The sequence below is a fragment of the Lytechinus variegatus genome, chromosome 15 (genome assembly GCF_018143015.1).
Source record: "Lytechinus variegatus isolate NC3 chromosome 15, Lvar_3.0, whole genome shotgun sequence".
Classification (NCBI taxonomy): domain Eukaryota; kingdom Metazoa; phylum Echinodermata; class Echinoidea; order Temnopleuroida; family Toxopneustidae; genus Lytechinus; species Lytechinus variegatus.
The window spans coordinates 11,959,234-12,083,562 of record NC_054754.1 but is presented as its reverse complement, the minus strand read 5'-3'; the positions used below and the strand labels follow the sequence as shown (position 1 = coordinate 12,083,562).

Sequence of the window (124,329 nt, the reverse complement as noted above, 5' to 3'; positions counted from 1 at the left end):
TTGATATTGCATTAAACCATGCTTCATGAAATCATGAAACTAATGTGTTATTTTGACTTCTATTTTCAATTGATCGGAGATGAGAGAGGTGCATTAATCAGTGGTGAATAGAAAAAGGAAGCAAAAAAAGGGTAGGTTTATTAGTATGAAAGTGTTTAAGAATGTTTGTCAAAATTTTATTATTTTTATTAGCTTTCATGAACTTTGAAAGTATAAAAGCCCGAAAGGAGTGAAATAGGGATGAAGAAAAGGATCCATTATAAATACCGGTAAGAGGAAATGAGGAGATAATGGACTAAAAGAGCAATTTTGAGAGAGGAATCTCAGAAAGAGAAAATTAAAATGAGGTGAGAGCCCGGGGTGAGAGACTATTAAATTGGATTGAGGTCTTGAAGTTCTAGCAGTTTGGGAGCTAGGAACAAAGAAGAATGAGATCCTGGTAGGCATATGAATGTCCATGCAATATGCCCTAGCTGCAGTTCTTAACGTGAGGGGGGGGGGGGTCTGTAGTGTAGAGTGCCCTTATGTTCAAAATTTCAAGTACTGGTACTTCAAAACGGAAATTCTTTATTTGTTCTTCATCATTTCTTCCTAGCTTCATCATCTCCCCCTGTTTTCACCTCTCTTTTTTTTTCTTCTTTCCTTATTTTGTGTTCCTCCCCTTTCCTTTCCTCTTTATCATTACTTCTTTCCGGATTCCTCTCCTGTCCCCACACCGTCCGACGCCATCGATCGAGCGTGATATTACGTTGTGCTTCAATGAATACAATTGAAATTTTAAAAAACACGCGAGATCGAGCGAGAGGGAGCTTATTGAATTGCAGATCACACGTGATACCGTAAAGTATTGTTTACATTTTAGTTCTTTTAACGGTCATGTTGATTTCACCAGAGTTATCAATAGACAGAGTGGCGACACGCGCACTGAAAACATGATACGCGCGGTCAAAGGTCAGTCATGGAGGGCTGAATAGTTCCCTCTGCGCAAATTATGCAATCATGATTGTCTCATTTTCTGATTTATTCTTCTTTCATTGGTTGGCAACCAGTCAAGACTATTTTTCCCACAGCGTTTATTCAGTTTCAATAGCTCATATTTTTTCCCTTTTTCATTCCATTTTTTTCTTCTCTCTCTTTTAATTATGTTTTTCTTTTTCCTTCCTTTTCTTTCTTTTTTTCCTTCTTTATCCTTTGTCTTCTTATTTTTTTCTTTCTTTTCTTTTTTTCTGTTTTCTTATTTTTCGGGGTTTTTTCTTTTCGCCTTTTTTTCTTTTTATTTCTTTTTTGTCGGCAAACTAGCTTCGTTCCGAATTCAGCCAAGAAATAATCGAATTTAGTTTATACTGCAATAATATTGCCGTGAATGCTATCCTTTTTCTTCTATTTAATAAAAATTGATGATATATCATTGATTCAAGGAGATCACATAATAGCTAGCGGAATAAAGATTGATTAACTCAATCTGGTTAATCATTTAAAATGAAAATATCAAGAGAAAAATAGGCAAACAAGGGTGGGTATACATGAGAACGTCACGGAACCATTAAGTGGGGTCACATGAATTTGCATTTGGGGAAATTAAGTACCTTATGCGTTATATCATCTTTTTTATCAAATGAATATTTACAACACACGGACAACATATATAATTCCGTACTTTTCCCTCTATTTTCTCATGTATAAACTACAAAGCAGAGACGGACGCCTCTCCGTCCTACGTGGCATGTACCGATCATCATTGAAGAAATGTAATTTCTAATTTCTATCAATCATCTGTCATCAGCGGCCGTACGTCATCTAAGTGAAATGAAGTACACATTTTTAAATTAGGCCATCATCAAGCTCTAAATCAAAGAGGAGAAATTACTTTTAGACTCGATTATTTCTTCCGGACCTAGGCTAGTTTGCCGAAAATCAATTAAAAGAATAATAAAAACGGGAATAAAAATAGTGATGATTGCCAAATAATAATCATGTGCGCAGGGGGAACTAATCAAAAGAGAAAAATCAGACAAGCACGTGCTGAAAATTTCATCAAATCGGATGTGAAATAAGAAAGTTGTGACATTTCAAAGTTTCGCTTAGTTAAATGAACGAGTCAATTACATCCAAATGAGAGTCAACGATGTCACTCATTGCTTTTGTTTTTTATTGTTTGAATTGACGATAAGGACCTCCTTGTCTGAAGCACAAAATTATAATATAATGGAATTCCGAGTTTTCAGGGAGGAATGAAACTTCATTTCACATGACAATCGAGAAAATAAAAATATTGCATATAATAAAATACAAAAGAAATAGTGACAAAAACCAAAAATTACCTTTTAAACTCTGGTTTACTTCCTGTTCAGCCAGTCTTGGTCTTGTACATGATGTTTACAACCTTGCGATCACTAGGGCCATTATCCTAATTACATGATTATTGAAATCACATGCAATTATGATAATGAAATTAGTGAGCAAGTGTGATATTTCTCGATCTCTTATTGACACTTCCATTAATGGATACCATCTGTCCCACACCAGCAATAAAACATGCAAGACATATATTATATGCATATATCATTCAAAAGAAGTAATTAAATTAATATGTACAATCATTGTTTCGTAAGAAAATAAACGCGAAAATCGCACCTTACATTGTCATGAAATGGTGTATATGACAATGGCAATTTTGAAATCAATAATAATACATAGGACTTACATAGTCTTTTCCATTTTGATTTAGTTCTCAAGGCGCATTAAAAAAAACTAAAGAGAAGTAAAAATAATAATAATCAGAAAAGATATAGATCTTTTGAAAATTAGATCCATTAAAAAAAACTAAAGAAAGGTAAAAATAATAATCAGAAAAGGAAGATATAGATCTTTTGAAAGTTAGATCCATGAGACTTTAATTACTGGCAATTTGGCAGGTTAGTTAATTAAAATTGGTATGGACAACTTTTCGATAAGAATAGCTGTGTATTTTTCAAGAAACAGTGATATGTACAACTCAGTGATATGCAAGTGAGACATACTGTTTCTTTTGTTATTTGTTTGAATTATACAATATTTCATTTTTTACAAATTTGACAATATGGACCAACTTGACTGAACCATATATTTAAACAATGCTAATTCCATATGTTCAGGGAGGAAATATTGTTGTTTCACTAAAAAATAAGGAGAAAATTAGAATATTTCATACAATGAAATACAAAAATAGTGAATGAATGATGTCACCGGTCCCCTCATTTGCATACCGACCAGGATGTGCATATGTGAAATTAAGCGAAACTCTAAAATATCATAACTTTCTTATATTACATCCGATTTTGATGAACATTTCAGTGTCATGCTTGGTTGATTTTTCCCTTTTTATTCAAATCAACTTTTTGTTGGGGTGCCCTTGTCCTTTAAGGGTTGAATTTTGTCATGTTTAGTCAAATTGTTTATTACAATTTGCTTTCAATCCCGGGGGGGGGGGCCACTTCCATTCACGAGTGGATACCATGCGCGACCATGGGGTCTCGAAAAGCACCCTAAACACGTAATTTCCATTTTCTGAAAATGCACCCCTTAACAAGTATTGGCATGTGAAACCCTACCCTTAACAAGTATTGGAAACAAAACGATACTCTTATTGGTAATATTCCCTGAAATGAACCCCTAAACAAGTACAGGAATGTTTTATTGTTACGGGTCCTTCGGACGTCGGCTTTACCTTATTTGGTTTAGTACGACCCCACCTTCTACACCTCGCGCAAATCGGACTCTAAACACGAAGTTTTGGGGCAAAAAGGACATCCTTTATAAAACATTTTAATTTTGTTTTATCATCCCCGCATATTCAACCCTAAACACGTAATTTTCATAGCGAAATGGATACCCTTTTTTCATTATTTTTGTGTTTTTGACACCCTTATCACGTTACGTACGTAACGTGCCCTATCGTGAAAAGGACATCCTTTTTACGTGTTTTTTTGGTCGCGCATGGTATCCACTCGCCAATGTAAGTGGCCCCCCCTCCCCGGGCTTTCAATACATCTCTTTACTTCCCATTTCTATGTCATTGTAACACACCCGTTTTCTCATTCCTTAGTTTCTACATCACAAACATTCCATTGCCATTCAATCTCCATGCAGCTCCACATGTTTCTATTATCCTTTTCCCACTTATATTCGGAACTTTCCTCTGCAATCATATCATCCTACCTCATCCTCATTGGTTCACCTGATTCTTCCACGTTTCTGGGCTCTTCCATTCTCTGTTTCTCTATTGGTTGAATTTATCATGTGACATTATTTTTATTTGGAAAGGTCTGGATGCCGGCCAATAAATCAGAGCATTACTGGACTTCCTTTTGACATTTTTATTTTGAGTTTATTTAGGCTGCAATTATATCTTAGGCTCTTACTTGGTGCTTCTGGCTGTTTGATATGATTTTAGTTCGCTTGTTTACAACTGTTTTTGTGAGGAGTACCTTTGAACACTTTCGGCTACTCTACAGTATTTGCAATCAATTGCAAATATTCTCTTGCAAGTTTACAATTGATAGATTAGTTTTAACTTTAGAAAACCAGACTACACTATTTGATTTATGAATCAGATGAGAAATCAATCAAAAATTCACAATTTATTTCAAAATTTATGAAAGATTTAGGGACCAAAAAATACAGACTTGCAATTTATCGCAAGTTTCTTGCATCGCCCCATTATCAGGCTTTACTACGTATCAGATTTTATTCTTTCTAAAAATTTCTCACACCTATCTCATAAAGAAAACTACATCATGACAAAAACATTTTTCAAAAAGAATTCGAAAGAAGCTTATTCTTCCACATTTCTCATAATCTTCTTTGATTCATACATATTTCATTTGACAATTCATCAATGTATCACATATCAGATTAGTTTCATGTTGGTAAACATTAAAAATATTAGGATCAGTCACACGACCTCCAAACTTCAATCTGTCAGACTTATGCCTATATGAAACTCTCACACATCATGGACAAGTTTCAGCAATCAAAGCAACAAAACACATGTTGATTTAATATGAAGCTTGTTTTCAAGAATCATTCTTTTATTCTGTCTATTTCCTCACATTTGATAACTATTAATGACGTGCTCCTTATATTTGCAATCGTGCTTACTTCAAAGGACTGATAATTTTTCATATATTTTCTGTAATTGAATTTATAGTTTAACTTTGAAATAATGTCCTTACAGGGGAATCCAACCTAAGAATTATTTTTATCAATCTGTAATTGAATTTATAGTTTAACTTTGAAATAAGAGAGTCGTGCATATAAACTCTAAATAACGTTGACCTGAAAATGACCTTTGACCTTACCATATGACCTCAGACTGCAGCATAAGATGCAGGTCCCCTAAGTACATCTACCAACTAAATTTGAAAAGTGACTCATGGTTGCGGAGTTATGTATCGTAAGAAAGTCTTGCGTGTAAACTTTTAATGTAAACTTTAAGGTTGACATGAAAATGACCTTTGACCTTACCATGTGACCTCTGACTGAAGCATAACATGTAGGTTCCCCAGGTCCATACCATCCAAGTTTGGTTGAAAAATGACTCACGGTTGTGGAGTTATGTATCATAATGTTTATGACAGATGGACAACATTTGGATCCCTTAGACACGCCTTCACCCCTGGTGCGTGAGACTATAGGGTTATTAATGCACTTTGACGAAGTTAATTTACTACAAATTTTACTGATCACTGATAAGAAGTACAGTAGCTATTTGAAAGTTGTCCCTACCCCTTTTCATAAATTATTTACCAAGTTGCCAGATTGATTTTTTTGTGTGTCAGGGGGAGGGGGAATCTCACAAAACATTTTATGAACAAGGTTGGATTCCCCTTTAAAACCCATAACTAGGATATACATACATGTATTAATTAATCAATGCTACAAATAGCCGACACCTCCAAATATTAGAACATCTCTATTCATTCTTTGGTGTGAATACAAATTTGTGGTGAATTAAAAATTCAACACAAATTTTAGTGATATCGATTGATAATATCTTTTGTTAACACTCTTATCTTTGGATCACCCTATTTATATTTCCCTAAGCAGTGTATACTAAAATATTAAATCACATGTATTAGTGGTCCAAAGATTGTAATACTTCACGACATAACAGTCTATTCCAAAACATTCTGTTAGTTTCATGGGCTAGGATAAGTGCAACAATTATAATGCCTAGAATGAAGTCATCAATTGTATCAAGACCTATCATGTAAGATTCAGTTGTATTTACAAAGTATTGATACATATAAAAATTGATTATATCACATTCAAAATTGATTGTAATGACTTACCTCAGAATGCTTTATAAATTGTATGTTTACAATTAAAATCAAGAGTAAGGCTTCATCTCCTTGTATGGACAGCTGTATGAAAAAAATCTCAAATTAATGAATTCTGAGCCCTATTGAAGTTCATTGCCTTAAGTTCATATAAAAATGAGATACTAGCAGTTACAATTGCTGATTGTAATCCGATCATGACCAATCACATTAAACCTGTACAAGCTTTCTCATGCAAACTTGTATAGTTTCTTTTGCATGGATTATCACAATTGTTTTGCATATTTCTTTTAAAATAACATTTGAAATTTATAATTCTTTCTAGAATTAATGAAAATCTCAAAAAGGGAAGTGCACCATTTACACCTTTGTCATAGATATTTCATTTTTATATTAAGTTTCACTTCCTAATTAATTTATTCATTTAATAAATAGTATTCATAAAAATATAACTATATTACTTTACAAACATCATTCATACACATTTAGGAATTTAAAATTTTATCCAAATAGTATATTATATGTACAGCATGAATAAGAAATGTAACGTGAGATAATTAATCATAAGCCTTCACATATACTTCTATCCTGATTTCTCCCTCTAACAAAAACTCACAATCACATGTACAGACAAGTATTTCAGTTATATACAGATTGATATAGTAAGCACAAGATTCTTAGGAAATCCTTACAAAGCTTATGTCATCTTTCATATGGTACAATGCCAGTACATATTGTCATATTCAATATTGCTTCACTGTTTCTAAAAATAGACTTATATTGATATGACTAATAACATTATTATCAAGCTTAAGTCTTGTGTTGTTATATTGCCTCAGTGAACTGTATAAGCCAGTATTAGACAAATCTATGGCTTTAGATCAAAAGACGCAATACTCACATCAAAACATCAATTTCATAAGTACCTACATGTAACTGCAGAACAAGGCAAGAGCAAGTTTGTGTCTCACCAACTTATGAAAATAACCAGAAATATTGTGATTTGCGAGGGCACGCAACAGAATTCTATCAATAATTCATTGCGAAATGACTGGGATGGAATATCACTTGTCATATTAGAGCCTGGCATGCTAACTTTAATGTTGACCTGGAAATAACCTTTGACTTTACCATGTGACCTCCCACTGCAGCATAACATGCAGGTCACCTTAAGTACATCTACCATCGAAGTTTCGTTGAAAAGCGACTAACTGTTGCGGAGTTAGGTGTCATAAGAGAATCTTGCATGTAAACTTTAACACTGACCTGAAAATGACCTTTGACTTTATCATGTGACCTCTGACTGCAACGAAACATGCAGGTCCCCCAAGTCCATCTTGTGGAGTTTTGTGTCATTAGATTTGTGACGGACGGACAAGACAAAAAATACAAAGGCATGTATTAACATAATGTCAGTAGATGACAAAAGGTCACTGAAGTCTATTCCAAAGGATATGATTCTGACTGATTGATTAAGTACATTTAATCAGATTTCATATTTAATCCATGGAGTAAGAATAATGAATAATGGTAGAGCTTTGAAGATAGTATATTTTTTTCAAAATACATCAACATCAAAATAAAGCATTCAGGTTGCATTTGAAGATTAATTGACCCTTAAAGGTGACACCCCTCAATGCTTTCCACGATTTTTGAAACTCAGAAAGATAGCACCAACAAATTGTATGACTTTTTTCTTTGAAATCTCATGCAACTTTTGACACCAAATTCATCACAATGCCACATGACTTTTTACAAGAAAATGTAATGCAGAAAGTGGCTTGTTTTTGTACTTTGTGTACAAAGTCTATTGGAGACCAAATTCATGAAAGATTATTTTTCATTTCAGTTGGTCTGCTTAATAAATTTCGGGGTTAATTCAGTAAAATTGACTGTAAAAATATTTGTTTAAAAAAACATGAAAAATCAAAAGATGAACAATGATTCCTACATGCATACTAACTCTTTACCCTTGCAGAAATACCAATTACCATTGCACTACCATTCACTCACAAGACAGCCAATAGAACACCAGCAGCTTACAAGGGTAAATAAGGTAGGAAATTTTCAATTAGTGATTGCGTATTTACAATTGATACATATCACTGAAGTGGAAAGTATAATGATTCTCTCATTATTAGGGTGATGATAATATTCATTCCATTTTTTTAGTGCATATTGTAATTTTAAAAACTCATATCTTTAGTATTTATTACTAATTGTGTTAAAAAAAAAATGAAACCATACATACAAATGCAATGAACTTCGTTTAAAAAGAAACAAATACATGCTATAATCACCTCACACACCATACATACTACTGGGCCCATCTCCAACTGAATGTAGATGAATTGTTCATCTTGACCATAATAGTGGTTCCATCTCAAACTTACGATAGATGAAACCTTCATCTTACATACCGGTACCATAATAATGGTTCCATCTCCAACTGACGGTATATGAATCATTCATCTTACATACCGGTACCATAATACTGGTTCCATCTTCAGCTGACGGTAGATGAATTGTTCATCTTATACACAGGTACCATAATACTGGTTCCATCTTCAACTGACGGTAGATGAATTGTTCATATTAAATAGAATACTGGACGTAGATGACTTGTGCATCTAATATATATACTGGTTCCATCGTCAACTGACAGTAGATGAATTGTTCATATTATATAGAATAATACTGGACGTAGATGACTTGTTCATCTAATATATACTGGTTCCATCTTCAACTGACGGTAGATGAATTCTTCATATCATATAGAATAATACTGGACGTAGATGACTTGTGCATCTAATATATACTGGTTCCATCTTCAACTGACGGTAGATGAATTCTTCATATCATATAGAATAATACTGGATGTAGATGACTTGTTCATCTAATATATACTGGTTCCATCTTCAACTGACGGTAGATGAATTCTTCATATCATATAGAATAATACTGGACGTAGATGACTTGTGCATCTAATATATATACTGGTTCCATCTTCAACTGACGGTAGATGAATTGTTCATATTAAATAGAATAATACTGGACGTAGATGACTTGTGCATCTAATATATATACTGGTTCCATCTTCAACTGACGGTAGATGAATTGTTCATATTAAATAGAATACTGGATGTAGATGACTTGTGCATCTAATATATATACTGGTTCCATCTTCAACTGACAGTAGATGAATTGTTCATATTATATAGAAAAATAATGGATGTAGATGATTTGTTCATCTATATATACTGGTTCCATCTTCAACTGACGGTAGATGAATTTTTCATATTAAATAGAATACTGGACGTAGATGACTTGTGCATCTAATATATATACTGGTTCCATCGTCAACTGACAGTAGATGAATTGTTCATATTATATAGAATAATACTGGACGTAGATGACTTGTTCATCTAATATATACTGGTTCCATCTTCAACTGACGGTAGATGAATTCTTCATATCATATAGAATAATACTGGACGTAGATGACTTGTGCATCTAATATATACTGGTTCCATCTTCAACTGACGGTAGATGAATTCTTCATATCATATAGAATAATACTGGATGTAGATGACTTGTTCATCTAATATATACTGGTTCCATCTTCAACTGACGGTAGATGAATTCTTCATATCATATAGAATAATACTGGACGTAGATGACTTGTGCATCTAATATATACTGGTTCCATCTTCAACTGACGGTAGATGAATTCTTCATATCATATAGAATAATACTGGACGTAGATGACTTGTGCATCTAATATATATACTGGTTCCATCTTCAACTGACAGTAGATGAATTGTTCATAATATATAGAATAATACTGGACGTAGATGACTTGTTCATCTAATATGTACTGGTTCCATCTTCAACTGACAGTAGATGAATTGTTCATATTATATAGAAAAATAATGGATGTAGATGATTTGTTCATCTAATATATACTGGTTCCATCTTCAACTGACGGTAGATGAATTTTTCATATTATATAGAATAATACTGGACGTCGATGACTTGTTCATCTAATATATACTGGTTCCATCTTCAACTGACAGTAGATGAATTCTTCATATCATATAGAATAATACTGGACGTAGATGACTTGTTCATCTAATATATACTGGTTCCATCTTCAACTGACGGTAGATGAATTCTTCATATCATTTAGAATAATACTGGACGTAGATGACTTGTGCATCTAATATATATACTGGTTCCATCTTCAACTGACAGTAGATGAATTGTTCATATTATATAGAAAAATAATGGATGTAGATGATTTGTTCATCTAATATATACTGGTTCCATCTTCAGCTGACGGTAGATGAATTGTTCATCTTATACACAGGTACCATAATACTGGTTCCATCTTCAACTGACGGTAGATGAATTGTTCATATTAAATAGAATACTGGATGTAGATGACTTGTGCATCTAATATATATACTGGTTCCATCTTCAACTGACAGTAGATGAATTGTTCATATTATATAGAAAAATAATGGATGTAGATGATTTGTTCATCTATATATACTGGTTCCATCTTCAACTGACGGTAGATGAATTTTTCATATTATATAGAATAATACTGGACGTAGATGACTTGTGCATCTAATATATATATACTGGTTCCATCGTCAACTGACAGTAGATGAATTGTTCATATCATATAGAATAATACTGGACGTAGATGACTTGTGCATCTAATATATATACTGGTTCCATCTTCAACTGACAGTAGATGAATTGTTCATATTATATAGAAAAATAATGGATGTAGATGATTTGTTCATCTAATATATACTGGTTCCATCTTCAGCTGACGGTAGATGAATTGTTCATCTTATACACAGGTACCATAATACTGGTTCCATCTTCAACTGACGGTAGATGAATTGTTCATATTAAATAGAATACTGGATGTAGATGACTTGTGCATCTAATATATATATACTGGTTCCATCGTCAACTGACAGTAGATGAATTGTTCATATTATATAGAATAATACTGGACGTAGATGACTTGTTCATCTAATATATACTGGTTCCATCTTCAACTGACGGTAGATGAATTCTTCATATCATATAGAATAATACTGGACGTAGATGACTTGTGCATCTAATATATACTGGTTCCATCTTCAACTGACGGTAGATGAATTCTTCATATCATATAGAATAATACTGGATGTAGATGACTTGTTCATCTAATATATACTGGTTCCATCTTCAACTGACGGTAGATGAATTCTTCATATCATATAGAATAATACTGGATGTAGATGACTTGTTCATCTAATATATACTGGTTCCATCTTCAACTGACAGTAGATGAATTGTTGATAATATATAGAATAATACTGGACGTAGATGACTTGTTCATCTAATATGTACTGGTTCCATCTTCAACTGACAGTAGATGAATTGTTCATATTATATAGAAAAATAATGGATGTAGATGATTTGTTCATCTAATATATACTGGTTCCATCTTCAACTGACGGTAGATGAATTTTTCATATTATATAGAATAATACTGGACGTCGATGACCTGTTCATCTAATATATACTGGTTCCATCTTCAACTGACAGTAGATGAATTCTTCATATCATATAGAATAATACTGGACGTAGATGACTTGTTCATCTAATATATACTGGTTCCATCTTCAACTGACGGTAGATGAATTCTTCATATCATTTAGAATAATACTGGACGTAGATGACTTGTGCATCTAATATATATACTGGTTCCATCTTCAACTGACAGTAGATGAATTGTTCATATTATATAGAATAATACTGGATGTAGATGACTTGTTCATCTAATATATACTGGTTCCATCTTCAACTGACGGTAGATGAATTCTTCATATCATATAGAATAATACTGGACGTAGATGACTTGTGCATCTAATATATATACTGGTTCCATCTTCAACTGACAGTAGATGAATTGTTCATATTATATAGAAAAATAATGGATGTAGATGATTTGTTCATCTAATATATACTGGTTCCATCTTCAGCTGACGGTAGATGAATTGTTCATCTTATACACAGGTACCATAATACTGGTTCCATCTTCAACTGACGGTAGATGAATTGTTCATATTAAATAGAATACTGGATGTAGATGACTTGTGCATCTAATATATATACTGGTTCCATCTTCAACTGACAGTAGATGAATTGTTCATATTATATAGAAAAATAATGGATGTAGATGATTTGTTCATCTATATATACTGGTTCCATCTTCAACTGACGGTAGATGAATTTTTCATATTATATAGAATAATACTGGACGTCGATGACTTGTTCATCTAATATATACTGGTTCCATCTTCAACTGACGGTAGATGAATTCTTCATATCATATAGAATAATACTGGACGTAGATGACTTGTGCATCTAATATATATACTGGTTCCATCTTCAACTGACAGTAGATGAATTGTTCATATTATATAGAAAAATAATGGATGTAGATGATTTGTTCATCTAATATATACTGGTTCCATCTTCAGCTGACGGTAGATGAATTGTTCATCTTATACACAGGTACCATAATACTGGTTCCATCTTCAACTGACGGTAGATGAATTGTTCATATTAAATAGAATACTGGATGTAGATGACTTGTGCATCTAATATATATACTGGTTCCATCTTCAACTGACAGTAGATGAATTCTTCATATCATATAGAATAATACTGGACGTAGATGACTTGTTCATCTAATATACACTGGTTCCATCTTCGACTGACGACAGATGCATTGTTCATATCATATACAATAACACTGGATGTAGATGAATTCTTCATTCAATATATACTGGTTCCATCTTCAACTTACTTTATTTTTTTTACAATTACCCTCATTGCCTGACTTTTGCTTCCAAGATGACTTTCCTTTTCTGCTCCCTTCTTGTTACGTTCTTGTGTAATTTTTTTCGCCTCGATTTTAACTCTCAATCTCAAGTACCTACTGATGATATCTTCTCTGATTCCATGACACGAAGGAATATTAAAATTGGCTGTTTCATGCATGGCGATGTTCTTCAAATCTTGGATCAGATTGTTGTTTGACATGAGAGTGGGGACAGAGCTTCTCACAATCTTGTCCACCGTCTTGATTACATTAAACACAGCATCGGATGGACGACATAGGCTGTTCGTTTTGTACTCTTTTAGGGTTAGGAGCGTAGAGTTGGATGGCTTCTCTGAAAGCGTTTGATCCTTGAGGGATTCTACACATGAATCACATAATTGCTTGTGCTTAAGGATCTTTGAACAGATGTAACCTGCAAGATAGTATAAGCTGTTCGATTCAGCTTTACTAAGCACAAGTGGCATCATATTTCTCTGCATCATGTCTGCAGGCTGTTGTTCAACAACAGGGACTGTTACTTTCTTCTTAAGAAAATCTGCCATGTAGTCACCTTCATCATCGAGATAATTTCCGGTTTTGGACAGCTTAAGAAACTGACTGACAGTAATCATCCGCAGTGCATAATGGAACTCAATGGGTGTTGGCACAGGATTTTTGTGCCTAATGGCACTGAAGAGGTTTTCCAGGCAGTCTTGAGTAAACCTTGCAGTAAGCACATACAAGTGCCCAGCATCCAATAACTCTTCTTGCATCTTTAACATGGACAATGTGGCCATGATGATCCCAGCCTGCACTGGTTTCCAGGCCACCTTTGGCCCGAACTTAATTCCTCGAAACAGCTGAATCACATCCTTCAAGAAATTTATTTCCTTCCTGTACACGTCAGGCCGTGACCTGCTGAGCGCCATTATCCTACGACGGCTGGACATCAGATCGAACCAATGATTCAGGGTCCTAAGGAACCATGCGGTGGTGCGATGACTTTGAGGACGTCCTTCATGCTCTACAAGATATATTAGAGCAGCAGATGCTGAATGGCTAAAGAAATTTAAAGCCTGGGAAACCTTCATCTTGTCAAAGTGTGATGGATGGATAGATGCCTTGGTCAATCTTGGTGCTAGCTTCAATGAACAGTCCTCCTGAAAGTTTACAAGATCCTTGAGTGGTAATAAACTCACGGTACTTGAAGGAAGTCCATTCTTCTCGACAATATTTTGTGGAATGGTCAGCACTTGGCCACGTACAATAGCACATTTCAGATTTTTGATCAAGTGTGGCACATCAGGAAGGAAGTATAGACTTCTTCCTTCTTTAATTGGGTGGGGGATGCTGTGAATATTGGCAAACTCCCCACAGAAAATCCCGAATGAACGCCACATGGCCCTATTCGAACTTCCCATGTCACTTGTCACACAGGTCACATGAAGCCCAATGGCTGAAGCCCTCTGCAAAATTTCGAGAATGATGGGCTTGTAGTGACTTCCATCGGTTGAATTGCCTGTAAAGTGGTAAGCGACTGTCTGCTTCCACCTTGTTGTTACGCCGGCAAGCATAAATACAAGACCATGTGTTGCAATGCCTTCATGGCCAGGCAACGTGACATCACCAAGCACTTTGCCACTGCCAGTGTGCAATTCTACTTGTGCGGTGATTGACATCTCATCTAGAGTCAGGCAGCACTCTCTTTCCTCATCTCGTAGACCCTGAACTTTAAGCTCCAGTAAATCAAACACTTCCGTCAAGACACCTGGTTCAAATGAAACTGACTGCATTTTGCGTTGCAGAGTCCTAATAGAAGGTAGGGGATATCCTTCCTGAAGCAAAGACTTGTATCCAGTAGCCCCACAAGTGAATCTTAACCTGAGACCCTGTCTGATACTCCTGCTACTCCATGTCATGCCCTGACTACTCCTTCTCCCTAAAGACTCTACCTGATCAGGGGCAAATACCCTACATAGACCCTTTCTTTCCATTTGATTTTTCTTTTTTATGGTCTTACTAAGTTTTGATACTCTGCGTAATTCTGTTTGGGCAAATCGAAGCTTCAATTTTGTCTCTCTAATTGTCCTTTGCAGTGCTTCTACTTTGTGCTGCTGTTCTTCATTCTCATTTTTAGTAGCATCAACATTCTGTACCCCTTTCTGTTTATTCTCAATCTCGTCTGAAATAATATAGTAAAATTGGAAAGCAAACAGAATGAATGAAAGAAATAAAAAACTTTACTTTGAAATAATATTACAAAAGGAAAAAAATGAGAAGAAAATATCACAAAGGGTAAATCATATTACAAATGGAAAATGATGTAACAAAAATGGAAATTATATTGAAATGGATAAAGAAATCAAACTATTTATGAAAGAGAGAAGAAAGGAACGAGATTGTAATGAGGAAAATTAAGGTAAATCCTGTTGCTAAAAAAAATCTGTTTTTCTAGGCTGGCAAACCACAACAACTACTACACAGAAATTGAAAATTGTCAAAGAATAATGGATGAATTAATGTCACATCTGCATACCATAATATAAAGGAGTCAATTGTGACAGTTCACAAAGTGAGTTAGTTAGAGTCACAATGTTTGGGCAAATGAGTCAAAAAGAAGTACATGTATCAAGAAGCACCTTCTAGCAGGTCATCAATTCATACTCCTTGCTTTTAAGCAAAAACAAAACCCGAAAAGAAACCTTGCCAAAATCAAGATAACTTCACCTCTAATCATCTCCTTACTAGATTGTAACATATGCTACCAGGAATCACTAGTTTCGAGGCTGCCTGCTGTGCTGCAACTGGCTGCTGGTTACCAATGGATATTTCAATTGTTTCAGTTCAATCAAATTTTGTGAAAAGTGTTGAATTGTTGAGGCAAATTATGAGACGGTTCATATACCTTCATAACTCAGTGTGAAAAAAAGGCAAGTTCCATGACATTTACCATTGTGTTGGATGACATAGATCTCCAATATCTCAAAGAATATCTTGCTTGATTATAAGGAGAAATCACTTACTTCATACTCTTATATAATGTGTTCCAAACTGAAGGACAAAAAGCATACAGTACGGGTAATAATGCACAGATATCCGATTGGTCTACTTCTGTTGTTTTAAAACTGCACCAAAACCAGTAAAATGGTGATATGTTGGGAACAATGTCACCACTTAACTAAAACAAGGTCTAAACATTGAGAGAGTCAAAATGGAGAACAGGATGTGCAGTGAATGGACATGCAACAATTGAAATTTCCGTGATTTAGATTATATCTAGACAATCAATGGTCAATTAAACACAGCTAACCAGAACACACATACCTGCTTTCATAACCAGCACAAATAAAAAGACAAATGAAAGATGGAATGTCATGGATATTAATGTCCTACACAATAAAATACCTGAATGCAAAAAAGTTGGGATCCATGTTAGTTTTGACTGACATTTGTTCATTTGGGGATTTGAAAGCATATTTTGTTCTTTCATATAAACATGTAGGAAGTATATCAGAGAGGTTAATTACTTGATGTTCTATCTCAAAGGTTCATGTATGATAGTTCTTATTAAAAAACATGCATATCAATGAATTTGTCATATAACAACTATTTGATTGACAGTTACAATATCAGAAGATTTATTCATCCTAATATTTTATAACTAGGCCTCTGCTATAGCAAAACTAACATTTATTTTTTTCATTAAAAATATCCAAATAGGGTCTTAAGAAAAAGTCTAATCAATCATGTAATTTTCTTCTTTATCTCCAATCTCCATACATCAATATTAATAACTGATCTGTGATTTTTTTTTATCCAGTGAGAATGGAAATTCCAATGAAGGCAACTTGCCAAATACTAAATGAAATGTCAAAGCATCTTCAGTGGATGAAGCACAAAAAAATAAAGAACAATTACAATTAAAATGGGGAAAAATAATGAAAATGGGACATACATACCTCTGGGTTCTTGTAGGGGTTTCTTTGCACAATAGGTGTGATCATGAAGATGTTGGCCAGATTTCGGTAATGCTGCCTGACTGATGTTGGGTTTCTTCTTGGATGGAGTAGGCAAATGGGCAAAGATGGTGGGTATTGCTCCATATTTGAGCTTTTTCTTCCCTTTCTTAAGTGTAAACTGATCTTGTTCAAAATGTTTCTTGAGATACAAAAAAGAATAGAATAATTCATTAAATTTACACTTATCATCAAAAGAAAAAAAAAATCAATTTTCCCATTACTCAAGGGTCATGAATTGTGACATTTTCTTCACAATATACAAAGCAGATTCATTAAATATATATTAAATGAATGTTAAGAATAATGAGTTCTTTTATTATAAACATTTAATTGCAACTACATATCATATGTAGCGAAACAAGGTGGATTTTAATGTTTACTATACTCTCAAAAATAAAGATGGGACAGCTATCATAACATAAAAAGGGTCCTTGGAAAATTCAAATAGTTGGATATTGTATCATAGAAAAAAAATCCTAATATGTACAGGAGTTTATTTAAATATGTAACAGCCATCAGGTGGTTAGAGAGTAACTTTAATTGAGTGATGAAATAAAAGTTAAATGTAAAGAACTGAGTTAATGAAATGGAGTATTAACAAAACTAAATGTTAGTCAAAATAATAGAAATGAATAATAACATAAAAAATGGAATATACTTACGGTTAGTGATACTTGATAAAATTCATGAACAAGCAAAGAAATATCAAAGTAAAGCTGCATAAATTGCATTTATTATCCAATTGCTATGCCAAAATCCAAGAGATCTTCATTTCTGGTACTATATTCAAGTGATGAAAACCATAGAAAAAAATATGATTTGGATTCTTAAACAAAAAGTCAAGATACAAAAAACAATACAATATAAACAACTAAAACTACCCACTGAAGATGATTAATACTCATGCCGCTCATCGTTACCATTGCAACAATCTCCAACATATGGGGAAAATATATATATTTACCCTGGAATTTACCTTGGAAGTAGGCATAAAGTTATACACAACTTATATGTCTTACCTATTTCAACCACAAGACCAATGTGTGAGCTATCATGAGAATTTATTAAAAAACTGAGGAAGTAGTTCAATGTAAAATGTTTTTACCATATTTTTGCCATAATATACTGTTACCATGGCAACATCATTTCCAACACATGCGAAAAATGTTTCTTGCTCATCTATACCCCAACACCAATATGTGTTCAAGTTTCATGAGAATTGGTTGAAAACCAACAAAGTAGGTTGATGTGCAAGATTTTCAACTGACTGACCAGACACCAATTCTTACATTATGAATACCCCCTTCAAACTTCTTTTGGCAGGGGTATAAAAAGTCAATTGGAATACAGCAGTATTTCATTACTAATAGCTATTTGAAGGTTCATAATCCTATATTCTTTATTTATTTTTTCCTACAATTACAAGATTTCATGCAAAATGAAAAAGGGAAAATATGAATGTTGTGGTTTCACATTTGGCATCTGGCATCCAGTCACAACAACAAATTTGACTGAATATCTACCTTGTATGTGTAATTGTTTCATGCATATTCAATTAAATGTTCTATTTAAGGACGTTCCACAGTTGTTTCTGTGCATCATGATGATAATAATAATAACATTTATGTAGCAATTTATCAATCTACGACTGTTCAAAGCGCTTCGCAATTATTATTACCCAGTCACTGGATTCCTAGCATTTTAAGCAGCTTGTTAGGTGCACACTTTCTAAACCAACCATAATGATGGTTGTTTCCTACCGGTACCCAATTAGCACCTGGGTGAGAGTGGCAAAGTGTGGATTGACGCCTTGCCAAAGGGCGCTAGGCCATGGTGGGATATATGAACACACGACCCTCTAATTACAAGTCAGAGTCAGAACCGCTACATCACAGCGCTTTCACATACTGCGCATATTTTACACTCTGTGCGCTGACGTCACAATGGATGAACAGGTGAAGGTATGAGCTTGTTTTTCTCATTAGCTGCACTCTAACTGCAGATCCAATGTGTTATTTTATGAAGGCAACAAACTGAATTGAATTGAATATTGAAAATATTCCATGGACAATTTTTTAAATGCCTCTACAATTTCAAAAAACCTGTACCATACTCTGCATTGCTGCAAAGTATGCCAAATATGACCTAGAGTTTGAATAAATGGTAGAGTGTTTTGTAATTTTCCTCACATAGATACAAAGCATTTGGCATGTTTTTGTTGTTTTAAAAAACACTGTAATAAAAGTGCTGATAGTTTTAAAACAAGCACATGAACCCCTATTATTTAATGTTTTAACATCTTAGGTGTATTTCTTCTACAACCTGGAACAATTTGATGAAAATGGTATGGATTTCACTTTAACTATGGAACATCCAAAAACTGATATTAAACAAAATGCATAAAAATTTCAAGCTCATGAAAAGCAGCAAAAAGTAAACCTAACATAAACAGAAAGTATCAATCCGTTCTTTAAAACATACCTCACAGAGTTTTCTCTGATTGAAGTTTTTAAGTAGTTTGAACTCTTTACGTTGAACCTTGTCGAGCCACTTTCTCCGCTGAATTGGATTGGCAGGGTAGCCATACATTTTGAAGCCTCTTTCAGACTTGTTTGAACACCCCCATGCTGAGCAGCATACCATCTCTCTAAAGTTTATCTTCAAACCTCTGCAAACAGTCAAAATGAAAAGAAAAACAGAAGATTATAAATTACAGCATATATGAAACTTAGTTGACAGTGATTCACTCAGGACTATAATTTCTAAACACTTAACCATATCTAGACCGGGAATTTGGGAGATTATATGGAAGGGGGGGGGGGCATGCATGATGTCTGGGACATAATCTACTAAATTGTATAGTAAATTATTTCATGTAAATTCAATTGCTATCAAGTGATTGACATTTGACCTTCAACATGTGACCTAATATTTGTCAGTGATAATTGATTACCCGTATGTCCATATTTCATAAAATATATCCATAAACTTTCAAAGTTATAACAATTACCTCCAACATGGCCAAAGTTCATTGACCATAAATGACCTTGATCTTTCATCATGTGACATGAAACTAGCACAGGTTATTCAGTAATACTTGATTACTCTTATGTCCAAGTTTTATGAACTAGATCCATACACTTTCAGAGTTTTGATGGAAATTCAACAATTACTCCCAACATGGCAAAAGTTCATTGACCCTAATGACCTTTGACCTTGATCATGTGACCTGAAACTTTGGCAAAATCTTTTGTAATACTTGATTAATTTTATGTCTAAATTACATGAACTAGGTCCATATACATTCTAAGTTATGCTGTCATTTAAAAAACTTAACCTAAGGTTAAGATTTGATGTTGATGTTGAAGCTGCCGTCGCAAAAGCGTCGCCTATAGATGTTTATTTAACAATAAAAGTTAGAAGACCGAGATCAAAATGTCTACAAATTGTGCAAAACATGTCCAAGTCTAAACTAAGTTTTGAAAATATTTTTTTTTTTTTGGGGGGGGTCAGATCTAGCTAGGCTAGCTACTAGCTAGCTCTACTTCCCTCTTAGATCAAAAGCTTCAGTCTCAGTATTTTTGTTGTTCCGCTGAACTGTGTTGGCTCACTCACCAATAGTAAAATGTCAGAAATTGTTGAAGAAATCCCAAGAAACAACAGTTATTCCTGTCTACTTTCCTCTCTGCTCTGTCATGTCTATTGGGAGTCCATCGATAATCAAATCATGCTTGTGTGGGACCCGTTTGTGATGCTGTCTATAAGGTAGGTACGACAACAGAATAAAGAGAGATCTTCATAAAAAAATATAAAAAATTCAATTCCTAAAACATAGCAAAAATTACTTCAGTTAAAACTATAAAGATACAGAAGTTCATGGCCTAGGCCTGTAATGAGCCTGTATAACTTCTAAAAAAAGTAGCAAAATAGATTGTGTTTATGAATTATGTGCCAAACTTAAAAATACACAGAAGAAATGGTACCTAAATGTACACTCATAGTACATAGTCTTTTTTGGGGTCAGATCTAGCTAGGCTAGCTACTAGAGCTCTAGCTCTACTTCCCTCTTAGATCAAAAGCTTCAGTCTCAGTATTTTTGTTGTTCCGCTGAATTGTGTTGGCTCACTCACCAATAGTAAAATGTCAGAAATTGTTGAAGAAATCCCAAGAAACGACGGTTAATTCTGTCTACATTCCTCTCTGCTCTGTCATGTCTATTGGGAGTCCATCAATAATCAAATCATGCTTGTGTGGGACGCGTTTGTGATGCTGTCTATAAGGTAGGTAGGACAACGGAATAAAGAGAGATCTTCATAAAAAAATATAAAAAATTCAATTCCTAAAACATAGCAAAAATTACTTCAGTTAAAACTATAAAGATACAGAAATTCCTGGCCTAGGCCTGTAATGAGCCTGTATAAATTCTGAAAAAAAGTAGCAAAATAGATTGTGTTTATGAATTATGTGCCAAAATTAAACATACACAGAAGAAATGGTACCTACACTCATACTACTTAGTCTTGAGGACTCCATAATCATCATGGAGTTCTCAAGACTACATAGTAGTACCGTAAGGGCACTAGTATTCAACCTGTTTGGAGAGTTTTATCAAATCTGTAGAAATATAGAATTTACCTGAATTTCAGACCCGTCTTATTTCCAAGAGCAAATGCTGGTTATTCTTTTTCCATTATTTTTTCATCAACCAGTCGACTGTGTGCGCGGGCGATCAAATTATTTGGCGATGGTTTTTGGCACTAGTATTCAATCCATCGGCACTAGTAATAGTATTCAACCTAGCGATGAAAGATGACCATGTCTCTCAATCTGCCCTTGTCCCATCCGATTACGGACTAGACCATTTGAGATGAGACCAAACGGGGAATTAATCAAAGCCAGAAACTTACATAGATTTAGATCTAATTTAGCAATCTAAACCCTTTTGAGATTCGCTATCTATCCCCTCTAGGTTGAATACTAGAGCCTTTCAGTGCAAAAGGCCATCACCGCATAATTCAATACTCCACGCATACAGACAGTCGAGTCGACAGATTGATGAAGAAAATACTGACAACAGATTACTCTGGAAATAACAAAGGTATGAAATTAAAGATAAATTCCCTATTTGAATTTCTATGTATTTTGGGGAATATGTCAACATTTTTTAATCATGCCGGGTTGAATACTAGTGCCCATACGGTACTACTCAGCCAAGGCTGGTGGCTAAAAATAGGCGGGGTCGGACCGTGGGCTAGAGTTCCATGCCACCGCAGAAGCTACGGCGACGCAGCTCCTTATTTTGGGTAGGGATCTTATGTAGGGTAGTCCCATATGCTGCTTTTTATGCACTGTTTTTGTAAAAAAAATAACGGATTTCTGTGAAAAATAGCATGAAATGATAGGTCATAATATAAATAAACCTTATCAGTCAACGTTAAACACTTATTCTAACATATGAGAAGACTTATGCCATATATATAATTATAATACTTTCAAAATCGCAATATTTCTGACTAAACCAAGGCTTTTTTGGAATTTATTTCAGAAGTCGAAATATACAAAACAACATTGGATATATCTAGAATATTCTGGCTGCAATGTAAAAAAAACTTACAATGGCGTACAGAAGACACATCTGTGGGCTGAAAATGTCGAGGTATTTCATAAATGAGTGGATGAAAAAAGTTCAATTTACTTCCATTCCAGGGGTATTCAGACGGCAGGAGATCGCAGCAGCAGAAAAGGAAGCAAAGGGAACTAATTGGGGTTCCATGAAATATCTGACCAATCAGAGCACACTTCCGGTTTCGCCACTCTGTCTATTGATAACTCTGGATTTCACTATCGCCCATGTTTCCGCTTCCCGACGCGACGCGAATTAGTCTCCAGCGACCCTGAGTTGATAGGCCTACCTACGTAATTTTGGGCTATTACCAAGCCGGAGCGGCCCGGGATGCTTGGCTAGAGTACTGGAGGTGAAACGACGGGTCGCAGCCGCTTGCCGCTCCGAGAAATAAGACAAAATAAAACTTGGGGCAGGTGATTGTGTGATAATTTGTCCGATCAGCCTGAGCTCAAAGAATAATGGTTATCTCGCTTTATTCTTGATCTGGTAAGTTAGCAGGATTTTGAACTTAGTCTAAGAAACAATGTTTCAATAATTTCAACTCCAAATTTCATGAATTTATCAATTTAGTTTTAGACCCCTAAAATACAGGATTGCCCATATTTTGAGTCATGATTCAAATCAAACTTTTTTTGTTAGACTTAGACTTTTATTAAATTCAAAGTAATGTGTAACCTAGGGGTGGTATTCTGAGATCCATTTTATCTCAGATAAAATAAGATATTCTATAACTGTTAAAATCAGTGAGATAAAATACCCTTTTCCTTAAACATGTTAAAATATCTCAGAATTGGTATTCTGAGAACAATTATTTATTGTAACTAAAGTAAAGACACCTATTTTTAATCAATATCCAATTAGAATAGCTCTCTCATAATTTTTATTCCGCCAGGTGGTGTAGCAAAGAAGTGAGATTCCGTCAATTTTTTTACTTCAAATACGCTTGCACTAGGCCTAGTCTTGATGACGCAATGATGTTTTTTGACAAACTGACATACCGTATAGCCTACCCAGTTGTTGTGTGTCCGGACAGGTTGTGTGTCCGGACGATCAATTTTAGAAAGTCATTTGGAAAAATTTACAAGTGAAGTTTGAGCAATTTTTAGTACAAAATGTTACGAAATATTATAAAGAACAAAATTGGAGATGACTATAAATATTGAATTCATATTCTTAGCGTAATCCAAAGACAAAAAAGAAGGCTTCAAAAATATAAAGTGTCCGGACACCCGGCCCCCATCCTACTATACGGTATGGTCAGTTCCCCCATGTCTGCGCGGTCTCCCAAGTCTGCGCACCCGCGTATCTGCGATATTCTAGTAAAAGAAGATACGCAACGAACACGAACTTTACACATGCAATACATAGACAGGTATTCATTAAAAAATCCGACTCAAAATGGTGGAAAAATAATGAATTCAGGGCATTTCATGTGACAGCGTCAAAATGCAGCCTTTCTCATCAAACTCCCCGAATCGTGTGCAAAGTGGATGAGTGCGCAGACATGGGGTACCATTTTTTTTTTCAATTTGAAAATGACTGCCCGAGGTTTTTTCCAAGAAAATCATATTCTTTCACATTTTTATGAGATATTTGGTACACTAACTCATTATGATGTAAGGAACATTATCAACTGAAAGATTTTGTGAAATAAGAAGAAATTCATGTTAAATCTTAACTCAAATTGTTAGGTGCGCAGACTTGGGGCCCACCATCTTCATCATTGACGTCTTGACACTGTTGTCCTCTTCTTCTTCTTCCTGTTACTGCAGGCAAACTCCTCAATTGGGATATAATTGCTGCAGGCGTGTGTGGCTAGTGGTGAATTTGAATTAATGATGTGCCCCCCGGATGAAAGTAGACATTTGAATTTTGTTAAGCCTTGTCTTAAAACCATCGACCGATTTAGCTTCACGTATGTCTACTGGTAGCAGATTCCATTCTGCCATGGTCCTTGGAAGGAAAGAGTACTTAAAGCAATCTTTTTTTGTTGTTGGTCGGGAAAAAGAGATTGACGATGATTTCCGTGTCCTAACAGAATCTTGAGAGGGAGCTGTTAAGTATCGACCTACGTCGACCGAAGCACTATGATTTATAGATTTATATAAAAGTGTAAGTCTTGAGATAGCCCTTCTATCTTCGAGAGATTTCCATTCAAGTAACTTCAGCATCTGGGAAACACTACTGGTTCTTCTGTGATCTTTACAGACAAATCTAGCGGCTCTTCGCTGAACTGCTTCTAGTCTACTTATCTGGTCTTTCGTGTATGGGTCCCACACAGAAGCACAATACTCCAACTTTGGACGTACTAACACTTTATAGGCTGTTTCTTTTACATTTCGGGGGCAAGTATACAAGTTTCTTCGAAGGAGGCCTAAAACCCTATTCGCTTTAAATATGGTAGTATTAACATGGTCCGACCAGGTTAAGTTGCTATTTATCTCGACACCTAAGTAATTGTGACTTGTGACAACGTTTAGACGTTTCCCATTCATATCGTAGGTGATTAGAAGGGGTTTCCTTTTATGAGTGATGTGCATAACATGACACTTATCGGTGTTAAATCTCATTTGCCATGTAGCTTCCCAATTACACAGAGTATTTATGTCCTGTTGTAGAACTTTCCCATCATCCTGTGATTTTATCTCACGGTAAAGTATACAGTCATCTGCAAAGAGTCGAACGTGTGACTGTATATCTTTGGGAAGATCGTTGACGTACAGTAAGAATAACAAAGGCCCTAAAACTGTACCCTGGGGGACGCCCGATCTTACTGGAACAGAGGCTGATGCTTCGCCTTCTAGTACTACCCTCTGAGACCGCTTAGTAAGGAAGTTTCTAATCCATATATGGAGGGGTCCTGTGATGCCTGATTGTCTCAGCTTTAGAAGAAGTCTCTGGTGAGGGACGGTGTCAAAGGCCTTGCTGAAGTCAGTTATGATAACATCTACTTGGCCCTGGTGATTCAAAGTCTCCGCCAGGTCGTTGACAGCTTCTGCAAGTTGAGTTTCACAGGAGTGACCTTTCCGGAAGCCATGTTGTTCTTTATTTAGTATTCCATGTTTCTCAAGGTGATTCATAATGTTTGAGTGGATGATATGTTCTAACACTTTACACGGAATAGACGTCAACGAGACAGGTCTATAATTGCTTGCTTCGGAGCGATCCCCCTTTTTGTATATAGGAGAGATATTTGCCCTTAACCAGTCCTCAGGAAGTTCTCCAGTATCTATTGATTTTTGGTAGATCTGTTTTAGAATTGGAGCAATGCTGTCTGCACATTCTTTTAGAACTGATGGTAGGATTCCATCTGGGCCTGGTGCCTTTTGTGGTTTGAGTTCTTTCAAGAGTTTTACAATTCCCTGGCTTGTTATTACAATTTTAGTTATACATGTAGATGGACAAGAAGAAGTTACATGTGTAGGTAGGCTGTGACAGTCCTCTTGAGTGAACACAGACTCGAACTGGCAGTTGAGGACATTTGCCCTCTCCTGCGGAGTTACGGCAATACTTCTTGAAGTGTTCAGAGAGGCTACTCCAGTAGAACACTGTCTTAAGCTCTTTATGAATTTCCAGAAGGACTTTTTGTTTTCTGTAGTTAGATTTTCCCCCATTTCGCGCAGATATACACTGCGTGCTTTCCTTAGACTTCTATCCAGGTTTCGGCGTAGGTGTCGGAAAATAGTCCAGTCGTCTGCAGATTTAGTGCATTTAGCTTTATCATATGCTTTCCTCTTTTGATTAATGAGTTTTTTGTGAGTATGTTTGAGCCAAGGCAAGTCGTTGTTTGACGAAATCAACTTTGTTGGTATGTGCTGTTTCATTGAAGAAGATAGGGAGTTCTTAAAACCTATCCACAGATCATTAACACTCGAACTTCTTATAACCTTGTCAGAAAGTGAATCTGCGTACTCATCCATATCATCACTTATTTTAGCAAAGTTTCCCCTTTTCAACAAATAAATTTCTCTACGCTTTACTTTGATCTTCTTGTGGGGCCATTCCACCAGAACAGAGACGACATCATGGTCTGAAATGGTCTGTAATAGTGTCTTAAGCGAAGGACCATAATAAAGATGGATTTCCCTTGGAAATCTATCTTTTTTATTAAAAATCACGTAATTGGTCGTGATTTTATTTAACTCTACACCTAATGCGTAGGAAGGTTTTAAAAAACGGGGAAAAAGGTGAAAAATAAAGGATTCTTACCAGACAATGTCGCGGAGACGGTAGACCCCTCGATCCACATGTAATACCGATGTAAACAACGCAAATACAATGGCGTCGACCCTTGAACCGCTTATGTATTACGTACTTCTGGTTAGCGATGCCGTTCTAAAGATTAATTTATAGATTAAAATTATTATTTTACAAATAATTTCTTTAAAAAAAAGACGATATTCTATCTTTTTTTCAAATTCTATATCACATCTTTCAAGCATCATTTCAAAGACAATATTACGGTTTAAATATTAGGCAAGAAAAGTCTAATGAAATACTTCCTGATTGTAGAGGAATAATGTTACGGTGTGTTATTCTCAAATGACACGGTATATATATATTTTTTTCATTTTCATGTCAACATTTGGAGTTAATTCACTTAGAAATAATTATGACATCAACGTCGCGGCTCTAAAATAGCCCCTACCCTCTTAAGTTAAATTTATTTTTTCTTTCTGTTTCTGTTTGTGGTAACTCCCGTAGGAACTCAGCAGGACAGCATTTTGCTGGTAAACACCAAGCTGGTATACAACCAATTACCTATGAGACATTTTACGTTTAGTATAATCAGTCATAGTGGCTGACGTTATAGACGACAGATATCACTCTCGGGCCTTTTTATCAAAGTGGAGACAATGGCAGAGTTGGGATTCGAACTCACAACCTTACGATTATGAGTCCAATGCTCTAACCACTGGACCACACGACCCGTTCTTCAAAGTAACATGGGCGCAATATCAAGGTTATATCATGACCTTGTTCATAGAATGAGTGGGGCGCAAGCAAATCATCCGTGTTGCAATGGCTAGATACGCGATTGGTATGTACATGTATACGCAGGCACTGCTCTATTGTGTATCTGTAAGTACGCAAGATTAAAGTTATACGCGAGATAAAATGAAAAATTTTATCTGAGAGCTATTGCTACCCCATTCTACCCCATTTTGAGAGTATATGTCTGGATTGTCTGCCTAGTATTACATGGACGAGGAGCTCCCTGGATTCGTGTCTCAAAGACCACAAAATTTGATGTACCGTAATCACATCATTATCACATCAGGTACGGAAATGAAGGACTTCTTCTGTACATACTACATGTAGGTTTTGCAATCTTTACTTCCGGTAATTGACAATTTATCTAGACAGTTTAAATTTGTGAGACTTTACGTGCGTTGAGAAATGGAGGTTTTAAATCTTCCCCCCACCAAAATTTATGCAACTGATTTGATTATGTTTTAAGTATTGTCTAGATATCTACACCTAATTTAAATGGGTGATGGAATTTTGACCAGCATTTTTTAGCAATGCTAGACCCCAAAAAAAGCTTTGGTCTCTGTTAATTTGGTTGTTCCGCTGAACTCCGTTGGCTCCTTTCACCAGATACAGAGACCGAAGTTCTAACTCAATCTGGACAGGGACTCAATGGCCATATGTTCATGTATTAAGTTCAGATAAACCAAGGAAGTGGGAGTTGCGCGAAAGCCGAGGTAAATTTTTGTCCTAAGTATTAAATTTATTTTTTCCTGTTTTGGTGCATTTCAGGCCAAAACAGAATAAATAATCTTTATTTTGGTCTGAACAGTTCTTTTCATATATTTTTGTCTCACCTGCGAAGCAAAGTGAGACTATAGGCGCCGCTTTTCCGACGGCGACAGCGGCGGCGGCGGCGTCAACATCAAATCTTAACCTGAGGTTAAGTTTTTGAAATGATGTCATAACTTAGAAAGTATATGGACCAAGTTAATAAAACTTGGCCATAAGGTTAATCAAGTATTACTGAACATCCTATTAGAGTTTCATGTCACATGACCAAGGTCAAAGGTCATTTAGGGTCAATGAACTTAGACCATGTTGGAGGAATCAACATCGAAATCTTAACCTGAGGTTAAGTTTTTGAAATGTCATCATAACTTAGAAAATATATGGACCTAGTTCATGAAACTTGGACATAAGGTTAATCAAGTATCACTGAACATCCTGCATGAGTTTCACGTCACATGACCAAGGTCAAAGGTCATTTAGGGTCAATGAACTTTGGCCGAATCGGGGATATTTGTTGAATTCCCATCATAACTTTGAAAGTTTATGGATCTGATTCATGAAACTTGGACATAATAGTAATCAAGCATCACTGAAAATTTTGTGCAAGTTTCAGGTCTCATGATTAAGGTCAAAGGTCATTTTGGGTCAATGAACTTTGGCCGAATCGGGGGTATCTGTTGAATTACCATCATAACTTTGAAAGTTTATTGGTCTAGTTCATTAAACTTGGACATTAGAGTAATCAAGTATCACTGAACATCCTGTGCGCATGTCAGGTCACATGACCAAGGTCAAAGGTCAATGAACTTTGGCCGAATTGGGTGTATCTGTTGAATTACCATCATAACTTTGAAAGTTTATGGATCTGATTCATGAAACTTGTACATAAGAGTAATCAAGTATCACTGAACATCCTGTTCGAGTTTCAGGTCACATGATCAAGGTCAAAGGTCATGTAAGGTCAATGAACTTTGGCCATGTTGGGTTTTTTTGTTGAATAACTATCATATCTCTGTAAGTTTATTGGTCTAGTTCATAAAAAAGGGAAATAAGAGTAACCATGTATCACTGAACATCTTGTGCGAGTTAGAGTAGTATTCAAAGTGAGCACTGCTGCTATATTGAACCGCGTGATGCAGGTGAGACGGCCAGAGGCATTCCACTTGTTATGAAATAAAGACAAAAATCGATGAGCCCTGTCGGGGGGATTTTGCATTGTTAATCCCCTAATGGCGGCTGAACAATCGCGAGCCGTCTGTGTACGAGGAGAAATTTTAAAAAATTAAAAATGTTAAAAAACTCCTGGAAACAGACAGCTACATGTACCAGCTGTCTATAGCAATGCATGCTCGAGCGAGTAACATTTCGACCAAAAGCTCATTTACTTTGCATCAATGGAGATGTTTTTTTAATGTTCAAACTTCAAAAACTCAAAACAAACAGACGGCTGTGAGCTGTCTATGCATGCATTTACGACGGAGTGACCATAATTTGCGCACATTTAAAAAACATTTTGATTTTCAATCAAAATTTCTCACAGTTCACATAAAATTAATCAGAATTATAAGTACCAAACGAAAGGCAAGATCCCAAAGTCAAATTTGCTTGACGTAATTATAAAGGAGGTCAAGGGTTTCGCTTGTATCGCAATCTCAAAATTCCATGGCGATCGACTAATGCGCGCTCGGCTGAAAAATTTCATTGAAAAGTGTGACCTTAATTAATGCACGATCGTTAAGCAAAGCTTTAGAAAAGAAATCAAGCAGACAAATGTAAGATAATATAAGATGGAGGTTGAAATGCCATAAATTTGGTTGGTAGCACATTATAATTACTTATTTGGAGACCTCTCCTTGCAAACTGGTGATTCAAGAATATTACTATACTGAGTAATTTTGGGTCGCTTTTTCTGTTGGTGACATCAGTTTTTGTCTCACCTGCGAAGCAAAGTGAGACTATAGGCGCCGCTTTTCCGACGGCGGCGGCGGCGTCAACATCAAATCTTAACCTGAGGTTAAGTTTTTGAAATGACGTCATAACTTAGAAAGTATATGGACCTAGTTAATAAAACTTGGCCATAAGGTTAATCAAGTATTACTGAACATCCTATTAGAGTTGTATGTCACATGACCAAGGTCAAAGGTCATTTAGGGTCAATGAACTTAGACCATGTTGGAGGATTCAACATCGAAATCTTAACCTGAGGTTAAGTTTTTGAAATGTCATCATAACTTAGAAATTATATGGACCTAGTTCATGAAACTTGGACATAAGGTTAATCAAGTATCACTGAACATCCTACATGAGTTTCACGTCACATGACCAAGGTCAAAGGTCATTTAGGGTCAATGAACTTTGGCCGAATTGGGGATATCTGTTGAATTCCCATCATAATTTTGAAAGTTTATGGATCTGATTCATGAAACTTAGACATAATAGTAATCAAGCATCACTGAAAATTTTGTGCAAGTTTCAGGTCTCATGATTAAGGTCAAAGGTCATTTAGGGTCAATGAACTTTGGCCGAATCGGGGGTATCTGTTGAATTACCATCATAAATTTGAAAGTTTATTGGTCTAGTTCATTAAACTTGGACATTAGAGTAATCAAGTATCACTGAACATCCTGTTTGAGTTTCAGGTCACATGACCAAGGTCAAAGGTCAATGAACTTTGGCCGAATTGGGTGTATCTGTTGAATTACCATCATAACTGAAAGTTTATGGATCTGATTCATGAAACTTGTACATAAGAGTAATCAAGTATCACTGAACATCCTGTTCGAGTTTCAGGTCACATGATCAAGGTCAAAGGTCATGTAAGGTCAATGAACTTTGGCCATGTTGGGTTTTTTTGTTGAATAACCATCATATCTCTGTAAGTTTATTGGTCTAGTTCATAAAAAGAGGACATAAGAGTAACCATGTATCACTAAACATCTTGTGCGAGTTAGAGTAGTATTCAAAGTCAGCACTGCTGCTATATTGAACCGCGTGATGCAGGTGAGACGGCCAGAGGCATTCCACTTGTTCAAGATATTCGACTGTGTGCAAAATTAGTTAACGCACAAATTAAGGTCACACCACCATACATGCAGCGATCCGATATTGGACAACTCAGTACCTAGTTTTGTGGCGGGGCTGAGTTTTTTCAAAGCGCGGAGTTAGCCTGCAATGTATGTAATATAATTTAATGTTTTTTTTCCATCATATTTCATGTAATTGTGAGATTATATTAGTAAAGATCAAGAGATAAATCTGCTTTAGTTTGTCTCTCTATAGTAGCTTTTTGTATTTACCGTTTTGTGTAAAGCTAATTTGTGCATTAGCACAATGCTCACCAAATTTAAAAACATAGTTGGTCCTTTCCAGGGGCCCGTAACACAAAGGTTAGCTATTAATCACTAATTTGAAAGATCAGTTCTGATTGGTTCCTCCTCAGGTCACTGAGCAAAATGTGCTTGCAACGATGATCTTGATGGACCAATATCATTTAGAGATTAATTACTCTGGGGCCCTGTAACACAAAGGCTTTATGTTACAGGGCCCCAGAGCTATATCAATAATGTGATTTCCATCATTTTTTATAAACTCTCATTAAGTATTGGAGCTCGGGAAGGTAATCTAAATTGTGCTCCAAACATCAGGCATGAAAAAAGTGGAGCATTGTGGCCCAGTGGATTAGTCTTTGGACTTTGAAACAGAGGGTCGTGAGTCCGAATCCCAGCCATGGCGTAATTTCCTTCGGCAAGAAATTTATCCACATTGTGCTGCACTCCACCCAGGTGAGGTGAATGGGTACCCGGTAGGATTTATTCCTTGAATGCTTTAGCGCCTATATGGCCGCTCAGCTACAGCCGGGGTAATAATGATATACCAAGTATATTTCAGCACATTATGTGTTCAATGTGCTGAAATATACCAAGTATATTTCAGCACATTGAACACATAATGTGGATTTGGTGCTTTAGAAATACTCTGTTATTATTGTTAAAAAAAGCACAATATTTTCAGGGCAAGGGCATTTTTCTATTGTAAATTATTCCATTGGGACACAAATATCGAAGGCCAATGAGAGATGTATTGAGGTCAATCATTCAATAGGGAAGCAAAGACCCATGGCCTTGGTCTTAGATTTAAGCTTTGGGAAAACTGAACTTGAAACCACTCATTGTACAGCGCGTCCCAAAAAAATTTCCCTCTGACATAGGACTGAATTAATTCTAAAATGTGGTAGGATTTTCAAATAAATCTTTACGAGTAGAAAGCTCATTTCATGTTCTAACTTCTCTGAAAATTTCATTGGTCACGCTTCAGCGGTTTTGAATACACACTATGTTACGTAACAATGGTGCATTTTAGCTCATTCCAAGTTTGCAGCATTGATGCATTTCTTCATTGTCTATGGCATGTTAACCCCCATTCTTACATCCAGGATCCGAGCAGGGATAATTCCCTAATCATATAGGCTCATCAAATCGTAAACTTGAGCATGTTCAGGACAAGAAGCATAAAAAATCAAGTTTGTTTGATGATTGATAAGGGGAATCAGTGCACCAACTTGAAAGAAAATGTGAATGATGGAGTAAAATGAGCTGAAAAAGGGGGATCCACAAGTTAATCACCCTTTGCGAAAAGGAAAATTTTGTCTCTTTTCTTTTAAAAAGTTACACTAAATTATTGAACTTGACCTCAGTAGCTAATTAACTAAAAAAAGTAATGAAAACAAAAATGCAGTATTGTTGGAATTATGCATGAAACAGACATGACCCATTGTCTCAATCATTGTGCATCTCCAGTTTAACAAACATGAAATGAACTGTCAAATACTGTTTTTGCCCATCTGAGCATGCTCAAGGTTGTGATTTGATGAGCCTGGTTAGATCATGGAGATTTCCCTGGTCAGATCAAAGAATTCCTTGGTCAGAACAAAGAGATAGAGGTGATATCTCCTTGGTCAGAATGGTCAAAGGGGGTTGATATGCAAGAAAGTGCAGAACACAAAGCAGTGTTGCATGCATACAAACTTGGAATGGGCTGAAAAGCACCACTGTTACATAATAGGCTGTGTATTCGAAACCACTGAAGCGAGACCAATGACATTTGTATAGAAGTTAGAACATGAGATGGGCTTCCTATATCCATACATTTCATTGAGAATAATTTTTGCTTTTGGAAGTTATTAAGCCGCATATCAGAGGGACATTTTTTTGGGACGCGCTGTATAGGTCCGTGTAGTTGCTGTTTAAAATGTGCATTTGATGACTGCAACTTTGGCAAGACAAGAACTGTAGAAAGTAAATGCATAAATTTGGGTATCTATAGTAGTGCAGCCTAGCAGGTGATCTTGAAGCTGTGGGGAAGTGTGACAGGTGCAATACCCTGTCTCTATTCAAGATTGGGCATCCTGTTACCATGGCAGCAAAATGAATGGCTTTTATCCATTTATCACTGCTGTGTAGAAGTTGTACGGCATCACACATCATTTCTGGGAGCCTTTTTGCAAGAGTCAAATGATACACATGGACACTGTATGTAGATGGCTACCTCATAGTACCGTTAATGTTAGTCCAGGCTTTATAATACATGTTTGATTGCATTAAAACCTTGTATTTTACTGGAATGTAGAAAAACGGCAATCCAGCAAACAAACAAATTATATATTTTGTACCACACTATTTTCAGATTGTTTTGCTTAGTATTCACAAATTATTTATTGAATTATGTATTTGAATTAATGTCATCACAATACAACCCAATTCTTAAAACTTTCAGTAGTATCATATTTTTTTCTTAGAAACGAACTGATATGGGTACATTGGTTTGGAATTCATTATCATATCAAAACGAGAAGTTTCTGTATGAAAAATACTTTTCAGCCATGTTTATCAGCCTAAAACTGCCTAAGGTAATTTTTCATCACTTACATATTTTGGCATGATCTGAAACTAATTGTTTACAATCTATCATTTAGCAAATGCATATAAAAATGACTGATATCATTATTCATTTTGTTTTCCTCCTTTCTTTGTCAGTGATAAGAGACGGTAACCATGACAATTGATAAAGTACAATCATCTCTCAGTTCGACGTCTCCACCCATCCACGTCCATGTTGATCAGGAGACACCGGTCCACGTCCATGTCAAGAAAGGAGTAAAGAAATCAGCTTCTGCAATCGCTGTAGAGGTAGTTAGTTACTTGTATGGTGTCCTTTTAAGAAAAGTCTATAATGGCCTTTTTTTCTCATCTCGATTTCCTAATGACTCGCAAAGTTGTTTTTTTCTAATTCTAGTCTTTATCGTGTTTGTAGGCTTTTCTTCTGTGTAGTGTAACATACTGCAGGGTGCTACATAACTTTTTAGAAGCACTTGCCCAGTCGGGCAAGTAAATATTAAAGTAGTTGGAATATACTTGCCCAAAAATCTATTTCACTTGCCCCCCAAAAATCATTGAAATTTACCTCTCCAAAAGAAAGTTTTGCGGTTTTATCAAAAAATTGACCCTTTTCTCTCTTTTGACATGAACTCTTCTAAGTACTGTGTTATTGCATTTCTTTTTCCAAAGTGATTTTATCTTGCCTGCCATGACCAAATTAGGGTCAATATTTAACATCAACCCTAATTTTGGTCATTCTACTTTGAGAATTTTGCTTGCCCCATTTGGGCAAGTAGTTTTGGTCTCTACTTCAAAACACTTGCCCGACTCTAAATTTTACTTTCCCGGGGCAATCGGACAAGTGCTTATGTATTACCCTGATACTGTAATAGACAAAAAGATCCATGGGAATTTTCATATGTACATGTACTGATGTACATATATTTTTTGTCATGGTTTTTGTCTCACCTGCGAAGCAGAGTGAGACTATAGGCGCCGCTTTTCCGACGGCGGCGTCAACATCAAATCTTAACCTGAGGTTAAGTTTTTGAAATGACATCATAACTTAGAAAGTATATGGACCTAGTTAATAAAACTTGGCCATAAGGTTAATCAAGTATTACTGAACATCCTAGTAGAGTTTCATGTCACATGACTAAGGTCAAAGGTCATTTAGCCAATAAACTTAGACCATGTTGGGGGAATCAACATTGAAATCTTAACCTGAGGTTAAGTTTTTGAAATGTCATCATAACTTAGAAAATATATGGACCTAGTTCATTAAACTTGGACATAAGGTCAATCATGTATCACCAAACATCCTGCATGAGTTTCATGTCACATGACCAAGGTCAAAGGTCATTTAGGGTCAATGAACTTTGGCCGATTTGTGGGTATCTGTTGAATTACAATCAAAACTTTAAAAGTTTTTGGATCTGATTCATGAAACTTAGACATAATAATAATCAAGTATCACTGAACATCCTGTGCAAGTTTCAGGTCACATGATCAAGGTCAAAGGTCATTTAGGGTCAATGAACTTTGGCCGAATTGGGGGTATTTGTTGAATTACCATCATAACTTTGAAAGTATGTTGGTCTAGTTCATAAATCTTGGACATAAGAGTAATCAAGTATCACTGAACATCCTGTGCACATTTTAGGTCACATGACCAAGGTCAAAGGTCAATGAACTTTGGCTAAATGGGTTATCTGTTGAATTACCATCATAACTTTGCAAGTTTATTGATCTGACTTTTGAAATTTAGACATAATAGTAATCAAGTATCACTGAATATCCTGTGCAAGTTTCAGGTCACATGATCAAGGTCAAAGGTCATGTGAGGTCAATGAATTTTGGCCACATTGGGGGTATTTGTTGAATTACCACCCTATCTCTGTAAGTGTATTGGTCTAGTTCATAAAACGTGGAAATGAGAGTAACCAAGTATGACTGAACATCTTGTGTGAGTTATAGTAGTTTTCAAAGTCAACAATGCTGCTATGTTGAATCGCGTGATGCAGATGAGACAGCCAGAGGCATTCCACTTGTTGTTATTCAAATGCAAATTTCTAGAGTATTTATCTTTCCAGAAGAGTTGAATTTAATTTTTTTTCTCAGTTTGTTTTCATCATTATTTATTTTTATTCAGGAAAGTTGGAGATTTGGCCGCGCACAGTCTTAATTTTATTTTCTAACATTTTTTTTATTAATGCATATTGTCTATGGTTCATTATGTAACTTTTAAAGTCAAAAGTAGCATGTTTTTATGAAAACACAACCATCAAAGTAAAAATATAAAAAAAGTTACTTTTTGGTGTAAGAAACGGTCTTTATAATTTCCTGTGTGATTAGATGTGCTGGAGTTAGAATAAAATGAGATGTACATGTATTATTGTTTCATTATAATACTTGAATGTTAAAATTCTGCATTTATGCCAGAATATCTCAATATGTACAGGTGTGAACAAATGTTTTACTTTTAATTCTATTCATTTAAATTTTTAGTGTTTTTTTAATAGGATGAATTGAAATCATTTGAATTGAATCATTTTGTAACTCATGTTTGAATAATGTACAGTACATGTAGTGTATATAAAAACTTCGAAGTACTACTTTTCTGCCAGAATCTTGAAATACCTACGTCTTTTCAATTCCTTTTATTAAAATTTCATTTTTCAGGAAAAACTGAAAGCTAGCAAGAATCGTTTCAATGTAACCTTAGGATCGGCTGGAAACATGCGTCCTACAAGCAGTGCAAGGGGACCGTGGGTTCCAGCGCCAGGCAAGAGTACCAGAGGACAGAAATTCAGTTGGAACGTAGGTCACTCAATAGAGAAAAAAATGAAGATAATCATTGGTAGACTGTTGAAATTTTGTACATGTACATGTATCTCAGAATCTAAAAACTTTATGGACCGCTCATATAAATTTTAAATCTATGATGACTTATCTAGTATTTATGTCCTTACATCTTGCAGGACTAAACATGTCTCTTTGAATTTTTTAAATGAATTTTATAATTACCTTTCCATGATTAACAAATTTAGAATTTTACTTTTACATATCAGTACTCTGTATCCTCATTTTGCAATATATTATGTGATCTTTTATCTTCTTGTTATTCTGCTTCAAGTCTCTTTTTTTATATTTCCTTGTCTTCTTCTCCATCTTCTTTTCTCCTTCTTCTCCCCTTCTCCTCCTTCTTCCTTTTCTTTTCTTCCTCTTCTTCTTTTTTCTTCTCTTTGTTTTAATTATTGGTATGTTTTACATTACCCTTTTTATTGTAAATAATATGTATGGTTAAATACGCAGTAATATGTTATTTATTTATTGCATTCAGTGTGTGATATATGTGTACTTTTTAATTATGTAAATAATTACACTGTTTTAAGACATTTTTAATATTGTATATCCATGTGCAATTCAGTCTTTGTAACTGTGATGCATGATACAATAAATACCATACAATTTGTTAAATATAAAGCTGTATTTTTATAATATTGGCAATGGTGGCCAGGGCTCCATAACACAAAGGTTTGCATTCAATCGCTTAATACCAATGACCAATAAAGATCATCGTTGCATGCGCACTCTGTTTACAATTCTGACCGGGTACCAATCAGTGTGGTTCTTTCATATTCGCAATTCATCGCAAACCTTTGCGTTACGGAGCCTAGGACTTTGTATAGTCTCGAAACGGTCTCTTAATTCCTTTAGAGAATTCATTCTAGGCAAATGAAGGTTACCACATATATCCTAAATAAATGTAGATATTTATTCAAGCTTTCGTTGAAATCTTTTGAATTTTGAGATGAATAGAAAGTTCTTGCATCAGGATCTGAAGCTAATTTCAACATGAACCTCATCATGTTACTTTTTTATGATAGTGATTATGACGATGATGAGGACGGGCGATAATGAGGGGATGGTTATGTCAGGTGATGATTATAAGGATAAATCACAGCATGTATATCGCACCATATATCTACTATACGTACAAAAGCATCTAGACGACTCTTAAAATTTGAGTGTCTGTCAGAAAATATGAGTCTTGAGTGAATGTCAATATCACAAAAAGATGATCAGAATCGCAGAAGACCATTACTAAGAGTGTTTTATTTTTATTTTTTTTAAGTACACACCAAGTAACCAATAATGCATATAGCATTTCCATTTATTTAAAAGCAGGGTAAAAGAGCATTGTACGGGCATAGCTGCCGTGGCCGGGGATCGAACCCCAGACTTTCTATTTATGGCCAGGCGCCTTAGACCACTCGGCCACGGCACCTCCACCGATGCATAATGATAATAAGAATAAGAAACATTTTTAAGTGCATAATAGGTGCTGCTTCTGATGTACACTGTGCTTTCTAATAGCAGACTTAGGGGGTATTGCATGAAAATATTTGCAATCAATTGCAAGTATTCTGTCGCAGTTTTGCAATTAATTGATCGATTTTATCTACAGCCAATCAGATTACACTGTTCTTGCAAGAATCACATCAGCAGTTGATTGCAAATTTACATTCAAGTGATAGACACATGATTGATTTACAGACCAAGAATAGACTTGCAATCGATTGCAAGTTTCTTGCAATGCCCCATTAGTGCCTGCTCACATTGATATGAAGAAATATAATTGCCTAAATGACAAGTAATAACCTGTGTATCTATTTGCCTTCAGGGATCTGGGGCAAGATTGGATATCCAGCCTCCAACAAGAGATGGATCCAGTTCTACCATGAGGATGGAAGACCTAGGAGACGGTGATAACAAGATGGAGGAACAGTACAGGGACTACGAAGACTGCATCAATAGCCTCATGACAGAAGTTGGCTCTCTCAAGACTCAGGTAATGGAGTACCTCCATTGTGTGTTTGCTTTCTTGAGAGATAGTACAGAGTGCAATACACTTTTGCTGATGATAGTACACAGCTCTACTTACTTTAATTCCATGCGTAATCCAAATATTGACCATAATGATCACGGTTATTTGCTTTGAGAGATAAATATATCAGTTACGGTACAGTGACAGCCTGCAGAGTCTCTGGACAGAAAGTAGCCTCTTGTCGAGGCCCTGGCGGCTGCTTTCCGAGCGAAGCGAGGAATATAGTGAAGCAGAGCACAGCGAGCCAGGTCCTCTTGACATCTGAGCCTAATTTCACTGACTTTCTTTTGTTTTTTATTGTTTTTACCAATATTCCGACCAAAAACTGGTCGGGAAAAATCACCCAATGAGAGCGAAGGGCTGCTATGACGTCTATTGAATATCCCTCGCTTCGCTTTGGAAGCAGCCGCCAGGGCCTCGACAAGAGGCTAGACAGAAAGTGGCTTTCTAAATTTAGTGTCTTACATTCTACTGTTAGACCTGTGTATAGAAATTTAGAGTTTACCTAGAGATAGAAAAGTGATAGTAAACAATGCAATGCATTTTTTTTAATAGTACACAGTTCATCACACTTTATTTTGTTCAAAGTCCAGTTATTGACAGATCAAGATTATCATTGAGTTAAGGGCTAAAAAAAAACATATCAAGTGATTTACTTTTAATCAAACATAGTAGCAAATATCTTTTGTTGTTCTGATAGAGAGAGGTTGAGAAGAGCAAGAGAGCTGCAGAGAGGGCCAAGGAGGAGCTGAAACTTTCCAGGAGGGTCCTGGAGGAGCAGGAAGAGGAGCTCCTAGGCTTCAAGGAGGAGCTTCATATGACAGAGAAGGAGAACAGGCTCCTGAGGAAGTCCATGGAGCAACTCAAAGAAGAGGCAGACACTTCAAAGTAAGCATACTATTAAAGCCTTCTTCAATTTTGGTTCAGATTTAGTATTGCAAGTAACATTGGACTATTGCTTTTACATATTCACATCTTTAAAATGTACATTTACAATTAAATCAGTTTTCATTATAAAGGAAACCTTTGTATAAATATGATTTGAATGGTTATATTACCCTATATAATTAAGCTTAGTCTTTGACCATATGGTTGATTTCTATGATTAATTGATTGATTATTGCATAGAAATTAAATGTTCTATCCAAACAGTACAGAGATTTTCATGTCATATCATTGATATTTTGGTTTTAGTTTTTTATGAGCACATTTATTTACACTCTCATTTCTCTAAGATTGGGGAGGAGTCTTGCCAGCTCAGAAAGAGACCAATTGTTGAAGAAGCTTGTGGAGACTGAGATGGATGCCAAGTCAGCTGCGAATCAAGTAGAAGAACTCAGAGATGTGGTACAAAGACTACGAGAGGTGATAAATTATTTAAAAAAAAAGAATATTGTAAATATGTTTTTGGCAGTCACAGATTATAATTGATATATTGATTAAAAAGTGGACCTTGAGACAAGTCTAATGCAAATCAAACTGGAAATAATATTAAAGTATACAGAAATGTTTGTGGCAGGTCAGAATCCGATGATATGTGTAGTGATATATATCTACAAAGCGCTTAGGGATGATATCCTGTTGTATTAAGTGTTTATATATGAAAATTGAATATTCTTGTTATCAATACTATTTTAAGAAAATCAATTCAGTGCACATAAGCCTTTATTGATAATGTATATACTAAGGACCGTTCTGCTGGGTCCACCATGGTTAGGTCTGGTGTGTCATGCTACGAGTCAAGACAGAGCAAGCACCACTGCTGTGCCTGCCCCCACTGCTGCCTTCTGTTTGCCCACACCGCAATAGACTTTTGGATGGAGATTGGTTTATTTAGCCTTCTTCGAACCCACGAGAATTTTTGAAGCTGTGGTCATCTTCGCTAGCAAAGGACAGACATCATCTTGTTATCAGAGTATGTGACCATGTTTGTTTTTCTTTTGTAATAGGAAAAGCACATGACTTCCAGAGATAGCAAAGTGCTGGCAAAGCAACGCCACCTCCTCCTAGAAAAGCTGCATGATTTCGAGATTACTAATTCTTCTCTTAGAGCCATGCTACGGGATGAACATAAAAGACAGGTAATATTTAATTCTATTATTATATCTTAATGTATTACATGATATATTGTATTAGCGCTTGAAAATATTATTGAATGCTCTATATGAATGTAGCATTGTATTGTACATGTATTGTATGTTTATCTATTCATTTTTCTATATTTAACATGGTAGCCCCACAAGTATTTGAAGTAATGAATTACGTGGCACCCTGAATGACATAAAGAACAGATATAAATGTAAACATTTGCATGAATGAATATTGGATTTGTATGGAATGTAAACAGAGAATACGAGAAAGTTTTATAAACAAAAAATTGATTGCAAACTCCACAAGTCAATATTATTTAGAAAAGTCATACAGAAAGAAAATTTTGGAAACAAACCCTTTTGTCATAACAGAATATAGTAACATAAGAAAAGCATGATGCATGATTAGTAAGTTAATATTGCTATTGATAGAGAAGTTTTCTAACCGTGCATGTGTCATATATATACTAGGCGTTAATCCTCACCAGTTCCTTAAGATAAGACTTAACCCTAATTCTCCCGGGGGGGGGGGCCATAATGGCCCCCCCCCTCAACAATTTTCACGATATATCTGCTGCGCGAATTTTTTTCACCTCGCAGCTCACTGACTTTTTACATTCAATTCTCGCGCAAATTTTGAGACCAAAGTTGTGACGCCCGGGTACGCGGTTACGACATTACGCAACATTATGCAAGTGCATGTCAGACCCAGAATTGCTCATAAACGTGATTTCATGTACAAATCCAATGCAAATTGCGTACTTAGCTAAAATTCATAAATGTATCATTATTTCTACTTTTACCTATTAAAATTAATTAATTTTGCCTTGTTTATGATCAGAATTATGTCTGGAACAATTTCCAGTGAAAAAACAATAAAAAACAAAAAGTAAAAAAACAGAGAAATACATAAGAAATTCATAAAACAATAAATACATAAGAAATTTATTTCCAAACCAAAGTTTTTTTGAATTACGATTGTTAAGAATGCTACAAAGAACATTTTTACCAAAAATTAGCATTCTAGGAGCTTTATTTAGTGAATTAGAGCAAAAAAGTATGATTTATGCATAAATTAGCATAATTAATTCATATAAAATAAAATCTCATTATTTTGGAAAATTTTACCATACAGCCTTGTAGATTACATCGCACACTACCAGCGTGCAAATTTTTGCGTCTCTCGCACGATCGGTGGCCGAGATCTTAAGGGGGGGCCATAATGGCCCCCCACCGGGAATGACAAGAATCAAAATACCCCGGGAGATTTAGGGTTAAAGCCACCAGTCCTTTGGTTGCTTGTGATTAATCGTCATGCTTTCTTTGCAGCCAGATGAAATAATCCACACTTAAAGCTAGATTTATTTCGTTGCAGAAAACTTGAAATATAGATGATGATGATGATGATAATATTAATAATAACAATAATAATAATAATAATAGCAATAATGGTAATGATAATTATTATGATAGTAATATTAATGATATTTGTAAAGTGCCAGTTCCAATGCGTAAAATGTTTAAAGTGTACAGGAAGAATGTCAGAATTAGTCAATGAGTTAAGTCATTATCCTTCCCGATTGTTTCAGTCACATCAGAGCCAAGCAGCGGAACAGCGAGATGTCCTCTTGAAGAAGCTTACCGAAGCTGAAGCCTTGAACCAGAGCCTCAGGCTGGAGGTCCTTGAGAGTTCCAGAGTAGTGGATTCTATGAGGGCCAGTCTTGAACTAGAGAGGACCCAAGCTAAATCCCTGGCGGACCTCCATGGGACGACAGAGACCACCAGAGCACATCTTCAGAATCAGCTCAGGAAGCGAGAGGCTGACTGCAATCGCATGGCAGTTCAGATCAGGGTAAGCTTCCAGGGGCCCATTGCAGAAAGAGTTGCAATCGATCGCAACTTGATTTTCAACCAATCAACAGCGCGCATTTGGGACTTGCGATTGATTTTTTGGCTTGCATTTAAAAGCAACTCTTTCAGCAACGGGCACCAGCTCATTATCGTTAAAAAGTAAAACTTGTCTGTAAATACTTCCAAGGGAAACAAGAAGAGTGGCTGTTGTTGTTACTGTTTTGTTTCTATACATTTATATGTTATTTTGTATCAAATCTGGAATATTTTTAAAGGGTTGATAAATAAAATTGAAATTGAGTTATTTGCAGGTGGTCTTTGATGCTTTATGACTGTCCTGTGTGCATGATTAAGCAGGGATGTAGCCTCTAGCCTTGTCACGTGTACAAGGTCTATGTGAGAAGATTTCCTCCAGCGACCTCGTGACTTGTAAATAATGGCCTTGACTACATCCCCACTGTTAAGTTGGACATTTTATGTCTTTGATGACCTTAGGACATTTCCTTTTTGAATCAGCTGTGGATGACATGATGACCAAGTATGATAAACGAGAGGGATTATACAGATCAAGAATATAGGGTTTTCTTATTCATTCGCAATGTTTAATGTATTTCTAAACCAGGAACTCTTCCAAGTGCTTTGTCCATGCCAACTTTACTACCATACTCTTTTGTTCCTCTTTCTGTCACTCATAGAATCTTGAGAACCAGATTGAACGTGAGAAACTCGAAGCCGATCATCTCCGGGCACAGCTCCTCGCTGCCAAAGAGAAGGCCTCCGCCGACAAGGAGGCCCTGAAGAGAGCGACCCGGGTGCAGAAGGACCGCGCCTCCAGGAGTGAGGATGCGGTGGAGAAGCTCCAGCTCCAGGTCATGGAGACGGAGGCCAAGCTGGCGGAGATGGGATCCCAGCTGGATGAATGGAAGGGTCTCAACAATAAGGTCACAAGAGAAAAGACCCAGCTGGAGAGTGATAATAGCTCTATGAAAAGGTAAAGCTTTAGTATGAAGTCAATAATAAGGTCACATGAAAGAAAGGCAAACTATTGATATGTGATTAAAAATAATCAATTTCTAATTTCCTAATGTGAAAGTGTTTTTTACCGGGATATTAAATGTTTAAATATACATATGTAGTATGGTGGAAAATATAGCTAAAAAACAAGTCACAACAAACTATGCATATCTTTCTAGCTCCAGGTTGCTGGATCTTAATAGTTTATCAGCTTGTTAACTTAAGTTTCACACTGCACTCACAGGGCATTTAGGATTTATTTTTGCGCATCATTTAATAAGCCAGTTCACGGTTAGCTCATGATAAACTTTTCTCAAATGACCTTTGTGATTTTCCATTAGGATAAGCACTATCATTTTCAAATGTAGATGTTGCGTTAGCTTTACCGGTAGAGTATTCAAATTCTAAGAACAAAAGGCATTGTATAGACCAGGTGACTAGAATAGTACATCAGGGGCGGTATTCTGAAAGCTCAATTAGCGGTCAATTAGCGCTCAATTAGCATTTTGGTATTCTGAAAAGTCACTTAAGTGCCCCTTTCCTTATTTGGCAGGGTTGCGTTGCGCGCACTTGCAATATTACACGTTACGACCGCGCGAAGACTTAATTGAGTAGTTACGAGACTTTTGGTATTCTGAAAAGTCTCATAGCGATAATGGTGATAAGAGGTCCATTAAGTCTCACCATATCTTGCTAAATGTTGCTTTCATTTCGTATGAATATCATCAAATCGGCTTAATACTAGGAGGAAGGAAGAGAATAAAGAAGAGAGCTTAAAAGGAATAGAATAAAGGGGGAAAAGGTGGTGTATAGAAACAAGTAAAATAAGGAATAAGGCCTAGGGACTATATTTGGTAATAAATAAATTAGAAAAGGGGGGAAAGGAGACAGAAATATTTGTGTACTTATAGGGAAAACATGACTATTATTTTTCTATATTTTCTTTTATTATTAGCATCCTAAACTATTTTGTTTTTGCACACTTTTTTTGACAATAATGAAATTGCCAAATCACGGCAGATGCAGCAATGTGCAGGAGTGAATTAAACCTTGTTTCTGACAATGAAACAATAAGCATAGACCCTTTTAGTATTTAAAAAAATATAGAATAAAATACAAAAGAAAAAAATAGTGAAGTGATGCCATTGTTTTCTCCACCTATATAAACCTTTGTCATAACGTTTGTACATCAAATTTCAATAAAATTTTGGCTTTTTTTAAATTATGCTTGTTTGATTTTTAAAATATGTTTATTCAAATTTTGTTGGAGAAGATTTCTCATATAAATGAAAAGTATGTAGTTTTTAGAATAAGTAGGAATCAAGTTAAAGAAGACCCCCCCCATCATGGCCCCGAGACAGAGGCAAATAAAATATTGTAAAAAAAAAAGAAAAAGAAAGAAAGCTACAAATGGATTCAATGGATAGGGGGTTGTGAAAATCAGAACGCGTTCAAAAAAGAGAAAAGCACAAAGGTACAATAAATGAGAGAGAAAGGGAAACGACAACAGTTAATTTCAACAACATAACGAACCTCTAATCTCCGATGAAAATATGCTTAAGCATTATTTTTCAGCAAAAATTCTTTGTATCAAGATCGTGGTGCAGTGCACCTGCAGCAGCCGGGCGCTGCGCTGCAAGGCAGCAAAGTGAAGAGACACTGCGCGCTAGGAGAAAAAGTTACGTTGTAAGAGCGCATTTGATTGGTTAATTCGGCTCAGTAGGGGAGTGGCCTAAAGGGACTTAATTGAGCGCTAATAGAGTTTTCAGAATACGAATTTGGAGGTACATTAGCGCTCCATTAAATGGGTAACTTAAAAGGATATTTAAGTGGAAACTTACAAGACTTTTCAGAATACCCCCCCTGGGATAAAGTTTGGAAATCTGTTTTATTGTCTGCCTTTGGCACATTTGACTATTGTTTAGGCTACTGTCAAATACCAGTGATTATGAAGGCTCTCCTTATTACTCTTCAGCTTGGATGTGATAAAATGAATATTTTGAAAGGAATACATGAATAATCATCAAATCACAAATGCCTATGTCAGTGAATTTGAAAGCCACATTCATGATTTATCTCAAATGACCTATTTCTGCTCGTGCGCAGTTTACAACCGTGAACAGGCTTATATGACTCCGACAGCACAGCAAAAACCATGGACACCATCGCTTGACTACCTGTTACCCAGCCAATCAATTATATCTCAGCATATCATTTATGGCTCTTACAGCAGCTTATAACACTTTCAGTAGCTTGTAACAATAACTCTGATCATTCTCACAGGAATCTTGAAGAACTGGAGCTTCAAGTGAGGGAGCTAGACATGACCTCCCGAGTTAACCTAGACAGGGTCAAGGCTGAACTACATCATAAGAGTACTGAAGCAAGTAACTTCAAACTTGAGAATGAAAAACTACAGGTAAGAAACTGTGGGTCATATAAAGTAATTCTTATTGATTTTGAATGTATTATCTCCTAGTTGTACTTTACGTTTCAAACTAAATTTGATTCATTCTATATTCTGACATGATCACCGACTGAATGAACCATGCTGCTATATCAAATGTTTGATATTTTTCTGTGTTTAAAGTTAAGAATGTATCATTTCAAAATGATGTGAACAAAGCTCAGCAAAGTACTCTGATTACTCCATTCTCCTCCATCCTTCCTACTCCCTCCCTCCTTTTATCTTCCTCCTCCCTCTTTCCACTCCTTACCTCATTTCATCTTCCCTTCTCCCTCCCTCGTTCCCCTTCTTCCTTTATTTCCTCCCCCACTCGTACCTCCCTCCTCCCCCTCCCTATTTCCCCTTCCTACCTTTCTCTCCCCCCCTTCCCTCACTCCTCCCCCCTCCCATCCTCCCCTTTATCTCTTGCTCTTATTGCATCTCCCTTCTCTCTCCCCCTCCTCCCTTCCTTCTCTCCATTTCCACCCCCCCCCCCTCCTGAATCTCATTTGAAATATGTTCCTTAATCTTTTTACCAGATTTCAGTGAAGGATATCCAAGACAAATTGACCCATGCACATTCCAATATTGATCAACTCAAATCCAGTATACAGCAATACGAATCCTTAGTAGCAGATTATAAAGCACAGGTATGTTACCTGTTCAATATTTCTTAATATCCACTGCGTGTCTGCGTCATATAACATTTGATATCATTCATCATTTCCATAATTTATCTGTGCATGTTTTTGTGGTGGTGGCACTGCCATAATGTTTGCAATTTGACTTTATTTAACCATCTTCAAAAGGGAGTGCCTTACATTTTTCAAGGGAGTCAGTTGTTATTAATACCATACACATACAGATTTTTACAATGTAATGAGATATAACAAATGAATCCATGATACTTTTATTGCTAAATTTCATATTTCTGTTATATGACAAACCATCATATTCAACCTTGAATGCAATATCTATGCACTAATCATTGACAAGTAAGCATGATTGAGTGATTTGATAACTATTCTAAATTTTTCATTGTCTTTTTAAAAGAACACCACACTTAACTTGAATTGAATGTCACAACAATGTTTACTTGACACAGTTTATGGCATTTTGCTCTTTACAAGGAATTTCAGAATGAATACTAGCTACAATGTATTAACAAATCACAATTTCTACATATACTCTTTTTTTATCATACCCCTATGGAACAGTTTATTGATTGTACATTAAAAACAGCTCAGCTAGCCTACACTACTCAAAAGTTTGCATATCATACACCTAACATAACTCCATTTAAACAGGTGGGTCTGTGAGAGATCTCTGTCACACTCTAATGTTGAAGGGAGCCCTCTTATGGTGGAAAATGAAAGTTGATCAAAAAATGTGAGAGATTATGCTTGATATGCATACCATGTTGTGACATCAGCATTTTTGTTCAAGTATAAGTGTCAAATAATATGCAAAAGTATGTTTGTTTACTCTTTTTGATTTATATGATCAGGAAGACTCTTCCAGCATTGTGCTGTATTTCTAAAAGGCCATGAAATTATATCAATTGGAAAAGAAAACATAAAAGATCCATTTTATGTTATATGGGATGCAACGTAGAAATATACTATACCAGTAGTTCAAATGATGACAAGCTTTCAATTCATTGTTAAAGGTATTGTTTAACTTTGTGAGCAGCCAATTTAAAAAATTCTCAAACCAAGATGAAACATGTGTACAAGTGCATGTATTAAAACTAATAAACCCTGAAAACAACCATTATTGAGAATGAAAAGCGAAAACTACAAGGAAAACCCTGATTTTGTAAATAGGCGACTTATAGACACCTACATAGTACACATAAGTGTATGGGATGAAATTAAGATGGTGTTTCCGGTCACTTTATATTTCAATTTTTGAAGCACTAAATAGTTATTTTCGAACAGAATTTTTTTCTGGGCTTCATTTATGTAACATATCACAGACACAGGTGACAAGTGTGACCTTCTAGCTCAGATTTTTTAAAAGTCAAACCAATGTTAACAAATCACTTTAAAATTCTAGTATTTGCAGATTTGTCTCTTTTGATTCATCTTACATTATCCACCAGAAGAGATCCCTATTAAAAGCATCTTGATGACATGGTTTGCATGAGTAGTTATACCCCCCCTGCACAGACTTTTTATCTTTTATCCTCATACCAAGGTATTTAACAAGCAAATACAGGTTGAAAAACAATTTAAAGGTCAAGTCCACCTCAGAAAATGTTGATTTGAATCAATGAAGAAAAATCAGACAAGCACAATGCTGAAAATTTCATCAAAATCGGATGTAAAATAAGAAAGTTATGACATTTCAAAGTTTCGCTTATTTTTAACAAAATAGTTATATGAACGAGCCAGTTAAATCCAAATGAGAGAGTCGATGATGTCACTCACTCACTACCGGTATCTCTTTTGTTTTTTATTGTTTGAATTATTCAATATTTCAATTTTTACAAATTTGACAATTAGGACCTCCTTGCCTGAAGCACAAAATATTAAAATAATGGAATTCCATGTGTTCAGGGAGGAATGAAACTTCATTTCACATGACAATGACGAGAAAATTAAAATATTTCATATAATAAAATACAAAAGAAATAGTGAGTGAGTGATGTCATCATTTCCGCATTTGCATACCGACCGAGATGTGCATATAACTGTTTTATGAAATGAAGCGAAACTTTAAAATGCCATAACTTATTTTACATCCCATTTTGATGAAATTTTCAGTGTTATGCTTGTTGAATTTTTCTTTTTATTCAAATCAAGTTTTTGTTGGGGTGGACTTTTCCTTTAAAGGTTTATTGTTTCCTTGCAATTTATCTGTATGACAATCTTGCTTTTACATTTAAATCAACCAGTTAGAATTTGGGTTATATTTTGTACCCTCGAATATGCTCTTTAAAAAGTAAACTGTGCGATTCCGCAACAAAGATTTACTTGTCATTGACATATACCCGGATGAGTGGATATAGAAAACAACCCGCAGTCTCATGTAAAGAGGTCATATTGTACAACTGTCAAAATGTATTCATAGAAACATTTTAAATGATAGATTACTTCATTGAATGTCTGTAAAGTACTGTCAACCTCTGCAGCCTGCACAATTCTTTATACACTTTAAAATCATGAATAAGCTATTGAATTATGTGTAGTGTGATGTCATCTTGGTTTCTGTCAAATACATCTGTCTGCATAGTACCTATATACACATATCTATTCTTCAAATTTCTATATGTCTAGACTCAATGTATGTACATGTATGATCTTTTTTTTTTATTGGGCACATTTTGGATGAAAAGAAAGAAATTAAACATTGAGTATTGAACACTATGTACAATTAAGCACAGTCAAATTAAATTTGAAAAGAAAACACCTCTGAAAACAGTTAACTCACTCCTGATTCCTGAAACTTTATTTGTTGTCATTACATTAATATAAAAATACATTTCACCAAGAGGATACATTCTATTTATTTCAACAACAGGATGCAATCTCAGAAATGATAAAATGAGCCGTGGTGTAGTGGTTCTGACTCTTGCCTTGTAAACAGAGGGTCGTGTGTTCGAATCCCACCGCGGTCTGGCGTCCTTTGGCAAGGCGTTAATCCACACATTGCCACTCTTGACCCAGGTGCTAAATGGGTACTTGGTAGGATGTGAAAGTCATTGTAGCTTGTCCAGTATTGTGTGCGCCTCACAGGCGACTGACTGGAATACTCCCCAGGGAGTGGAGGATGTGCACACATTGTGTGCGGGAATGACTGATTGAATCCGATGACCGGGGTAATAATATATCTGTAAAGCGCTTAGAAACGTCGTTCCGATGGATTAAGTGCTATATAAAAGCGGATTATTATTATTATTAAACACCAGTTGACATGAGCAGCTTATTTTACAGCAATTTTTGAAATCCTAAAAAAACAAGGGATATATCTGAGATTCTGAAAATGATCCTTGTACATAAATGAAATGAACATACTACAAATATGTCAAGCAGAAATTAAATTTTCAAGTATTTATATCATTTTTGTATGTGTGCACATTAATCATTAACATTTTGAGGGGAAAATTACATGTAATTAGCAGTAATTACATCATGGTAATTACTTGGAGTTTTGGTTTGTATTTACGGTATATTCATCTTTTTCTAATACTGAAATAATATAATAATATATTCCATTACTTTTTTTAAATAAACAAAATATTTTTGTCACACCTACATGTATGTGTTTACTTGCGATTCAAGGCATCTAATATCAAAGGTACTGCTCATTACGCTTCATTGAAAGTAAATTTGCATTTTATATCATTGTTAAATAAATATTAGAACACATTTGTTATCCCTGTTTGATTTTAATTTGTTTTATATTGAAAATTAGTGATAGAGTGCTTTTTTGTGTGTTAATTACTATAGATGCTTATTTCCCCGGGCTTGATCATACTGACAGCTCTACAATATTTCAAATGTATTCAATGTATTTCATATTAAAAATTACCTTTGGCAAAATTTGAATTTGTTTTCATATTTAGATTTGATAGCATAGGCATCTGCATGCATTTCATGTGAGTTTTTTTTAGTGGTGTTGAAGTTCCCAGGTTTGTAAATGTTGCAATCCCTTGCTTCACCCTGCACCCCTCCATCTCCTTCCTCCCTCCTTCACCATTGCATGGGGGAGGGGATCCCATCCACTCTTACCCTTTCAAAGAAATCCTCTATTTTTGGTCCCCCTAAAACATTCATTATAACACTTATCATCCTCTACCCAATCCAGGATGAATGAAGCATTTTTTTTACCCCAACTACCCTCCTTCTAATCCAAGTTTTTGCTTGTTTCATTCCAACTCTACAATGTAGTTCACACATACAGAACAGCATGTCATTCATACAGTAAGTACAACAAGATAATCTAGAAGGTTACAGTTTTCACAAACTCACTTCTTAACACATTACATCATTGCACTTTCATCAATTGCGCATATTAATTTATAAGTATTTTGAGATTTTATTATTTTTTTTACTAAGGTTCTAATATTGACAATCATTCAGATTCATTAGGATTTTTTGTTTTCAGATTCTTTATGTTTGATGAACATTTTTATACTAATGTGTATTTTCCTTCATTTTTGCATTTTACTTGTATTGAAGATATTCATCAAAGTAGTAGAAATAAGCAGTAGTAGTACTTATACTGTATAAGTAGTAGTAGTACTGTTGTAGTAGTAGTAGAAGTAGTAGTAGTAGTAGTAGTAGTAGTAGTAGTAGTAGTAGTAGTAGTAGTAGTAGTAGTAGTAGTAGTAGTAGTAGTAGTAGTAGTAGTAGTAGTAGTAGTAGTAGTAGTAGTAGTAGTAGTAGTAGTAGTAGTAGTAGTAGTAGTAGTAGTAGTAGTAGTAGTAGTAGTAGTAGTAGTAGTAGTAGTAGTAGTAGTAGTAGTAGTAGTAGTAGTAGTAGTAGTAGTAGTAGTAGTAGTAGTAGTAGTAGTAGTAGTAGTAGTAGTAGTAGTAGTAGTAGTAGTAGTAGTAGAAACAGCATTAGCAATAGAAGTACTAGTACTAATTAATATAATTCTGAAAATTTATATTGAAGAATTTAATGAACCAATACACAGATTTTGATGCATTTTGAACCTTTTGAAGCTCTCTTTTGTCTTGTTATTTCAAGATTAATATTTTTTGCTATGATTATTCTTTTACTTGTCATATTTCAATTTTCCCTTGTTAAATGGAGCAGCTTCTTTTTGTCCTTTTTTCTACAAACATGCATTTTGTTGTGATTGGGTGTTTCCAATTTCTTATGATGGGAATATGTTTTCATGACCTTAGAATGTACTGTCATATTTGTTGGAAAGGATTTTTTTTTTGTTTATTCAGAAATCATCAATAATTGGGGGACTAACAGTCTAACATTCATTGTCTTCTTTGTATAGTTATGATAGTGTTGCTGACTGTATGTCATTTTCTAATATTCTTTTAGCCTATCTAATGCATTGCATTTTGTGTCGATTTGCTGAATGTTTTATAAGCCCTTTACTAACTGCTTACATTTGTGTGTGTTGTTGTTGATGGCAGTGATGATGATGATGACGACGATGATGATGATGATGACGATGATGACGATGACGACGATGATGATGATGACGACGATGATGATAATGATGATGTCGATGATGATGATGATGATTGATGATGATGATGATGATGATGATGATGGTGGTGGTGGTGATGGTGATGATAATGATGGTGATGATGGTGATGATGATGATGATGGGGATGGTGATGGTGATGATGATGGTGGTGGTGGTGGTGGTGGTGGAGAAGGAGGAGAAATTAAGTTTATTATGTCATTTATTATATATAATTTCATTGTCTTTTCTCTTCACTTTCGGCATTCCATAAAATATTAAGCTCATTTTTTTACATTCCTTCATGACTGCTCAAACTATAGCCCTTTTAATGGCATATGAATTAGAAAACAGAGACAAATTAATTTAGGAATGCCACACACCACACATGCCATATTGGGGGTCAAATTTACATGTTTTATGGAATTGCCCTTTTGCAACTTTTGTATATGATAAGCCATATTTATTTTACTCTTTGATCAATCATGTGTTCTTTCACTCTGTATTCTGCCATAGAGAGAATCTCTATTACTACTATACTGTATGTATTTGCATTTCATCCCCCCCCCCCCCTTCCCTCAGTGAAATTAATGATTTTCATAATCACCTTACATATTTTAATCTCCCCATTTTCTTTCTGCTTTAAAATGAAAAATTCTCTGATTTTTCAGCACTATCTTAAACACAAAATTCAAAGTCCCCTGTCGATTAAATTATTAAAATGTTTACCAAGAACGTATGCTGAATCTGATCAAATGGTCACAACACTTGTATTATTTTAAAATTTGAATAATAGTCAAATATCATTTAACCTTGATGAAAGATTTTGATAGGCTTAGATTTTAACTGGTGTCCTTACACTCATTCATGTGTCTATTTCATTATTTTGATTATTTTTTTAATTCATTTATTTTCTGCCTGTCTGTATGTTTGTATGTATGTGTGTTTTTTAGTTTCTTATGAGTTATAATTCATTCTTTCATTCATGTATTTCTTCCTCATCTTATCCATGTAGGGTGGCTCCATTTGTTGTTATGATTAGCACCGTTTTTTCATGGAAGTTGTACAGGAGAAACAAATAGAAAGCAATCACATCTGATAATGTGAAGATTACAAATTTAGAGAGAGAGAGAGTTTTAAATCCATTTTTGAAAAAAGTGTGACGTGATGCAGTGGACCAGCCTTGCAAGTTTCATAGAACCAATTTTTGTTCCTTGATTTTTTTTGTTTTAGATGAACCAGTCAAGAAGAGAGGCGTTGGATGTATCTCTTCAATTGGAACAGAGCCAACATGAAGCTAGCAGAGTCAAGCAAGAAACTAGCAGAGAAATAGATAAGGTAGCATAATAAATCAGATTCGGCCAAAAAAAAACATGAAATAACAATAATTTTTGGAGTCCACTTTTCACAACCAACTACCTTAAAGAGAAATTCCAGTAGTTGCAGTTAACACTGATTTCATGAGAAAGTCTGTAAAACAAGGCTTAATTGCCAGTATATCATCGAGGATCTAGATCTGGTACAGTTACATTAACTGGACTTTGTGAAATCTTGAAATCTACGCTGAAAAATGTTCACTCCGAAAATCCCCAACACAGATAAGCGCACGTAGGACAATGTATAATTATTGCTTAGGGCGTCGGGCCCGACGCCCTACCCGAATCCCGTGCTTATTTGCTGATTTCTCAGCAATTACACAATTTCTTCCAGAATCCTTTGGCACATGCATTTTATTTATACAAACAGACACTTTAGTGGTCATTTCATTGGATTCTGGACGAACTCATTTTGATATCGTTACCAAAACTAGCATTTACCTTTAAACCTTTAACCTTTAACCTGTAATATTGCAGTGAATGGTGATTTTCAGTGCTCTTTTGAAATCACCCAGAGACCCCATGTTAATTTTCCCTGATTCTGATTATTTTTATTAATGAGAGCAATATTATTTCTTTTCTATCCTCTAATGATGACATGCTTTCACTTGCAGTTATAATCATGTTCATATTGTTCTTGCATTTTGTAAGATTTGTATGATCAATGATATATGCATTTTATATGATTCCAACCATTCTGTTAAAAAAAAAGACTCGTAAGTATATTAGCTTATCTCTTACTTTAGATACTGGATTATTGACTTTATTTTGAATTCATAGAAAGTCAAATGCTACAATCAAATTCTGTGTAACGAAGCATGCAAATAGAGGTGTTCTATGAAAGGAAAATTTCCCACACTCGAGTTGGGCAAGGGTTGTGTTACTTCAGTCTTTATGCTATTGTGTTCGAGTATTATACTATTATCATATTTTTATCATTATTATTGTTATTGTTATTTTTTATGCTGTTATTATCATCATCATTATCAATTGTTAACATTATAGTTATTTTTATTATTAATATTATTATCATCGTCGTTATTATTGTAATTGATTAAATTGTATAAAAGAAAATCCTTTTCTCGTGCAGGTCAGAGGAAGACTAGAGCAGAGACTACTAGAGCTTGAACCATTACCAGGTATGCTCCGATCCACCGAACAGAAACTAGTGGATGCTACAGAGAGACTACTAGAGAGGGAGAAGAAGACGATGGAGCAAACTAAACTCATTACAGAATTATCAACAAAGGTATTGAAAAAATTGTTTTCCCCCCCTTAAGGAGAGAGTCTGGGGGTATCAGGACTGCTACTTATGACGTGCTTGCTCCCCCCATATAAAAGCATTCACTATATGTGTTATGACTTTGATATGCTGCTATGAGGAAACAAATAAAAATTTATAAGGTAATGAATGGACAGATTAGATTGATGGATGGATGGATCGATTGACAGATAGATAGATATATTGTTAGATAGATAGGTGGATGGACGGACAGACAAACAGACTGCTAGATAGATAGATAGATAATAGGTAGATGAAAGTGCCATAAAATTTGACAAATCAGGAGTTAAATACAAATTAGTTAAAGCAAAAGCATTAAATACAAATTAAACTGAGGTAAATAAATTCAACCTGAACTGGTTGTATCGAGCAATCAACAATGAGTAGATTAATTCTGTCAATATTTCTTTCTTTGTTCTAGGCGGACCAGAGCAGTACCCAGTTGGAGAATTTCCGTCAGAAATGGATGTCTTCAGATGAAGAGTGTCATGCCCTCAAGGCCAAGTTTGACTCCGTTCAGAGGTAAATTTCACATTCAGAAAATGTCTTTTTCCCCACCTACCATAGTGCAAAATTTGCTCAACTTAAGAACATTAAAGTGACATGTATTGCACACACGGCATTACAATACAAACTATGTCTAGTGCAGGGAAAAGGGGTACTTAATCTAATTCAAATTCATAGGTAAATCTCAAAATTTGAAGAAAGTGCAGTTTTACAAATCTACCATAGTGCAGCTTCAAACGTCTTTCTATATGCACAGAAGGTGCATGGATAAAAAAGGTACATACAATTAGTGTAATTTGAAATATTTGAAAACAAAGGTTGGTTTATGCAAAATCTATGAGATAATTGACTGATAGGGATCTCTGATACAGTATTAGTCATTGGAATACATGCTAATTAAATCATTGTTCTGAATTTATTACATTCAGACTTCTTTGTAAAATTTTTTTTATCCCATTTGTCTTCAGGAGGTTGCAAGATTGTGAAAAGCAAAATGAGGAGTTTCGTCTTAATCTGTCGAAGAGAGATGAATCTGTCCATCAGATGCAAGTAAGTTAAATTATTTCTTTCAATAGTTTACTTGTATTCCTTATAAAATAAATTCACTAATGCCTGAATTACCATTTTCCTTTTGAGAGAAATATGTAGTTGATGTTAGTACTTTACAAGTTGCATTATTGTTATTATCGTCGTCATCATCATTGTCGTCACAATCATCATCTTCATAACATGTGATTCATTATTGAATATTAACTCATTCATTAATCTTTAAAACCCTCTAACAGTCTCCATTGAATTCTTTAGTATTGCACTTTCATGGTATCAAAATAGAATGGAATCTACTACTTTTAGCCCTTGGAATTCAACAGATACCCCCAATTCGGCCAAAGTTCATTGACCCTAAATGACCTTTGACCTTGGTCATGTGACATAAAACTCACGCAGGATGTTCAGTGATAATTGATTAACCTTATGTCCAAGTTTCATGAACTAGGTCTATATATTTTCTAAGTTATGATGACATTTCAAAAACTTAACCTCAGGTTAAGATTTCGATGTTGATTCCTCCAACATGGTCTAAGTTCATTGACCCTAATAATAAACAAAAGCTAGAGTTTAAACATGCATATCTCATGGTTAGTAAACATGTATCACTTGAGACCTTCAAATCTGAATAGAAGTCTAGTTATTGCCACTTTGACACTCATCCAAACTTTCGTATTCTTTCTTGTGCGAATCAAAATAGAATTTTTCTAGATAGATTGCGCTATATAAATGCCTATCATTATGATTTATATGACTGTCAATATGTCTGTCTGTGAGTTGCTATCGTTGATACCAGTATATAATGGAGTTCTTCATCAACTTCTTTAGAAATTAAACCCTGTATTATGCTATCTCCTGCAGCTGAACCTGGAGGAGCAGAAGCGGGAGAACTCCGGTCTGATCCGTCAGCTGGAGCAATCCATCGCCGACAGCCGACGCCTTGAGGAGGAGTCTCGGGAGAAGGCGCTGGCTCGCGAACGGAACAGTCAGGCGAGGGTCCTAGATCTTGAAGCTCAGCTTAGTAGAGTAAAGAGTGAACTCGTACAAAACAGAAGACAAAAGGAAGATGTGAGTAGTAGATCTTGAAGCTCAGCTTAGTAGAGTAAAGAGTGATCTCGTACAAAACAGAAGACAGAAGGAAGATGTGAGTAGTAGATCTTGAAGCTCAGCTTAGTAGAGTAAAGAGTGATCTCGTACAAAACAGAAGACAGAAGGAAGATGTGAGTAGTAGATCTTGAAGCTCAGCTTAGTAGAGTAAAGAGTGATCTCGTACAAAACAGAAGACAGAAGGAAGATGTGAGTAGTTACATCATGTTATATGGCTGAGAATTGGATACCAAAAATATTCCACGAGTTGGACCAATATTGCACGAATTGTAGATGAGTGTAATACTGCGTAACAAGTGGAATATTTAAATTACATTGGATTGCTCAGAATGGAATACCAGAGATATTCCAACAGTTAGGGATAATCTTGCATGAATCGTAGATGAGTGCAGTAATAACATAGCAAGTGTATGCCATTCAGAAATCCATCCAATATAGTCTGTGTGTTCACAAGATTTGACCCCAGAAATGTGCTGAGACCATGACTGTGGGTTGGAAAATGGGTGTCGGCAGTGAAGCCTTGTTTCGGATTTTGCCCCCAGGCCCCCCTCAAAAATGCACCTCAGTCAGTAATTTACCCAATCAAGCCCATGGACAGAAGTTAGTTGATATGGTAGTCTAGGTATACATTACAAATCTGCAAAAGCAAATGGGCTAGGCAGTCTGAAGGGGGCAGCTGATGCCCCTCAAAATGGACCTGTCAAGCCAGTGCAAGACCCCCCCCCCAAAAAAAAAAATCCCCAAGGGATAGCAGTATGAATTTGTATTGCAAAGACATAAAATCTGATGCCATATTTGGTTGAAAATTTTTTATAGACATCCTTAAAATTGTAGACCTAAAATCTGACCAAATTTTGTTGGAATATTTTGTTAGAAATCCCTAAAATCTAACTGCCCCCACAAAAATAAAATTCGCAAATTGATGGTGGTATGGGGGTACGTTACACAGAGAAACTGAGACCATAACAGAGTGGAAAATACTAGCTTGTAGTGTGTGCTCCCTATTCCCTATTCACTCTATACAATAGAGATCTTTTGCATGTACATCACCTTATCTCATTAGGTGCAGGGTTTAGTTCTAGCTATGTTCAAGTTTTGGACTGCAGGCCTATATGAATTGGCTGGTATATCAATGCTTAACTTATTCTTAAACTATTCTTGATTCACAGCTGGAACGGAAGTTCAACTCTCAGGTTTACGATCTCAAGGACCGCTTGGAACAATCCCACAGTACTAATCGCAGCATGCAGAATTATGTGTCTTTCCTCAAGAACTCCTACGCAAACGTCTTCGGCGACACGTCAGGCATGGCATCCTCCCCTTACCAACCTCGATCGTCAGCACACACTTAACGTTTTAAAAGAAAGTGTACACCCTGGGGAGCATTTCAGGAGAAGTGTTGTTACTGATTTTCTCTGACAGATGTTACAAGCTACTGCAAATCCACACATCTGATTGGCTGAAAATGAATTAAACCATTAATATCACAGACTTCATGAAACCCTCCCCAGCATTCTATTGAATTCACATACATTTCTTATACCAGTGGTGTGTTTTACAAAGCACTTTGTCATTGACTGTAACAGACAAATCTTCTTTCGGAAATTAATCTCTTGTCAAAAGGACAGCATTCCAGGCATGGGTTCAAGACTCATTCCCTTCTCGTGGTGCTGTATTGGTGCATGAATTTTAATACTTGGACTCCTGTAACCTGTTGCATACAATGTTTGTCGCTATGTCAGGCATGTAAGCAATTTTTTTAATGTTTTAAACCTTTGAAGTTCATTCAAATTGTATTCACTAATGGAAGTTAATTTCCCTTTAACTCAATAGGCTGTTTATCGAATATTCCTGTTTGAAAATAATCTTTGTTTTCATATTTATTTAGATGAATAAACAAATGTATTTCAGATAAGGCAATAGGTAAAATATTAACCTATCATTGGTGATTAAACTGTTGCATACATTGTTGGTTGCTATGTCAGGCATTTTAGTTATTGTTCATGCTGCCAAGAACAAAAGTGTTCAAAATGTATGTTTGAAATTAAAATACTTATGAACTTGTTTTTTGTTTTTCACCTATGAGTACTAAACATACACACAGATCTTTATTTCATGAGTTTCTACGTATGTATAGATAGGGTATTTATCATAGTGTCAGTTGACAATGGAGAAGTAGATATTGAAATCTGAACTGTGAAATTGTTATTGTGTAAAGAGTCTGTAATTCAATTTAATATAAGATGGAAATATGTGTAAATTACAAGGATATTAATAATTTGTTTCTATTTCATTGAAAGGGTACTTTCCTTACAATGTTTTTAATCCGTCTCTAACTTGGTACTTAATTCATCCCACACTGAAATATTAGATTTTCTCGTCCATTCATGATAACTATACCTGATTCAATGAAACGATTTGAATTTTCAATGTACCTATTTTTGATTTTTAATAGCAATTTTGGTTTATCTTTGGTTAAATCAAAATAAGAAAAAATTAATGTCCCCATCAGCTATCAAAAATTTGTGATGGATCTGTTTTTTTTTTAATTTGCAAAGGTGCTTATATGGTTTTATCTTTTTAGCTTGTGATTTTACAATGTATAATAGCATCAGTTTTATGTTCAGTCCATACACAGAAGTCCACATATGAAGAGTTTGGTTGCATAAGGGATTAAAACCATGGTATTGTGTTTGGAGAAAATCACTTTTGATCTTTATATTTACACAGATATCTTCAGGAAATTTGATAAGGAAAGTGCTCTTTTTTTCATGATAACATGTACTTTTAGTCTTTTAGGTAACTGTATTCAATAACAGGAAAACAGATTTTTCCTTTAGGTTTTATGAAAAGTTGATTTGTCTCTTTTTTGCAATGAAGCCTTTCTCTTTGATGTACATTATAATGTGTTTTGATTTTGTTCTGTACAATAGTGTACATAGAGTATATAGTTTGTGAGGGGTAAAGAATTTGTGAGAATATTTTATAGAAATGTTATCTTTTTCAATTCTTAGATTGTGTGTAATTATATATTTATGAAGCTGTGCGTTATATTGTTCCAAGAAGAGAGCTACATTTATTTGCAGTAATAATCATTTTCTAATTGAAAATTTACAATTGACGAAAAGCTACAATTTATCTCACTACTGAATAAGAATATATAGGAAATCATAAGTCATTCATATTTCATGACAATCATATCGACTATTCCTGGTGTATGATTAAAAATGTATATGTCTATAATATTTATTATTTATAAGCACTTATGGCAGTTCTAAATGGTTCTGGGAGAAAAGAATATCAGGATTCAAGTTTGTTGTCTATTTAGCTGAATGGTGGTGTTTCAGACTTAATGCAACACTAACAAACATCTTTTTCACAATAGGATATAGGGCATCAGTAAGTCTTGCAGAGGCAAACTGCGATCTAATCAAATTTCTTTTTAAAAAGTTTGTGATAATTTAAGCATGTTAGAGAAAAACAATCTGTCCTGATTTGCCTTGGGGCCAGCTCATTGTATCATTCAATGTGACTCATAATGTAATAATTGAAGTTTTATAATGTATTACATGAGCTGTGACCACAAGGGATGATATCATAATGAAATTCAAATTTTAATTTACAAAGATTGGCTTTTTACCATAAGCTATTGGCAATCAAATGAATATTTTAGTATTTTAGAAAGGGTCACCAGTCTTTCATAAAGTAACCTGTAACCTATTTAGGGCTATATTAAAGAGAAATACCAGTAGTTGCAGTAAACACTGATTTCATGAGAAAGTCTGTAAAAACCAGGCTTAATTGTCAGTATATCATCGAGGATCTAGATCTGGTACAGTTACATGAACTGAACTTTTTGAAATCTACGCTGAAAAATGTTCACACTGAAGATCACCAACACAGATAGGCACACCTTGGAAAGTATATTATTTTTGCTGGAATAAAGACCTGACGGAAGTGACCGAATCTGCGCTTATTTAAAGATTATCCTAAGTTTTTGGTAGACCCCCATACATGTCACTTCCATTTCAGTCGTAGATTATATTAATGCATGTGCTCAAAAAATCGAATGTGGTGTGAAGGAAAAACTAACACTGTTTTTTTTTTCAATAAATTTATTGATTTAACAGCAGAATTTAATTTGAACGGGTGCCCGATCAATGTAGAATATCTGCCTATTTTTGTTTTGTTTGTATAAAACAGATTCTCATGCACGAAATGGGCTGAAAATTTCAGGATATAACCTTTGTCAGGACCCTTCTAATATCCAGTTATGTCAACAAATTCTCAAACTGTTTTTTTAAATGAAAATAAAAAAACATTACTGATAGAGGGCACTATATTTGAATTAAAATCCTAAGAGATGGAAAAATGCCATATCTGAATACTCGTGGGTAAAAAATGCATCTAATGACTACACTTTTGTAAAAATGTAATTTTTAATGATACTCGAAAATACATGTAGTTCACATTAATGACCCTTTTAGGCTTTAAAACATACACTGTAAATGCTAATTTGTTCGTATACATGTACAACTAAACAGTAATAACCTAGTAAGTTGTAAAATATGAAGATGATATCTGGTACAAATGACAATGATTCTGATTGTTCTGTGCTTCTCCTAATGTGCCATCCTGATTACGTGACTAAATCAGACATTTGTAAGAAAACAAAAATCCAATAAATGACCCATTTCTGAAATAATACAGACAAAATTGACTTTGTGTATTATTTGTTCTGGGTAACTCTTGATTAAACTTAATAATTTTATATTCTGAATAAAGCAATACTGGAATACCAAGGGTCTAAGCTAAAGCAATGTATTATATGTACAAGTAGATGGAAAATGAAATTTGATTTCCAACTTCCTTTATTTTTATTTTCATTACTTAGTCACTAAATATTTTTTAATAGGTGTACTTTTTCTCATTCTTTAATAAAAATAGCAACATATGTTCTTAAATATTAATCAAATTATAATACAGGTATTTCATTATAAAATATTTGTTCAGGTGTTTCTAGGTATAATTGCTCTTTGTGATGGAGCCATCCATATATGCTTTTATTCCTCTTATTTTTTCTTTTTCTCCTTCCTTTCTTTCACCTCTCTAGTCTTCATTTATATTTTGTTCATATTTTTTTTAATTTTCTCTTTTATTTAACAACCTAACTCCACTCTATCATTTTTGTTTTGATTACAAGTAATGTTACATGGTTATATTTTGGTTCACTGATTCATTGTATTGTTTCTCTTCCTCCTTGGTTTTAATCTGGTTTTCATGATCGCTACTCCTCCTCTTCTCTTTTGAATACTACTCTGCAAAAACTCTGGTGTTGATTTAACACCTGCCCAAAATCTATATGTATGTCCACACCAAAGAAGTGTTAAACAATACCAGTTTCGTTTTTGGTCTAACACCAGATAGGTGTTTGTACAACACCAATTAGTATTAAAACAGCATCAGTTTGATTCCAAACTTAAGATTCCGGGCTGGTGTTAGATCAACATTGGAGTTTTGCAGTGTACTTTATTCTTTGTCTATTATCATTCTACATGTATAATCCCCTTTCCCTTTTCTCGTCTTTCTCCCCATTCTTCTCTCCTCTTCCTCCTTCTCCCTCTCATCCTCCTTGTCCGTTTCCTCCATTTTCCTTCGATCTTTTCCTCTGCTCTCCTCCTTTTAATGCAAACTTGGTAACGTGAGCATGGAGGTTGTTCCGTGTTTTGGATATGTTCATCGTCTTTTCCCCGGCACATTATTTTTGTGAAATTATAATGAACAAGTCCATGTAGTGCTGAAATGTAGAAACCCAAAGAACGAAATACCTCTTCATCTTCTGGTATATTATTCTGTTCGGAACCAAACTTGCCTTAGGAATGAAAATGATATGTCGATCCTTTCTATTTCACAAGATTTTTTTACATAATAAATGCATGAAAAAAATGAATTTCAAAAGTTTATATGGCAAGTCCTGTGGGTTTGGATTTCCATTGTTGATACGCACGCGCGGAACGAGTTGTTAATTGATCTCCATGATAATTGACCTATCTATACGTCATCGCCTGTCATAAAACCCGGGCATAAAACTTCAATTTCACACTGGTGACGTGCGCTCCACCACAGCGCGACGGTCTCGAATACAAGCCCTATTCTAGCTCAACGAACTGTGTCGAAAACTTGGGTTATAGTGCGCGAGAAAAATCGATTGACTCACGGATGTTTTGTCAAGAAAGATTGTTGATGGATTAAAATCAACTTCGGGAACGTCATTCGAAAAGTAATCACAGTTCGATCTGGGATATCCACGCCGTCTCCTCACTTTTTCGAGCTCTCTCAATTCGCCAGCCACTTATTCATGTTCGGTCAAACACCCTGGCCTGACCAATCTCATCGAGTTTACGCTAGCTGCTTGCTCTGGATGTGGTAATAGTGGAATATATATATATTTCTCGAAGTTAGAACTAATATCATTACTATGAAATCTGATTGCTGATATTCACATTTGGACAATATGGGATGCACGGAATCTATCATTTCGGAAATTGTTGCAAAATCGAATGTTAACGCACAGAAAGGCAACATCAACCAAGCAAAAGGTGAGCAAATGTATGATTCATAAATAATAAGATGCAGGAGACTCGTGGTGTAGATCTCGATGTTGAACACAAAGGATCGAATTATAACTCGATCGGCCTTCAGTCACTTTTTTTCTATTGGCTATATTTCTGCAAAGATTAGGGATTTGGGGAAATAGTATTTTGATATGGATTATTCGTTTGTGTAAATATCAATTCATATTTGCATTCATTCCCATTCATTTCGCCGTGCATGCATTTTACGTATTGATCGAGTTTCAGCTCCTTCAAAAATGATCAGGCTTGCATGAGGTTTTATGCAATTCCATAGAGAAGAAACATAAGTTTTAAACCAAATTGTGTAGCTTTACCTCAAGTACAACCATGTTGAAGACATGTTAAAGTCTACTCTCTTTGATAAAAGGCTAAAGGTAGAAATATAAATGAGAATATGCCGTTGCCAAGAAACAACTAAAACGTTTGAATTATGCAGGCATAGAGGGTGAGCAACACAATTCTTGTCAATAAGCAATGATAGATGTGATCAGTACACTAGGGGTTTAAATTTGGACGCCAGGGTTCGGTACAATAGCATCATCATAAGGGGTGGTAATGAGAGCAGTTTTGCTAATTTTGGCATCTCTAAGGGTGTAATTTGCTATATTAAGCACCCTATAGGGTGCAAAAATGAATCACGTATACTATTATTATATTATTCAAATTTGTACCCTTGAGGGTACAAACGAGAATTTCATGGTGCAAAATAATGTGTATTTTTGCACCCTTTTTATTTCGGGTGCAAGATTACATCCCGAAAGGTTGGTACGGGTGTTTCATTTAGGATTCCAAATTTCTAAATACTATGTAGAATATGGATGATCTTGGTTTTTGCTAATAATCCCATAATCCCAAGGAATATACAGTATGTGCAATATATGCATGACAATTGTTGCTTTTTCATTACGCGTTTGGTTATAACTATAAGTGAAAAAGTTAGTGACAACATTGAAGCGGCAGAATATGACGTATGTATGGAACAAATTGTGTATTAAAAAGTCGCATATTTACATTTGATCTTTTGAAAATGAAATCTAATTTTCGCTAAACGGTGATTTTGCAACATAATATTTTGCACAACATAATACTGTCACACTTTTCGTTTCCTTTTCTTTCTTTTCTCCATGTTTTTTTTTATACTGGAACCCAATTTCTTCCCTTCTATATACACCATTAATAAGGCGAATGTGTATTTTCTTTTAATATCTATTATTTAAGGGGGAGTAAAGCGAACATTAAAATTAAGTTAAAGGAAAAATCTGAAGTTTTGATGATATTGCTCGCAGTGGTCTTTAATTGAAAGAAAAAAGTTCCAAAAATGACTGAGCATGTGTAAAAATCCAATATGATTAGTAATAATGCATACATGATTTTGTGTATATGTACAATTTCATTTTAATTAGCAAAACTGTATGCATTGGCAGGCTCTATGCACTTCAATTCTCTAATAAATTCGACTGAGCAGATCCATCAATATCTAATTACTTTATGAATTTCATTAATCAAAATCTCGCTGTGCTCGAAAAAAAAACTACCATTGGTTTACTGCAACGGCAATGTTGCTCCACTACATTCAAGGGCGTCGCTACAGTGGGGCAAGGGGCGATGACCCCCGTGATATCTTTTGATTTTGAAGTAAAGTCTTATAGTGAAATGAAAAGAGAAAACAACGTGAAACACACAAATGAATGAAAATTTGTTTTCTTTCAATACCTTCAAATTAGTTTTAACAACATTAATGATTTACACATTTTTTTTGTCTTGCCGGATGACATGTGCAAAACGAAAAGAAAACTGAATAACATTTCATATTGTATTTGTCAAATACTCTTCCCTGCTTCTTCATGTTATAAAAATTGTAATTGTAATAATATGATTTGAAAAGTGATAGAGCACCATCATTTTCTCTTTCTTTCAGGTTGGGACAAACTCCTTCCAGAGTACCTAGAGAACTGCCAGCAAAAACAACCTTTTGTGCTCGCCCTTGGGGACATCCTGAAAAAAGGGAAGAAGGGCAGAAAAAAATACAAAAAATAGAGATCAGGGCGGTGTAATCTTATACCACGGTTTTTTTTTTAGAGTAAAAAAAATCACCTTGGGTCTCCCCCCCCCGTCCAAACACACCGCGGTACACCCGAAGTGCCACCCTCGACCATATAGACAAGATATTCAAGTTAGATATCAATATTTCTTTTTTTTTTTTTCTGTTGATCTAGTTCAACCGGCTCCACTTCTCGGTCGTGATGAAGCAAGAGATAGAAGACGGAAAGCTCTTATGGAGAGACATGCTAAGAAACAGGCGATGGCACAGGTAAGATCATAAAGGATCACTATATGAAAAAAATAATAGATATTTCAGATAATGAAATCTAATGAAATAAAATAAAAAATAAATCAATGAAAAGAAAAGAAATAAGAAGGAAAGGAAGGAATAGGAAATGTATATTGTGGATATTCAATTAATGATTAAACTGATAATAATAAATATATGAATCGTTTTTTTTATATACTTAGTTTATTCATTCAATTTTTATGATTATTATTACTTGTACCATTATAATTGTTATTTACATCATTATTACTTCTGTTCTTTTATTATTATCATTACTATTATTATTATCACTATTATTATTATTATGATTATCTTCATCATAATTATTGTGTCAATTTTGTTATCATCATTGCCATCATTATTATTACTATTATGATAATTATTATTATTTGTTGATTGATTGATTATTATTATTATTGTTATTATCTATTTATTATTTTTTTCCAATTGCAACAGACAATATCTGACAATGCGATGGCAGAGAAAGAGCGTTTATCAAATAGTACCTGGAGGTCGTGGAGGTCAGGGGTCAATAGTGACGTCATCTCACCCGCTGTCTCCATCTCAGTCCGAGGATCGGATGGTAAGTAACACTGTTATTCTGATATTTTTTTATTTCTCCTCGAAATGAAACTTAATTTTATTTGTTGAAATGTATTTATTCAATCGTGTTTTTTAGTTTTTCTTTTAAATATTCCCCGTATTCCCCAACACTTCTACAACTACAATATTGTTTAATCCTTGTATTTTCGATGAAATATGGTCATTGCCCATGATTATACCATCTTTATAGTATACATGCAGTATTCTCTTGAAGATATTCATAACAAGAAAACAATTTTTCCATGTGTGTGACACTTAATATAGCTAATCATGCAAATTGCAATCTTACTAATGATTTCCTGACGCCGAATGTCTTCCAATTTATTTTCTTATCCACCACCAAAGGTTACACTTACAAGAAAAATATGAGTATGAAAATGAAAATGTCATTCTCTATTCATCTCAAACATAATACTGTTCTCATTGACATGATTGATGCGTAACGACCTGTCTCTGCGGAAGGCTGACTATGTACACAAAGATTAAATGATGTGGTACACTGTAAAAAATGCGGTGTCAAAACTGACACCAATTGGTGTTAATAGAGGACCATACCCTAAGGTGTTAAAATTACACCCTAGAGATTAAACATAACACCAAAGAGTGTAAATGTAACAACAAAAGGTGTTGTAATAACACCTATAGGTGTAAAACTAACACCACCAATTTAACACCGGTGTAAAATAACTGGTGTGGTCCTCTTTGTACACCGGTTAACACCACAGTTTTTGCTGTGTAGTATAGTGGAAACATTATCAATGCTACATGTAGCATGAAGGATGACGAACAATTTCATTACTTGATTATAATACCATTAAAATCATCCACTTCTACTGTAGGGCTCACGGGTGAGTGATAAATTAAACCATGAACAAGTTGCCGAGCGTGAGTAGTAGCTATGCACACTCAATCATATAGGTTTTATGTAATTAAAGGAAATATGGTCACCCCATTGTACTTAAAGTCTGTGGCGCCATGTGCAATAATTAAGTCCTATATTGCCAAATGTAATTTTGCTCGTGGTTCCAATATGACCATATTTGATGATACCTGCACTGCTTTGTCTCTTCGTGTTTTATCAAAAAGATTCCAAAAAAATAACGGTATGCCCTATGAAAATATATTCATGCTGCAATGCAACAGCATTTCTAGTTTTGACCAGAGTTTTGATTAAGTTTGAATCTCATAACCAGTAAGGCTCACATAATGTATAATTAATTAATTGAAGCCATACCAATATTTTGTAGAATGTAAATAACCACACTCAGTACGGGTTCTATGTCAATATCAATTAAAGAAAGATGGTCATCCGATTGCAATTAACAGTCTGCGGTCTAATAGATGGATAATCATTAACTCCTATATAGCGGAAGTATATGTGTTGTTGTTGTTGTTTTGATAGGCCTATATTTCAATATCTGTACAAAATGTTGGTATCCAGAGGTTGTAAAAATGACATTACTTTATGTCCCTACTTTAACACAAAAATATTATTTGATTGCTTTTGAATCACTAAATCTCATTACTATTCCAGGGCTCATAGATGAGTAATAAATAAGACCGTACCCGAGGTTTGTTTTGTATAGTGTAAATAGCAACCAACCTCAATCAAACATAATAGTTTATTAAATTCAGATGGTGATGTTATTGTAATGAACAGTCTACGGTGCAGCAAATGATCATTAACTCTTTGATTACCAAGTGGTTTTGTTTGTTGCCACAAACGAAAAAAGTAACAACTGCACATTGCGCACATGCACATACGAACGCGTCGCATCCAAAAGCTCAAGATATGTCATGGACCCAAATTTTCGTATTGAACTAATTTCATGCTTGATAAAAAGTTCGCGGTACACCATGTACCTTTCTTGGGCAAGTGTTGGTACTGAAAAGGACCGCATAATCTCGATGTTTCGACAAGTGCGTTCTTGTCGTCCTGAACACTATTCTTCTTCGCCATGTAAACCAGCTTCAGAATTTACAGAGAGTATAGCTTCACTTTTACCATACGTTTTTTGTGTATTTTTAATTGCGATTGTTCTGTTCTTTTATGAGGAAGGATACTCTTAACCAAATCTGGAAATTCTTTTACAAATGTTCTCACAAAATTGTCGGGTACTTATTTCAGTTCTGTTAACTGTGATTTATTACCACAATCATGCATGCGCATCTTCTTCATAGTTGCAGTTGTAGATCGAAAATGCAGGGAATAACAATGAAAAAAAAAATCTTTAAAACAAAATTTCAACATATATATATTGATTCGTCTTAAATATGAAAATAAATAACTATTTCATTTTCAAAGTCAGTTCCGTGAAGTTTAAATACAACAAATCATTGAATAAATTGTTTGACCCTCACTCCCCACCTCATAATATAAAATATGTCAGAAATGAAATGAAATAACAAAATCGGAGCATGTTGAAATACTACATTGGACGTGATACATTTCAAATGAAAAAGGGGAAACACTTCTGGCGGAAGAAAATGAGCTTGAGAAAGTGGATTAGACTTATTCAAACATGATCCGAGCTATGAAAAGCTTGAAGTGGACATCATTAGCAGTCATTATTAAGGGATTATGGGATTTATTTGGCACTTGACATTCACCATTATTTTGATGCCCCCTCACTTTTGTAAAATTTGTAAGACAACGCTTACCTCTTGAGTGGTCCGTCGCTCCCCAAGCTATAAGACTATATACGGTTTAGGAGTTTCCTAAGATATGATCTAATCAGGCATCTTATTCCCGTCATGAGATCTATAAATTTCATTTGAATTATAATATATTTCTATATTTTAGAAATATTCATTTTAAAGATTTGAATGTTTTTTGGCAAAATTGTCGTGCTGATGTGGGGGCCGACGTACATGCATACGTAGGCCTATACGTTCTACCATGGTTCTACACAGAAAACATTGAATTTGTCACATATAATATATGCAGTGTCGTATTTTATAGACATCTTAAAGAATGATAGTCATTGGGTATGCTCATACTGCTATCAATAATGAACTATTAAAATCAATTCAGTGCTAAACTCATGCGGGACATGCGCTGGATCAACCCCGAAGTGAAATTATATATATATACATTTACATTCAAGTCAGGATTTGCATTATAAATTTATACCATTTTGAAGGTGAAAAAAAAACGATGCTTCTGAAACGATATTACAAGCCCGTGTGTGGTATTTCATTCGTACCACAATAGAACTGACACACGCTTTTAAAATCCGATATAGGATATAATGCTTGGCAAAAAGGCATATAGCATTGGTGGTTGTTATGGTTACGACACTCCTTTTTTTTTACACAATTCCTGGGTCATTACCAAAACATGTGTAGCAGTATCGCAGCAACATGTAATTTATCTTTTAATCTGTTGACTTTCCACAAATATCCAGACAGTTAGATCTGAGATGTTGATATTGTTGTCAATGTTGATTTTGTTGGTAATGGCCAGATGCTCAGAGGCTTTCACGCCAAGGTATTTAAATTTGTAATGACCGAATACAATGCTCAAAATTACGAAGATGAAATGAGTACGAGAAAACTGAGCGAAACGAAACACTGTCTACACTCTAAAAACACTGAGTAAATTTTTACCCAATATTGGGTAAAAAGGGAACATGCATGTTTGCCGGGTTTTTTAAACCCATAATTGGCTATTTCAACGAAACATTGCGTAAAATTTACAACATATTGGGTATCTTTTACTCATCCAACATGCATGTTCCCATTTTACCGAATATTGGGTAAACCCTATTTAGAGTGTACATGGTTTATAGTTCATTAGAAGCTCTGTATAAAAAAAATGAACTGAAATCATCTGTTCTGATATATTTCTATCTGTTCTGGAATGGTTGATAGTTTATATTTCCTTTTATCAAACCACTGGCCTACGGGTGGGGGAGGGGGGCTGGGTCCGTGGACACCCAAAAGTACAAAGAAAACATGACAAAGGGGAAGTAAATGAAAGGGAAATGGTGAAATATGATATGATTCCCTTATTATTATGACAACATCTATCACGGCATGTTTGTATTAAAAAGGTCAAAATTTGCTAACTTCAGTCGCTCGTATAGCGTTAAAGGTAATTTGCTCTGTGCCCCATGTCTGGCCCCTCAAAAATATTGGCTCATTATGTATCAAACGGAATAGTCCTATATTCAAAACCTGCATGAGTGTTTATCATATTCCCATTGAGGCACATTTCTAAATATTTATATTTACCACTCGGTCATAATATTGTTTTGTTTTTGTTATTCAAAGTGCGTTGTTGTTGTTGTTTGTTGAAGATTAATGGCGACCAGTCATATTTGACTATTACCGCCAACTCGTTCGGCCAACTATATTTTCTTTCTTTTCTTCGACGTGTCCTTAAAAATCATTCCTCTCCTTTCTTTTTCTTTTTTTCTTTTTTTCTAATTAGTATTTTCACCAGCTTTGAGGCTGATGAAAATTATGTGCAGGTTAACTCTTTTAAATATAGGTTATCTTGTAGATACATCACCAATATTTCTCATCACACTGGCGTATATCCACTTTTGATGAAAACTATAATTTGCTGATATGAAATGTAATCCATTTTTTTCTAAAATGGTTTTAACATATTATATTAAACTAAGTCTGAGAGAATAATCGAATAGCATACTTAATAACTTTTCCTTTGGTGTCTGTATGAAGTTGACAAGCATTAAATTTTACTCTGTTATTGAAAAAAATGTAAACTTCATCCTTTTTTTCAACAAACTTTTCAGTAACTCTTATTTGTTCTGCTTCCCCGTGGTCTAGTCGATAACATCGCTTCATACCAGGCTCTTTGTAAAGAGTTTTGGGATATGATATTTATTGATTTGTTTTAACTCATATGACGAATTGACTTTGATTTATCATTAAGATACAATCAATAACTGGGTTATTTTCAGATCTCTTGTGGAGTTGAATGCCCATTATGGTGAGATATATTCAAGTCCACGTTGGCTGTGCCTGCACATGCTCGCTCTTGTAATGAAGTAGTAATACTATGCCAGGCTGAAGAAACATGTGATGTGAGAATGTAGTTCTACTACTGCTTTTATTTTGACTTTACATGGGGTACATTGCCTCATCAATCATGTCAATAGTAAAGAAAGCAGATATTGAAAGATATGGAACAACGTTTCTAAATATCCGACGATTTCACTGGAAAATATCTAAATATTATTTGGGTCACTAATGTATTCAAATATGAAGAATAATTTGTCAAAGATTTATACTTTCCAAGTTGGTCATACTGGGATCCATATATAGAATAGTGCACCTACGCTGATAAGGTAAGGGGTCTGTCTATCAACTGTATCTATGTATATACTTCTGTTTATATGTCATTTCACATTGCTCCTTATTCTATTCATCCGCATGATTATTTCCTGAGAACCTTAAAAATATATGTTGTTATAGTCCTTCTTTTATCATGGAAATAGAAACCTCTACAGAAGCATTCCTTTCTTTGTGACTACAAAATTTATTGAATACCTTTGAATACACACTCTCGTGACCAGATACCATGACAAAAATATTTGTATTGTCGGTCTATTTTAGGCAGGATCCATGTCAACAAACAAACATTCATTTTCAATGATTGTATTTTTTTCTGGTGCCTCCGCTTACAAACTCATTTTCACTCAGTTTTTCCATTCCGCGGACCTATCAGTTTTCACTATGACCACTCCATGAGAGGATGAATCTCGCTTTGACCTCTTGACTGTTGTCATGGTTACAGCGTGTGCTCACTGTAAACAAACCGATCATGTCGGCAGATGTGTGTCAAAATCACGAGATTGAGTGAGAGATCATCTTTCCAATTTGGTAATTCAATATTTCGATGTTACCCCCCCCCCCCATTTCGCCGATGTTCGCTGACCAAGAGTCCTTTCCTTTCGACAGTTTCGCAATTTTCCCCCGTGTTGTCCTCCATCTAAATATGTACCAAGTGCTTGAGATATGATCGATCTCATTATATTGGTCACATTAGTTGTAACCGTTTTTTTTCAGAATTTCAAACCAAATTCGTCAACTTTTACCGACCTCTTTAAATGTAACTGACTTTGAGTATGCATTTTGTAGTCACAATCATTTCGCAATGTGTTATTCATTATTATGTTAAAACGAGTGCAAAGTATAGACCGCTGTGTACAGTTGTATTTACTCCCTAAATATATAAGCATGCTTTTGTGCACTGTAAAAAATATTGGGGAAAATTTTAACCAGCAGGAGTGTAATTATATGTCCAACCAATTTTGGGCAGTATTTTACCCGACATGGGAAGCATATTGTCCAGTAGGGTTAACGATTAAGCAGCAACTATAATTTAGAATGGGCTAAATTTTCATCACAATGGATAAATAAAAATGCCCCAAAGAAATGCCCAATGCTGCTTGGACACATGATTACCCTCATGGAGCATTTTTACCCTTTATTTTTTAAGAGTGTTAGCAAAGAAAAAAAAAGAAAGAAAGAAAACATTCATGTGAGATCGGGTGAGATCTATATTTTGTATGCAACTGTGCTCTGTAGAACAGGATATTACATCGGCTTCTCTTTTGGAGGGCTATTTCTAACCCCCCAGCAAAGTTACAATTATTATTAACCAAATATGAATGTCATCTGTTAATTGGGTAAAAACAAATTCAAGAATGGATGCCTGCAACTGAAACATTGAATGTTTATCTTATTACCCCATGGAGAGTAACTCTTATTCATCTGAAGGAAATGCTAAGGATGTACGTGTATATATACCCCCTTGAACATTATAAAGGGAATAAAGGCTTTAGACCTTGAATTTCTGCCTCCTGTATCATAAAAGTGGACAATGAAAAGAGATCGCTCAAAATGTGTTGGTGTACGTTCGAGTAGGGGGTGTCAAAATAATCCATACCGTTGTTTCAAAGTTATAAGATCTACCAGAAATTTGATTTTATCAGTTATTGTGGGCGGAAATAAATTAGTTATTTTGACCACTCATCACAAAAATTGGGAGGGACTTTTCATTGAATTAATGAAGAATTAGTGTGTCCAGCATATAAATTGAGCCTGGTGCACAGAATCTTCGTCATTGTCAAGAGCCATTGGAGCCCCCCCCCCAAAAAAAAAAATAATAATAATAATACGCAAATACGTGGTAGTTACTTGAAAATCAGCCACTGTGGCTATAAAGAAATTAAGTCTCACTCTATATTTGCAGAGAACTAATAAAAAAGCTCATTCCCCGGCCTTATTTAGAGCAGAACATTCGCCATTGTATTTTTAACTCGTTTATAGGTTTTTTTTTTAATGCTTGAAAGGTCTTCATCACTTTAAAGCACACATAGATTATAGATTTATACCTAAAATAAATTTATGCAAGCAGGTTTTTTTTTAACGAGAGATCAACGAACACGATGAACGCCATCATATCTACTCAAGAATGATTGATTGCAATTTATATTATGGAACGGAGTGATCGATGAGATTTCATTTGCCTTATCCGAGGCCTTATCCCCTGTGTATATAGTATCATTAAAGTTAAGGCATAAAAACATGCATTAATTCCATGATTAATTGGTGGAATATAAATAACAAATTCTAATGTGATTCGACTAGTGGAGTGTGAAATTGGCCCATATAATAGGGTCAATATTATCACAATAATAATATACATTTATTTCATTGAATATATTTTTCTTTTTAAACATAATTATGTACGATATCTTAGGCTAAGATACCTGATGACTGACCGCCGTATTCTGTTCAAGTTTATTTTTTTTTGAAAACACAAAAACATCACATTATCATGGGTGTTGATCACGGGGGGGGGGTGGGGGATATATCCCCCCAATATTTCAAGTGTGGGGATGGCCTGTATTATCATCCCCCCAATAATTTAGGGTAGAAAAATTATAATAATGATGATGAAAAAATGAAAAGTTTGATCATGATGATTATAGTATGTCATCAATCAGTTTGTTTCCCTCGCAATTTGTGTATATTGTTATGAAATAAAAACATTCTTTTTCAGGACTATTAAACAGATGGGTGGAGGTTCAAGATGAAAAAGAATGAAATGTTTATGTATCTGATATTTTTTAACACATGACATAAAAGGACCCCAACGAAAATCAACTTTTGTGGATAGGGTGTTCCATCCCACCAGTGGTGAATAAATTAATTTAAATAAATCATTAATTCAAAAGGGTGGAAAAATAAACGGAAGTAAAAGGGTGGCAAGATAAATAAAGGAATGACGGTAAGCCCGATGGCGCACGAGAAGCCACACAGATTGTAATTTGTGCTAGTCTTAATTGGTCCGAATCTGTATTTTATCATCATGCATTAAGAAGAATAAAGATACTGCCAGTCAGGTTAGATTTAAGAGAGAAGTTGTATACACAGAGGCATCGATCCTGGGTGGGGGGGGGGCAGGGGGCGATCGCCCCACCAATGAAAATATTGGGGGGCAAACATATCATTTTGCCCCCTCCCCCAATAATTCCGCATGTGCAACCAAAAAATAAAATAAGATTGTAATGCTACACTGAAATCAGCAAGCGAGATTGAGATACCAACTCGATCTTGATTTAAAATCGTGCTCAAAATGTCTGCTTTTCAGATTGGAATATAAAAATTTTCAGCTCGCGTTTCGCGCTCGCATCATGTTGCAAAAGCCCAAACTTTTCATGATTATATAGGTGAATAGAATGTCCCGTTTTCAATTCTAAACCTCAAAAGAACTTTGATTTTGCAATAATCTTTTGTTGGATATATATCTTCCACTAAAGTGTCTTTTTTTCCAGATCAAAATATCAAAATTTTCAGCTCGCGCTCGCATCTATTGTTCCATCTTAATCATTGGTACCAAAAATGCTTAGAATATCAAGCTTTCAGGTCAGAATATAAAGAAATTTCAGCTCGCTCTCTAGTGAGATACATGTATCGACCCTCCTCATGAGTTACTACAAACAAACCTAAACAGGTACATTTTTCCTGTTTTCATGACATACTAAAAAAATTTAGCTCGCGCTTCGCGCTCGCATTGTTGGTGAAGGTGAGATATGTGTCTCTTTCTCATGTTATATATATATATAGGCCTATGTGTGTGGGGGTGTGTGGGTGAGTTTGTTCGTTTTTTGTGATCGAGCGCCATTTGGAACGTTGATTCATAATTTTGCCTCCCCCCATCTGAAAAATGGATCGACGCCCCTGTGTATACATCATGCTCAATAAACAGATCACTATGTACATGGTCCAGTCAATTTTTGTCATTTTTTCCTCGGTATGAGTTTAGAATAGGCTTACTTGTAACACAAATTGAATTTTCAAAAAAATTATACAAGTATAGTACACTACAACAATGAAGGAATTTCCAAGAACACCATGCATATCAACCACTCTCAAATGTCCTAACTTGTGATTTTAGTGGGGGTAATGTTGAAATATCCCCATCCACAAGAACATTTGTGTCAATCATCCCCCCAACCAAGAATACCGATCGACACCCATGCACATTATAATCATATCAACATACATTAAATACATATATATTATAAATACCTAAAAACATGCGTAGCTTTAGTTCTATGTTGCATTTTTAAAAAAAATAATGTTTCCTTATAATTTAGACTTATCCAGATTGGTATTGTACGATATATTACTGCAACGTTTTTGTTTCTTTTGATGAAGGCTCGATGTTTGAATGGGTATTTGGAAGATTGATCGATGCGTTTACTCAACAAAATGACTTCCTTTTCCCCCAATTTTATGTATTTCATAATTGTGTTTGCACTATCCTGCATGCTTAGCTTCGGGTCCTTTGCCAATTTCCAACGATTTTTTTTCTGCAGCATTACTGAAACAAATTTATGAAAATTTGAAACTGGAAAATAAAACAATTGAATTGTTTTTTTTTTTTACGGTACTCTCATTCAAAAAAAAGAATGTATGCGCCAAACAGAATTATCTTATCATCTCACTTTAATGTTCTTTAATCTTCTCAAGGGAGATCTTGAGAAAGATATAACATAAGGCCGTAATGAATTTGGAGAGAAGGATTTTCGCAAGCGCACGCAAGCTAATATACAATCTTATAGTCATACCAAAGAGCTATTACAGACGATTTACCCATAGAGCTATTACTGATTTACCGATCACAAAACTACGTTATTACCAATGACATACAATCGGTCGGATTGGAGTTGGCTTCCTCGGTGTGACTGTATATGACTGTGAAATATCCAAATCTAAACTTGAATTTGTTGCAAGAAACACTATCAGAAAATCAATCACAAATATAACATGTTACGACTTTGTGATTCGTTGATCAAATTTAAGTATGACAATTAATTGCAATGGGTTAGGATTTCATTTTTTTTTAGTTTTGGCAGTTCATTTTACTTGCAGTTGATTACAATTTTCTTGTAAGAGACCTACCCCTAAAGCTAGACTATCGAGACTATCAGTATTAAATGCCAGTAAAACAGCTAGGAAGATCCGGTGACTCGTTAAGTTATCAATGACCCCTACATTGCTTTTGGTTGAATTGTTTTTCGAAGGACGCCAGACACGCAATGATCATATTAATGTTTTATATACTGGCATATACTAGTAATTTTGTAATAACAGTAGACAGTGACGAGTACATTAATAAGTAAGCCAATTCTGAAAGGTCGATTTGTGATTATTGAATTGCACAGTATTTTAATTAGTCTGCACTTTCAAGATAAAGTTCAAATTCGATTTTTTGGTTCATTTCTAAATTATATAAAAGCGATTTGCTAAACATTGAATGAAAACAAAAAATCAATAAAATGATAACATGCAACTTAATATGAAACAAAACAAAAAAACATAGGTACAGTTGTTTAAAACAGAAGGGCTTGTCAAGACAAAAACCATCATGCTCACCGTGATATAAAATAAGACAAGTGGGGAACAAATTAATCAAATTATATACATAAGAATCAATTGAATTTCACAATTATCAGTTCAATAGCTTTTAAAGTTACAATATGCTGCATACTTAATTGACTTCAGACATGCTTCTTACTACATTAATAGCATGATTTTAGATGACTGCTCGGGGCACTGGAACCCTCTATCAAAAAAAAAGAAGAAATTCCACGACCAAGGGAAAACGATGAAAAGGGAGAGAAAAAAATCAATACATTATTATGTCAAAATCTATCACAAAATTAGATCTTTCATTTTATAAAGTAAAAATTTTCGCTCGCTCGCAACGTTTTGGAAATTTGAATTGGTCATTGGCTATACACATACAAACACCCATGCAACAAGTTATCTGTACGTGTCGCAAGGTCAGTTGCATTGTTGTGAGGTAATGGGGAAAGTCCCTTTGATCGCTGTGTTTTGTCTTGACCCTATTATATTGGTCAATCAGTTTTGATGTGTTTACTTCCGTTTATTCTGAGAACGGGTTGAATATGCCAAACCATTCTCAACAGCGGGCGAGGGGGGACCCAGGGGGGGGGGGTGCCCCCTGACCCTACGGTCCCGTCCAAACCTGTACAAAATTAACATACTCTGCAAGCAATGAACAGTTTCCCATCCCCTCTTGTACCCCTTAAAAATTGGGATGGATATATATGTATATATGAACCTTTGGGGATTTTTTTTTACATTCCCGTCCCTACCTATCAAATTCTATAGATCCACCCCAGCTGATTAGTCAAGCAATACGCAAAATGTTTTATGGTCCGTGCAATGATGCCGTGAGGCATATTGGAATCAATTGGCAATTAGCTCTGACGAAGGTTATACGAGTCAATATTTTAATCGGATTTTTTTAAAGCTCCGGGAGTGTAACCACTGTCTTTTATGAGGGGAATTCCCAGTGAGATATTGTTTTAATGAAATTATTCCTGATAAAACTCTTAAAAACACGATTAAATAATGGTAATTAATTATTGCTCAGGATGTATATTAAGCGTTTTAAGAATTGTCAATTTAATTCAGTTGAGATTTGGTCTTTAATTGTGTTTGTCTTGTATTTGAATTCATTATATTTGTTTGCATTTCGAAGAAACTTATTATTTCATAGAGGGGGTAACCAAGACTGACATAAATATTTTTTTTCAAAAGAAATAGCAAAATCTTTTTTTTTCTCTTCGGAAATAGAGTTGATAATAGAGTTCATTTCAAAACCAGCGGTTTTCTAGGATGGGGGGGGGGGACCAGAAGTAAATGATATTGCCTTTTATAAATCGGCATCCATAAAATCCTTGTAGGTGGTGTAGGCCTACGGGATCTGAGTCACACAATCATTATGAGATACCCGCTCTCAAGTTAACTATTGAATTATAAGGACTTCTGAATTGATTATTAATATATATCTATATATAAAGGTACCATCCGGTCCCAATATTGAAAATAAAAGGGAATTTCCCTTTTGGTTAGTTTATTTCATTGATGAGGTTGTACCCTTGTACATTCATCCCTAATTCCGATTCAATAGTATAACCTCTTATAAGTTACATTGTATACATCCCTGATACTCTGTTTTTTGCCTATGAATTTTACTCATTAGTTATTTTCCAAGAATTTTAATAAAATTATCATATTTTCATAGCAGTTAAACTAATCCTGATTCAACAGTGTAACATTGTACACATCTCTGGCATTTCCTTACATTCCTATTCTTATCTTTCGGGATGATACAGAAGTATTGAATATAATATGTATTCTTGGCTTGAGAATTGTTCTCATAACCCAACTATTTTCTTAGATGAATAAAATTATTATTAAAAAAATATTTCTATTCCATTATCTAACTTTATAGCATTCGGAAAGGGCAATGTCCACCATGTCTAAATATGGCCTTTTCGTGTGTTTTAGACAATATGCCTGTCTACTGATTTTAGTTCAATGATGTGATTAACCCTATACAATACTGACCTAACTGCTATATATTGTTTCAAGCAATTACACTGACTTGAACTACTGAACAAAATATTTTTGAATCCACATTGATAGAGTGTGATACCAATTTATAATCGTCGAAATGAATAAAAAAAAGTGAACTGAGTTGAATGTATTTATTGCCATACATAATTAAAACTGACCTGACGATTATCTGGCGACTGATTATGTTTTAATTAAGAAAGTGAGAAAATCATACAAAAAGTAACTAAAACATTGCTTATTCCAAGTCACCTGGCTCCCAATAGATTAACAATAGTGGGAATGTACATTACGAATTTAATTTAATCATTTATCATATTTGTAATACAGTCGTAATCATGAATTAATTAATCCTCAGGTCCATCAAACAGGCTTGACTGATATTTTATTTGTAAGTGAAATGGCACTTCATTTTGCCTTACGAGCGTTTTGCGATCAGTTGTTATACAGGGTCTGGAGAAAATGACATTAGTCATGAACCTTATATTTTTATGTCATTGTTTGTTTTATGCATGTGTTTTATTTTTTCTTCCACAAGTACCTGATACATGTATCTCTCTCTTTTGTTTCCTTCTTCAGGGACCGGTAGCCCAGATGCGCTTCCCGACCCTGCCATGGCCTATGTCTACTCAGAGGAAACGAAGCCGTCATCTCCGAATGAAGACGATATCAATGCAAATCATATGCAAATAAGGACTATGGAATTACCCAATCAGATCACAGAAGGAACCGAGGGGACATCCAATCAGGATGAAGAGCGGCTCATTAATGAGAGATTGAGTGGAACTGAAGAAAAGAAAATGGCGGAAAAAGAGGGTGGAACTGTTAAGGTTGAATATACACTTCTGGAGGAACAGGATTCAACGCAAGAGATACCGTTGAATGGAAATGTGCCGAAAGGAAGTAGAAAAGATTCCAAAGACAGTGTTATTCCATTGGACAATCAGAAGGAATTGATGGAGAAAGAGAAGAAGAGGAAACGAAGAGGGAAACAGAAGGCTGTGAAATTCAGCGATCAAAATCTCGGAGATGACGATCGAGAAGAGAGTGGTCAGAAGACAAGTAAAGGGAGATAGCAAATGGCTATTCAATGACTAAACATTGTATATTACTTACTGATTGCCTGATCAAATCAGGGAATGATCTCTGTGGTCAATATCTTGCAGATGAGTCTTAAGTAGAGAGAGGTCAGAAAACGAGTAAAAAGATCGTCAACGGCTATTCAATGACTGAAACATTGTATATTGATATCTAAATTATTATATTGCCATCCCACCGCTGCCACCTAATCAATTAAAAACCGATTATTTACAAGATAGAAATCCAGTCGGGATGTTTTCATGGGGCCTGGTGGGTGCTTCATAATGCTGTTCGTAAGATAAGAACGACTTTAAGAACGACTGGTGATCCTTTCTTGTGGAAAATTGTATATCATTGGCGATGGTTAAGCGCATAAGAAAGTTTCACCAGTCGTCCTTAAAGTCGCTCTTAACTTACGAACAGCTTACGAAACACCCACCTGATAGCAATATAAACTTTGATCACAAGTGGTCAAGTACTTAAAGAACAAGATAATACCACACAAGGTAAGATTAGAGAAAACAAAATTTTTCAGAAGTTAAAGATATTAAGAAAAGGAGAACGAAGAATCATTACAGGGTTAGAAATCCTCTTAAATAATCATTCAGAATAAAATTTCTATCATATCCGAATTTTCATAATAAAATAATTACATAGAAAACAAATCTTTCTTGTGTTTTTTCCCATAACAAAAAATAGGACGAACATGATTAAAAACATGTATGCCATTTGAGCTCTTTCCTTCATCATTTACACCCCTTGAATGGATGACCCTCTTATAAAAAAAAAATTTGTCGATTCTTATTCCAAGAAATAGTGAAACATTATGGAAGTAGTGTGTCTTTACAGAATTAGTTAAGGGAACAAAGTCCACTATTGTGTTTATTGAACAAATAAACTGTTTTCTAATGAAATTTGAATGAGTAGTATTTCTATGTATACATCTGACCATGTTAGACTTTTAAATACGTTCTGTAATTTGAATCTGGAATGTCACATTGAAATATTAAAAGCCTTAATTGTCCCGTTCTTTGGTGGACATTGTTAACGGATATGCTTGAGAGTCCCTAGTTTGTCATTCTTTTACAAGAAGTCAAATATTTGCTGTTTAAAGTTCACTCCTCGAGTAGAGAGCTGTACAAATATTGCAGTTGACTATATCTAAGCATCACTCAGAGACAGGGGCGACGCGAGGGTAATTGAAGGGGGGCGCAAAACCATAGGCGGCGGAAGCGGGGGGGGGGCGGGGGAGGGGACGTGTCCCCCCTAAATTTGAGTTTGGGGGACGGTCCCCCTAAATTTTTTTTTGATAACCTTTTTTTTTTTTTTTTTTTTTTGCTTGTCACCCTCTAAATTTTCTGGCTTCCGCCGCCAATGCGAACTGATTATGACGTCATATTTTTGTCAGTCCATTCTCAAATAAAGAATAAAGAAGAAAAGTGTATCATGGAGATACTCGACCAAATGGTCTCTTGATATTCTTCTTTCTTACTCCTTGTTAAGTCCTTTTCTTTTCCTTTCCATCTCCTATTTTCACTTCTTAAATCGTAAGTGCACTTGATCCAGTTCACTGCTACTACTCAGTGACTGACCGGCAAGGAGGAGGGGGAGTAGCCGGTTATCCCCCCCCCCTTTATAGGCTGCCAAGTAAAAAATACCTCCATTTTGGAGCCAACCCCAAATTACCTCCATTCTATTGATATTGATATTTTTTTTGCTTGTTACCAAATTTCTCGGTATCAAAATTAGAACTTCATTTAAGTAGTGAAACCTTTTTTTTTTCTTGTCAAATTTCTCGGTCAAATCCCCTTCTTGGAAATAAAAGCTAGATCCGTCCCTGCTACTGAAGTAGTGACGGGGGTGGGTGATATTTTGCAGGTCTCCTATGTTTGGTTTTGAGGAAAGTAGGGAGGCCAATTGGGACCATATTGTCCCCATTGCATAAACCGTCTGCTCATAAAATAGAGGAAGCCCATCCTCCCTTTTGTAAAAACCAATACTCTATACTGCATAGAGATGATGCTTTTCCTTATTAAATATTAGGCCTACATTTCATCCAAGAAGGTGATTGCAAAATCCCTTAATTGAGAATTCATTTTGAGAAATCATGACTTTAATTATATCAAGAAAATGACGAATAGGCGGAGTTAGTTATCTATAGTTTCAATGACTTAACATTAAGGTGACATGCAGGTAACCGCTCCCACGTTACGGTTAAACAAACGCAGATTTCAAAGGACAAGTCCACCCCCCAGAAGAAAGAAATTATTTCAATAAAAGGAGAAAAATCAAACAAGCAAAACACTGAAAATTTCATCAAAGTCGAAATGTAAAAACAAAAGGTTATAAAATTTCAAATTTTCACTTAACTAAAAAAACAGTTATATGCATGCACAACCTGGTCAGCGTACACAATGAGGGGACTGATGGCATCAAGTATATACTCACTCTTATTTTTTTTGTATTTCATGATATGAAATAGTTTAAATTTTCTCCACATTGTATTGTGAAACAAAGATTTATTCCTAACATGCGGTGTGTGACATTACAGGGGGCCAGCATTTTGTATTTTTCAAGAAGAGAAAAAATAAAGAGAAAGGAAATTTTGGGGAAAAATGAAAAGAAGGTACAAAGAGCTGCATGTGTTGTGTATCACATGACCGGGGGAAGGTGGGCAATTGACCCCAGAAATTTTGAAAAACTTACATTTTCACTGAAAATTTTCACAAAATTTACGAAGAGCGTGCAGAAAATTTTCAATTTCACTTTAGAAAATGCACAATGGATGACAAGCTCGGTTGCTTCGCTCCCTTGCTTTCGAGTTTCTTCGAATGAGCTCTTACGCTCTTTCTGCGTATGGCCACGTGTAATGACGGCATCTTTATGTTGTATCATCCCTACCATCGCTTCCTCCCCCCCCCCGACCCCCCCTCCGCCAACCAACCTTCGGTCTCAGTGTATCCGTATTTACTCATGTTTAAGAATAATGATGTTATCTTGTTCAGTTGTTCTGCATTTCGAAATTCCCTTGACCTTGCCACGAGCCCATGAGTGCTTATTTATCTATATCCGTATTTTATGTAGGGGAAGGCGGGGTAAGTTGAGCATAGGGGCAAGTTGAGCCACCAGCCCCAGGCCAATAATGAATGAGTCAGACATTGTGGTGGTGTCATGTATTGATGACCCATAGCATAACCCTTAACCCCACCACATTGTTTTCCACTTTGAAACAAAAAGTAGTTTTTTAGAGGGAAAAGTATGAATTTCAGCCAAAAAAGTAAAAAAGAGTGTGAAATAGATAAGTGCTTTATTCACACACACGTCTTTAAATATAGTAAAGACATGATAACAACATTGTTAGTCCAGGTATGGATCTTCATTCTTGTCATAGTCTTTTATATGATGGATGCATAATAAATGTGTGGATACAAAATTATCGCACTAAGTTCGGACTGGGGTAATTTGAGCCAAACAGTATGGGGCAAGTTGAGCCATGGTAATTCTTATGGTAATGTATCTTAAAAAACAAACCATATAAATCGATCGAAATGCAGGCTGAAAGGAGCAAATTTACATGACTGCTTTTTTCCTTTTAAAGGATGTTAGTATTTATAGAGAATTAGCAAGTGAAAAGACTTAAACCAAAAATTTAAATGCTGGTTCTCCCCCCATACATTTTGAACGTAGTTTTTGTGGCTCAACTTACCCCAGACGGTGGCACAACTTACCCCATATATGGGGCAAGTTGAGCCATTTGACATCGGTTTATTCAAATGTCACGATGACTTTCAGTGTGGGGGTAGGTGAAAAACATTTCCCAAGAATCAAATTTAAGCAAGGTACTTATTTCTACAATAGTACTAGTCATATCAATTCTAACTTGCAAAATGCAAAAAGTGTCACAACTTACCCCGCCTTCTCCTATTGTATTGAATCATTGTTTGAATAACATTGTCATATTCTTGAAAAAGCATGATGGCGCTGTTCAACCAGAGAATTCGATACAAAATTACATTCTTGAAAATGATCCTGGAAAATGATGATGATGTCGATGATGATGATCATAGGCGGCGGAAGCGGGGGGGGGATGGGGGACAGATCCCCCTAAATTTGAGGTGGGGGGACGGTCCCCCTCTAAAATTTTAATTGATAACCTTTTTTTTTTGCTTGTCAATTTTGTTTCCTGCGTCCCCCCTAAATTCATATGGACCCCCCTAAAATGTGTTTGGTCCCCCCCCTAAAATTTAGGATGATGACCTTTTTTTTTTGGTTGTGTCCATCACAAAAATTTAGGTGGACCCCTCCTAATTTTTTTGGCTTCCGCCGTCAATGATGATGATGATAATAATAAAAACAACAACGAGAACAAGAATTATAATAATAATTATTAAAATGATAAGGATGATGATGATAATGATGATTATGATGATGATGATGGCAGTTTGTTTGAAAAGGTTTAAACAACTGTTAAAAATAAAAATAAATAAACTGCAAATTTTTGAGTGAGGGTTTAAACAGCGTTTTAACAGTGCATTTACCAGTACATCTTCTTCAAAATGGAGATTTGTTAAATTCATGTCACCAATTGAGCAGCAATAATGAAAAGGATGGCAAAAACAAATTAAAAACTAATATTCCCTGATGAATTTTCGTCAAACTTCACTGCATAGGCCTAAGGCTTACTGCTTGATTTTATTTAATATTTTCCACAATCTTTCCAAATGGATAAGTTAATAAGATATAGTGGTAAAACAAATACTCCTCCATCTGGGGCCGTTGCAGAAAGAGTTAGTTACGCCCGGTGGTTGCGATCAAATGCAACTCAAAAAACCTTGCGCAACTTGATTTTCAGCCAACGAAGCACCCGTATTCGGAACTTGTGCGCTTGATATTTTGACTTGTGTTTAAATGCTACTCTTTAGGCAACAGGTCCATTATGTTAACAAAATTGGTGTAGCCCCAGAGCGCTGCCTATACTACACTCTCTGCCTCACTTTGGGCCCTTGCTCCCCGTCCTAACTAGGTTCCGCCCTCCGAATATACCTTGCCACTATAAATTAGGCGTGGGACTCCTTTGCCACAATTATTCAAAATTATCATTGCATCTCGTTTGTATGCTTTCACAGAAAATGAATCACTCTAGGTTTCATCTTCTATTTTGTCTGTTATTTTTAGGGCCTCTAAATAAACCTATCTTCTTTGAAGGGAATTCCTTGCTCCCTCCAAAAATCTATTGTAAGAGCATACAGTACTTGGGAATTATTTCGTGAAATTCAATCCGTTTGGATTTATCTATATAAAGTTTCGAGGAAACTCGAAACTTTAAAGGTCAAGTCCACCTCAAAAAAAGTTGATTTAAATCAATAGAGAAAAATCAGACAATGCTGAAAATTTCATCAAAATCGGATGTAAAATAAGAAAGTTATGACATTTCAAAGTTTCGCTTATTTTCAACAAAATAGTTATATGAACGAGCCAGTTACATCCAGATGAGAGAGTCGATGACGTCACTCACTATTTCTTTTGTTTTTTATTGTTTGAATTATACAATATTTCAATTTTTACGAATTTGATGATTAGGGCCTCATTGCCTGAAGCACAAAATGTTAAAATAATGGAATTCCACGTGTTCAGGGAGGAATGAAACTTCATTTCACATGACAATGACGAGAAAATAAAAATATTTCATATTTCATATTTAATAAAATACAAAAGAAATAGTGAGTGATGTCAACAACTCTCTCATTTGGATGTAACTGGCTCGTTCATATAACTATTTTGTTGAAAATAAGCGAAACTTTAAAATGCCATAACTTTCTTATTTTACATCCGATTTTGATGAAATTTTCAGTGTTATGCTTGTAGAATTTTTCTCTTTTTATTCAAATCAAGTTTTGTTGGGGTGGACTTGTACTTTAAATAGATAGATTACTCGACCCCCCCAAAAAAAAAATCAAACAACTTTAGTTCATCAACGACACCATACATTTTCCAATACCGCGAGCAGAAGTGGTCGCGGTCGTCGTCTCAATGCAACTTTCCTAACTAGAGTCTCTTTTTCGTAATTTTACCCGACTACTTTGCGTGAAAGAAGGTAAAAAAAAGTTTGGAATTCGCATTATTCGATTTTCTATTTTCTTTACATTTTGATACAATGAGAAGTAAGATATAAACGGATGTTTTACGGGGGACGGCTTGGCTTCGCGGATATTCAGTCCCGTCCGTGTATTTCTGTGTGTGTACGGTAGCTGGTGCATTTGATTTTGCTTGTGACTGTGTCGTGATTTCTCAAGCCAAGGCACATATCATAACCTTGTTCATTGAATGAGTGCCAAGGCAAAGCCACTCACACGTATTGCGAGGTGAGTATACTATATTTACCTCGCACAGCCAACGTGTTTACGTATTGGATGTTAGAGTTGTCGGTTAACATCGCATCGCTTCATGACGCGAATGATGTTGTTAGCCAAAACTCATTCCGCTACTCACTCAGCTCACCAGGGTTTTTTATGCTGATATTTGATTATGTTTTCTCTTTCATGTCATTGTAAATATAAATATGAAGACGTTTAAATAAAAATTCTAGGATTTCAAAATGGGATCCCTACTGATAAGCTTTCCTTTTTCAATTTTTAACATACCGGTACTATTTTTTAAAAAAAGGACATAAGAAAGAGCAAAATCGCTTACCTCGGCTTGTAAGAGAGAGAGGTGGCTTCCACGGAAATAAAAAGAACGTTGTTGGTGGCGCTAAGTACAATTCACAACCTTAATTCAGCGCTTGTCGGTATTTTTAAAACTAGATTCTTCATTCGTTGAAGGCCCCCCTATGTGCAATTCCAATGATTGTTTGATAAAATAGAGACACCAATAAATGCAATATCTTAAAAAAAACATACTTTTTATATTTTTTTGCTGATGATAATATTTTTGGAAAATATTCAAAGCAATGACCAATTAAACAAAAAATATAGAAAATTCTATGTACCTTGAACGAAGCCCCGCAAGTGCTACCGTTCGTTTGTCAATTAACGTTCCACCAAAGTCTTTACAGTAAAAAGATGGGACACTTTGCCGACTTCGTGTAACGCTTTGCATCGATTTACGTGTAAGATATTTTTTGTACCTAGTCTTTCCCTTGTAGTGTCTTTGATGTGAAGATAAATCGTGCGCCATCTTAAGCCCATTAGACAAAAAATTTGGGAGATGGAAGCGATGTCTGTATTGTGTCAACGAGAAGAAAAATCAATGCTTAAGTGATGCTATGTGAGGGATATTCATCATAATAGGAGGAATTGACTTCACATCGTTCGGACAGTTCACTGCAACCATCCTGCCTGTGGGGAATCTACAGGTAGGACTATGGTATGCCAGTGCTGTACATACATGTAGCACACACATTAAAAAGTCATTAAAATATCACTTTTGTGACCAAAATTACTAATTTTCATACTGTTGCAATTTATTTTTCATTAGTAACTTGGGAAGATTTTTGTATTTACCAGAGTGCTCAAAATCTTGAATTTTGGGCATATTTTTGTGTACGCCCTCTATTGGTGGAAAGAAATATTGCAAGAAAATTTTCATTTTTCAATCTCTATTTTTAATCAAGAAAAAAATATTTAAAGAATCAAATTTACATAAGAGCCAAGTTATATGATAAATAGCTGTATTGGAAACTAACAGTGTAAGAAAATCAAGCATTTTTCCCATAGAAAAGAGAAAATAAGCCACAGTTGCCACCCTTTATTTTGCCACACATGGAGATGTAACTGAGAACAAGGTTATATCATAATCTTGTTCATTGAATGAGTGTCATTCGGTAAATTTGGTAGGAGTACTGGGGCCGATTGCACGAAAGGGTCTTTGCAAGGACCGTCTTTCGTGTCGCCCATCTTTTATGATGCGCCATGTGAAACGCATTTTAAATAAATCATCTGCAAACATATTTCATTCGTCCGTTAAAGTAAACAAAATATTTGTCTATAAAATGATGTGACATATCATGAAATTGTATAAAATTTGATTTAAAAGCAAGCTAACGAATCTTATTCTTTATCATAAATTTCAGAAACACCCCCGCTTATAGCGTATCATAAAAGATGGGCGACACGAAAGACGGTCCTTGGAAAGACCCTTTCGTGCAATCGGCCCCTTGATCCTGTAAATCCTCTTAAAATAAAATTTGCGGGATTTTGTTGCAATTTTGCATGCACCGTGCCTTCAATTTTCCTGTAAACGGCAGCAGTAATGTACCCATGGGTGAGGCAAAGCAAGCAATGCAGCTCTGCTGCTGGCCACTGAAGAGGGAAGAGTAGCCAGAACTCTCAGGAGGCTCCTAGAGAGTAAAAATCATTCACTAACGTTAGCTTATTCTCCAGAAGCCAGATATTGCGTGCGCGTGCACGCCTTCATGTGCATAGCTGTAGTGTAGAGAGGCAAAAGCTTTGGTTGTTCCGCTGAACTCCGTTGGCTCTACTCACCATTTACAGAGACCGAAGTTCTAGCTCGATCTGTACAGGGACTCAATAGCCATATGTTTATGTATTAAGTTCAGATAAACCAGGAAAAGGGAAGCTGCGCAAAGGCCGAGGTAATTCACTGTTCTTTTTTTCCATAGTTTTATTTTTCCTGTTTTGGTGCATTTCAGGCCAAAACGTAATAATAATCTCTATTTTGGTCCAGTTCTTTTTATATATTTTTATGAAATAAAGACAAAAATCGATGACCCTCTGTGTCTGTAAATCAGCAATAATCGCTTAGAATAAGCCCTGTGTTGTTGTGGAAGTACACGGACAAGTGAATATTTCGAAAGGGTTAAACTTGTCCATCTTCTGTGACCAAAATCATCTGCAAACTTTTTGCCCCACAGGTGGAAATGGTCTGCTAATGAACCGTCACAGATTGACTGAAATAAAATTTCACTTTCAAGTAGATCTTGGAGGTCTATAGTCATATGTAAAAATATTTTTAAAATAAATCTAGAGTGGTTTAGTAACTCTTACTCTTCCACGTATTTATTTTAACAGGTGATCAAGATCCTTGAGCCAACACATCAGTATGGCGTCAGGCAACCTGGACCAGTGGGTGAAGGACGAGCTCTATGATGTCCTTGGAATCAGTGACAGATACATTGCAGAATTCCTTGTCGGACTTGCCAAGAGGGCATCTAGCAGTTCAGACTTGGTACAGCGAATCAGGCAGACTGGGACCATTGATATCTCAGATGGTGTGGTCAGGTTTGCAGGAGAACTCTTCAATAAGGTACCGATAACACTTTATCAAAGAAGTCTTTATTTTTAGCATTTTATTTGTAGGGAGCATTGACGTTTGAAAGTGAGAAAACACAAACTAATGAACAGAAAAACCTCTTCCATTTGCAATTTGTATGCATTATATCTCCTGTTCAGACAAGCTGGACAGAATTTCAGTGTATTTTTTATCTTGTGGAAAAAGTGCTACTGAAATTTCAACTTCTAGTATTATGAATATTGTGAATAGTGACCCGTGGGGCTTAAATTATGATACTTTCATGGCAAAGTTAGTTTTCCCAAAGGCCGAGTTTCTATGTTACAGCTCAAATGGGAAAGGTTAAAAAGTGCAATGAATAATAATAATGTAGGGTTGAAGAAAATTATAAGTTTGGAGTTGAAAATAAATGAAGTTCTAAATCATCAAACTGAAGGGGAATAAGTAAAACTGAGACGAAAATAAATAGAACTTAAACTGAAGGAGTCTGGTTGTACACTGCTATATTTGCTGGGCTTCCTTGCCTCAGTAAAACTCATACAAAATTAGCATATATTCAAATTACACAAAATCAACCAATGAGAATAAAGAGAATGGAGAAGTCTAATTTATAAAAATAACCAATAAGAGATAGAGGATGGAGATGAATAAGATGTTGGGATGATTACATAATAAGAATGTTGAACAAAAGAATCAGATGTGGGAATGTAATGAATGAACACATCTGAATAGGAAAGGAATGACATGAGAAGCAGGTTGAAAGTCAAATGTTACTAAACGGATGACAACAGAAGCATGGAGAATTTAAACAAAGCTGAACAAAATACCAAAGCTTGAACTATAAATAACTAAACTGTTAAAGGAAATCAATTGTCAAAATAACAGTCCTACATAAACATCCTTCTTTCAAAAAAATTGTCCTCAATTTTTAAAAGTAAAGAACTAAAATATGAAATATAACTGCAAAACCAGAATTTGACAAGTTGAACATCTAACATTATTTACATAAAAGTATTTAAACAGAAGTAACGTAACCATGACATAATTCCATATTTACAATAAATGTGAAGACTAGGAGAGGATAGAAAAATTTGAAGAAAAAAAATATTTTTTTTATTAGAATTTTGAACTTTTCCTTTTTGGCATCATATGTGTAACTTCAATGGAAAATCAACTTGCAAATAATTTCAATGTATATCTTATACTTGCAAGCATGCCATGAAATGAAATACCGTATTAATTCAGAAAGAACAAAAAAGAATTGAATTTTTTTTTCTTGATTTTGGAAAAGAAAAAAAAAATGTTATAATCTTGAATATATATATATATTTTCAAATTATTAAAAATTTCTGATTTAGTTAAAATTATGCATGTCTTGCCAACTGGAAAAATGTATCTCCTAGACTTACAAAAAAAAATGAAAAAAAAATTATATGAGAGCACTACTAGACAAATAGATAAAAACAACTATAGTAGCTCAAAGGAATATTGAATAACATTGAAAAGTGCGAGATAAAATACTACTGAACTTTACAAAAATTAAACATATGATGTTCAGCAAATAACATAATTACCAGAAATTATGAAAAATCAAACATTTGAATTTATATAAAGCCATATTTTCTGAAATTATATGACAAAGTATACTAAGTTCAATCTTTGATTTTACTTTAAAAAACCATTAAAATAGGGATTAAAAAAAATTAGGAATTTTAACCGAATGTTGGAAAAAGAAATTGCTGAGTAATACAAAAAAAAAGACTTACTTTACATAATTTGTAAAATTACAATATGATGAAACTTCTATAGTCTAAAAATGATAACAAATGATTTGAACTGAACATTTAACTAAGTCTGACTTTGTGCAATATCATTGATAAAACTTCAATAAATATACAGTGATTAAAATTTGAAATAATTTTGAGCATTAAGGTATAAAAATGAAATATTTCAAAAATTTTGTTTGTCATAATCTCCTTTAGTTTTACAATTTCATATATTGCACTTAGTTCACATTATTTTCTGATTTAGAAATTGACAAAATCTAACTATTTAAACATCTCTAATATCAAAATATTAAATTACATTCAGATTCAATATTGAGCTGAGAAAATACAATTTTGATATATTGCACATTAATTGTAATCACTTGATCCATATTTGACAAATCGTAAATATATTTCAATTTATGTACATTTAAGACCCCAATTTAAGACAAATAAATACCTAAAGAAAATTATCTGATTCAATTAACAAAAATATACTTTTGTAGAATTTGAATGATCTTGCTAAAAAAATGTTTCTATTTATAAGCCTAACATTAAATCAAAATAAGGCATGTGATTCATTCCAGTTAAGAATCAAATATATGGGTTTGATAAAAAGTGAATATTGATTGCTTTTTTTTTAAATCGAATTTATTTGTGTATAAGAAAACACTCGAGTATAAATAAAATACTGGAATTTGTGTATCATATGCCTTTTACAGTATATCAAGAAATAGATCAGTTTGGATACATAATTTGTCTAAAAATTGATAAAATGTTATTAAATTGAATTTAGAATTTGGCTATCATAGTAAATATCTATCGTTTTTATACGAAACCGATTGAATAGAACTTATTAATACATTTGGCAAGATTATTCCATAGATCAAACTGATACAAAATTATTTAATAAACAAAAATTGCATAAATCTAAAGTAAAGGGAATTTAATGATCACAGAAATCATATCTTGATCAGAATTTTTTTAACGAATTTAAAATCTGTGACAAAATTTAATGAAAATTGTTTAGTGTTCTCACCATCAGGGAAATAAATTGTCCAAAAGTTCCAATTAAAGTTTAAGAGTTTGAGAGAAGAATGTAGTCTGGTGGTAAAATGGAGGCATCAAGTTAAAGTTGTTGAATATCAGACCTTCTAAGGGGGCGAAAAGTTTTCACTGTATGCATGAAGGATCAGCATCATCCACTCGTGGGCTGGAGCAACTGAAGAGCAAAAGATGGCGGCTGGCTTCGAAGATCAAAGCAGAGCGTCATCAACTCTAGATGCGTAGGCGACAGAGTAACAGGCGAGAGGCTGGAAGGTGTCATGCATCGAGCGAAGATAGAGGGACAAAGCAACATGAAGACCAAAAGGCAGCATCATCCACTTGACGAAGAGAAGCAAGGCAAGAGGCTAGAAGGCATCATGAGGCAAAGTTGGGAGACTGTTGAGCCGAAGAGACTGAAGAAAAATAGGCAGCGACATCATCCACTCCATGTAGTCGGGCAATGGTTGTAGTTTAAGGCGAGAGGCTGACTCGCAGGCAGAACTTTCATCTACTCACGTTGAGAAAAAGGCGAAGGTTGGCTGGTAATCAGGCAGAACGTTCATCCACTCACGAAGAGCAATAGGCGAAGATCCGAGCTGGTACTCAGGCAAGGCTTTCATCCACTCACGTATAGAGCTAAAGGCGAAGACTGGCTGGTAGTAGCATCATCCTACTAGACAAGCCACAGCATTGACGTTGAAGTTGTAGGCGAGCTGCTGGCTAGCATCAATCAGGCAAGAGGTAACGGCTGAACAGAAGTGTGAAGGGCTAAATGTTTCTCCAACAGGAACATGATGACGATAAAGTTGACGAAATATGATTAAAAGTTAGTTTGTGGCGAACAGATAAGCGAGGCATGAGGTTCGAACACCGCTGCTACCAGTTGTAGGGTTGAAGAAAATTATAAGTTTGGAGTTGAAAATAAATGAAGTTCTAAATCATCAAACTGAAGGGGAATAAGTAAAACTGAGACGAAAATAAAGAGAACTTAAACCGAAGGAGTCTGGTTGTACACTGCTATATTTGCTGGGCTTCCTTGCCTCAGTAAAACTCATACAAAATTAGCATATATTCAAATTACACAAAATCAACCAATGAGAATAAAGAGAATGGAGAAGTCTAATTTATAAAAATAACCAATAAGAGATAGAGGATGGAGATGAATAAGATGTTGGGATGATTACATAATAAGAATGTTGAACAAAAGAATCAGATGTGGGAATGTAATGAATGAACACATCTGAATAGGAAAGGAATGACATGAGAAGCAGGTTGAAAGTCAAATGTTACTAAACGGATGACAACAGAAGCATGGAGAATTTAAACAAAGCTGAACTAAATACCAAAGCTTGAACTATAAATAACTAAACTATTAAAGGAAATCAATTGTCAAAATAACAGTCCTACAATAATAATAATAATATTAGTAATAAATAATAATAATAATAATGATAGGCATTTATATGGTGCCATCTATCTAGAAATTTTCTATTCTGTGGTGCACAAGAATAAGAAAGGATGAGAGAGTTTGGATGAGTGTTAAATTGCCAAGAACTAATGCTGTTAGAAAAGATAAGACTTCAGTTTAGTTTTGAAAGTCTCTAGTGATGATATAATTCTTAAATTCAATGACAATGAATGAAATCTTCAAGGCCATCGAGAGGGGAACTGAGGCCATTCAACAGGGCATCCTCAGTTTAATATTCTTGAGACCTGCCAAGTATCTAGCACTTTTGATTATTGAGAATTTAAACGACCCAAAGTGAATTGCAATGCAGAGTTAATAAAGTCAAATTCATGCTGTCCAAATTGTTATTACATTAGTCTGAAGGGTTGTATAAAAGACAGATCAAGATGTGCAAAGCCTGTACGATTCCTTTTCCCCTTTGCATATTTTTCCAGATACCGAGGAAGCAGCAAGCAGTAAATCCCAATAGATTGAAAGAGAAGCAAGCGATAGAACAAGAATTGAAGAATAGGTCGTACAAGCTCCTTTCGGATGATGAGGAAGAAGAAGAGCAACTGGTTAGAATGGTCAGAGAGAAGGTAAATATTTGTATTTTGGGTTCTTTTGAGATGTATGGGACATGAGGGTCAGCTCCGGAATGAATCATGAAATGTGTGCATTGAATTCTGGGGAGCACTTCATCAATATTTTCATCCAACAAGTTGTCAGATCTGACATCTTTCCATGATTTTAATTGGCTAAGAGGCACTGTTCCTATGGTAACTGTCGGATGAAATGGGACTTGTCGGATAAAACGTCTGACAAGTCCTTTCATGAAACGCCCCCCTGCTCTGACAGTAGTAAGAAGATGTAGTTGTAGTGATGTCAGTGATGATGAAAATGATGATGTAGATGATAATGGTAAACAAAGGTAATGAAGATGATGGTGTTAATGATGGTGATAGAAGAAGGAAATGATTTTTTTTTATTTTATTTATTTACCACTTGTGGGATGGAACACCCTATCAGCAAATGCTGTTTTTCGTAGGGGCCCATATGATGATGGTGATGATGATGATGGTGATGATGATGATGATAATGATGAAGTTGATGGTGATGATGATGAAGATGATGATGATGATGATAATGATGTTGATGATGGTGATGATGATGATGGTGGTGGTGATGTTGATCATGGTGATGATGATCATTATGATGATGAAGATATTGATGATTATGATCATGGTTATGATAGTGATGATGGTGGTGATGAATTCAATGATGATGATGATGATGATGAGAAAGATGGTGATGGTTAAAGTTATGATATTAGTTATGTTGATGACGATGATGACAACAATAGTTGTAATAGGACTGATAACACTTTCATTAATTGATACAGAGACAGAAGACTACTGGTAAAAAGAGACAGCACATCAGAAAACAGAAACAAGAGAGTAGTGATGAAGATAGCGAGCCAGAGCCCAAGAGGTAAGACTAATATCTACTTTGGATACACCTCTTCATCATTAATCTCTCTAGTGTTTAAAAGAAATAATTTGATCAATTTTTTCATTCCCTGATCACATGCACGTTATTGTTTCTTATCTGGGGGTGAATATGTGCATATATATTGTTTTATGGTGTATTTTAGGGACAAACCTTTGAACAGGCTTTGAATCTCCCTACATTTTTCTATATCTTATTATATTTTGTTAATACATGTCATTTTGTGTACTAACATAAAGGGCAGGTTTACCCTAGTCTGCAGGCACAGACCCTGATTGGAACTTTGATCAACAAGTGTGCCTCCACGCAAAGACTAGCACATACAAAACTTGCCTGAGCGAGAGATCCTTCAGTACACAAGGCATGAGTAGGCTGCACATTCAGACCCTTATTTCGAGTGAAGGGTTTGCCCAGCAGACTAGGTTTACCCTGTTGTCAAATTGATTTGAATAAAAGGAGAAATGTGAGAGAAAACTCTCAATGAGGGTGTGCTGCAAATTTATTAAAAAGGTAAACAGAGCTATGTATTTTGAATGTTTTTATTTTGTGATGTCACATACAAGCAGCTCTCAATGTGTCACATGATGTGATTCCTTAAAATGTTGTTTTCTCTGAAAACGTAAATTTGAGCCAGGAATAGAAAGCATAGTAAAGATCGTAAAACGTTTTAAAAATCATGTCATGGCATTGACCGCTTTCTACAGTCAGTTGTTAAAATGAAGCAGGATTGATCTCTCAGCCTGAAAACATTCAGTGAAATACTCTCAATTTCATTTGTTTCCAAATCAGGCAAGCTCATATTAAGAAGGAGTCAAGTTCAGAATCTGATAGTACGGAGGATGAAGAGAAGGAGAGGAGGAGGGATTTAGAGGAGAGAGATGCATTCGCTGCCAGATTGAGAGACAAGGATAAAGAACGAACAAGGAAGAAAACTGATAAGAGCAGCAAGAAGGTGGGTAGTTTGATAAATAGTTTGGAATGGAAATAGTGTTTTCTTTACAGGCCAAGATTTCTCCAACATCAAGTCAATTTGCATAAATAAAAAAATCAAGCCAGCTTATCAAAATGCTGAAAATTTCATGAAATTCTGAAGTAGAATGAGAAAAGTCAAATAAAACTTTTGCTCAAATCATGCAAATGGCTATATGCACAACATGGGCAATGGGTGAATGAGGCAGGCGATAATGAATTACACTTTTTAAATTTTTCAACTTTTAATTTGATATGTTGAAGGGATTATGAAATGCAAATTATGATAATGATGATATCATAATAAAATAATGATAACGATAGAAACAGTAACAGGAATAAGAAATGAAAACATGCATAGCACTTTACAAAAGTTAGCACTGGTGATATCTTATCCAGGCTGGCTTTAGCAGAGCTGCACTGATAAGGTGCAGAAGCATTCAAGAATTTCTTCTTATGGGTACCTACTAATTCACCTGGGGGGTGTTTCACAAATGTTTAAGTATGACTTAAGTCGCACTTAAATGCCGACGCGTATATGATATGCAACGCGCGACCTTATTGATAGATAGGCATTAGTGCGCGTCCTCACGACATGATCTGACCAATGCGGTCAAGCCTTTCAAACCGTACGCAACTCAGTATTTAAGTGCGACTCTAAGTCATACTTAAATCTTTGTGAAACACCCCCCTGGACAGAGAATAGCCGATGCCATGAAGCCAAAATCCAGTGACTAGGGTAATAAGGAGTTTTCTCTCATTAGCTTACAAAGGATTCAAGAACATGTATTGAAAATGCCTGTCAAATGACAAGGGACAGCTGGGGCCCGTTGCAGAAAGAGCTGCAATCGATCGCAACTCTAAAAATCATGCACAACTTGATTTTCAACCAATCAACAGCGCGCATGTGGGACTTGCGTTTGATTTTTTGACTTGCGTTTAAACGCAACTCTTTCTGCAACAGGCCCCTGGGAGGTCTATGTCAAAAATTGGTGAACGGGTGCAGCAGTTTCGTCTTGAGTTTCGGGGCTGATGAGAAATTGCATTAAAGGCTATGGCCCGTATTCTGAAGTCAGGTTTAATTTAGACCATGGTCTAACTCTGTGCTAAAATTATGGGAAGCCAAAAGTGTCAAAATTTTTATTAAGTTGTATGTTTCTAATTTTTCACTGTGCTCTTTCCTGATTAATCGATGGTGAAGACAATCATCTATTTATACTTCTTAGACAATTATGAATGATTTGAGAGCCAAATGAGCTGATTATGATATGTTTACTAATAGTGATTTATGTAGCAATTGGCTTTCCATACTTAAACCACAACGTTAAACCTGAGTTTAAGTTTAACCTGACTTCAGAATACTGGCCTATTTGTCCAGAGTCAAAGACTAAACTGCTGTTTTGACAAAGATTTCTTGGTTGTTCTTTGTCATGATTTGCATTTGACTATACATTTCCCTCTTCTTGAATCCTGTGCAAGAACTCCCTGATGATGCATCTGAAGCGCTTCGGGATATGTCGTTCCAAGAAATGCTTTATAAACGTGGAATATAAGCCAGTTCGTAGTTCCTTTCTGCGCATGATCAAAATATTCTACACATTATCAGAGGAAGGTCATTTGTACTAAAGTAACATGGGGGTTTAAAATCTAATGAGATAAGCACCAACTTTGATGTCTTGATTATTCATATATTCTTTTGAATTGTAGTTTTCATTTACATCCACAAAAAACAGCAATGCGTCCACGAACGACTGGTATTTCACAGTTTGCCAAGTACATTGTGCAACATGCTATGATCTGCATTCAAAGTAGGAATGCAACAAATACCTTCATAAAGTGTTCATTGGTGTGCTATTCTAGTCACCTGGTCTATTCAATCTCTTCATCCTGCTATCCCGCCTGCTATGTAAGGCAAGCTTACGTAATATCTTGCTTTGAAATCTGCCTATCATAATGAAAGAAATGAAAGGTCATTTGACCAAAATTTCCATGAAGTAACTACGAACTGGTCTATTATAGTAACTATTAACTCATGATCATCATGAAAGACCTAAATTTCACCAACATCATCTTGATTCTGGTTCCAGGACTTGGCCGAGGCCAAGCGAAGATTGGAAAAGGCCGAGGAGGACCGGAGGATGATAGTACCAGACCTTAGGAAGGAGTCCCGTCAGAAGTACCTGAAGATGAGGAGAGAGGATAAACTGAAGGAGTTGGAGGCCGACATTCATGATGAGGAATATCTCTTTGCACAGGAAAGGTAAGAATGTTTGGGCTTATTGCGTTTCTATGCCTTCACCGACCATAGATGGTTGCTGGAGGTGCGGGATGATTGCGCTGCCTTTCCTGTTCTTGTTCTCGTGGTAACTGGGAAACTACTTGGCAGATGATGTATTTTCTATCATGTGTGCACATGGGCATGATAGTGATCTAATTAATTTTGGGGTGTCAAGGTCAAGGTTCAAGATCATGGTGGTCATTACAAGGCTGAAAATGGCCCATCCTCGCAATAAGTAAGGGGGGGGTGGTTATGAGGGTGTCAGTACCCCTTGACTGTCAGGTTACGATTGTAAAAGAGCTCAAGCCAGGCACTTTGCAATGAATCCAGTCAATCACAAGTCTATATGATATATGATTCAATGTTATTCCAGAAATGTATTTACTCCCTCTAAAAATAAAAAAAAAATAATGAAAATGTAATGAAAATATAAATTATTTGTCAATATCCTATCAAAAGGAATTCTTGCATAATGTCCCTGTTTGCCCCTTATCAAGCCACTCATTATTTTTTTTTTCTTTCATTCTTAGTTTAACAGAGCGGGAGAGAAAAGAGATGAAGTATAAGAAGACTGTGCTGAATCTTGCCAAGGAGCACAAAAGCGCTGGAGAGAAAGAAAGAGAAGGAAGATACTATATGCCAAAAGATGATGAGGTATGAATAAAATGTAACTTTTTTAGGCCCTGCCATATTTATTGCTTGTTAATCATCCCCACCTGCTTACATTTTTGTGCCTTCTCCTTTTGTATATTTTGTGTTTGATTTCTATTAGTGGAAAACCCAAGAAAAAAGTACCAATAAAGTTTTTTTTCTTAAATTTTATGGGAATGTGAAAATGAGGTTTGAATGTGATCTATCCGCCTGCTATAGTGTATAGAGTATTATCTGTATAAAAATTTTCACATTAAAGGTACATCAATGGTACCCTATTGATGTTGTGGAATGTTATTAATGGGTGCAGTGCGTGCATTTGTTGGGTGGGGTTGGAAAAAATATAGTTCACCTTTTCCTTAGGGGAAAAAATGGACTATGTGTGATGTAAGCAAGGAAAACAAACTATTTCATGGGAAATGTTTTTACAAAACTTTTGTTTTCTTCTTGTGCACACTCTCAATGCAACCTCCTTCAGCAAGAGATATAAAACTTGATATCCCCTCCTACTTTGAAAGGGTACCAAGGAGTAATAAATTCTGCAGTGCCTACTTGGTTCAAGTTCAAGTTTCATTTCATTTAACCAATATAAAATACAAAGTGAATAGAAATAAGTACGAGGTAAAATGGTAATGACCAAAAAGAAGCCATGGCTTGTTTAAATTGGTCACTGTAGCAATTGAATCTTTATGACGAATTAATAATGATAATAATAGCTGGATTTATAAAGCGCTTTTTGCCTGAGGATACAAAGCGCTGCTATTATTACCCCTGCTTTAGCTCGAGCTACCATCACGGGCGCTCAGTGCATTCAAGGAAATACATGTAATCGTGCCGGGTACCCATTCACCTCACCTGGGTCGAGTGCAGCCTAGTGTGGATAAATTTCTTGCTGAAGTAAAACATGCCATGGCTAGGATTTGAACCCACGGCCCTCTGTTTGAAAGGCGAGAGTGAGAACCACTAGACCAAGACGCGCCCACTTAGTAATATAATGCATATGGGGGTCTTGTTTCATGAAGACTTGTTATGGTAACATGTGCATAACAAGCTTGCTGTCAGCAAATTAAATTGATCATTATGGTAGCCTTAATCTACCTGTTAAACTTCAGACAGCAAAGACATGTAAACTTTTCAACTTTAATTACAAACGACACTTACTTTACACTGAGCAACCCCTTTCTCTTGACAAATAATCATAGCCTCTCCCTCTCTGTTTCTTTTCTCCTTCTTTCCTGTCCTGTCTTATGCTATATGGATGTATTTTTATGATTATGTATGTATTATGTTTTATGTATTATGTATTACGTACTATATGTACTTATGAATGTTATATTGGGCCATCCAAACAAGCTTGATGAGCTTTCATTTTGTCCACCACTATTTTAAAATGTATTTGTATATTGCTTTGTACATATTTTAATTTTGTGGAAATAAATGAAATGAAATGAAATAAGTTGTTAATGAAAATTTGTTATTGCAACAAGTTTTATGAAACGGGCACTGAAAAACTAACCAAAAACAAACAAACAATATTTTACATACATGGGATTAAAGCCATTGTTGAAACAAAATCTTTGTGCAGTGAACTTCAAACCAAGAAAACTCAGGTATTATGCTTTTTTTTTCGATGCTTTCCCTTTGTGACAGAAACCATCAGAGCGTTATGTGGAACCCGTGGGAGAGGAAGGAGCAGCGAACTATGAACAGAAGAGGTGGGAGGATGAACATGTTCGTAAAGGGGAGATGCACTTTGGAGCTAAAGATGCTAAGCAAAGGCACAAGGTCAGTAAAATCTCTTATCCCAGTTGTTTTGCTTATGGGCATTTCCATGAAATAATCAACCTTTTTGTTCGTCCGACCCCCATTTTTCTCAATTCTTACTTCACTTAATAAAACTACCAAATCATGGTCCTTTGAAAGCATTACAGTCTGTCAAAAGAACAAGAAATCAGAGACAGAAAATTTCATGAAGGTCCCACATATAGGGGGTTGAACGCTCATATTTTATGGAATTGCCCATATTACTTTGGTGAAAGTAGGTAAAGCCCAATAGCATGACTCAGAATTTGACGGTGGTGTCCAACATATCCACTTATAATGTACTGTCTGATTTCTCATGCCTCAGTCACATTGGTGAAGCTGACTACACCGACAGTAGCTGTTACATTATTACCAATGACAGACCAGCTGTCGGTGTGCAGTTGGTTCTCCTTGATGTGACTGAAGCACAAGGCTGCTAAGCTTGGTCATATATTTGTGCATGATTACCTCTTAGGTGGATTTTATTTTATCAATTATCATTATTGTTGTTGTTATTTTTGCAGCAAAAGGAATATGATCTAGTGGTCGATGACTTTGAAGAGATCGAGTTTGTTGCTGCCTTCACTGCACCTGGAACCATCAAAGAGGTTTGACATTATTTTCTTAACTTTTATCTTGGATTATGCTTTTTGTTTTTATTTATCTATTGATGTATTTATGTGTTTACGTATGTATTTATTTATTTATGAACTATTCTTATTTCTGAGGAATGAAATTGAACTATTCAGAGCTCTTATTTTAAAAAGTTTAAATCAGAAGGGATAGAAGGTCTGTAATAACCCCAAATACCAAAAGGAAAATAGCCATTAACATGAATATTTAATTCCTTTCCTGGTTTAGAGCGATGATGACGAAGATGATGATGAACCTAAGATGTCGGCTTTAGAGAGAAAGAAACAATCCATTCAGGAGGTTAGAAGGAGTCTTCCAATCTATCCATTCCGTGATGATCTGATCTCGGCTATCAAGGATCATCAAGTCCTGATCATAGAGGGCGAGACGGGATCAGGAAAGACCACACAGATCACACAGTATCTGCATGAGGCCGTAAGTCCACTCAATTTGTTGACCAATTTTGATTTTTTTTTGTCATCCATCTGGTAGAGCTACATGAGGGTCCCAAACTTGAACGCAGAATTTTGAAATTTTGAGTAGAAAAATATTTATGCTAATATATGCAAAATTTATTCATAAATCACATAAAATGCTTTTTTCTCCTTCATTTGTTTATCAATTTTGTTTGCTTTATATGATAGCTCTAGGTGGGAATACAAAATTTCAAAACTTAACTTTGAAACTCGTTAAATATGATAATTTATGCATATTTTCAAAACTCACAAAAAATACTTATTTATTTGTTGACTGATTTTGATTTTTTTGGGGGGGGTTCTATCTGAAAGCAACAGAGGTTCACCGAGATTTTACATAGAATTTAGAAATTTTGACTAGAAAATTATTTATGCTAATTTATACGAAATTTATTTCATAAATCACGAAAATTGCTTCTATGTCATTTCTTCTTCACTTTTCAATTCTGTTTCTTCAATTTATGTCACCAATATAATTCACCACAGTGTCAACTGGGCTGAAATTGAAAATTGTGTCAAATTTCGTTGCGAGATAGCAGATGAGCTCCACAACATTGATGTGCTAGATTTTTTCAAATAAATGTTGGATGACTGCAAGTGAATTTGTTAACCAACTTTTCAACCTTTTTTTTTATAGTTTTTACCGTGACAAAGGTCTATATTGAAAAACTGTCAAAACGAGCCTATAAATTGGTCTTTATAAACAGATTCCTTAAATGAGGAACTGTTTGCAAAATCAAATTCCTGATATATAAGAATACCACCTAGACCCTTTTACACAAATCAGGCCTGTGAAATATCCGCTATTTAGCGGAAATCCGCTATTTTCATTTTTAAGACCGATTTCAATTTCCGCTTTTTTCCTGTGTTCCATTTCCGTTTTTTCTTAGTCAAAATTCCGCTATTTTATCCAAAACGGCTGGAAAACAAGTCTAGGTAAATGGATGCGAGCAGAATGTGTGTGTTGTGAATATACACGTTACGGGGCCTTGTATTTTGCCTTCGCGAAGTTTCAAATTTTTAGTATATGTAACTATATGAAACTGCTGCGGATCACACCGTGCACCGTTGCCATTGTTGGCATACAAGCGCAAAGCAGCGGCTCAAATCGCGATATTTTGCGACTGGTAAATACGTCTGTAAGGATGATGACGTCATCCAAGATGGCAACTTACGTTGACCAACGAAAGGATCGAAGATGACGATGTTTCGATCATTATTTCAAAGGAATTAGCGGTAACTGCAGTCTAAGGTACAATATTTCTGAATTTTAAACATTTTTTCGTAAATATGGATGTGATTTCTTTTTCATAATGTGACATTTTATGTACAAAAAACGATCGGAAAATCAGGTTTCCACTGTTAGATCTAACGTTACTGCCGAAATACATTGTCTGTATGTACGGGCCTCCAAGCTCTTCAGTCTATGTATTGGTGAGTGAGCCAACGCAGTTCAGCGGGACAGCGGCGATAGTAAATAGGAAGGTAAATTTTTAGATTTTTCCGCTATTTTTTTGAAACCCCACTTGCAGGCCTACTCAATCGTAGAATCCGCCCAACAATCAGTTGCCGAATTTTGTTTGCCAGGGCCCTAATATGTGTTGACAATGTGTCTTGATGTGATCTCATGTTCTTTTTCCAGGGATTTACCAAGAAAGGAATGAAGATTGGTTGCACTCAACCCAGGAGGGTTGCTGCTATGAGCGTAGCTGCAAGAGTTGCAGAAGAGATGGGCATCAAACTCGGCAATGAGGTGATGATTATGATAATGTTGATGATTGTTGATATAATGATTGACTGAAGTTTTCTGTGTTTGAAAACGTAATACAAAGTGAAACGGTATTCCACTAAAAAAATATGTGAACACATTTTCATATATAAGCAATTTACATTCAAATACAGTAAAAATATATTGGAAAACCTTTGAAAAAAAACCCAAATAAACAATTATTCTGTGAATATAAATTGTGTATGAAGAAAACCATCATCATGAGCAGATTGCTTGATGTCGATTGTGTTGATGATGATGATGATGATGATAATGATGATGATAATGATTGCAGACTTTGTAATTATAATGACTGAAAGTAGAGGTGATGATGATGACAAAGATGATGATAATGATCTTGATGATGATAGTGATTGCAGACTTTGTAATTGTAATGACTGACAGCAGAGGTGATAATGATGAAGATGATGATGATGATGACGATGATGAAGATAAAGGTGATAATGATGATGATAATGGTGATGATAATGATGATGATACTAATTGCAGACTTTGTAATTGTAATGATTGAAAGTAGAGGTGATGAAGATGATGATGATAATGATCTTGATGATGATAGTGATTGCAGACTTTGACAGTAAAGGTGGTGATGATGAAGATGGTGGTGATGATGATGATGATAATGATCTTGATGATGATAGTGATTGCAGACTTTGTAATTGTAATGACTGACAGTAAAGGTGATGATGATGAAGATGCTGAAGATAATGATGCTGAAGATAACGATGATGATGATGAAGATGGTAATGATGATGATGACAATATTGATGATAATGATCTTGATGATGATAATGATTGCAGACTTTGTAATCGTAATGACTTACAGTAGAGGTGATGATTATTATGATGAAGGTGATGATGATGATAGCGATTATAATGATGACAGTAATGCTTATTCTTGAAACATCATGATAGAGAATTCAATCTACTATCTTTCTTTCTCAGGTTGGGTATAGTATTAGGTTTGAAGACTGCACTTCTGATCGTACAATCATCAAGTACATGACTGACGGTATGCTCCTCAGGGAATTCCTTGGGGAACCTGATCTCGCTAGCTACAAGTAAGATCATTCTTCATGTTTCTGATAATCTTTTTATTTTGTGTCCATCATCTACAGTTGCGTATGAATGTTAGATGTTTCACCAGAACTTGGGACATTGCACAGCCTTCCTAACATTTGGTTATATTGCTTGTTGAGGTTAGGGCATTTGAAAGGTGTAACATGGTTTCTGATGAAAATAAGTTCTCAGAATCTTTCTGACAAAAAATTGTATCGATATCATAACTGTAAATTAGAATTATTTGGCACAGTGAAAGAGTACACTTGTGCATTTGGGTAACAAATTTATATGTATTTTTGGACTAAGATATTTACTTGAATATTGGAGGCTTGCTGGAGAAGTTTGAATAAAGTAAGACATGCAGGAAAATACTAAAAAGTATTTAAAAAAAAGTGTTTGTGTTGTCCCATGAATTTCTGTGTCATTGATCCCCCCATATCACCCAGGAAACTGATCGTTGATGAAGCTCACAAGAAGATGTCACACACTGATCTTCATTCATCTTTGGTTCCAAAACTTCCTAGCATCATATCAAATCGGTATAAAACTTTCAAAAATATTTATGTAGTCCCATCTATAGGTTTCTGTGTCATTGATCCAAAATCTTCCTCTCATCACCTAGGGTACTAATTGTTGATGAAGCTCACGAAAGGACTCTCCATACTGATATTCTCTTTGGTTTGGTTAAAGACATCGCAAGATTCAGACCAGACCTGAAGCTGCTTATCTCTAGTGCTACGCTTGACACAGAAAAATTTGCTGAAGTAAGTCTATTTATTAACATGCGTGTAGAAACTTTCATTTGCAATGTGTAATTCTTTATTGAAATAAATAGATCCAGTTTCAAATTACTCGTGATTTGGAGGTTCAAACCTGTAAATCGATATGCACTTCTTTTTTATTGTGAGTAATACTTAGTCTGCACGCCCAGACCTAAAGGCCCGAATTCACAAACGTGGTTTTGAAAACCCATGGTTGAATCCATGGTTTATGTAGATTTCCTGTATAAATTACGCTTAATTTAGCACGTATCGGGCACGTGTGTAAAAAATTCCAGTGCTGATACGCGCTTTTGTCAGAGTGCGCCAAATTGACGCCTGTTACCATGGTTAGATAAGCTATTATATTCATGAGCCCACCGTTTGAAGAGTGGACTCATGAATAAAATAGCATGGATAACCACGGCAACAGGTGTCAATTTGGAGCACTGTGACAAAAGCGCGCATCAGCATGGAGATTTTTTATACACGTGCCTGATACATGCTAAATTAAGTGTAATTTATACAGGAAATTTACATAAACCAAGGATTCAACCGTGGGTTTTCAAAACCACCTTTGTGAATTCGGGCCTTTATTTTTGCATAGTGCATAATGCAAAATCTGAAGGAGTTAGACTATATTTGACACTGACAGAGTGTTTGGAGATTATTCTTCCCTCAACCATGGTTAAAGTGCCAAATTTTAGTCTGTGCTTTCAGACCAAGTAATAGGCCTACTAGTAGTCTAGTTCTATTAAAAAAACTTTTTTGTGAAATTTTGTTATACTTTTATATATTAATTAATTTTGTACTATAAAAGCTGAATTTATACACTATCTATCTAGAAATTATTTATTTACATCCATCATCACTTAAAGTAAAAAAAAAAGAAATAATCATGCCGGGTAGCAATCCACCTCATCTTGGTTGAATGTAGAACAGTGTGGATAAATTTCCTGCTGAAGGAAATCTGAACTTGGCTTGGAGTCAAACCCATGGCTTTCTGTTTCAAAGAATACAATCAGAATCCTTTTATTTTTGCATTCAAGCTGTAATGTGAAATTGTGCTATATAGAAACTTGGCCTTGCCAAGAAAAAAAATAAAAATATTAAAATTGAAGGTTTGAAATTTCAAAGTTTGAAAAAAATATTTTCCTGCATATTTCCTTAGTTCTTTGATGCTGCTCCAATCTTTATGAGAAGGCCTCAAATAGGGCCTTGGCTTGTTCATGTGGTGATATATTTAAGAATTTTTTCAAATTTCCTCAGTTCTTTGATGATGCTCCAATCTTCAGGATACCTGGAAGACGCTACCCTGTAGACATCTTATATACCAAAGTAAGTAAACTCACAGTACCATAAGGGCACTAGTATTCAACCTGTTTGGAGAGTTTCCTGAAATATATAGAAATATAGGATTTACCTTAATTTCAGACCCTTCTTATTTCCAAGAGCAAATGCTGGTTATTCTTTTTCCGTTATTTTTTTCTTCAACCAGTCGACTGTGTGCGCGGGCGATCGAATTATTTGGCGATGGTTTTTGGCACTAGTATTCAATCCGTCGGCACTAGTATTCAACCTAGTGATTTAAGATGGCCCTGTCTCTCAATCTGCCCTTGTCCCATCCGACTATGGACTACACCATTTGAGATAAGACCAAACAGGGAATTAATCTAAGCCAGAGACTTACATAGATCTAGATCTAATTTAGCAATCTAAACCCTTTTGAGTTTTGCTATTTATCCTCACTATGTTGAATACTAGTGCCATTCAGTGCAAAAGGCCATCGCCGCATTATTCGATCCTCCGTGCATACAGTCGACAGATTGATAAAGAAAATACCGACAACAGATTACCCTGGAAATAACAAAGGTATGAAATTAAGATAAATTTCCTTTTTCTAAATATTTACGGGAATATTTCAAAATCTTTGAATTATGCCGGGTTGAATACTAGTGCCCGTACGGTATATAAAAGAAAATATGTTAAATGAAAAAATCAAAGAGTAAGATACTTTATGCCAATTATCTGAAAAGTTTTGGTCAAATATCATTTTAAAGATATGTTTGTGGTCCCAAATTCTTGATTCTATTGGGAAGGAAAATTATTTCATAACATTTAAATAATTTGTCAATTTTCAAAGGAGTTGCAAATTTGTGTTGGAGTAAAATATCTTTACTAATCACTTTCAAACAGTTTGTATTTTATGAAAATCACATGTTCAGATCCATTTGTTACCTTAAACTTACACTGAACAATGTCTTTATAATTATTTTGAATCTATTTGAAAAATAATTTTCCATAGATTAGTAAAAAAAGAATAAAACAATTAAACTTATGATTTCCACATCAGTTCTAGAGAAAAAGGGAGATCTTGTAAATGAGTTTTGAAAAATGGGAATCTGGAAGAATTTGAGAAACCTGAAGATTTTTTTTATATATCAAATAGTGATTATGTTAACTTGTTTGGATTCAAAAGGAAAAAAGAATTGGTAGAATTAGACTAAGTGGGTATAGATATTGAGTGGATCATTAATATGATGATCCTTCAAATTTGTTTTGATGTGATTTCATTTTATAGGCACCTGAGGCTGATTTCTTAGATGCCTGTGTGATCTCGGTGCTTCAGATTCACCAGATGCGACCTGACTACGATTGCATGGTCTTCTTAACCAGTCAATGCTGATATGATGTGAATTGTTTAGATTTAGTTTGATTTGATCTGATTTGATTTCATAGGCACCAGAAGCTGATTTCTTAGACGCCTGTGTGATCTCAGTGCTTCAGATCCACCTGACCCAGCCCGATGGCGATTGCCTGGTCTTCTTGACGAGTCAATGAATATATGACGTAACTTGATATGATTTGATGTGATTTGATTTGATAGGCACCTGAGGCTGATTTCTTAGATGCCTGCGTGATCTCAGTTCTTCAAATTCACCTGACGCAACCCGATGGTGATTGTCTGGTCTTCTTGACCGGTCAAGAGGAGATTGAGACGTGTATGGAAATGCTTCAGGTCAGTTGATAGTTTAAAGTCCATTTTACCTAACCAATAGTAATCCAAACAAAAGTACGTCCAAGCTCTAGAAATGGCAGGTCTCTTGCATCAGGTTTCTTTTATTCACAATCCTTAAATGAATATGATTCCCATGGTTGCATCTTGGCGAATTTCCATATAAAATATATTCTACACCTGGGCCCTGTCTTACAAAGGGTTAAGATTGATCTGATCAATCGCATCTATGGACGGCCAGCAACGTCAACATATAAAATGCATGTTTTTTGTACAAAAAAATGTCTAGATATGAATGTATATCCATAAATTCATTGATCTTTTGACAATTTGGTGTGCTCTCCTTTGTTGACAAAGGATATTTTGCAAATTTCCGGAAGAAGAAATTATGACACTGATGGATTTCCATAGAGTTACAATTGATTGGATCGATCGTAACTCTTTGTAAGACGAGCCCCTGGTGAGTGTTTCATAAAGCTGTTCATAAATAAGTTACTTTACAAATGATTGGTGATCCTTTCTTGTGGTAAATGACATACTTCCATATTTTCATTGATGTTGATAAAGTACTTAAGAAAGGATCACCAGTTTGTAAGTTATGAGTTGCTTTACAAGCTCATCCCGTGCTGGTCTTCAGTTCCCAGTGGGATGTGTTTTCCAATTTCTTCGCAATGGCAGCTTTATGAATCACCCTCTGGGTTTTCGGACTGAATCAGATTTCTCTGTCTAAAATCTTATCCCATGCAGGTCTTTGGTAATTCCAAGCTTGTTAGAATTGATAATTTACAACAACATGAGTACTTTATTTAGGGGACTAGAAGATAGATTATGTTTATCTGTGACTGGTATTATCTGTGTACATAGGAAAATCCAAATATAGGGCTCAATTTTTGTGTGGGTGGCTTGCAATAAAGGTTCATTTTGCATCATAATCATTGGTGTGAATTATTCCTTCTGGATAAACATGTGATTGGGCTCAATAACAAAATGTTTTATTACTGACCTAATTCTGCTTTAATATAGGCACTGATCGGAACTTAAAATTTGTCAATTAACTTTTCCCCTAGCTGATTCGATTACATAATAAGCTTCATGTTTGTTTGATTTTTTAAATTCTTTTATGAACATTAACTTGTAAACTTTGCTTTTAAGTTGTTGAACATGATTTGAATTCAGTATTATGCACTTTTTTTAGAGAGCAAATCATGAGTTGTCTAGGGCTTAGGGATCAACAGGTCGCATGCACTATTATAGCAAAATGTTTTCTGATTGATGTTGGTGTCGTTGTTATGTATATCCAGGAGCGGGTTAAGAAGCTTGGTAACAAGGTGAAAGAACTCCTGGTCCTACCCATCTACTCCACCCTCCCCTCAGACCTTCAGGCCCGCATCTTTGAGCCCACTCCTCCTGGGGCGCGTAAGGTTGTCCTGGCAACCAACATCGCAGAGACGTCCTTGACGATAGATGGCATCATCTATGTGATTGATCCAGGGTTCTGCAAACAGAAGAGCTACAATGCAAGGACGGGCATGGAGTCCTTGGTAGTTACGCCAATCTCAAAGGTAGGAAATGTTCCTCAGTTACTCCGATCTCACAAAGCAGGAATTGGTCTTGAGTTTTTCTAATCTGTTAGTAGGAATTGATCTGTAAACACCCTGATCTTAAGGGCAGGAAATGATCTTCAGACATTCTGATCTCAAAGGTAGGAATGACATGTTCCTCAGTTACTCAGATCTCACAAAGTGGGAAATGATATTGAGTCTCTAATCTGTAAGTAGGATTTGATCTGTAGACACCTTGATCTTAAAGCCAGGAATTGGTCTTTAAGACATTCTTGTATTTATTGAATTACCATCATATCTCTGTAAGTGTATTGGTCTAGTTCATAAAACGTGGACATAAGAGTAACCAAGTATCACTGAACATCTTGTGCGAGTTATAGTAGGTTTCAAAGTCAGCACTGCTGCTATATTGAATCCTGTGATGCAGGTGAGACCGCCAGAGGCATTCCACTTGTGACCCTTCAGTGGCCAAAGAATTCCCACCTATTTGTTTGAAGCATGTGATGAATATGAATGTAAGCTTGTTTTTGTAATCAAATGTTGTATGTTATTGTTTGAACCAGGCATCAGCCAATCAGAGAGCTGGTCGAGCTGGGCGTGTGGCCGCAGGAAAGTGTTTCCGTCTCTACACAGCATGGGCCTTCAAGAATGAATTAGAAGAGAACACTATACCTGAGGTTAGTTTGATATATCATCATGCATGAGCAGATTTCAGAGTGTTGTGGCTCAGTGGATAAGTCCCTGGACTTTCAACAATAAGGTCCTGGGTTCAAACCTCTGCGCGGCACCGGCGTCCTTTAGCTTTTATCTACTCTTGCTGCCCAGGTGTAGTAAATTGGTACCCGGAGGAAGGAATTCATTGAATGCTCAAGCGCCTGATCAAGGTAGCTGTGCTCAAGCCAGGGCAATAGTATGGAACACTCAGAATCATTGTATGAAGTGCTATATAAATGTTGCACATTATTATTATTGTTTTTAAATTTCTCTTCTTTAATCTCTGGTTCTTATCTTGTCCTTGAGACCATCTTTTCTCTCTCGAGAGGTTTATCCCCTTTGTATTTCTTACTTTGTCCCTACCCTCTCTTTTCATCATCATCCATTTCTAAATTCATACTTTCTCTATGTGACCTCATTCCTCAAGTCATTCTCTCTCCGTTCTCTGTCCCCATCGTCAGATTCAGAGGACCAACCTCGGTAACGTGGTCCTCCTCCTCAAGAGCCTTGGTATCAACGATCTGATCCACTTTGACTTTATGGACCCTCCCCCTCACGAGACCCTGGTCCTGGCCCTGGAGCAGCTCTATGCCCTCGGTGCACTCAACCACAAAGGTGAACTCACCAAGATGGGCCGCAGGATGGCAGAGTTTCCTGTGGATCCCATGTTGGCCAAGATGATATTAGCATCAGAGAAGTATGTGTACCTTGCTTATTTACCTGACAACGGCGATGATGATGATGATGGTGATGATGATGATGATGGTGGTGATGATGATGATGATGATGGTGGTGATGATGATGATGATGATGATGATGATGATGATGATGATGATGGTGATGATGGTGATGATGGTGATGATGATGATGGTCTACTACTTCCAGCGGAAGTAAGAGATGATCTGGATAGACTTCCTCCTTCAGTAAAGTCTGTATCTATTACTAGACTCCTTGCTGGGAGTCCTAGGACAGATCAAGCTAGACATCCCAGATTTTCATTATTTCACTTTCCGATTCTTGACTGAAATACATCACAAACGACTAGAGGTTCTAAACCCTTGACCTTGTATCTTTGGTCCCTGTGTCTGCACTTTGTACCTACTTTACGTTTACCTCCACTACTTGCATGTACATGTATAACTTCAAACTAACTACCTGTACACTGTGCACAGTTCTCCAGACTGGAGGAAATCAAGAAGAAGAAGATGATGGTGATGATGATGATGATGATGACAATGATTATGATGATAATGATGATGGTGGTGATAGAGATGATGTTGATAATGATGGTGATTATGGTGATAACAAAAACAAAAATTTTGGATTTATGCCAGCGGATATAGATCACCGTTAATATAACCCTGAGCTGCTGCTGCTTCATCATTAGCACTTGGGTAGGTCAATATTAAGTCAACATTCATGAAAACCATTTTGCATGGTCGTGATTGTATTGTATCAAACATTTTGAACAGATGATTAGATTCTGGATCTTGACGTTGCTGGCTTTCCAACGTTGTGATTTGATCAGGGGCCCGTTTCATAAAACCTGTTATAATAACAAATTTGCAAGAACAGTTAAAAGCTACTGAAATCCTTCAATCTGATTGGCTGATAGTACATTTGTTATAGATACTGTTTGTTATTATAGTCTTTATGAAACGGGGACCCATATTAACCATTTGTAAGACTGGACCCTGAAGTGATAGTTTGTCCCATGCCCTTCTCCAATGGTAACTATTACGGAAGGCCTATACACGTAGAGGGCATTTTTAAGAGTTAATATGCTTGAGGTACCTTTGAATAATCCTTACATGTCCCAGTCATAGCCAAGGGCATTTGGACCGTTTCAAAGGTAGCAAGTGTAAGTTTATATTCTATTGCCTGACGAATTATGTGAATTACATGTTTCACAAGCGAGTGGTGAGAATCCATGTTGTTTGACTAACTATCCTTATCACCGGTTGAAAGGAGTACCGGTCATTAGCAAATTGTCATGTTAGCTAAGGTAAATGAATATTTATTTATTATTATTATTATTACTTGTTTGGCGTCACCTGTGCAAGGGAGGTGAAAAGCGAACTGAATCACTATGACCCGCAGGTCTCTCCTCCCGATATAACTGATTGAGGGGAGTGCAGGTGGACCACTACACCAGGGTTCCCCTAACTCTTATACGAATAGTGCAGTGGGTTCTTAACGTGCAAAGGTGGTGACTCTGCTCTACACGGGGCCTCCATTTAATGTCCTATCCGAGGGACGGAGTGTTTTTTTATTGTAACATAGCCTGCATCTATGAAACATATGAGAGACACGTTTACACACAACGCACTGGCTTCAGTCATCCGCCTGGGGTGGACTCGAACCACGATCTTGGGGTCGATGGGCATACGCGTTACCAACTGAGCCAACAAAGCTCTTGACAATAATATATTAGTTACATAATATTTGTCAGCCAATTTTTAATTATTGTTTATCATCATCTATCATGGCAGGTATAAGTGTTCAGAGGAGATCCTCAGCATTACTGCCATGCTGTCTGTCAATAATGCTATCTTCTACCGACCCAAAGATAAGATAGTCCACGCTGACAACGCAAGGGTTAACTTCTTCACTCCTGGCGGTGACCATCTCACGCTACTCAATGTTTACAATCAGGTAAGATTTTATTTTTGTTCCTCATCTAGATATTTTTTATGGCTAGAATTCACAAAGCTTAGGAAGTTGGAGATGAGGTTTGCGAGAAAGTCTCAATTTTTGAAATATACAGAAAGCAGAAAATTTTTAAAGACTTGTGGAAGAATGGAGAAAACACCAAATTTTACAGAAAATGCCGTTTTTGAGGCAAAAAAAATTACAAGAAGTGAAAGGAAAATCATGAAAATAATCCAAGAAAACGGTTGAAAATTTGTCAACCTTGGGAGTGTTTTCTGAAATGATTGTGAAATGGGTTGTCCGACAAAGACTGTTTGTCTGACAGTTACCATAGTAACAGTTGGATACATGTGCTTCTTAGCCAATAGATACAATGGAAAGTTATTATATCTGACAACTTGTAAGATGACAAATGCAGATGAAACACTCTCCTGTTCGTAGTGTTATCAAAGCTCTATTTGAAAATGAGGCAGCATAGCCAGGAAGCAATATAGCCCTTTTCGGATAAGAATGTATGATCTGAACGTGAGGGATTTGAGTCCCATCTAACAAAAATCTAATGTTGTAGGCCCGTATTCTGAAGTCACGTTTAATTTAAACTCAGGTTTAAAGTTGTGGTTTAAGTATGGATAGCCAATTGTTACATAAATCACTAACAGTAGAGATATCATACTTCCACTCATTTGGCTCTCAAATCATTCATAATTGTCTAGGAAGTATAAATAGGTGATTATCTTCACCATCGATGAATCAGGAAGGAGCACAGGAAACATAAGAAACATACAACTTAATAAAAATTTTGATGCTTTTGGCTTCCCATACTTAAACCACAACTTTAAACCTGACTTTGAGTTAAGCCCGACTTCAGAATACGGCCCGTAGGGTTTTGTGTCAGCGTGCCTCACATCTGTATTCAGTGAAGGTGTGAATGCAGTGGAAAAACTGCATTCTGTTTATCAGAAAGGACACTGATGTTATATTGCATCTGCCAGATCACGGCAAAAACCTTTAGGAGGTTGAGTCAGTCTTCAAGTAAGATTGCCATAGTAATCAATACTTTAAAGTAAAGGTATGGTCCGGGCTGAAAACATTTATATCTTAATACATAAAGTAGAATTCACAGAGCAAAATGCCGAAAAATTTCATCAAAATCAGATAACAAATAATAAAGGTATTAAAGTTTAACAATATTTTGTGAAAACAGTCATCATGAATATTCATTAGGTGGGCTGATGATGTCACATCTCCACTTTCCGTTTTCTTATGTTATTACATAAAATCATAATTTTTTCATTATTTCATACTTATGTGAATAATATGCCTCCCTTATAACGAAATAAGTTGCAGCAATATATATCTAATGCACTAAATTAGTTTTCAATCCAATTTTTTCTAGTTTTTGGAGAAATTTTTTTGAATAAACCTAATTTCATATAATGAAATATAAAAGAACATGTGGGGATGTGACATCATCAGCCCACCTAATGAATATTCATGACAACTGTTTTCACAAAATATTGCTAAACTATAAAATTCTATAACTTTGTTATTTGTTATCCGATTTTAATGAATTTTCAGCATATTGCTCAGTGAATTTTACTCTATTTATTTAGCTATAAATACTTTCAGCCCAGACCATCCCTTCAATTGTGGGCATTAATGGAAAGACAGACAAATGGAAACTTAGATTCTTACCAGTTTTTTTTCAACATTTTCTATATTTACAATTGCTGTATCATATAATTTGTACATGTCAGTAAATAACAAAGAATATGATGTATATAACACAGGAAACAGTATTTGCACTTAAGGAAGTTCAAAACCCCTGCGCCTATATTCTGAAGTCGGGTTTAACTTAAACTCAGGTTTAAAGTTGTGGTTTAAGTATGGAAAGCCAATTGTAACATAAATCACTAACAGTATTTCAGCTTATTTGACTCTCAAATCATTCTCGATTGTCGAGGTCCCAGGAATTATCAATAGATGATTGTCTTCACCATCGATGAATCAGGAAAGAGCACATGAAACATAAGAAACATATAATATAATACAAATTTTAACAATTTTGGCTTCCCACAATTTTAGCAGAGAGTTAGACCATGGTCTATAAAGTTAAACCTGATTTCAGAATATGGGCCATAGACTTTATTTTGAACTGCTGTTTGTATTAGATAAAACACCACACATTCGATGCCCATGCATCTTAAAAAAAGCAACTGAATCATTTATTTTTGGTACATATTGTTTCAGAAAAAAAGGATATAGTTTAACACTTGTTTGTTATAAATATCTGTAATTTGATTCGACAAAATGATTGAACAGCCAACCAGTTTGGGTTAAAGGTCATTTAATTGTTAAGGTCAAAGGTAAAGTATTAGTTTATTTCAACCTCATAGATTAGTATTTTTTTTAAAAAGAAGCAATGTCATCAACTGGCATGTAGACAACATCTGTTTCTTAATGATAAATTAAAGAATATGTACAGATCATTGTAGGCCTTCAAATATTTTTTCTCCCACTTCGCCAAAATCTTTATTAATGTTCACAACCAAGTACATGTATGTACATATATGGTAAGAAGAAGAAATTTAGAGCAAAAAGGTCAAATGTCACAAGCCTTGATATACATTAATATATATTTGTATGGTTATCATTAATACAGATACTGCTATATACAGCATTAAATAAAGATAACACCAATATACTTTTATACAAGTATACGTGACTATTAGGGGTTGTGTTCACACGAGGTCCCCATTGCATAAAACTTACTATTATAGTAACTTTGCCATCCAATGGTATCTTTCATGGAATCCTTGATTCTGATTGGCTGTTGAGCATCGTAACCATGGTACCATAAAAGTAACTTTTCTGCAACGGGGCCATGGTGTTAACGTAACTCTTCTTAGATATTGATAACATTCACACTAGTATAGTAAATTGGTGTTATATCTTGTCTTTATTAAAAATCATGTACATAAAATGAGAACCAGGCCCGGGACCCAATTGGGTTAGCCGTTGGATCAAATCTACTTTAATAGTAACATACAATGATGATAAATATCAATACAATAATACATTATCTGCAGTAGATATATACATAAAGCGATAACGACACAAATAACCATGTTGTGAACGACTGCCAAATTGCAGAGGTTTGCAGTGATGTGACTACCATGCTACAATCCCAATGTTGATTTATTATAGTGAGAATCATTAACACTGCTGCTAGCATATTTACAATTTGAATTACTCTTAGTGCTCTTTGCATATTTTGGGATACCTGTAGTCATGCAAAGCAACCGAGTAAATTGTTCATTATTGAACCGGTGCAAAGGAACAATTATATGCAACTTGTCAAAGTGAATCATACATGTATTATTTTCAGCCATGTTTTACTGCTTGATATCTACAACCAGGCTTGCCTGAAAACTAACATTTAATTTTAGTCTGAAAAAATGAATTCATTGTTTTCCATTTTAAATTTATACTCTTCAAGACAAATGCACTATTCATTTATCGTAGTCACACCTCAATGCATTAGTAGAAGGAGTTGTCTAGGCTCCTTAGACCAGATGTTTTGGCACTATTAGTATTTGTGGCTCTTTCAACCTCTGAAAGGGTCCCCAAAAATGACCCAGTTGACCTTTAGATAAGCTTTGATCAGGGCCAAGAGGAAATCAAAGTTGTGTCAGTGCAGCCACCCCCCCCCCCGCATGTGGTTTAATGGATCAACATAAAATTTTGGGGTCATTAGGCAAAAGGGCTATGTCATAAACGTCACTGTATGCGTGAGATGTGATATCTTAAGAATGATGGATGTATCAGATTCAAACTTGTCTCATGAACATGTATGCAAATGGTGCTGAAAGTGATCTGATTTTGATGTTGGGTCGCAAAGTTAAGGGTCATACATTTCATTAAACATATAATGAAAATAAATAGCCCTATAAAATTTCCACTAGGATGAATAGCTAAGTTACTATCTTTGAACAGGAATGACTAATATGTATGTCCTAATACATATTTAATATACCTTGTACTTATATGTTAGATTTGTGTTACATTTGACGCATTTGTGGTAACAACAGTGATTTAGCAACATCAGGGAATAAGGAGGTCAACTATTTGGAGATAACAGGCCATACAATTAAACAGGGATAACACTATTGAGTTCCTTATTGGACCTCATGCTTTTCTCAAACTGTGCCCAGAATAGTTCTTGGCCATCCTCATCATCTGTCCACAGCATGTAAGGTTTGTTCTTACTCAGGAACAACCTGACCAGGTATGGGAGATTGTCATCATCAATATCCTCAAGGAAAAACAGTATGACCTTGTCCAGTCTGCTGTCATTGAGTTCCTCTAGGGCTATACGTACCTTGGTAATAAACCAGGCTTCACGTACAGAGTTGTTGCTTAGTAAGAGAACAGTCTTGAAGCTGTTCTCAACAGCATAATGGAGAGCGTTTATGTAGAACATTCCAAGGTGGAGGTCGTTGTCACCAAAGACCACTCTCTCAAGATGAGGAAACCTTTCCTGTAGAACTGGCTTCATGACATCATCGACCCATTCCTGGTCTTCCTCTTGGAACATTAAATTGAGCTGGTACTCGTAATCATGGTCCTCAAAGTCCTGGACCATCTCCTCGTAGCCACAAATGGCAAGTCGAAGAAGGAACGCCTTGTAGTTGAACCACCATCGCTTCCAGTATGCTAACAAAGAAAGTGCTACAACCAGAATACCTGTCAAAGACACACTTGTGATAAGCAGGATGTTGATGCCACAGTATTTATCTGGATTGAATGACAGGATTGGTGATTCTACCATGTCTTTGATGGAAGATTGTGAGCAAAGTGTATCATTTGGATGGATGACTTCAACGTTGCTGAGGCGTAGCCACTTCACAAACCAACGCAAGTCACAAGTGCAGCCTAAAGGATTTCTTGATGCATCTATTGTGAAATTCTTGGGAAATATTGTCCCTCGTTTTATTGTAGTTATTTTGTTTTGTTGAATGTAAAGACTTTGAAAATCTGGGTTTATATTGAATAGGGTCATGGAAATAATACCAAGATTGTTATTGCTCATGTTCAAAACACTAAGCTGAGATTGTATTGGAAATACATCATCAGAAATTGATGAGATATAATTGTCACTGAGATCCAATGCTTTAAGAGAAGTCAAACCTTCAAAAACACCAGTAAACAACACTTTTACTGATGACTGAGAAAGCAGCAGTATCTCAAGTTTTTTGAGGGGGTTGAAAGTTCCTGGTGCTAACATATCCAGGTCATTCTCTCTCAAGTCCAGTGTCAACAAAGTTTCAAGACTTGTAAATAGGGATCGAGAAGTCAAAGTATCAAATAAATGTCTGCTATGTAAGTTGTTTTTACATAAAAACAGTCTGGTAAGAGATGTTAAATTTGCAAACAGTTTGGTATCAGAAGTTGGTTTCTGTATTGCAGATGATAAGTCCAATATGCGAAGATTGCTCAGGTCTTGGAAAGGTTTGGTATATTCGGTCAATAGTTCATTGGTGAGGTAGAGCTCTTTTAGGTTGGTTAGTCCTGAGAAGGTATTAGGTAAAATCCTTAACAAACCATTGTTAGATATGTTCAGTATTTTGAGATTGGTTTGTAGGAAAAAAATACCAAAATATAAAATTTTGTTGAAAGAAAGATCTAGATATTCTAATGAGGGAAGTGTTTGGGTACCTTTATCAATATTTTGTATTTTATTATCAGATAGGTCTAAGTGATTCAAAGAGCATAGATTAGAAACTGTACTTCCAGACCAGCTTTTTATCTTATTTTGATTAAGTCTTAATTTTTGTAAGACTTTATTACAGAAGAACATGCCTTCAGGTAAATATTTTAAATTATTATCTGATAAATCTAATTCAATCAACTGGTCTAGTCCACAAAATGTACAGTTAGATAAAGAAGAAATCTTATTATGGCCCAGTTTAAGGATATTTGTTTGATTTAATCCCCAAAACACAAAATCTGGGAAGGAGATCAGATCATTCCGATCAAGACGTATCATATGTATTTTGGGAGATTGATGAGGATGGTGAAAAGATTGGTTTAGTGGAATTATACTATTTATATAGCAGGATGATGAGCTTAGTTCATTTATTTCATTGATTCCTAAAAAGGAAGAAATGTGAAATTCTGGCATATGATTTAAATCAAGTAGTAAATGTTGAATGCTCTGGAAAGTTTCAAAAGTATTTGTTGAAAGATTGGTTAAGGTACAACAACTCATGTCAAGTGTTATGAGCGAGCAATTGTGAAGAGGTGCAAAGTCAAGAGACGATATGGAGGATATTTCCCAATTAATAGACAGATCAAGTGATTTCATATTTTCAGACCATGGAAGAGCATCTGTGGGGACTGAACTCAATTTGTTGTAACTAAGTATGATAACTGAGAGAAGTTTATTTGAATGAAGTAAACCTGCTGGTAGAGACGCAATGTGATTACCCCCCAGGTTCAATTCTGTGAGATTCCCCAGAGGCTTAAAGGTACCACCTTCTATCACAGTGATGCGATTTAAGAACAGGTCAAGTTTGATGATGTCTGGAAGATAGGTGAAAGATTTATTGTAGAGTGTTTCGATCATGTTGTCAAAGAGATCAAGCAATATTGTGTTGTATGGTAGACCTTCAGGAACAGAATGAAGGCTAAGATTTCTACAGCTAGTGTTGACACCACGGCTGGTAAACGTAAGTTGGCATCCACTAGTAGCAATTGAGGTCCAGTTTAGAGATCCATTCCTTCCTAATATATCATACTTCAGAGACAATCCTCCAGATAGAGAGAATAGCACACAGGCAGTTCCCAAACAGAGAAGGGTATACAGGGGTGTACTAGCCATCATGGATTCAGATATTGAGAATTAGTGTAGGTGATCAAGGAAATTCTCTTGAAGTTTTACAATTATTGTGAGTGCGATATCTTCCTTTGCTTTATGTGCAGCAATCAAATTTCCTGCCAGCTATGACCTTTAGTGGACTAGTTTGCTTTGTGAATTGGTGATGGGCACAAGATCACATCAAAAAGATGACCTTTAGTGGACTAGTTTGCTTTGTGAATTGGTGATTTGCACAAGATCACACCAAAAAGATCAAAACTGTTTGAACATTCCTGTCCAAAAGTACCTGTTCCAAGAGAATTAGAAGATCCCTCCTTCATCACATGGCTCCGTCGATCTGTCACTTGATAAGTTTGCTTTGTGAATTGGTGATTTGCACAAGATCACATCAAAAAGATCAAAACTGTTTGAACATTCCTGTCCAAAAGTACCTGTTCCAAGAGAATTAGAAGATCCCTCCTTCATCACATGGCTCCGTCGATCTGTCACTTGATAAGTTTGCTTTGTGAATTGGTGATTTGCACAAGATCACATCAAAAAGATCAAAACTGTTTGAACATTCCTGTCCAAAAGTACCTGTTCCAAGAGAATTAGAAGATCCCTCCTTCATCACATGGCTCCGTCGATCTGTCACTTGATAAGTTTGCTTTGTGAATTGGTGATTTGCACAAGATCACATCAAAAAGATCAAAACTGTTTGAACATTCCTGTCCAAAAGTACCTGTTCCAAGAGAATTAGAAGATCCCTCCTTCATCACATGGCTCCGTCGATCTGTCACTTGATAAGTTTGCTTTGTGAATTGGTGATTTGCACAAGATCACATCAAAAAGATCAAAACTGTTTGAACATTCCTGTCCAAAAGTACCTGTTCCAAGAGAATTAGAAGATCCCTCCTTCATCACATGGCTCCGTCGATCTGTCACTTGATAAAGAGCCAGGCTATCCCTTACAAGTGATGTCAGGATTTTAGTCTTGAGAATTTATAGCCAGATGACTTGGAGAAGGACTATTCTTGAAGATTGAGAAAGTCTTTTCCTACTGCAGTATGACCTTGCTTTTTCTTTAACTAAATGTATTCATGTTTTGTTCTTTCCACCCCATGATTATCACAAACCCCATCAATGTTTTCAAAACTCCCTTGATGATATCTCCAAGGGTTATCAGTCTCACCAGCTCTTAGTGTCCATACGAAATATCATCCAATCCCTTCTGACCATTCTGGAGTTTACACCGGCAGGGTAGTAAACTGCAAATCACCAGCGTGCTGCTTTTGTGTGGGTCTGAGTGTTGCTCTGAAACTCTCTACTCAATATATTCTTTATATAGGGATCCAATGAAGTCCTACCTCTGATTGTTCTTGGAAAGATGATAGTTCTTGATAAGAGTGTATTTCTCCAAGTTTTAGTCCCTGCAGTAGGTACTTCTATGTGTGTACCATGACTATTCCTTGTGTTCCTTGCCAAAATTAAGTTCATGTATTCCTCTTGTTTGCACTGTAAAAACAGCTTGGAATCATACGAGATAAATGCCCATATTCCAGACTAATGGTCATCTAGTATCTGACAAGAGATAGTTTATATATTACTATGAGCTATGAACTCAATCTGAGATTCTATGTACTCTTGAGGTTCATTTCATCATGACAGGAATGATGTAATTGTAACTCTCACAGAAACCTTGATTGTGATTGGCTGCTGAGCCCTGTTACCATAGCAGTTGCTATAATGGCAATAATTTTAACTCTTTATGAAACAGACCTCAAGCTTGGTTGGAAACCCAAACTTCTGCAGGAAACAAAATGCCCAGGACCTCTGTGGCTGGCTTCTACAGTAGTAGGATGTGTCTTGGTAGCAGGAAGTTCTTTTTTTTTTTAAGAAAGGTTGATTTTCATAAGATACAGTGTATGAAATGATACCTGAACTTCCTTGTTCTTTTTAGTTTTTAAAGGTCGAGTCCACCCCAGAGAAATATTGATTTAAATAAATAGAGAAAAATTAAACTAGCACAACACTGAAAATTTCATCAAAATTGGATGTAAAATAAGAAAGTTATGACATTTCAAAATTTCAATTATTTTTCACAAAACAGTGATATGCACAACTGAGTGACATGCAAATGAGATAGTCGATGATGTCCCTCACTCATAGTTTCTTTTGTTTTCTATTGCTTAAATTACCAGTATACAATATTTCTTTTTTTTGCAGATTTGACAAAAAAAGGACCAACTTGACTGAACCATATGGTATTAATGCTAATTCCTCATGTTCAGGGGGAATTGATCATTGTTTCACTTGGCAATGAGGAGAAAATTAGAATATTTTGTACAATAAAATACAGAATAAATAGTGGGTGGATGACGTCATCAGTCTCCTCATTTGCATACCGACCAGGATGTGCATATAACTTAATTGTGAAATTAAGCGAAACTTTAAAATGTCATAACTTTCTTCTTTTGCATGCGATTTTGATGAAAATTTCAGTTTTATGCTTGTTGAATTTTTCTCTTTTTATTCAAATCAACTTTTTGCTGGAATGGACTTGTCCTTTAGAGATTAACTAGAGTTGAATTTGACCTTCCATGCAGATGTTGGTTCAAATATCCTTGTAGATAGAACACTGATATAAAATTGTAAAAAAGTGTGAATTGCAGCTTGGAATGACTGTATAAGATATGTTGGGATGTTGTATGTAACTGATGTAATAAATCAGTTATGT

At 35.4% G+C, this 124,329-nt stretch overlaps 4 protein-coding genes across 5 annotated transcripts; 3 read left to right on the top strand and 1 right to left on the bottom strand.

Moving 5' to 3' along the window:
• Window positions 1-23,076: 23,076 nt before the first annotated feature.
• Window positions 23,077-62,474, top strand: LOC121428687 (outer dense fiber protein 2-like). 2 transcript variants are annotated; one of them, XM_041625490.1, is made up of 18 exons: window positions 23,077-23,346; window positions 34,656-34,808; window positions 37,179-37,316; window positions 39,184-39,351; window positions 40,088-40,275; window positions 40,623-40,752; window positions 41,337-41,468; window positions 43,067-43,330; window positions 44,025-44,320; window positions 46,627-46,762; window positions 47,329-47,439; window positions 51,685-51,717; window positions 54,182-54,286; window positions 55,415-55,573; window positions 56,028-56,128; window positions 56,581-56,662; window positions 57,521-57,727; window positions 58,936-62,474. In XM_041625490.1, the coding sequence occupies exons 2-18, from the start codon at window positions 34,674-34,676 to the stop codon at window positions 59,116-59,118; spliced, it is 2,568 nt and encodes an 855-aa protein (XP_041481424.1). In that variant the 5' UTR covers window positions 23,077-23,346; window positions 34,656-34,673; the 3' UTR covers window positions 59,119-62,474. The 2 variants fall into 2 exon arrangements, with proteins under 2 accessions (XP_041481424.1, XP_041481425.1); XM_041625491.1 differs by lacking the exon at window positions 51,685-51,717.
• A 1,392-nt stretch (window positions 62,475-63,866) lies between these two features.
• Window positions 63,867-82,404, top strand: LOC121428688. The gene is made up of 4 exons (XM_041625492.1): window positions 63,867-64,365; window positions 66,618-66,712; window positions 67,190-67,316; window positions 80,852-82,404. Exons 1-4 carry the CDS (start codon window positions 64,281-64,283, stop codon window positions 81,346-81,348), a joined length of 804 nt encoding a protein of 267 aa, XP_041481426.1. The 5' UTR covers window positions 63,867-64,280; the 3' UTR covers window positions 81,349-82,404.
• Window positions 82,405-87,347: 4,943 nt separating this feature from the next.
• On the top strand, window positions 87,348-114,982 carry LOC121429027 (pre-mRNA-splicing factor ATP-dependent RNA helicase DHX16-like). Its single transcript, XM_041625922.1, has 19 exons — window positions 87,348-87,446; window positions 90,382-90,616; window positions 95,317-95,460; window positions 96,264-96,352; window positions 97,160-97,322; window positions 99,427-99,599; window positions 100,148-100,271; window positions 101,919-102,053; window positions 102,596-102,679; window positions 102,933-103,139; window positions 104,823-104,933; window positions 105,915-106,030; window positions 106,654-106,795; window positions 108,059-108,127; window positions 109,677-109,808; window positions 111,107-111,367; window positions 111,931-112,044; window positions 112,543-112,778; window positions 114,574-114,982. Exons 2-19 carry the CDS (start codon window positions 90,413-90,415, stop codon window positions 114,980-114,982), a joined length of 2,913 nt encoding a protein of 970 aa, XP_041481856.1. The 5' UTR covers window positions 87,348-87,446; window positions 90,382-90,412.
• A 2,231-nt stretch (window positions 114,983-117,213) lies between these two features.
• On the bottom strand, window positions 117,214-120,782 carry LOC121428517 (toll-like receptor 13). Its single transcript, XM_041625196.1, has one exon. It carries the CDS (start codon window positions 120,780-120,782, stop codon window positions 118,884-118,886), a length of 1,899 nt encoding a protein of 632 aa, XP_041481130.1. The 3' UTR covers window positions 117,214-118,883.
• Between the last annotated feature and the right edge of the window lie 3,547 nt (window positions 120,783-124,329).

What these genes read in the sequence shown, in the direction of transcription:
- LOC121428687 (XM_041625490.1), top strand. Translation starts at nt 34,674, where the DNA reads ATGACAATTGATAAAGTACAATCATCTCTCAGTTCGACGTCTCCACCC. An exon ending in TGGTACAAAGACTACGAGAG is followed by an intron (nt 40,753 to 41,336) that starts GTGATAAATTAT and finishes CTTTTGTAATAG; the next exon opens with GAAAAGCACATGACTTCCAG. An exon ending in ACAGAAGACAAAAGGAAGAT is followed by an intron (nt 57,728 to 58,935) that starts GTGAGTAGTAGA and finishes CTTGATTCACAG; the next exon opens with CTGGAACGGAAGTTCAACTC.
- LOC121428688 (XM_041625492.1), top strand. Translation starts at nt 64,281, where the DNA reads ATGGGATGCACGGAATCTATCATTTCGGAAATTGTTGCAAAATCGAAT. An exon ending in CAACATCAACCAAGCAAAAG is followed by an intron (nt 64,366 to 66,617) that starts GTGAGCAAATGT and finishes CTGTTGATCTAG; the next exon opens with TTCAACCGGCTCCACTTCTC. An exon ending in CTCAGTCCGAGGATCGGATG is followed by an intron (nt 67,317 to 80,851) that starts GTAAGTAACACT and finishes TTCCTTCTTCAG; the next exon opens with GGACCGGTAGCCCAGATGCG.
- LOC121429027 (XM_041625922.1), top strand. Translation starts at nt 90,413, where the DNA reads ATGGCGTCAGGCAACCTGGACCAGTGGGTGAAGGACGAGCTCTATGAT. An exon ending in ATATGCCAAAAGATGATGAG is followed by an intron (nt 100,272 to 101,918) that starts GTATGAATAAAA and finishes CCTTTGTGACAG; the next exon opens with AAACCATCAGAGCGTTATGT. An exon ending in CACCTGGAACCATCAAAGAG is followed by an intron (nt 102,680 to 102,932) that starts GTTTGACATTAT and finishes TTCCTGGTTTAG; the next exon opens with AGCGATGATGACGAAGATGA.
- LOC121428517 (XM_041625196.1), bottom strand. Translation starts at nt 120,782, where the DNA reads ATGATACGTCTTGATCGGAATGATCTGATCTCCTTCCCAGATTTTGTG.